Source organism: Bos mutus, chromosome 12 (assembly GCF_027580195.1).
Source record: "Bos mutus isolate GX-2022 chromosome 12, NWIPB_WYAK_1.1, whole genome shotgun sequence".
Taxonomy (NCBI): domain Eukaryota; kingdom Metazoa; phylum Chordata; class Mammalia; order Artiodactyla; family Bovidae; genus Bos; species Bos mutus.
In genome coordinates, this window is record NC_091628.1 from 83,147,240 (window position 1) to 83,291,418 (window position 144,179).

Genomic DNA, 144,179 nt, shown 5'->3' on the forward strand with positions numbered 1-144,179 from the left:
AGAGGCTCTGAGAAGAAGCTGTTACCTGGGCTTGCCAGTTCAGTAGTCAGGCTAAGTGGAAAGAAAAGGGGCCCCAGGCAACAGGCACCCTCCTTGCGCTCATGATGCTTCTAAATGGAGACATAGATGTCTGTGTTTGCTATTTTTGTTTTTGAGGGTTCTGTCTGCTGAAGAGCATTTAAAAATAAATAAACCTGCCAATCCAGGAGACATAGGAGTTGCAGGTTTGATCCCTGGGTTGGGAAGATCCCCTGGAGGAGGGCATGGCAACCCATTTACGTATTCTTACCTGGAGAGTCTCATGGACAGAGGAGCCTGACAGGCTACAGTCCAAAGGGTCGCAGAGAGTTGGACACGACTGACTAAGCACAAACATCTGTTGGGGAAGGAAAGTGAAATTATCAGTTGAGAGCAATGAAAGGCTTCTGATGATTTTTAGAATCAACAGGAATCTGGAGTCTCCCTCATTTCACATAAGGATGTGTTATCAGAAAGGGAGCTGTTGTTAAAACCACTGTTTCTGGGCCACGGGGCCAAGGAAAGGAACCAGAAAACTTGGGAAGAGCAGCAGATGAACTTGCCTTTGGGAGTTCAGACAGCAAGGAGAAGTGAAGCTGGGGTGAGAAGGGTAAGCCATTCTGGTTCCTTCGCTATGTTTTATCCTGTTACATGGCTCAGTCCCCACTCTCACACTCTGCCTCTGAGACCTTTTCGTGATGGGCTTCCTGACCGCGGAAACCTATATAAAGCCATTTTAGGAAGAAGCCAGGATTGCCTCCCTGAAAATGTCATTCAAGGTTTTTGCAAGAATCATTTTGGTCTCCTTGGTTACTTCAACCCATCCAGATGACATGTGCATCTTTCACAGGGACATGCAGAGAGGAGGCGGTTGAGAACTCCAAGCTTTGGGCAACAGGGTGTAAGCTACCCACATGCGATAGTCATCGCTGCAGAAAAGACATTTATGGAGAGCTGGAAAGGAACCCACTAAGGATGTGTGTTTGCACTGGGGAAGTTTTCACCATCCTAAGTCATTCATTCATTGATAAGATATTTCTTCAGCCCTAACCATTTTCCCTTTCATGTTCCCGCTTTTTGTGCAAACACCCTTAATTTCCCTTGCTCCTCCATACCAGCCTGGTCAATACCAATCCTGGAGAAACCCAATATCTACTTATTTCGTTTCTGCAGCTGAGTAGCCAAACATTGGGTTAGCAGAGCACACAATTGCATGTGTTTGTCTCACTTTAATACATGCTCATACATTTCCAGTGGGCATACAATGCTGCTTGCTAATCTCATTATAGATTCCCGGCATTCCCTTTCCCATTTCCTAAAGTGACTTTTCAACACATTGTCCTCTCTGCTCAAACATCTTGCTTCCTTTGTACCCTTTTCACTGTTGACAGAGCACCTTGCCCTAAAATTCGGAGAGAAATTACGTGCAATGAGATAAGAATTCCTTCCCCTTTTCCTCTACGAAATTCATCAACCTATAGGATATCAACCTATCCTCTTCCCCTTCCATTCAATTGGGTGAATAATCTATTCCTGCTTCTATCAATCACATATTAACCATCCTCTTTTTCTTCCTCAGTAAGACCTTCACTCATATATGTGTTTCTTTTCTCCGGTGTCTTTGGTTTCTGTTTTGTACCAGATCATTCCAATGTAAAACAAAAGTGCCTCCAGTCTTTAATAAAATCAAAACAGAACCACAAAGACCTCTCTTGACAAATTCCCCATAGCTACCGATTCCTTACTCTTCCTTACCCTCCCCAAGCAAACATCCTTGACGAGTTGTCCTAAGTTCATATTTTCACTGCACCTTGACATCCAGCTAACACTGCTCATCAGAGTTTCCAGTGACCCTCACTTGTCCAAATTCCTTTTCTGTTGTTGCCTTACCTGATCTCTAGGTTGTATTTTGTGCAGATGGACATTCTTTCCTTCTTCAAATGCATGTTCTCCTTGGCTTCTGTGATATCAGTTTCTCCTGATTTTCCATTTATTTCACTGGGACCACTCACTCATACCCATCCACTCCTAGTCTCTTCTTTTTTTTTTTTTTTTTTTGCTCCTAGCCTCTTCTGTTAACTCTTGCCCTTCTGCTTAGCTCTTACATGTTCGAATGTTCCCAGGGATATGTCCCAGGATTCCTTCTCCTCTCAATATACACTCTCCCTCGGTAGTTCCTCGTGTCTCACTTAATTGTCATCAATAGGCTGAAAAGTCTCACATTTGTGAATATGCCAGGCTCATATATAACTGATTATTAAATACCTTTACTTAGCAACATCCCTCCTAATTTTTCCCACATCAATAAGTGACACTAGAAATTGAAAGTCCAAAGGGGATGGAGTCCTTTTTGTTTTCTCTTTTCCCTCATCCCTCATACATAACCCATTAGAAGGTTCTGAGGACTCTTCCTCTAGAAGACATCCTGAATCAATCTGCTTCTCTGATTGCTATCTGTGTAGCAATTCATTATCATTAATGAATTCATTAATTCTCTGGATTGTTCCATTAGTCCCTCAAAGGTCTCCCTGCTTCCATGTAGGTATTATCTTTATTTTAAGCATGAGGAAACTAAACCTCAAAGGGGTGAAATAACTTTACATATTTCAAAGGGCTTTCCAGGTGGCATTAGTGGTAAAAAACCCACCTGCCAATATAGGAGATATAAGAGACGTGGGTTTGATCTCTGGGTCAGGAAGATCCCCTAGAGGAGGGCTTGGCAACCCACTCCAGTATTCTTGCCTGGAGAATCGCCATGGGCAGAGGAGCCTGGGGGGCTACCATACATAGGTTGCACAGAGTCAGACACGACTGAAGCGAGTTAGCACACATGTACACATTCATTCAAAAAACATTTCTGAGCACCTAACATGTGCTGCTGGATGCTTGCCTAGGTTGCATGATGGATAAATGGCAGTTCTAGTTCTATCTGACACTAAAGCCCTATTCTCAGTCTCAGACCCTGTACTGCTATCAGGAATGTTCCAGAACATTCCCTCCAAGGCAAGAGAGAGATACATAGAAAATAATACTGGTACATTGTACATACAGACTCCAGTATGTAAATAGATCATGTGTTTCCTAAAAGTGAGAACAGACCAACTGAGACTGAAGGCTTTGGGAAGGTTTCTTAAGGAAGCCCAACTGATCTATAGAAGTTTCTCCCAAGGAGTTTGACCTCTTTTCCTTTACCAATATGGCTTCCTCTACCCAGAATGCCTTGCAAGTCACATGCCTGGTTAATGACTACTCAACTTTGCAAAAGCATAACTTTATCTGGGAAATCTTTCTTAACCTCTTGGTGTCAACAAAGATTCCCTTTCGGTGTGCGCCTTAGTTGTCTGAGTTCATGTTTATCGTGACACATTATGTTGTATTGCATTTTGGGTTTGTATCTACAAATGACTTAGTCAAATGCTTTTTAAAGATACTAGGTACAAATGATAAATCCAGATCTGTATACTTGAAAAATCCATAGGAAAATCAGTCACCACACCAGGGTGAAAGACAAATTCAATTTCCTTAGGTTTTTCCAGTGAGTCATGTAAGACTCTTTTGCCTTTCTTAGCAAAATGGTGGTAGAGTGGTGATGGTGACATTCCCAAAGGCAAAAGATAAATCTGAAGCACCTTTTCCCTCCCCCTATAGAAAGTGGAGATCCTATAATCGAACTGCTATAGACTGAACCATCCAACTCTCAAAGGAAGTGGGAACTAGGTGTTCTGTTCTCATACACACACACATATATATTTTAGTCAGAATGACTTGAAATTTAGTTCTGGAGGATATTGAGACTCTTAATTCAACTCTTCATGTGGACTGCATCTGTATTCAAAGCTGTTTATGGGCGCTTGATGTAGCAAGTGGGACCCACACTGTGGAGAATCAAGGCCATCTCAGCAAGAGTGTTAGGATTTGGGCTCTTGTGAAGTGATTTAGGGAAATTTAAGGAAACAAAGGTACACTCTGGATAGGGCACTGCAAGAAAATAGGGGTAATTCAATAGTTGGGCTTCTTGATGAATTTTATTCAGAAGCAGAAACATGGAGTGAAATTAAAGCTTTATCTGATACAAAACAGGTAGTGACTCAAATTTGTCAGGAAGATTGCAATTTATAAGATATCCAAATATAGCTATAGATACATACATATGGTTGTTTAGATGGCCAAAGTATGTTTCTCGTATATATTTGGTCTTCATACACGGTTCCTTGGACCCCTGCAGGATGGCAAAGAAGGATCTGTTCCACACCTGAGCTTAGTGGTTAGACAAACTCCTGAGCTCCGTTGTGATGAGTGGACAGGCCTACTGGGTAGCAGCTGTGGAGCCTTCAGGGAGCAGTCTGAATTGGTCCTCCCAGTCCCCTGGGCCCTGCATGAGGCTGCCTCTAAGGCAGAAGTCTTGGGCCAACTGCCGATAAACACACTCTTGAACGTGATGTCCCAGAAGTACCATTTTTCCATGCTTCTTTCTTTCAAATGTGTACTTTCACACACAGTGGATCCCAATAAAGCCTGCAAAGCTACCACAATTTTTCTATTTTAAGAAGGACCAGCTTCCAATTATAGGGCGGGGCTATGCATGGCAAGTGCTAATGCTGTAAACCTCAAGGATGGGTTCTGCACACGGTGACTCCTTGCTTATGAGCTTTTAATGCCTTCTTCTGTCACTGAGGAATATGTTATTTACTCTCTGCCAGAGCTTTGGCTTCTGCCCTTGCCCTGGCCATAAATGTAATAGCCACTGTTTGTGCATGATGATAAATCAGACAAGGCGAATATTATACCTGTGGTGTACAAATCTACCTGAACTCTTTTTGATCTCTTATCACAAGGTTATTTGGATATGTCAGAGTAAGAGGATTTGGTTCTGTTTCCTTATCAGTGCAAATCTTGCAAGCAAGCAGAGCAAATAGGCAAATAGAGAGTTTGATTTGAGAGGCATAGAGCTTGTCTTCTTCTGTCCAGCTCCTTACCCTCCACAAAGTCTCTCTATCTTCTCCATCGGAAGCATTTGAAATTAGAGGGTCGATCAATGGAGGAGATAGGCTTTGTCGAGGATGGAGAGTTGCATTCAAATCGTTTGTGTTCAGTTGCTCAGTTGCATCCAACTCTTCGCTACTCCATGGATTGTATGCTGCCCGGCTCCTCTGTCCATGGAATCTTCCAGGCAAGAATACTGGAGTCGGGTTGCTGTTTCCTACTCCAGGGGATCTTCCCGACCCAGGGATTGAACCTGCATCTCTTGCGTCTCCTGCATTGGCAGGTGGATTATTTACTACTGCGTCACCTGGGAAACCTCCATTCAAGTCATGGTAAGAGTTTAAGTTGAAGAATCTATTATTGGTTGTGTGATTCAACAGCAGTTAGCCTGTGGTGGAGGCACTTGCTTCAGCATGGCTGATTGAGGTCAAACAGTATTGACCTACAATTTACCACACATAGCATAGAGCATCCCCATGGACAGAGGAGCCTGGTGGGCTACCATCCATGGGGTCACAAAGAGTGGAACACGACCAAGTGACTAAGCACAGCACAGCACAGCACAGCACAGTAGGTTAGTGTCCACTTGGATCTAATAATACAGACAATTCTTTTTAGACCACATGCCCCACTGTGGCCACTACATTCTGCTTTGGCTCAGTTTTCTGCTTATGATTCAATATTAGGAGCAAAGAGCTGCCAACCTGGATCATAATGAAAAGAACTTAGTTAGAAGCTTGATAAAAAGTTAAAAATTCTAACATCCCACCTCTGAAGAACCTATGCTAGTTCCTAGAAGCACATTCCCAAAGGAGTTGACTATCAAGGAGTCTTGAGTTGGCTTTTCTAGGGCTATGTTCTAAAGGGAAGTCCGTGTTCTGACTTTGGGAAAAGAACCTGGACCAAGGTCTGCTAGCAAGTATCATTTTAACTCCAGGTGCAACTGATTGCTTTATCAAAGAATACACAGTCTGCAGGCGGTCAGTTGGCTTTATTTGAAAGATGACACATTTCAGAAGGAACCACTACGTGGATTTCTAATAGCCAAACCTCAGTTGAGATACCTTGTGTTCGGTTGCATACTGAAAGTCAGAAATGGGTGTTTATTGGTGAGAAATACTGATTCGTTGACCAGTGTAAGGACTATTAGAAATGGGATCTCGTTGGTAAAATCAAAGTTTCGAAGCTATATTCGAAATATTTAGAGACATCCCTCCCACCTACTCTGCCTACCTCTCACACAGCCATAAAAGCTAGCAAGGGCTATAGCCTGTTTATGTAGGCAAAGCACCTGCGGTCCCTAAATGTCCCTTGGGCCAGTCATTGATTAGGAGGGTTTCTGAATGTCTGATTCCAGGGCCCAGAATACTGTCTCTGCAATGCTGTTGTGATTGGCTTATTGCAAAGTAAGGCCAGAAGGCTTGAAAACTGAAAGCTGGCACTTCACTGACCTTATGAATATATTGTACATGCTTGCCTCCTTGCTTAATGTTGATTTAATAAATGTCTTGCAGGTGGATTGGCATTTATGACATACCCTCTTTAGATTCTGGTATCGAGGTTGTGGGTGAGTGACTATTCCTTATCTACTTGAGTCATTTTTTGTAGCCACTCTTCTAACAAACAAAAACACAGTTGTATGTGATCTTTTTTTATTTTTTTAAACCTATTCAAAATGTAGTTTGAAATCATTTTCTAGAAGGATAATTACATACTATGTAAGTACCTTTCTAAATATAGGGATCTATGGGAAATTTCTCTAGGGATACAAGAAACAGACAAGGGATAACAAAATGGAATTAGAAGAAGTGTTGAGTCCTTGAAGATGGCATTCAAAGAAAAAGACCACAAGAAGAAGGCAGAGAAACAGATTTCTGCTTTGGTTCTGCCACTGGTTATCTGTGGTTAGATTTTCCTTTTGGACTTCATTATTGTCAGCTGCAAAATAAATAAAGAAAATGAATAGCAAACCCTCAAAGGTTCTCAAATTCTTTTTAAAAATTTATTTATTTGGCTGCACTGGGTCTTAGTTGCAGCATGCAGGATATAGGATATATATATATATATATATATATTTTTTTTTTTGTCACAGCATGTGAACTCTTAATTGTAGTATGTGGGATCTAGTTCCTTGACAAGGGATATAATCCAGTCCCTCGTGCTGAGAGTGTGGAGTCTTAGCCACTAGACCACCATGGAAGTCCCAGGAACCCCAGAGGGCAGAAGCAAACAAGACTCCGTACTTCTTTGGCAAGTCAGCAGAAAGGTGATTCTATCCCAAGGCAACTCACCCTTCTGCCTGGCACTCAGCTATCTGGACATACACTGAGATAAACAATGGCTCCTGTGGCCCGTGTTCAAGGTCTTATCCTACCTAAGATTCTGATTCAACCAGAAGTTTCAGGAAAGAACTGAATTGTCACTGAATCCTCAAATAAAAGACAGACACAATCCTTATAGCCAAATAGTGAAAAAAGCCCAACAGTACCACCTTCAAAACCTAGGTTCAGACTGTAGATAATCCACATTTCAGAGGGACAAAATGTACCATCATGATCCTTCTGTTCACTTCCAGAAATATGAGCAGGCTGCTTCACTTTTGCCAACTCCAGAGGATCAGAGAGACCGTTTAGAATTCTCCGTTGCTATCAAAAACTTTTTAGAATCTCAAGCTCCAAGTCTAATTGTACCCTATCTCTGTACCTATACTCTGTTGAGATTAATTTTCACAAGGAAAATTTTTTTTGTAGTTTTTGTTTTCTTTTTGGGTATTAAGATATGAAATTTCATAGTCACAGAGCAGAAAATTCTAAAGCTTTTTTGTTTTAATAGAATAGGCTCTTTTCTACTTAATAGATATATTCCTAATTGATATTTATTTCCAGTTCTAGAATTAGGGGAGTTGGTGGCAGCATGGATGTGCCCCTTTGCCAAAAACAAAGGGTTCCTTGGGTCAAAAAGGCCAGGGGAGATCAAGAACAGAGATTAGCAGTTTGGCTGAGATTTATGGAGTCCTAAATACTGCAGATGGTGACTGCAGCCATGAAATTAAAAGACACTTACTCCTTGGAAGGAAAGTTATGACCAACCTAGATAGCATATTGAAAAGCAGAGATATTACTTTGCCAACAAAAGTTCGTCTAGTCGAGGCTTTGGTTTTTCCAGTGGTCATGTATGGATGTGAGAGTTGGACTGTGAAGAAAGCTGAGTGCCGAAAAATTGATGCTTTTGAACTGTGGTGTTGGAGAATACTCTTGAGAGTCCCTTGGACTGCAAGGAGATCCAACCAGTCCATTCTAAAGGAGATCAGCCCTGGGTGTTCTTTGGAAGGACTGATGCTAAAGCTGAAACTCCAGTACTTTGGCCACCTCATGCGAAGAGTTGACTCATTGGCAAAGACTCTGATGCTGGGAGGGATTGGAGGAAGGAGGAAAAGGGGACGACAGAGGATGAGATGGCTGGATGGCATCACAGAATCAATGGACCTGAGTTTGAGTGAACTCCGGGAGTTGGTGATGGACAGGGAGGCCTGGCGTGCTGCAATTTATGGGGTGGCAAAGAGTCGGACATGACTGAGTGACTGAACTGAACTTAAATATACAACTTTCTGTCCTTGTAGATGCAATGGTACAAGAAGGAGTGCTGGAAGGGCCCTATTCTCTCTGAGTAGGAGGACTCTTTATATATCACAAGCCTGTCCACTGGGAAATCTGATTTTAGTAGGAGGTATCTTGACAACTCTTTCTCATCCATTCTCTAACTTTACCCCAGAGACACAAACTTACTAATTCCATCAAGACTAAATATTTCCATCAGGGTAATAATCTTTATATTCCATAACTGTGTTATCACACTTCTGGGAATTTAAAGGAATAATTCTAGGCAATAAAATATAATTTTACCTGCTCTTTGTAGCAAATTGTTTATCATTGCAGGACCAGGACCATTGGTTCAACATTAAAATTGTACAAGGGGAATGCCGTGGAAACTGTGCTGCTTCCCTGATAGATCATTGACTGCAATAATTATTAAAGCCATGTGACAGTCAGAGAAAGGATTTACAGTTAAGTTTCAGTGAGAAAATAAAAACACAAAATACTACCTTTATTATGGTTGCAAAATGTTAAAGGTATTAATATGGAGCAAGATGAGAAAAGCAAAAGCCCAAATGAAAATATTTATCAGCAGTTGTTGTTGGATGTCTGGTTGACCTTTCTTTGCTGTTTTATTTGTCCTGTGTGGTTACCGTGTAGGCTAATTCTGGAGCAGCTGATCTACAGGGAAGCAGCTGGGACTATCTGGTCTCTGACAGTGCCACCTGGGTGTGTTTCATGGTACACTAGTCAGGTCTGGGATGTTAAGGCATCCCATGAAAACCACACCAAGCAAAATAAGAAAAGGTTTTGACCAAATGCATGTTAAATCCATTTGCTATTGAACCTGTCACTATAGGGCTCCTTGGAGCCTTAAGTATGTATGCTAACACAGACTGTGAATGGCCCAGAAGGGAAATAAATATGCAGGTTTTTCACGATCTCTCAGGCTCTGATAACATCTCTCCCCTGGCACCCCTACCCGCCCCCACACGTACCCCCAGTATCCCGTATGGTCCGGGTTCTGTTGAGGAAGTCTGCTTCTGACTCACGTTGTCTCTCTGCTCTGCCAGAACTAAACAAACATGGTTGTAGTGTTCATAGCGCACTATGAGAAATTTCTTGTCATCTTTCAAGGTCTCTCTCAAGTGTCGCATCCTCTATGAAAACCTTCGCAACCCCTCCAGGCAGAACTAATCCTCCTTCCCCTTTGTTTGCTTTCCATGCCGCCTTTTGTTAGAACACAGCATCCTCTTGGGCACGTCTTTGTGCCTGCTCTTCAGCTACAAGAGTGGTTTTCCCTCTTCGTTATGCTTCAGCAGCAGCTGGGAAGCTTAGCACAATACAGATGCCCAGTCACTGACTCAGAGTTTCAGTCTCATTGGGTCTGGATCAGCAAGATCTGCCTGGGGATCAGAGAGACTGTGTCAGCTTCTCAAGGCCAGATGTCACGAGTTCTGCTTGTTTCTGTATTACTAATGCCTGTCACTAGTGGGCAGACACAGACTTGTGCCAAGTTAATGTGCCACTGAGAAAAAAAAAAGTGCTTAAGTACTGATTATTTAATTCCTCCTGGCGAGCTAGATTCCTTCCTCTGCCATTTTCGTAATGGAAAGATGGCGACCAAAGTCATCCACAAGATGAGGGGAGAAAGAACACAGAAGGTCAGCTTGTGGGACCTGAGGAAGAGTGAGAAGTCCTCTGGTGTGAATCAAGACTACTGAGTTTTCTGTTTCACTTCAATGCCATACCTCACTGCTACTCTCAAGCTTCAAGGAATGACTACTCCTGTGAAAGAGTCCACAGTTCAGTGGGCCAGAGCCTGGACTGGGCTGGCCTTCCAGTTACTACCCAAAGGGAAGATGGACCAGAGATATGTTGTTATTCAGTCTCTAAGTCACATCTGACCCCTTGTGACCCCATGGACTGCAGCACACCAGGCTTCCCTGTCCATCACTAGCTTCTGGAGCTTGCTCAAACTCATGTCCATTGAGTCGGTGATACCACCCAACCATCTCATCCTCTGTCGTCCCCTTCTCCTCCTGTCCTCAATCTTTCCCAGTATCAGGGTCTTTTCTAATAAGTCAGCTCTTTGCATCAGGTGGCCAAACTATTGGAGCTTCAGTGTCAGTCCTTCCAGTGAATATGCAGGGTTGATTTCCTTTAGGATTGACTGGTTTGATCTCCTTGCAGTCCAAAGGACCCTCCAGCACCCTTCTGCAGCACCACAATTTGAAAGCATCAATTCTTTGGCACACAGCCTTCTTTATGGTCCAACTCTCACGTTTGTACAGGACTACTGGGAAAATCCATAGTTTTGACTATAGGGACCAGAGCTTAGACTAGGGCAAAGTGAATGTGGTACTCACTTTAGGTGCCATAATACTCAGTAATCAAGATAAATACTATTGTAAAGCCATATTTAAAAAAAATCAAAATGAAAGTAAAAAAAAAAAAAAGACTATGATGAAAAATCAACACTTTAACCATACCAGCACTTGAGGCAAAAGTAAAAATCAAATCCAAAAACATTAAATCCTCCCTTTAGAGGAGGGTTCAGGATGGGGAGCATGGGTATACCTGTGGCGGATTCATTTCGATGTTTGGAAAAACTAATACCATATCGTAAAGTTTAAAAATAAAATAAAATTAAAAAAAAATCCTCCCTTTATTTAAAACAATATTGTAAAGTTTAAAAATAAAATCAAATTTAAAAAAAACTTGAAAAAGAATGTCTATATGTATAAAACTGAGTGACTTAGCTGTACAGCAAAGATTGGCACATTATAAATCAACTATACTTCAACGAAAAATTAAATTAAAATATATTATGTTCATTATGGATTCTGGCATTAATTTTGATCATTTAATAGGTTGTATACACACAAACTTTGACTATATGACCAAAAGTATAAAGAAAAAAATCCTTTGATGTATACATGTATCAGAGAGATCATTGCAAAGGGAAATACAACAGGGCTGTCATATATAGAAATGGAACTAAAGATGGCTGAGAACTAGGATATTTTTTGTGAAACCTTTTGAAATGAATGAACTAGGGTAACACAAGCGATTTACAGGGATTCCTGAAGTGTTCTTGCCAGTGAAGTTAAACTAGGATGAGGGAATTAGGGAGGCAGTATTCCACCTCTGGGTCCGGAAGATCCCCTGGAGGAAGGATGGCTACGCACTCCAGTATTTTTGCCTAGAGAATTCCATGGACAGAGGAGCATGGTGGGGCTTAATGGGGTCATAAAGAGTCACACACATGACTGAGTGACTAACACTTTCACTTTTTCACTTTGACTGCTGCTGCTGCTGCTAAGTCGCTTCAGTCGTGTCTGACTTTGTGCAACCCCAGAGACAGCAGCCCACCAGGCTTCCCTGTCCCTGAGATTCTCCATGCAAGAACACTGGAGTGGGTTGCCATTTCCTTCTCCAATGCATGCAAGTGAAAAGTGAAAAGTGAAAGTGAAGTCACTCAGTCATGTCCGACTCTTACCGACCCCATGGACTGCAGCCTACCAGGCTCCTCCGTCCATGTTTTTTCCAGGCAAGAGTACTGGAGTGGGATGCCATAGCCTTCTCTGTTTCACTTTCACTATCGGCTGCTTTTAGAAAAAAATCCAAAACAGCAGTCATCACTAAAAGCCCAAAGTAGCCAAAGGGTGGTCACTTCGGCTAAAATTCAGCAACAGGAGATTGTATTCCAGACACTGAGGGAAGGGGTACTATGGGAATCTCGACCTTCAGCCAGGGCACTGCCTACGGTCTGCCAGAGGTGTGTGCCCAATGAACAGGATAGCTGTAACTCATGGGAGCATCCTCCTCTCCTATTTAGGAACCCAAGTGAACAGAGTAGAAGACTGTGCACCTGTCCACCCCAGAATAGGTACACACTGCTGTATCTAAAATGAATCACCAACAAGGACCCACTGCAGAGCACAGCGAACGCTGCTAAATGTTATGTGGCAGCCTGGATGGGAGGGGAGTTGGCGGGAGAATGGTATCTGCATATTTATGGCTGAGTCCCTTTGTTGTCCATCTGAAACTATCACGACATTGTTAACTGACTATAACCCAGTGCTTCCCTGGTGGCTCAGAGAATAAAGAATCAGCCTGTAATGCAGGAGACCTGGATTTAATCTCTGGGTTGGGAAGATCCTCTGGAGGAAGAAATGGCAAAGAACTCCATTATTCTTGTCTGGAGAACCCCATGGACAGAGGAGCCTGGCAGGCTGCAGTCTATGCGGTCACAAAGAGTAAGACATGACTGAGCAACTATTACTTTCACTGCAAAATAAAAAGTTTAATTAAAGAAAAAGAAAAATGTGCAGAAGCACGGGGACAGGGCTACCGGAAGCTTGTGGACTCAGTGTGGCTCCAGCGTGGACTGGTTAGGGCTCCAGGTGTGGAGAGACCATTCGGAATTCTGAATGGGGCAGATTGGCTGGACAGAGCACACGGATTATCGAGAATTGTTCTGCTGTCAGTGGGAGGCAAGGAGAGCTTCCTGTAGAGAGGGCAGCTGCCCATGCTCTGTGTGAGGAGTGCCCTTGGCTCCCAGCTCCACCTCCAAGTGGAGGTTGAACACCCACCCTTCCCTCCTGAAAAATCTGCTGGGAATTCCCCTTCTGGATGAAACCAGAACTCCTAAGAAAGAAAGAATAAAAGCTACAATAGAGAAAATCTTGGTTGCGGGTGGTTGAGAGATTCACTTCCTAGTTATGCTTAAAGTTGTTGCTTACGGTCTACAATATATGAGTGTTGTACACACATGGCTTGATGTGTGTAATCATTTTCTTTTGGGGATCAGTGAAAACAGTTATTCAAGTTCCTGGAACAAATATGTTTCCTTTCTTTCCTCCATTCCCATACATCACATAAGGGCCAGAATATGAGAATTAGATGCTCTTTCAGGGGCTGCAAAGATTTTCCTGAGAGGAGTAGGTAGCAGAAAAGAAAAAAAAAAAAAAGGACCCCAAACAACTATTGGTATATCACCTACTGGCAGACTTCCTTCCTACTGGGATGAGGGCATTTGGTGTTGTTGTTTGTATCAAGATACCTTGACAAACTGTTCGTGGCTTTGATAAGTGAGGGCAAACCGGAGGGACCCACCTTGCTCTGCCTTCTCAAGTGGGAGATGCTGTGAGCGTCTGAAGTCGCCATGATGGATGAGATGCCCTCGCTGGAGAGTGGAGATGAAAGGAGACGCGATAGGGAAGGCTGACTCGGGGCGAGGGGCTGCGGGGCCTGGGGACAGAAACCTGCCAGGCAGAAACTCACTCTCAAATTGGGCTGTCTGATGCTCTGTTCACAATTAATCTGCTGCACTGGGCTTCGCTGTCACCTACAGACTTGGCCTCACTTGTTACAACACCAGCGTTATCAGCAAAAAAATCTCTAAACTGGCTTCCATCAATGGTGCCTTGAAGGAAAAGCACAGGAAAACCAGAAGGGCTCATATTCTGTGTGGGGTCTCAAATACAGTGGGGTGAAAGGGAAATGAAATGAACCGTCACAGAATGGGAGCTTCAGGGGAAATTAAGAATGAAACTGAAATAAAACCTGGAAGCAAAAAGAGACGGGAAGAAACAAATGCCCTTGAAATCACCCTTGGCCCTTGGCAGGTGGGGGATGGAGGGATCAAGAATGAAGTTCCTTCCTTCTGTGTGGGTGGAGCTCCAGTCACCTCATTTCACTACTGCAGTAAAAGGGGCCCCCATAGGCTGGGGGAACTGAGGACTTACAGGTGACTGACACGGAAATGAGAGCTTAAACACCATTGCGTGTCATGCACCTAAATGGCCTAATAGAGTTTCTTTCCCCAGAATAATAATAATGCATTTGAGGAAAGGCTTTTACATGAGTAAAGAGAACATAATTTCTGAATATTTAATGCAAAATTGCCATAGAATAAAATGATCATTAAATATGTAAATGCTATTTACACGTGCTTATTACTTCCATAACTCATCTCTTGCATAATCTGATCTCTGTGCCCTCATTTGTCACTTGGTCATGGGCTCCACAAATCAAAATGTGGTACAGTGTCTCAGAAAGAAGCAAGCTGATGAAATGCGGGAGGAAGATTGCTTGCGGAGCTAAGAGGAGGTTTCTACATTCGGCCTTGTTGGGCTTAATCAGAGGAGGAAAGATGGCGACCAGCCCCCTACAGAGAGCTGATGTGATGCCAGGTGGTAAAGAACTAAGTGGATCAAAGATAAGCCCAAGTACCCAATCTCAAGTACAGGCCAGTGGTCTCCATAGGCTCCTTTCATGTAGTTCTAAGAAAAGATTTTTTTTAAAATGTAAATTACCTTTTCTGTCAGCCCTGCTAAGAAACTAAGTTCATATCCCAACAGGAGGCGACCCTCTCCACAGTCCTCAGCAGGATCCCTTCTCCTTCCCCCTGGTTTCTGGGATTTTCCTGAAAGCTCCAACTTGTCCACAATTACCAAAGCTTCAGGAAGTTTCCTAGTGACTTCTTTGATTCTTCCCAGTGCACTTACTGGACTTACATCCCAGTTCCTCTCATGATTAGAACAGATTCATTTCCTAGACTAAACTGCTTGCTACATATTATTCATGGTGGTTCTGCTTCCTACATGGCACACTCATTAAGGATACAGTTTGGGAAACCCTAGTCTAGGTTGCACACATGATTAATAAGAAACACTACAAATTATCCATTTTCAGCAAGCCCACTGGCCCCACCCCTTAGAGGGTTATCTGAATGAAGTATGTACTTTTCAGTCAGTGCCCTAGGGAACGGTGGAGGTCTCTGGTAGCTGTTGGTGAACGCTCTTTATTTGCTTTATTAGAATTAGTTAAGTGGGAACAGTGGGGATTAGTTAAATGGGGAACTTAGTTAAGTGGGGGACCTACTGAAGTCCCTTCAGCTTGGTTGAAAGTTTTAGCTCAAAAGAGGTGGAAGGTAGGAGTAAGAAGTCCCTACTTTGGACACCTCCTTCTCTGATTCTTGTAAGTTTTCCTGCTGCATTTCTGGGTGATCAGCTATAAACTCTGAGTTCTGTGTTGACTCTCTTTTGTTTGCAAACAATAGAAGCTGACTCAAGAAACTTTTGACTCAAGATGGTTAAAAATGCTGTTTTTTCCCTCGCCTAGCTGTATTTTTTTAAGAAGAGAAATCAACCAGTTTTAGGTGTGATTTGATCCAGGGACCTAATGATATCATGAGGACTGAGTTTCTTTCCATCCCTCTGTTCTGTATCCTCCTGTGTTGGGCAGGATTTCTTTCAGTGGCTCCTGGAGAGAGTTCACAGCTCTAAGTCCAGTAGAAAAAAAAAGAGAATGTCTTCTTTCTGGTCACTCAAAAATTCTGGGATTGGCCTGATGGGACCTGAAGATTGGGCTGGTGTCCCCTGTTTAGCCATGACTTCTCTACTTGGCCAGGAGAAGGTATGCTCTGATAGTCCAGGCCTAGATCATAGGCCTCAGTCCATCCTACTGGCTGCAACTGGAATATCTTGCCATGAAGTACCCTATGGTCCTGGGATTGAACACCAGTATGCAGAAGATGGTTCTTTACAGGGAAAATAAGGAACAGCTACTGTTGTTATTGCTGAGTCTCTAAGTAGTGTCCTACTCTTTGCAAACTCATGGACTGTAGCACGCCAGGCTCCCCTGTCCTCCACTATCTCCCAGAGTTTGCTCAGGTTTATGTCTATTTAGTCAGTGATGCTGTCTAACCATCTCATTTGCCTTCAATCTTTCACAGCATCAGGGTCTTTTCCAATGAGTCGGCTCTTCACATCAGGTGGCCAAAGTATTAGAGCTTCAGCATCAGCATCAGTCCTTCCAGTGAATATTCAGGGTTGATTTCCTTTAGGATTAACTCATTTGGTCTCCTTGCAGTCCAAGGGACTCTCAAGAGTCTTCTCCAACACCACAATTCGAAAGCATCAATCCTTGGGCACTCAATCTTCTTTATGGACCAACTCTCACATCCATACATGACCACTGGAAAAAAACATAGTTTGACTATGTATAGATCTTTGTAGGCAAAGTGCTGTCTCTGCTTTTTTAACATGCAGTCTATGTTATAGCTGTAGGCAGGCACAGTCACCACTACTGGATCAAAACCAACAGATAGCTACCTCAGGCTTCACTGTAAAACACTTAGGGTTTTTCTGCATTAGGTTTCTAGAAAGCAAATATAATAGGACATCATGGTTTCAAAAATTTTAATTCACTAAATGTTCATTGTCGAAATTTTAGAAAGTGCAGGAAAGCATAAAATAGAGAAAAAATTACAGTAATCTCACCAAGAGAAAATCATTGTAATCATGTAGGTGTGTAAACTTTTTTCCAAGTAATTTACTAAAGAATATTTTCCATATCATTAAATGTACTTCTACACCATGCTTTTCAATAGTTGCATAGTTTTCCACTGTATGTTTGTATTTTTCAACCAGTCTCATACTGATAGGCCTTTTAATTGTTTCTAAATTACAAACACAGTGTTTAAAATACCTACATATAAATCTTTGTGACCATCTACAATGATAGCCACAGGATAAACGCCAAGCAGAAAACTTGCTGTGTTAAAAGACATGAACATTTTCCAAATTCCACTATTGGCCATCCACAAATGTTGTATCAACTTATGTTTTTTATCATATACACCATATTTTATCATATACACCACATATACACATACATTTTGCTGATTCTTCAATGACTATTAAAAGTATATTTTAAGCTTGCCAACTTGTTAAGCAAAAACAATGTCGTTGTTTCCTTGATACTGCTTCATGAAGTTAATACATTTTTTTCTGTGAACATTGGTGCTTTTATGAGGATGACAGAGGATAAGATGGTTGGATGGTATCACCAACTCGATAGACATGAGTCTGAGCAATCTCCTGGAGATGGTGATGGACAGGGAAGCCTGGCCTGCTGCAGTCCATGGGTTTGCAGAGTTGGACACGACTGAGCGACTGAGCTGAACTGAACTGGTGCTTTTATATCTTTTTCTGTAAACTACCTTTGTAGGTCACATGCCCATTTTCAAAACTAGAGTATTTATATTCCTGATTGTTCTGTTGGGTTCTTCATATCCTAGGGGTATTAATTCTCTAATATATGTTAAAAATATTTTTCCCAGTTTAGCGTACACTTTTTAATTGTTTTTAATTGAAATTTAGATTTTTCTCTTTTTCTATAGACCAAAGAATATTTCCATTTATAACTTGCCTTTAATATCATTCTTAAAAATATTTCCTTTACTCCAATATAGAAGAAAAACAGATGAAAAGAAGAAAGAATTCCTAAGTCTCTTCCAGGCACTCTGTACTTTTAAGTAGATATTTTGTTGCTCACTTCCAGTGTGAGTTACACACCAGCTGGGGGTTCGCAGCTCCTGCAGCTGGTAAAGAATCTGCCTGCCAATGCAGGAGATGCAAGAGATACAGGTTCAATCCTTGGGTAAGGAAGATCTCCTGGAGTAGGAAATGGTAACCCATTCCAATATTCTTGCCTGGAAAATTCCATGGACAGAGGAGCCTGCCTGACTCTACTCCATGGAGTCACAAAGAGTCAGACATGCTCCTGCTTGGGGCTGGTGCACTGGGATGACCCAGAGGGATGGGATGGGAGGGAGGTGGGAGGGGGGTTCAGGATGGGGAACACATGTACACCTGTGGTGGGTCCATGTCAATGTATGGCAAAACCACTACAATATTGTAAAGTAATTAGCCTCCAATTAAAATAAATAAATTTATATTAAAAAAAAAAGAGTCAGACATGACTGAGTGCATGCACACACACAGATAAATTACACTATTTCTGCTGCTGTCTCTCCCAATCTCTTTACCCACTAAGGGGTAAGTTGTTGACAACTGTTTCTGATGTAATATAATGTTATTTTGCACTGTGTTTCCCAAATGAATTTGGGTTTGCTTGCATTTGAATCATTCATTTCCAATGATATGTGTGTCTGTTCTGGTCCCAGAAACACAATGTTTAATAACCACTACTTGGTAGTGTATTCTATTTTCTGCAAGTGCAAGCCACTTCTTATTATTCTGATTATGTAAAATTTGACTATTACTGTATCATTCTTTTGGATACTCTGTAGGAGTATTTTGTCAAACTAAGTTCTTCTGGGATTTTTATTGAAATAGCTTTAAATTTACGAATTAACTTTTGGAAAAGATCCTGATGCTGGGAAAGATCGAGGGCAAGCGGAAAAAGAGGCAACAGAGGATAGGATGGTTGGATGACATCGCCAACTCGGTGAACATGAGTTTGAGTAAACTCAGGGAGGTAGTGAAGGATAGGGAAGCTTGGCGTGCTGCAGTTCAAGAAGTTGTAAAAAGTCAGACATGATTTAATGACTGAACATCAAAACTTGTGGAAAAATATTTCTTCCCATACAATAGACTTGCATATCCTCCCCGCCACCCTTTTATTTTTCCTCTCCTAGAGCATCGTCCCCTATTTTGAGCCTCACAAAACCAGGTCACACCCTTCCTCTGGCATTTGGAAATCTCAGGCCTGGGGCTAACAGCAGAGAAAAGGCTCATCTTTATCCTTCCTGGCCACTCTCACCATCTTTCTGGCATTGCCAAGGCTTTCCAGTGAGGACTTGGAGCTCTCTGTAAAAATCTTCATAGCCAAATGAGAGCTGAACTTGGAACTCCAGCCCCGCCATGAGAAAGAGAGAAAACCAAGTCAGTAGGTCCCTCCCATGGTCTTTGCTCTTACAGGAAAGAAGACAATTTGCAGACGCTCAGCCTGCAGCAGGCTTCTCAAGGAAAACTGGCCAGAACTCACAGCGGCAGAACCGGTCATTTTCTTCCACCTCAGAACAAATTCTTTTAGAGCAGCAGGAAATGAAATGGTATTCACACTATCAATTACCCCAGCTGTTTACCTAATGAACTCAGCTGCCGAGACAGCCGTTTTCAAGACCAAAAGAATATAATAAGCCGATAGCAACCCTGCAGTAACAAGCACCTTGGCAAACTCAAGGTCTGAATTCAGGCGATTACAGTCTAGCTGCCAGGAAGATGCCATCCCATTATTGACTTATAATGCTATATTATTTATGGGGATAATTATGATTTTCTACCCCTCAGGGGCCCAGAATCAGAGAAAGTAAGCAATTTATGCTTATTCATTCAGCATGTGAACTAATTTCAAATTAGAATAGATCTCTCCAAGATCTATTATACGAGGAGTGGGCATCCTGCTACCCCAAAGATCACAGGGTCTAAGAGGGCATTGTGTGACTCAGTAGGAAGTTGGTTCTCCTAAGTTCAGTGAAACAAATTTCTGTTTTTGTCAGAGCAATTTTGCCTGGAACTTTCACTCCCCACCCCCAAATGTCAGCATCTTGTGCCTGCTCTCTGTGCTCCTTTATAGTCTTGTGTGTGTATAAATGAAACTTTAAAGAGCATTACATATATTCCACAGAACACAGCAAGGGCATTATTATTCCAGATGAAGAAAGAGAGGCTCAAAGTAGTTAAATGACTTCTTTGGTGGACACAAGTTAATAATTTTCATTTCACTGAACATAATTCAATTGTTTATTAACCTAATTTCCTACCAGGCTTCCAAGTCCTTGAAATCAGACATTTTCTAGTGAGACCTCAAATGCACTAGGCTCTGTTATAGTTCCTGAGAGATAGTGGGAATTTAATAAGTGTTTGTTGAATAGGGAGAAAATATCGAGCCAGTCACTAAAGTAGCCAAGTCGCTAAAATGCAGGGATCCAATCTCACTTCTAATAATTATGTGCCTTTGAAAGTAGGTCTATCACTTTTCTCTGGATCTTCACTTTCCTCATCTCTAAAGTGGAGCTACTGATACCCCATACTACTGGATTGTTCTTTCTCTCTATCTCACAAGTTTGCTGTAAGAATTAAATGAAATTCAATGTGGGAAAAGGTTTGAAATAAATGGACTGCAGCCCACCAGGCTCCTCCATCCATGGGATTTTCCAGGCAAGAGTATTGGAGTTGGGTGCCATTGCTTTCTCCAATTATGAAGTATAGATAAAATTAAATCCATATTATTAAGTACTTGGTAAATACTGCATGCTGTGGTCCATGCGGTCGCAAAGAGTCAGGCACGACTGAGCAACTGAACTGACTGAAATACTTGTTAATAGGAACTGATTGGTGGCTCAGTGATAAAGAATCTCCCTGCCAATGCAGGAGATGTGGGTTTGATCCCTGGTCGAGAAGATCCCCTGGAGGAGAAAATGGCAACCCACTCCAGTATCCTTGCCTGGGAAATCCCATGAACAGAGGCACCTGGTGGGCTACAGTCCATGGGGTCACAAAAGAGTTGGACACAACCTAGCAGCTGAGCAAAGCACAGGAACTGATTAGATAAGAAGAGACCACGATGAATCTTTTTTTTTTTAAATCCCTCTTAGCATGCAGATCAGAGCTGTTTTCATGAAATCAGTGTTTACTGAGTCTGCTCCAGTGGATCTTTTATTTTGACCATCTGATCTCTATGCTCTGAATCCATTTGAGTGATGCAGTGGGAAGATCTGTGAATACAAAGGCAAAATATTCAGATTAATACTTGTTTTGCCAGTAATATAGCATGTAATCAAATTACTTAAACCGGACTTCGGTTTTTATTTTCTTTCCTATAAAACAGTGATGATGATCATGTTGGTGATGACATAAATGGAGAGAGAGAGAGATGGGAGGCTGTTGACTAGAGTACCTCTAAATTATGCTGAAACTTTATTATTCTGTGATTCTATGATTCTATGATATGTGTGCTCCGAGATTTCACTATTACAGTCAAACTAGAGTTCAGAGAAAGTGGTGTGAATATGATGGGATAGATAGAGTTTGCATCCTATGTATAAGCACACAGGGTCACTGGTGAAGAATGAATCAAGAATATAGCCATTATTTTGTAATAACTTCAAATGGTGTATAATCTATAAAGACATTGAATCACTATGTGATACACCTGAAACTAATATAATATTGTAAATCAACTATACTTCAATAAAAAACACATAAAAAAGAATATCATGTCACCTTCTGCCCCTAAAAGAAAACATTTTACACACAGCAGTAGGAGGTAAGACCTGACTGAGGCTTGGACCTACTTTTCCTGGGGCTAGAGTTAGACTTCAAATCTATCACCAAGTACCATCTAATTGGATGGCTTCCTCCTCAAAGAACTCTTGGAGCTTTGGCAGACAGACCAGACCATCAGAACCTGAGACATTGAATCCTTCAGTGAGGGGAGGGTACTCATGGGATGTTGTCTCAGGCATCGGATGGGACTTTCTGAGGCCAGCACAAACAGTCAGCCCGAATGCTACTTTTTCCCTGCTCTGCCCACTTCTCCAGATCTTTTTCCTTCTGGAGGTGTCCCCAGCTCCAGCCTTCTCTGTGTCCCTAATGAGTATTGCCGGCTATTGCAATTCTCCTGCAATATCTCTAAGAAATGCATCACCTTTTTCTGGCAGGCTTTGAACTTTGCTGCTTACTCAGAGGATGGGATCTAAAATAAAACTGGTTTACTTAGCAGTGGGAATAATACAAATTTCATAAAAATCAAAGTCCCATTTTCTCTGTTGTATTTCACATGAGTTTCATGCGATTCACATGAGTTGCCATATTTTACCCGAAGAAATTGATGCTGCGTGTGGGGAATAAAAAACCATGCATTTCAAGTTTTCCATGGAACCTTTTCCTATATCGACCATGTTACTGCACTTCCACGGGACTGGTTAGTTACAGACCCTGCTGAGCCCTGATTCATATTCATGGGAAGAGAAAACAAGCCTCTTAAGACATTCTTGAACTGAAGAGTGAAGAAAAATGCCTTGAGGAGATATTTCAGCTCCAGAGTACAGCTCAGAGACACCAGATCTATGAGAAAGCTGATGATGAAAGACAAAAACATTTTTTAGTCATGGATTTTATAAGCTAAACCCTGGGGATTAGTTCTTGGTGGTGGAAGACTGTGAGAAGCACATGGGCAAACAGAGTGATGAGCAATTTTAATGACCTTTCCTATGAATGAAATAGTTTTATTACTTTGTACCTTCGCTAAGGACAGGGGCTTAAGAAAAGGCAGGCAGAGCAGAGAAAGATAGTGGGCTGTGACTTCACTGGTGGAAAATGTATTCTCAAAATAATTGCACTGGGCAGTGGCGTGCCACTGGAAGGGACTAATTTTTTTTTTTTTAATTGTAAATTACTGAGATCCAAACTCAGTTGGGGTCTCAGTACCATCCAGCAGGCTTCTCAGTTTTTTTTCTTTTAAACTGCTATCTTTCTTTGTTCAGAATGGCTATTTCAAGGTTTCTCTACTTATCTCCAAGCACCCCATGCCTCTCCTGACAGATGCCCCAGAGATGACATTGGGTCCAAGTTCAGAGTAAAAAGTAACAACCATCATGTCAGAACTCCTTTGATATCTTGCCTGCCATGTGCAAATTTACTGCCACTTGTACCTGTTGGTCAGTTAGGGCTGTGATAACAAAGCACCTCAAACTGAGTGCTTTGACAACAGAAATGTATTATCTTGCAGTGCTGGAGGGCCAAAGTTCACGATCAAGGGTGGGTTCTTTCTGAAGTTGCTAGTGAAGGATCTGGTCCAGGCTTCACTCCTGACTCCTGGTGGTTTGCTGGCGATCTTTGATGGCCTCTGCGGCATCACGTTGATCCCTGGCTCCATCTTCATATGTTGCAGTCTTTGTACATGCATGTCTGTGTCCAAATCCACCTTTTTTATAAGGACGCCAGACGTACTGGATTAGGTGCCCACTGTACTTCAGTGAGACCTCATCTTAACTAATTACATTTGCAATGATCTCTATTTCCAAATTATTTCGCATTCCGAAGTACTGGGGAGGGTTAGGACTTCAACATAAGAATTTTAAGGAGATGCAAGTTAATCCATAATGGGCATCCTGCCCCCATTGTTTCAGAAGTTCTGTTCCTCTTCCACGTGGCTACTCCTTCCACAGCTATTTTTGACATACAACCATTCCTGTCTCTTGAGAAACACAGGCACCTTTTCTATTTTCAATAGCTACAATTGCTCCATCCATACCAACTCTTTCCAGTCATCATGTAAACAAGTTCACTGCTCTCCCAGCTCAAGAAACAAGTGCAACAACACAAGCGTCCCATGACCTCACACCCACATCAGCTTTGCCCTTGCACTTTTCTACCTCACAGCCTACGTCAGCTCTCTGCATTGCTGTCTCCTCTTGGCTCAACTCGTTGCAACCTGGTTGCCTTTCTCATAACATCACTGAAACTGTTCTCATTAAGAACAATGGTTGGCTTCCTCTGTGCTCATTGCAATGGCCTCAACAGGCTTCATCTCACCTGACTTTTCATCATGACTTAACATCGGTGACCTACTCTGCAAGTGGTCGTGTGTTTCAGCTCCCCATTCTCTGGGCACTGTGTTGTCTTGGTTTTCTTCCTACCTCATGAGCTGCTACATCACAGTCCCTCTTGCTGGCTCATCTTTCTTTGTCAATCCCTTAAAATGTCAGCATTCCTCAGAGTCTCATCCTCAATACCCTAGACACCAAAGTTCCCCCATACTCCAATGACCATCAGTGTGCTGTGACTCTCAAATATATAATAGTTCAAGCTTGGAGGGCTCTCCTGAGTTCCAGACAGAAGTATCTAATTATCTGTAGTCATCTTCAGGTGGATATCCACAGCCAGCTCAAACTCAGTTTAGTCCAAATTAAATCCATTATGAATTATTCAAATCTATTTTTCTATCTATGCTCAATACTCAATCCATGGTCCTGCAATTTCCCCCAGAAGTGTCTAACCCAGAAGCCTTGGATGCTTCTTTACTCTTTTCTTTCCCACACATCACATCCAACCACACCTATTCTTTATATCCTCTCTTGTTATCTTTTGAAATTCTCCAATTCTGCTTCTGGAAGTAGTTTATTTCAGGCTGAAAGCTGATGATTGAGATTCCAGGAATATCAGCCTGCTACCTCACCACCAACCAATCAGAGGAATGTTACACACTCTAAAGCCCTCCTCCCAAATTTTGCTTATAAAATCTTCCCTGAAACCTACCGGAAAGTTTGAGTCTTTTGAGCATGAGCCACCTGTTCTCCCTGCTTGGCCCTTGCAATAAACCATTCTCTGCTGCAAACTCTGACATTTTCATTCTGTTTGGCCTCCCTGTGCACCAGGCACACAAATTTGAGTTTAATGACAAAACTACATTTAAAAGCTGTGCATTTTATTGTGTACTTTTTTTATACCTCTATAATTAAAATTTTTTTAAAGAAACTCCCCCCTCCCCCCCACCAATGAGGACATACAATCATAGGATCGTGAATTTGAAACAATGGTACAAGAGGAACATGATGAGTGTGAATCAGGCTCATAGACACAAAATCAACGATTATCCTGTCTAGTTATTTAGGGCATGTGAATATCTCTTCTCTGCTACATATAAGAAAAGGCACAGAAGTCGTGAACATTACTAATTATTGCGCAGTGGGAAACACTGAAACTTTTTAAAGTTTCTAGAGGCTGTCATGTATAGGTTCTACACATTGAATCCAAGAAAGAAGGGCTTGGGGCTGGGCAGACATGTGCCCAGCTGAGGGTTTGATGAGAAACGAAATGCAGAGCACTTCTTAGTGAGATAAACATTCTGCAGCCATTTAGCCTACAAGTATTGGCTAAATGACCACCCTCTTCTCTCAGGAGAAAGGGTAAGATATCCCTGAAGCAAAATAGAGACAGGTTGGATTTTTGCAGCCTGATAGTTACATGGTTCCACGATCAGTCGTACAGGTGTCCAGCCTGAAGTGCAAACCAGCCACTGATTCTCAGTAGTTCTCTGGAAGCTAAGGCAGTGGCTTTCAGTCCAGAACAAGGTGTTGTGTTATTAAATACTTGAGAATCACAAATAGATGTTTATGGAAGAACAGATCGGATTTGGTCACTATGTAGAACAGAATGATCTGTAACTTGCAATAAAAACAGATATTAAGAAAATATTGCATTTCCCTACAGACTTTGTTCTAAAGGTCAAATGTATTGAATCCTCATTATCCCAGCTTTGCCTCCGTGACCCTGGGCCTTCTGTAGTCAATGAGTCTCCTACGTTCTGTAGTTAATGGGAGTCAAACCCAGGCAGAGGTAGGATGGAGAAATGAGCTGGGATGTAGAGTAGAGGGAATTCTCCAGGCCTCCCAGCTGAGAGGAGATAGAGAGGGGAGACAAGGCAACCAGGGTGCAGAGTCCTGGGGCTCCAGTGCTGCATTCTCTGAAGCGTATCCTTTGCTTACAGCTACTTTCCTTACTCTTGCAGTGTGCTGGCAGCATTCTTACAACCCAGTGTTCTTTGGCACTTGCAGGAGACAAGCCCCCAAACAGCTGTCATCTTTCTAACTAATAGAATGATCACCAATACTCCACAGATGAAGAAAACAATATAATATAAATACTATGCATATAAACCCTTGTAAATCAGTGATACAGTACAAATAGCTTAGAGAAGTTGAACAAGGAAATAGGCAGATACTTTGCAAAAAACGAAATGCAAGTCTTTAATTTACACTAAATAGATCTGAGTGTCACTCATGAGAAGTCTAAAGCAAAATGAGCTAGAGCGTTTCAGGTCTCAGTTTGGAGATGATTTGGAAAATAGTCATGAGTGTACAGTAAGACAAGGCTTGCAGGACATTTGGTCCACACCCAAAGGTCTTTGATATTTGGTCCTGTCCAAAATGTCCATGAACATATGTGGTCCACATCAAGTTGTAGAAATAGACAGTGGTGATGATTGTATATTTGAATATAATTAATGTCATTAAGTTGTACACTTAAAATAGTTAAAATGGTGACTTTTACATTATATATATTTTACCACAATAGAAATAAATTTTGAAGCATGTGGGTGAAATATGTAAAAAAAATGTGTTACAAAGTTTTGTCAGGAAGTTAATATCAATATTGCATTACTTTTTCCCCTGATTTTTGTGATGTTTGAGGTTATATTTTGTAATTTGTTGTGATTTCTCATTTTGAATAAATTTTAATATTGTTTTTTTAAAAAACCTAGATAGAGCCGACAAGTAACTGATATAGTTGTTACCCAAATGATGTATGTGTGTGCTTAGTTGCTCAGTTGTGGTAAACTGTGTGTGACCCCATGGAGTGTAGCCCAACAGACTCTTCTGTCCATGGGGATTCTCCAGGCAACAATACTGGAGTGGGTTGCCATGCCCTCCTCCAGGGGATCTTCCCAACCCAGGGATTGAACCCAGGTCTCCCACATTTCAGGTGGTTTCTGAGCCACCAGAGAAGTCCATCCCCAAATGATAGGCTTGAGGAATAGCTAACCGTTCTAACTCCCTCCATCTTGTTTAATTCTGAAGCATCCTTGGGCTGTGGGTACCAATATCCTTTTGTCATGGATGAGAGAAGTGAGCTCTGGAGATAAAGGCACTTGCATCCAGCTTCTAATCAGAAGATCTCTCTGACTTAAAAGCCTGTGCCTATAGTTGTCACTGGATGATGCTGCCTCTGATTTGAAACTAGTTTAGGCTATAATATGGTTGAAGAAAATAAACTCTGTGCACATTCTCTGGTTTTATTTTAAGCAAATATATGCAAAAAACTGAAAATCTTAGACTGAAAGCAGTGAGTTTTCCTTCTGAAAGAAAAACTGCCGTCCAATCCTGGCTTAACCACTGACAAGCTGGGGAGCACAGGCAAAGCCATCTAGCTGCTTTGGGCCTTGGCGACAGTGTCTGTAAAAAGCAAGTCCATAGTATTTACTGATTGCCCACAAGGCTCAAGAGTCCCAGCGAAGATCTGAAGGATGCCGAGGCAGCTCCTGGAGAACTTGGGATCTCATTGAGGAGATAGAATCTAGTTGAGCAGAACAGACGGACCTGTAAAAGCTGGTGGAAGCCAGAGGACAGGCCGTCAATTCTGTCTGGGGAGGCAATGCCCGATGGAGTGTGAGAAGGAGATTGATAGGCGTGTAGCTGAGTCACCAGCCTTTGTTCCTTTGGGGCTCGGGGTTCGGGCTCCCAGAGGCAGTCAGTGAAATCGGTTCTTCTGGTGAGCTGGTTGGGTGAAGCCCCTGCTTTGCTCTCTGGAGTTCTCTTTGTTTACGGTGAGTGATCTCAAGTGCCTGTAGGTGATTTACAAGGGATTGGAGAGCGGGGTGTCTGTTCTCCATCCTTTAGATAGTCCATGGTCCATGGTGCTTGTGCGCGCGCACACACACAGACACACAGACACACACACTCCAGAAAAGGTGAAGAGCTTTGCTCTCAGTTCTCAGTAGAGGAATGGCACTGTACAGAGCAGGAGACAAGTAGGAGGCTGGCGGGGAGATTCTCAGGCACAATTCAGGTCTCTGCAAGCCCTAATCCAGGGCCTCCCTGCCCCACCATCCCGCTGCCTCCACCAGCAGACCAGCTGTGGGCCTTCTCTCCCTTCCAGAATCCAGAGAGTAACCATTAGACTCTCTCTCCCCGGTCATGGATCTGGCCCTAAACCTACTTTCTTTCTTTAAGTCCCTCCATCCCCTGGAGTCTTGACCTCCAGCACTCTCAGGTTGGCCTTCCCTCACTGTTTCTCCTTGGTCTCAGAAAACTTGGAGTGAGCTGTGAGTCACTCTATCCCCCTTCCCCTTTGTTTCTGCTGTTGTTTTGGTGGAGGTAGTTGTGAGGGAACTTTGGGTCCTAAAAATGCAGGACGCTGAAGGGTCATTTTAAAGAAAGAGATTCTAAAAGGCAGCCTTTTTGTCTTTTCCTAATGGCACCCCACTCCAGTTCTCTTGCCTGGAAAATCCCATGCACGGAGGAGCCTGGTAGGCTGCAGTCCATGGGGTCGCGAAGAGTCAAGCATAACTGAGCGACTTCACTTTCACTTTTCACTTTCATGCATTGGAGGAGGAAATGGCAACCCACTCCAGTGTTCTTGCCTGGAGAATCTGAGGGACGGGAAGCCTGGTGGGCTGCCGTCTATGGGGTCGCACAGAGTTGGACACGACTGAAGCGACTTAGCAGCAGCAGCAGCAACCTTTAATTACGTCCCAAGTTATATTGCCTTTATTTGCCTATTTTTAATTCTTGACTTTTTTTCACCACAAATTTGACTACTTAAAGGACCACAGGACCATCCCAGCTCAGATACAAAGAAGAGAATGTATTTTTGGCAGAGAGAACAGACAGAACAAAGAAAAAGAGATGGAAATGTACATGGTACATTGAAGGCATGGAAACAGTCTAACCTCTGCAGTGAGTAGGGTCCTGGCAGATAGTGGTGGCAAATGAGTTCTTAGAAGTACATGAGGGTCATGCCATGAAAGGTCCTGAGTGTTTCAATTAGACACAATGACTTTCTTTCTGGAGCAAATGGAAGGTGACCATGAGAAGTTTCTGGACAATTAATGATATGATTGTGTCTTTGTTGATTACTTCTGATGGTTGTGTAGAATGAATTAAAGGGAGAAAATCTAGGAAAATAATGGTTTTGCTAATTAAGCAAATACTTATAAATGGCCTAGAATCTGCCAGGTACTACGCTAAGCACTGAAATAGTGAACAGAATGGACAAAAATTCCTGACCTCACAGAGTTTAAGGGCTATTGGTTGGAAAACTGTGGACTTGTGGTTTTAAATGGGGCAATGACAGTCAAAATAAATAAGGAAGATATTTTGGAAGTGCCATAAACAAAATGTAGAAACTTAGAGAAGGTGATAATATAATTGACTAATTTTAACCAAGGTAAAATTCAGAGAATTACAAAGCTTTCTATAAATGTCATGTTGTTCAGCTGGTAAAGAATCCACCTGCAATGGAGGAGACCTGGGTTCAATCCCTGGGTTGGGAAAATCCCCTGGAGAAGGGAAAAGCCACCCATTTGAGTATTCTGGCCTGGACTGTATAGTCCATGGGGTCACAAAGAGTCAGACACAACTGAGCGACTTTCACTTTCAGACATCCTAAGTATGCATATCTTATAAGATATTCCTTGGTGGTGTCCAGAAGGCTTTGGAAATGTGCCTGGAGTGTGGGAGACGGGTGGTAACTACAGAGTTGAGAGACATCAGAATATAGGTGATAATAGAAGCCACGGGTAGTGACAGAGTCATTCTGAGAGAATATGGATGGTGAGAAGAGGAGAACAGGAAGCTCGGAACTTTGGAGGAAACATACCTTCAGCATCAAAAGGCAAGAAATTAACAAAGGAGCGAGAAAGATTAATCACAGAAGTAACAGGAGAAGCATGAGAGATGGATGCCTTGGAACTCAAAGGAGGCAAGTGTTTCAGAAAGGGATGTTTCAGAAAGTGTTTCAGAAAGAGGTAAGTGCAAAAGGAAGTTTAAGATGACTCAAGAGAAGATGGAGCCAGGACGAAGCCCTAAGAATGCAGGTTTGTTTGAGGAGAAAGAGGCAACGGGGACACATGATTTTATAAAAGAGGCGATAGCAAAGGGAGGCAAAGAAATACTGTAAGGCAATTCGGTATTTCTTAACTTGAATCTAGATTATTATAAAGAGTAGTTTAAGTGTTCTGTGACTTCCTCTGTGACATTTAACAATGTTTCTTTCCTATAATTTTCCCTATGAATTTCAAGAGACAAAATGTAGGGGATTCAAAAGAGTCAACTTCTTCCCAAGGCCACCAGGGAACGTTTGAGAGTGGTCTTGCTCTCAGTCCTCACAGCGCTGAACCTGGGTCCCTCCCCTGCTGTCCATAGAAAGGATGTGAGAACAGTGGTGACTTCACTGCGGTCCCAGCATCTGACGACATGGCATGGATGTGTTTCTTCTCTCACAGCAGTACAGGGACTTGGCTTCAGATGAAAGACAATCTTCCAATCAAGGCTTCTTTGCGGTCAAGACGTCCAGAAGCTTTTTGACTGCAATGCTCTTGAACATCCTACAGAAAACAGGATCCGTTGCGCATTTCAGCATCAGTATCTCTAAGGCATCATACATCAGTAACTCATCTTCTTCGGATCAGCAATAAACTGAGAGCTCTTCTCTGGACCAGGCCTGTGGGAGATTTAAGGGATTAATAACTCAACCTTTCTCCTATCCCCATGATGTCAAACTTGATGCTGTCATAGGAACACCAAGGACCTCTCTTTGTTTTTTGGTGTCAGATGCCTCTTCTTTCCTCCCATGACAGTTTTCAGTGAGTTTTGTGGCAAGCTCATACGAATTTTGGAGAAGGCAATGGCAACCCACTCCAGTACTCTTGCTTGGAAAATCCCATAGACAGAGGAGCCTGGTAGGCTGCAGTCCATGGGGTTGCTAGGAGTCGGACACGACTGAGCGACTTCACTTTCACTTTTCACTTGCATGCATTGGAGAAGAAAATGGCAACCCACTCCAGTGTTCTTGCTTGGAGAATCCCAGGGACAGGGGAGCCTGGTGGGCTACCGTCTCTGGGGTTGCACAGAGTTGGACACGACTGAAGCAACTTAGCAGCAGCAGTAGCAGCATATGAATTTATTTGTTCAAGTCTGCCCCCTTCAGTTTTCCACAGAGGTTTCAAAATTAAACATAACCGCTTGTCCTTTTCAATTGGATGAGTTCAGAAATTGGCCTGTTGGGGGCTCAGAGGTAATTCTGCCAGGAGCAACTGTGGCCTCAAAGAGTCAACACTGAGTAATCAGTCAGAGATCTTGGGCCAAAAAATGACAAATGTGGAGCAAGACACAAGATGTCATGTATAGAGTCAATTTAAGAGGAAAGGGACAGAAGTGACATTTCTGAGAATAAACCTTCATCAGAAGAGAAGCTGACTGTTTTCAAGAGAACTCAGAGGGACGAATGGAAGAAAGTGTGAGGGCCTCCATTCATCCTGGGGTTTGCACCGCAAGTGCTACATCATCACAGGGGCCAAATTTATTATTTAAAAATTACTCAAAATTGTTTTCCAGTCTTATTGGATTGTTGGGTAGCACCAGCAGAAAAGAGGCCAAGAAATGCTTAAATGAATGAGAGAGAAAAAAATATAAAGTCATAATTATATGGCTTGAAAATCCCTCAGAAATGTAGTATCTAAGAGAAATAAACCAAATGGAACTGATTGTAGCTGAAATGTTCGTCATGAAAGTTCTATAAATATAGAAGTGTGTAAGAATAGAGAGTGAAAAATAGATCCTTACATCCACGGCCGATTGATTTTAACAAGGGTGCCAAGACCATTCAACAAGGAAAAAATAGTCTCTTTAAGAAATGGTGCTGGGACAGCCGAATACCTACACAGAAAAAAATTGATTTGAACACTTATCTCATGTTATATGCAAACGTTAACTTCAAATGGATCAATGTCCTAGATAGAAGAGCTAAAACTCTTAAAAAAAAAATAGGTGTAAATCTTTGTGACCTTGGATTTAGCTGGTGGCAGCTGGTAAAATATCCACCTGCAATGCGGGAGACCTGGGTTGGGAAGATCCCCTGGAGAAGGGAATGGCTACCCACTCCAATATTTCTGGCTTGGAGAATTCCATGGACTATGTCCATGGGGTTGTGAAGAATTGCACACTACTGAGAAACTTTCACTTTCAGTTTTTCACTTTCTAAGATATGATACCAAATGCACACACAAAAAGAGAAAAAATAAATTAGACTTCACCAAAATTGGAAAATTTTACATCAAAGGACATTATCAAGAAAGTGAAGACAAACTACATGTGGGAGAAAATATTTGCAAATAATGTATTTGATAAAGGTCTAGACATGCAGAATGTATAAAAAATACTTTACAACTCAATGGGAAGAAGATAAACAAGCTAATTTTTAAAATGGCCAAAGAACTTGAATAGACATTTCTCAAAAGAAGCTATCCAGATGGCCAGTAAGCATGTGAAAAGCTGCTCAACAACATTACTCATTCAGTTCAGTTCAGTTCAGTCGCTCAGTCTTGTCCAACTCTTTGTGACCCCATGAATCGCAGCACGCCAGGCCTCCTTGTCCATCACCAACTCCTGGAGTTCACTCAGACTCACGTCCATCAGGTCAGCGACGCCATCCAGCCATCTCATCCTCTGTCGTCCCCTTCTCCTCCCGCCCCCAGTCCCTCCCAGCATCAGAGTCTTTGCCAATGAGTCAACTCTTCGCATGAGGTGGCCAAAGTACTGGAGTTTCATCTTTAGCATCATTCCTTCCAAAGAAATCCCAGGGCTGATCTCCTTCAGAATGGACTGGTTGGATCTCCTTGGAGTCCAAGGGACTCTCAAGAGTCTTCTCCAACACCACAGTTCAAAAGCATCAATTCTTCGGTCCTCAGCTTTCTTCACAGTCCAATTCTCACATCCATACATGACCACTGGAAAAACCATAGCCTTGACTAGACGGACCTTTGTTGGCAGAGTAATGTCTCTGCTTTTGAATATGCTATCTAGTTTGGTCATAACTTTTCTTCCAAGTAGTAAGTGTCCTTTAATTTCATGGCTGCAGTCACCATCTGCAGTGATTTTGGAGCCCCCCAAAATAAAGTCTGACACTGTTTCCACTGTTTCCCCATCTATTTCCCATGAAGTGATGGGACCAGATGCCATGATCTTCGTTTTCTGAATGTTGAGTTTTAAGCCAACTTTTTCACTCTCCTCTTTCACTTTCATCAAGAGGCTTTTTAGTTCCTCTTCACTTTCTGCCGTAAGGGTGGTGTCATCTGCATATCTGAGCTTATTGATATTTCTCCTGGCAATCTTGATTCCAGCTTGTGCTTCTTCTAGCCCAGTGTTTCTCATGATGTACTCTGCATAGAAGTTAAATAAGCAGGGTAACAATATACAGCCTTGATGTACTCCTTTTCCTATTTGGAACCAGTCTGTTGTTCCATGTCCAGTTCTAACTGTTGCTTCCTGACCTGCATACAGGTTTCTCAAGAGGCAGGTCAGGTGGTCTGGTATTCCCATCTCTTTCAGAATTTTCCACAGTTGATTGTGATCCACACAGTCAAAGGCTTTGGCATAGTCAATAAAGCAGAAATAGATGTTTTTCTGGAATTCTCTTGCTTTTTCATTAGATATATTAAAATCAAAACCACAAAGAGATACACCACTTTTCCTTCACTAGGATAGCTAAAATCAAAAAACAAGACAATAACAACTGTCAATGAGAACGTGAAGACCCTGGAATCCTTGTTCATTGCTGCTAGGAATGTAAAATGGTACAGTTGCTGTGGAAAGCAATTTGGTGCCTCCTCAAAAAGTTAACCATAGACTTATCAGATGACCCAGCAATTTCACTCCTAGGTGTATACCTAAAAGAATTAAAAACAGATAAACAGATACAGGTGGAAGCACACTCATAGCAGCGCTCTTCACAGTAGCCAAAAGTAGCCCGAAATTTGGGAAACAACCCAAATTCAGTGGATGAATGGATTAAAAAAAAGGTGGTATATACATATAAGAGGATATTAGTCAATCCTAAAAAGGAATGGATACATGTACATGTATATGTCTGGCTGAGTCCCTTCACTATTCGCCTGAAACTAGCATAATAGGGTTAATCTGCTATACCCCAATACAAAATAAAAAGTTAAAAAATGAAAAGAAATGAAATACGAACATAGGCTGTAGTATGGATGAATCTTTTTTTTTTTTCTTCAAATCAAGAGTTTTTATTGTCTCTTTAAAACATCACAACTGAGTCCACAGAACCATCTGCTATCTTGTTTCTGCAGCAGGATCACTGAGATCTTATTCATCAGCCTGCTGAACTGTTCCTTTTTCAGAAACATAGATACCATCCAAAATTTTTCTGATATCCTTGTTTTTAACTGTGGTGGCTTGCTGAATCAAAGCAGCTGAATTTGAGACAAGTTCAATGTCATTTTCTTCAAGAATCAACTCATCTTTCTGGGCTTGAGATACTAAACAGGCAACCCCTGGCCTCATTCGAACCCTGTGTATGTATTTTTCACCCCCAAAATTTCGGATTTCCACAAGAGAACCATTCTCCTGAATAACAACGTTGATGGGGAAGTGGGCATACACCGACCTCATCTTGTAAGGAAAACCCAGTGTAACACCCTTGATCATGTTCTGTACGTGACTACAGATTGTGCGAACAGTGGCTAGTTCCTTTCTGTTTCCCCACCATTTGTCAACACGGAGCCTCTTCTTTTTCTTTCCAAGAAGACTGAGTTCTACATTGATGTGATTGAAGTCCCTCCGCAGGGTGCCTCTGGGGCCCTTCACAATAACTGTCCGTCCCTTCAAGTTAATGTCGACATTTTCTGGAATGTTGACAGTCTGGTTGCTGAGAATGGTCTTCATTCTCGCAGTAGATTCGGCAAAGAGCAGTATGGATGAATATTGAGCACATTATGCTAAGTGAAATAACTTGGGCACAAAAGGTTACATATTGTGTGATTCCCTTTATATCAAATTTTCAGAATAGGTGAATCCATAGAAGCAGAAAAGAGTTCGGTAGTTGCCTGGGGCTTGGGGGACAGGAGATTAGGACATAACTGTTTACTGGGCACGAGGTTTCCTTTTGGGGGATGACCGCATTTTGGAAATAGGTAGAGTCGGTGACTGCACCATATGGTGAATATGCTAATACCACCTAAATATTCACTTTAAATGGTTCATTATATTTTGTGTGGATTTCACTTCAAAAAAATTTAACTTTTTTTTATTGTGGTAAAAGTCACATAATATAAAACATGCTATTTTAACCCTATTTAACTGCACAGTTCAGTTGTACTAAGTGCATTTGTGTTGCTGTGCAATTTCACCTTCTTAAAGAGTGTTTCCAGAGAAGGCAACAGCACCCCACTCCAGTACTCTTGCCTGGAAAATCCCATGGATGGAGGAGCCTGGCAGGCTGCAGTCCATGGGGTCACGAAGAGTCAGACATGACTGAGCGACTTCACTTTCACTTTTCACTTTCATGCATTGGAGAAGGAAATGGCAACCCACTCCAGTGTTCTTGCCTGGAGAATCCCAGGGATGGGGGAGCCTGGTGGGCTGCCGTCTACGGGATCGCACAGAGTTGGACACAACTGAAGTGACTCAGCAGCAGCAAAGAATGTTTCACCTCCTTAAATTGAAACTCTGTCTCTGTTAAATACTCACTCCCCAGTTCTCCTCCCCAGTCCTCCACACCCTGACTCCTAGCATCTACCACTGTACCTTCTGACTCCAAATTTGAGTATTCCAAGTATCCTGTACAAGAGGAATCAAACAGTATTTGTCTGCACCTAATGTATATTGGCGGAGAAGGCGATGGCACCCCACTCCAGTACTCTTACGTGGAAAGTCCCACAGACGGAGGAGCCTGGTGGGCTGCAGTCCATGGGGTCGCTAAGAGTCAGACACGACTGAGCGACTTCACTTTCACTTTTCACTTTCATGCATTGGAGAAGGAAATGGCAACCCACTCCAGTGTTCTTGCCTGGAGAATCCCAAGGACAGGGGAGCCTGGTGGGCTGCCGTCTATGGGGTCGCACAGAGTTGGACAGGACTGAAGCGACTTAGCAGCAGCAGCAGCAATGTATTGGAATGCGTTTTTAAGATTAACTTAACATATGTCTGGGGCTTCCCTGGTAGCTCAGATGTGGGAAACCTGGGTTTGATCCCTGGGTCAGGAAGATCCCCTGGAGAAGGGAATGACTACCCACTCCAGTATTCTTGCCTGGAGAATCCCATGGACAGAGGAACCTGGCAGGCTATAATCCATGGGATCGCAAAGAGTCAGATGTGAGTGAGCAATGAACACTTTCACTTTTTCAATGTATGTCCTACAAACAGACTGTACCTTCTTCCCCCCGGTGCTATGCAGTAGGTTCTCATCAGTTATCTGTCTATGCATAGTGACTCTCTATATGTAAATCCCTGTCTCCTAGTTGATCCCACCCCTCCCTCCTCCCTTGGTGTCCATACCTCCGTTCTCTAAGTCTGTGTCTCTTTCACTGTAGCTGCGAATGTAAAGTGATACAGCCACTATGGAGAACAGTGTGGAGGTTCCTTAAAAACTGAAAATAGAACTACCATATGACCCAGCAACCCCACTCCTGGGCGTATACCCAGAGAAAAACATAATTCCAAAAGATACATGCACTCCAATGTTCATTACAACACTATTTACAGTAGCCAAGGCATGGAAACCACGTAAATGTCCATCAGCAGAGCAATGGATAAAGAAGATGTGGTACATACATACAATGGAATATTACTCAGCCAGAAAAGGAATGAAATCGTGTCATTTGCAGGGACATGGATGGACCTGGAGAGTGTCATAGAGAGTGAAGTTAGTCAGAAAGACAACATTTTTTTTTAATAGAGAGGTAGAGTTCATAAAATTGATATCATGAATTCCATACAGAACAACTTGGACTCTCTCTTTCAGGAAGCACTCAAGCCTTGTAATGTAAAGAAATGTATTTCCATAAAGCTTGGCCCAAGCCAATATGTCATATAATATGAAATTGCTTTTGAGACTTTTTCCTCTGCATTCCATCCCACGGAGGCTGTGGGTGGGTTCAAGGAAAATCCTTCTCTCAATTTCATCCTCTCAGGAAATCTCATGCATCTCATATGCCTTTAGCTTGGGACTCCACAGAGTGACAGCAGGTAGTAAAAGGCTCGTCAAGAATGGCAGTAAATGCATTCCCACTATAGCCACGCACTTCCTCAAGACTCTATTACCTTTCTGGGGAGCATAACAAGTGTTCCTGGGCAGAATCCCTCCTCCTCTGAGCTAGCTCAGCTTGCTCATGCTGTTAGTCTCACTGCTCTAGGCCACTTGTCAAAGGCTCAGGGCCTAGCAGAGTGGCTCAGGGCCTAGCAGAGTACCTCAGGTGCAAGGCATACCAATGCAATGCACTTAGGTGGAAGTGCCTCTGCCAAGGGATATGCCTCACCCTCAGTACAAATGCATTGCTGTTCTTTAGTCTCTAAACTGAGTCCGACTCTTTTTTCGACCCCATGGACAGTAGCCCACCAGGCTTCTCTGTCCATGAGATTCTCCACACAAGAATACTGGAGTGGGTTTCCATTTCCTTCTCCAAGGGGTCTTCCCAACCCAGGGATTGAACCCGCTTCTCCTACATTGTCAGGGGGATTCTTTATCACTGAGCTACTGGAGAAGCCTACAGATGTATTGAAATGAAGTGAAGTGAAGTCGCTCAGTCATGTCCGACTCTTTGCAACCCCATGGCCTGTAGCCTGCCAGGCTCCTACATCCATGGGATTTTTCAGGTAAGAGTACTGGAGTGGGTTGCCATTTCCTTCTCCAGGGGATCTTCCCAAACCAGGGATCAAACCCGGGTTTCCCACATTGTAGGCAGATGCTTTTACTGTCTGAGCCACCAGATGTATTAGTTTCATAATAATAGTGTGTGTGTGTGTGTGTGTGTGTGTGTGTGTGTGAGGCAGAACATATTTGCTTGCAGAAGCCTCTTCATGAACATGGATCCAATCATCTCACCAGAGAAACTCCTGTCAATCAATGCCTGTGGGCATATCAGTCTTGTGGCCACAGAACCTCTGTCCTTCAGAGAGTAGATGTATCATTCAGAAACCAATGCATTTAACTTAATTTCGCCTTTGAAATAAGTAGGTGGCCTCTCTGAGATGGAGGCAGGGAGGAGCTGGAGAAAAGTATTTGATGAACAGTGACTCACTGGTTTCTGGAGGACTGTGGCGACCAGGAGGCAAAGAAAACCGCCTACTGCTCAGCACACAACTGTGGCTCTGTCGCCCCAGACAGGCTGTGGAGGGCGTTGGGAGCTATTAGTCTCTGGCAGCATCCTTCTGAGACGGGGAACAGAGACAGGGAGTAGGGAAAGGCAATGGAGGAAATGCAACCACTGAATCAGAAATATACTTTCCTGTGCAAATCCAGAGTCAACTCAAAGACTTCAATTTTTCTCTTTGTATGAACTCTCTCTGAAAAATGTCTGATTGATCTCAAGGTAACTTCAGAACCCGTGTGGCATGTAGCTGGTGGTGGTGGGGCTGGAAGTGTCTGCGTGTGAGCTGGGTCATTAGAGTCTGCATTCCTAGCACCCACAACAGTTTTGTCTGACTCTTTTCGACCCCATGGACTGTAGTCCGCCAGGCTCCTCTGTCCATGGGATTCCCCAGGCAAGAATACTGGAGTGGGTTGCCATTTCCTCCTCCAGGAGACCTACCCAACCCAGGGATCAATCCCGTATCTCTGGCTTCTTCTGCATTGGCAGGCAGATTCTTTGCCACTGAGCCACTGGGGAAGCCCAAGACAGAGTGAGGGTTAATTTATTTAACCTAAAATTTGAGATCTAATGTACTCCCATTTCCCCGAGCATTACTGCTGCTGCCCACAGCACACTTTGGTTCTGTGAGCGTGCAGAAATCTTGTAGTTTATCTCTTCCAATAAACCCTCAGGGCAGGAGCCACTTTGCATGTGTGTGTTTTGTTAATATGTTTGTGATTGTTTTCAGTGAATACCCTTAGTGGGCCTTACCAGCTCACTAGAAATCATTTCATTGGCTTCCTCTTATCTCATCTAGTTGACTCTTCTTCGGAGGAAAGCTACCTTGAAAACAACTTGACTCAAGTTTGTGATTTTGATAAGAAAAGATGAGAAGCTGGAGTCGGGGGTGTGGGCAACACAGGGCAGTGGGAGCTACCAGAAAGTGGGTGCATTGTCACAACACAATTTTAAAACTATAGTAAAATCAATATAAACTCAGTAAATAGTTTATCACCATGTACCTGCAATTCTCAACCATGTCAATGTTAAAATACTCCTCCCCACCAGGGCAAATCAAACCATTGGCCTGAGTGTTAATATATGACTATGTTCAGCCTGTTCCTATAATGCTTACTGTAAACTATTTTTAAATGTAGAAACATAGAATGTGTGCGTTGTGTCCAACTCTTTGGGACCCCGTGGACTTGTAGCCCATGAAGGTCCTCTGTCCATGGGATTTTCCGGGCAAGAATACTGGAGTGCTTTGCCATTTCCTTCTCCAGGGGATCCTCCCGACCCAGGGATTGAACCCATGTCTTGTGCATCTCCTGCATTAGCAGATAGATTCTTTACCACTGTGCCATGTGGGAGGCCCGTAGAAACACAGAGAGTTAAGAACAAAAGGCAGCTTAGATACGCTTTCATTCTTCATTACTTTCTTTGATGGTGTGTCCACAACTAGAGATGATGTTTACCAAGGCATGCCCTTTGTCCTTGAGAAGCTGGTACCGTCAGAGAAAGAGCAATCATGACTTTCTCAGGGTCACATGGAACATTGAAAGGCTGACTCAAAGCAGGATGGTGATCTTTTCAAATGACCTTCCTTCCTTGAGGGGTTTAGAGAAGGTAGGCCCGCACAGATGACAGGGCCCTGAAACACCTTCCAACCTTTGACCCCACACAAAAAGTTTAACATTCTTAGTATTCTTAATGAAAAATGTGTTCCGGGTTTCGCATTTCCCCTTGGCATACAGATATTTTCTGGAACTTTGCAATGGCTCCTCCCATCCCCACCACTCAGTATAGGGATATTTTTCCAGCAGCACATTTTGAAGTTTCTGCTTCCAAGTCAGTCCTAACAGTTGTCTCCCCAGGTGCCTGAGCTGAGTCCTCCCTCTCCCCCCTACATACACCACCTCAAATGACTTTTAATTAAATCCAACTCAGTCAGTCGTGACTTACGCTTTGTGCTTCTGTTTTCTACATCTGAGGTTCTATTTATAAACCATTTAGTCATATGGGCCACTGGATTGGGAACCTAATTAGAGCTGTGTATTACGGTGTGGTGGCCCCAAACCTGGCAGCTCTTTCCTCCGAGGCAGGCTCGTCATTGCTTGTGGAGTGCTGGCTGCACTCACCTCCCCAGGCTGTGCATTGATTGCATCTCAGAATGCACAAGATGGAATGGCTTGCTCACACCAGCCTCAGTGACTGGAGACAGGCTTTGGGAAGGTCCCAGGTCACCATGCAGGGCTCTGATACCCTAACAGTCCTCTGGCGCTAACGATCTTCAAGGTTAAAGCCCATTTCTCCTCCCATTTTGGATGGAAGCCAGGATTTAAATAAAAGAAAGAATGAGAAAAAGAAATCAAATAGAAATTCAGCCACAAGAGTCAAGGGCAAGTGAAATTGATTTTAAAGGGCTGGCTTCCAGCCATAGAAACAAAGAGGGTTGAGGTGGAAACTGTTGCTGTTGGTTAAATCGCAGCCATTGGGGAGGGAGAGGTCTGTAATGAGAACGTGGACAAAAATGCTTCATTTTTAGCTTGGCCGGTGTCCTGAAGACTAAGGCAGTGACGCACTCTTTGAAATTAAAAAAAAGAAAAGTGCTCCCGGAGTAGTTCTGTCTGCCTAAAACTTAAGCAAGAGGCACTAAAATCAGGACAAAATGGGAGGGTGGTGGGAAGAAGAACACAGCTTGAAATCCTTCGACTCCACATTGCTCTTCTAGGGTTTGATTTCTCTAAAATCATACACTTTGCACGGTGTAAATAGCATGTCCAAATTTAGACATTATAACCCCACTTTTCAATTGCCTGCAAACAATGTAAGATCTATGGACAGGCAACAGCCTGAATTTAAGTGTTAGCTTTGCCACTTATTAGCTGTGCAGCCTCAGGCAAATTGCTTGACCTCTTTGAGCCTCAATTTGTTCATTTGTAAAATGGGAATATACGAATTATATCTAGATAATATGAACTGAGACACGTAAAGTGGTCCAAGGCAATATTTGCACATAATAAAATCAATATAAATGATTTCCTTTTGTTATTAAATATTAATATTTTAAGCTGCTTCTCTTAAACTTTTCTCAAAAATCATCTACACAAAATATTCATGTGCCAAAAAATGAATTTTGAAGCATATTAATATAATACACAAAAATTAATTCCAGGTAAATTATAGCTATAAATAATAAAGTCTCTTCATAAATCTAGAGGAGAATGAAGAAAAATGTCTTCAGTACTGTGTGGTAAGGCAAAAAAGATTTTAAGAAGGACATAAAAAGGATATACTATAAACATTATCAAAAAATTAGACTACTTTAGGATGAAGAATTTCTTTAGTCAAAAAACATATTGAAAGAGGAAAATGCAAGCTTTGGCAAGAAAAGATAGTTGCAACCATACAAAGGAGCCATATCCAGAATGTACAAAAATTCCTGCAACTCAACAAGAAAATATCAGACAATACAATAGAAAATTGGACAAAAGACTTGCAGATATCTTAGAAAACATAATTTCCAAATGCTCCAAATAAAAAGATGTTCAACATCACTAGTCACCAGACACATTTAATTGTTAACCACATTAAAATTCTTTATATACCTGACCAGAATGGCTAAAAAAAAAAAGATGCAGTGTGTACACACTGCTGTATTTAAAATGGATAACCAGCAAGGTCCTCCTGTATAGCACAGGGAACTCTGCTCAATGTCACGTGGCAGCCTGGATGAGAGGCAAGTTTGGGGAAGAATGGATACATGTATATGTATGGCTGAGTTCTTTTGTGGTCCGCTTGAAACGATCACAACATTCTTAGGTGGCTTTACTCCAATATAAAATAAAAAGTTTAAAAAAGATGCAAAATACTGAGTGCTGGTGAGTATGCATAGCAATTGGGACTCCTATAACTACGGATTGAAGGGTACATGGAAAGAACTATTTTGGGAAATTGTTCAATAGTATCTACTAAAACTGATCCTGTGTGTGCCCTATGACATGGAAATTTCACTTCTAGATTTTTATTCATAGGGATGTTCCCCAAACGGAGAAAGCAATGGCACCCCACTCCAGTACTCTTGCCTGGAAAATCCCATGGACGGAGGAGCCTGGAAGGCTGTAGTCCATGGGGTCGCTGACGGTCGGACATGACTGAGAGACTTCACCTTCAATTTTCACTTTCATGCATTGGAGAAGGAATTAGCAACCCACTCCAGTGTTCTTGCCTGGAGAATCCCAGGGACAGGGGAGCCTGGTGGGCTGCGGTCTATGGGGTCGCACAGACTCAGACACGACTGAAGTGACTTAGCAGCAGCAGCAGCAACAGCAGCATATGCCCCAAAAGGTATGTATGACTGTTTATATCAACATTATCATTAATAGAATAAACTAGAAAGAATTCAAATTCCAACAGTATAATGAATGAACAAATTATGACAAATTGTTTATCCTACAATGAAATACTATAAAATAGCAATAAAAATGAATGAACTTTTGTTATATACAGCAATGGGGAGAAATTTAAAAAAAATCTATAATGAAATAAGCCAGATTCATAAAATAGTAGCACTGACTGGCTCAATTTATATAAAGTCTAAAACAAACAAACAAATATATGATATTAGAAGTTAGACCTATGGCTGATTCATGCTGATGTTTGGTAGAAATCAACACAATACATAAAGCAAGAGGCTTCCCTGGTAGCTCAGCTGGTAAAGAATCTGCCTGCAATGCAGGAGACCCTGGTTCAATTCCTGTGTCGGGAAGATCCCCTGGAGAAGGGATAGACTACTTACTCACTCTAGTATTCTTGGGCTTCCCTGGTGGCTCGACTGTAAAGAATCTGCCTGCAATGCAGGAGACCTGGGTTCAATCCCTGAGTTGGAATCCCTGGGTTGGGAAGATCTCCTGGAGGAGGACAAGGCAACCCACTCCAGTATTCTTGCCTGGAGAATCCCCATGGACCTAGGAGCTGGTGGGCTGCAGTCCATGGGGTCACAAAGAGTCAGACACGACTAAGCATGCTGCTGCTGCTGCTGCTAAATCACTTCAGTCATGTCCGACTCTGTGCGACCCCATAGAGGGCACCCCAGCAGGCTCCCCTGTCCCTGGGATTCTCCAGGCACGAACACTGGAGTGGGTTGCCATTTCCTTTTCCAATGCATGAAAGTGAAAAGTGAAAGTGAAGTCGCTCAGTCATGTCCAACTCTTGGTGACCCTATGGACTGCATAGCAGAGCACTATAAAGCAATTATCCTTCAATTAAAAATAAATCAATTTAAAACTGAAAAAAAAAGAAGTTAGGATGGTGGCTATCTTTAGGGAGAGGGGTTAGTTATCAGACGAGACAAAGAGTAGGGTGCTACTGGGATGCTAGTAGTGTTTTATTTATTCAGTGATGGTTTCAATGATGTATTCTTGAGAAAATTCATTGAATGTACACTCATGATTTGTATACTTCTTTGTAAGTATGTTATACTTCACCAAAGAAATTTACTTGAAAGTATTAAGGCTATGGAATTCTAACAAATATTAATAAATCTGCTAAACAACAAATTTAACCCTTCAGGTCTTAACATGTGGTTATAACCAATTTACCTCTAAATTGAACTGAGCGTGTTTAAGCATGTGTGTGTGCATTGCTAGAATGTAAGTTCCATGAAGACAGGGCTTCTTAACTGATGATTTATTCTTCCTGTCTCTGGCTGCTTCAACAGTGTTTGATATGTAGTGGACAATAAATATTTGTTGAATGCATGAAAAAAAATACTTTCATTTGATAAATTAGAGAAAAGTTCATTTAATACTGTATTTGTGGACCTGGAAAATAGACAGAGTTTCTTCCTAGGAGGTATACATATTATGATTGATCTATTTTTATGTTTCCTCCAGCCAGTTTTTCTCAAGCAGGGTTCATAATTGGAGAGAATGATATATGAGGTACAGTCAACAGTGGGAACCAGTTTGCGAGGCCATGAAACATAAAGGAAATTAATTTCCAAGCCCACCAAGATATCTCCGTATCTATCACTTAACAGAATACATACATTCCAGTAAAGACAAGTCTAAAGCAATTGCTTTAGTAAAAGGAAATCTATTTTCCTATCAGAACTCTCAGAAGCTAAATGGATGTTTTCACAAGAAAAAGTCCTACAATAAACGAGAGTTAAGAAAGGTCTTTTAGTGGGAAAAGGTACAAGATGGGGGGTGATCAGCTTCGAGACTTACTAGGGGCTACAGGACCTGTGACAGCTAGAGTTTGCTTTCTGGCTGCTGTCATTCCCACCTTGATATTTGCACAAGTTTCCCAGTCTTAGCATTCTCTGTACTCAATCAGGGAATACATTCCAGTGAGACTCTGACTTCTCCCTCTCCTCTGTACGTTTGGGTACTTTTTGTATAAAATGAAGCTGGACTGTAATAGCATGCTTCACCTGTATCAATAATGATGTCACATTCTAGCTTGAAAACCCCTCAAGTCTGAAGTTAAAGGTTGTGTGAAAGAAATTTCTAATGTGATAGATTCAAAATCAGGTCAATCAACCTTCATTTTCCTACCGGCTGAACTTGTACCGTTTGCCTGCAGAGATTCTAAAGCAGTTGATCAGAGTGCCTGAGGGGACCAACTCGTCCGAAATGGTTTCAGAGATCTTATGAGAGCAGAGGAGAGTCAGGTCAGAGTCTGAACCCACGTCTGCTACTCTTGTTGAGGGAGTGACCATGAGCTTCAGTTTCCTCATTTGTGAAACAGGTTAAAGTTCCTAGCTTGATGAGTTAGTGATTTACTGTATGTGCCCCACAGATTAGCAGCTTGGTGAGTGGTACCATCTTATTCATTAATGTCATCACTGTTTTCATCATCACCATTTTCATCCCAACAGCCAGAAAGTAGCCAAGTGCTGTGAACTCAACGAATCAGCAGTTACTGCTGATTGCAATCTGGATAGCAGGGAACTTGAATTTAGTTTCCTTCTAGCTGGCTTAGTTCAGCAGCCTGACCAGAGGCGTTAATCAGTTGAAGAGACTGGCTATGATGAAGGCTGTTTCTGGTCCTGTGGTTGAAGAGAAACTCATGACTGTGCTTCATATTTTCATCTGCAAAATGGGGATGAGCACCCACTTCCCCTCTCCCCAGCCATCATTTCAGCATTGCTCATCTTGGAAACTGGCTGTGGAATAAGCAGAATTAACAAGGCGGGCAGCAGGGAGGTAGGAAGGCCCTTGGGTTGCTGGTTGGAAGTTGAAAGCTGGAAATAATTCTCTCTGATCTATTGCCTGGAGAGCACCATGAGCCAGCTGGCCTGAGAAGATAAGAGAACTGTTCTTCTCCGGCCTGGGTGGTACTGTTACCTAACAAGGAGTTGGGCAAGATGCTTAGGGAGCAGGACTTTTACTGTGTGCCAAAGTCTGCCTGCTTTTCATCTGGATTCCAATTTTTATCCTTTGCCACATTTAAAACATTATTTTAGATGTTCCCTGGAGGAAGGGACCACAATTTCTCCAGTTCTTTTCAGACAATTTGTTCTAAGTGTAAAGGACTGAAGGGGGGGGATGGAAACAGACATTGAATTAGCCAAATTTGAGAATGAAAAAAAAAATTGCTGATATTTTAAAAGCATAACTTGGAGTCAGTAGATTTGCCTAATTTCTCTACTGCCCTTCATCCCTTCCTTGGTCTGATTGTATGCTTGCTCTTGCAGTCATACTCCGCCTGAATAGAAGCAGAGTCTGGAAAACTAAGAGGAAGAAGAGGAAGCTGTTGGTTTTCACTCCTGTAGGCTGGTGGCATAAGAACAGAAATGAGCAATACTGTGTCAGCTTGACTAGCGTATGGTTCCATTTGTTGGCTCCAAGACCTATCTAGATGTTTGCAGTAAAGATACTTTTCTTCAACGTGATTCACATTTAAATCAATGTGAATTGATTTAACTGACACCAATTTCAGTGTGTGAGTTTTCCAGCACCACCAAGCAATTCCCTGGTACCAGCTGAATGTCCTACAATTTAACTCAATTCTGATATTATCTACCTGGAGACAGAGTCAGATCCCATCGGGTAAGGGCTTAGTCCCACAAGACTGCTCCTCTGCGCAGAGGTCAATGGCAAGTCCAGGTTGTTGTCTGTGCCTCTGATCACCTGGTATAGACTGGAAGTTCCCACAATCTTCTCCTAGAATACGTTTCTTAGAGCAGCTCATAGAACTCAGAGCAACATTTTACTTACTAGATTACGGGCTTATTATAGAAGGATATAATTCCGGAACAGCCAGATGGAGAAGAGATGAAGACCAGGGAGGTGGGAGGGGGTGGAGAGCTCCCATACCCTCCCCTGGTGCACCCTGGCCCCTGGCAAAGGGCTCCCCGAATCTCCATGAGTTCACCAACCCAGAGGCTCTCAGAACCATGCCCTTTTGGGTTTCTAAGGAGGCTTCATGACACAGGCAGGATTGATTAAACCATTGGCCACTGGTAGTTGAACTCAATCTCTCACCCTTCTCCCTCCACCAGAAGTCAGGGTGCACACGTGTTCAGTTGCTTCAGTCATGTCCTACTCTTAGCAAGCTTCTGGACTGTAACCTTCCAGGCTCCTCTGTCCATGGGATTTTCCAGGCAAGAATACTGGAGCAGGTTGTCATGCCCTCCTCCAGGGGATCTTCCCGATCCAGGGATAGAACCCACACCTCTTATGTCTCCTGCATTGCAGGTGGATTCTTTACCCACTCAACCACCTGGGAAGTCAGGGAGTGGGACTGAAAGTTTCAACCCTCTAATCACGTGGTTGTTTCCTCCAGTGACAAGCTCTCATTGTTAGGTAGCATTTAAATAGCCACTTCTTCAACATAGCGAAAGGTACCTTTATTGCTCTCATCTCTTACAGGAATCTCAAGGGTTATAGGAACCCCATGCCAGGAAGGGGTTAAAAACCAAATATATATTTCTTATTATAAATCACAATATCACAGTAGACTTTGTGTAAATCAGATCACTCTCTATAATGTGGGTGAGCCCCATCCAGTCAGTTGGAGGCCTTAAGAGTGAAGACCGGGGCTTTCCAAAGAAGAAGGAATTCTAATACTGCAGCCTAAAGCCCTGCCCTACCAGAGTGTGTAGCCCACTGCCCTGCACGTTTGGACCCTAGACTGTAACAGCTACACTTGCTGCAAATCATCTTGTATCCGTTCTGTTTCTCTGGAGAACTTTGACTAATACTAGCATCTCACTCTTAAAGCAAAAGGGGAACATGCTGGCTCCCAGGAGGTGTGATCATAGGGGTGCCAAAAGATGGCCAATCTGCAGACATGGCCCCTCCTCTGTTTGCCCCTAGGTCTATAAGTCAGTCTGCAAATTTGTGTTGGAGAGTCACCGAGAGAGATAACATTACCTACAGAAGGCCATAGAAGATCTTTCTCTATTAGGCCGCTGTGTCTGTGTTAGTTACTCAGTCATGTTCAACTCTTTCCAAGCCCACCAGGCTCTGTCCATGGAATTCTCCAGGCAAGAATACTAGAGTGGGTTGCCATTCCCATCTCCAGGGGATCTTCCTGACCTAGAGATCGAACCTGAGTCTCCTGTACTGCAGGCAGATTCATTACCGTCTGAACCACCAAGGAAGCCCTATTCGGCCTTTAACTTGGCAAATTGCTCAGATTAGCTACCTGGGCATTTAACCTTGTAAAGAGACACATAGTACTCACTCCTGAAAATGGAGTCCTATTCTGATAATCACAAGCCCTGAGGGTCTGGGGCAGAGAAGGGACGTCCAAAGAGTAGGAAACAGGCTTCCCTGGTAGCTCAGATGGTAAAGAATCTGTCCATAATTGAATATACCCGGGTTCCATCCCTGGGTCAGTAAGATCCCCTGGAGAAGGGAACAGCTACCCATCCCAGTATTCTTGCCTGTAGAATCCCAAGGACAGAGGAGCCTGGCAGGCTATAGTCCACGTGGTCACAAAGAGTCAGACATGACTGAGGGACTAATACTTTCACTTCACTTCAAAGAGTAGGAACAGGAATTGGAAGGGATCTCAGGAAGGAAGGTGAAGAGATTCCAAGAAGACAGTATGTTTTGTTTAGTAATATTATGAATCATCAGCACGATAATATTAATAAACCTCAGCCTGGCCATCCTGTCACTGGAGACAGATCTCAATGTGCACACATCCATACGCAGCAGTGGTGACCTGGGTACCAGAATGGCAGAGTGAAGCCCCACATCCTTGACCACTGCTAGCCCCAACTGGTCATCCAAGCAAGGAGCTGGATAACCCTGCCCTGTCAGCTATACTCAAGGATTTTGCTTTCTCGATACAAGGAAATTCGGCTCAGAATCTTTCAACTGACCTAACTTCTCCTCCCCCGGATCTCATCCCTGGGAACCTAGACATTATACAGCAGTGAGTTTTTGCTTGGCAGTAAATGTTTTCCTCACACTTCTCAATCTTTGCTTGCATGCTCAGTCGCTCAGGAATGTCTGACTCTTTTTGCAGTCCCATGGACTGTAGTCTGCAAAGCTCCTCTGTCCATGGGATTCTCTAGGCAAGAATACTGGAGTGGGTTGACATTTCCTTTTCCAGGGGATCTTCCCAACCCAGGGATGGAACCTGTATCTCTTGTATCTCCTGTATTGTAGGTGGATTCTTTAATGCTGAGCCACTGGGGAAGCCCTCTCAATTTTTGGTATCTTAATATTCTTATTCTCCTTAAAAATAGTTACCATTGATTCAGTTCCTATTCTCTTATTCTCATTTCTAGCCCTTTGGTATTCATATTGCTCCATTTTGCAAAAGAGGCAAATGAAGCTGAAAAAACTTCCCAGCGTCAGAGGGCAGATGGGAGCCCAGTTGGCTGAGGGCTGCTACTTTAGCTGAGTCACAAGAGATTCCAGAAATGATGGAGAAATTCTACGGCTGAGGCACCTTGGACCTGAAAGGGACTCCACAGTCGGGCTCTGTGCACAACAGGAAGCAAGAAGAGAAAGGAGTTATTTAAAATGAAAACCCAGAGCTCTTTATTCTCTGAGTTTAAATGCAGACTTGACATTAACGGCATGATAACCCAGGAACACTGACGATCGCTCGTAATTAGACCTTTCGAGTCTTCATACTTTGACAGATGCAGAGGATTTCAAAATATAATTAAACCTTCCAATACCCTTGTGAGGAGGCGGCATCATATTCATTTTACAGATGGGTGAACTGAGGCCAACAGAAGACAAGTCTCTGAAAGTTAACTCAGGAATTTGTAAGAAAGCATTAAGGAAACTCCGTGGTTCTTCTGCTCCTCTATACTTTAGCTCCAACCAGCCCAGAGCAAGGGCTCCAGAATTTTTAAGGAAGGAACCAAGATTCCATGTGGTTAGGAAAACTTTTGGACTTACCTGAAGGCTTAGATGGTAAAGAATCTGCCTGCAATGCGGGAGACCTGGGTTCCATCCCTGGGTTGGGAAGATCCCCAGGAGGAGGAAATGGCAACCTACCCCAGTATTCTTGCCTGGAGAATCCCCATGGACAGAGGAGCCTGGTGGGTTACAGTCCATGTCACAGAGTCGGACATGACTGAGTGACTAAGCACGAAGGGAAACTTTTAACCCATATTTATCCATCAAAACATCTAAAGAAACTAAGTGACATAACAGAATGAAAGTTCACATGTATTCTAAGCCATTACAGTGGTTGCAGTAGATTTATCCAGGGTTTCTGCAAACATGCTTGGTCATAGGATTCTATCACGGTATCTGTTAATGATCTAGGTATTCTGAATTATCTGCTAGAGATTCTGATCTGGTCAGTCTGGGTGGATCCTACGAATCTCTATTTTTGAGAAGTCGCTGGGTAACATATTATAAGCAGGCACGTGTGGGAAATGCTGGATTAAACATTCTGTGGCTGCTTTGGAAGCCTATAATTTGTGTGCCTAGGACTGTGTTAGGTTCTGTAGCTCACAGTATAAGAAACAACCTCAAAAGCTCCTTTCTTCCTCTTACTCACTGTAATGGAGATTGCAACAAATGTTGAATGCACGTCTATTCTACTGAGCATGGGGTTTGTTTGGTGCCTCTGAGAGGCGGTCAGCTAGAGGGAGGTGTATAGGAGAGAGTGGTGGGAGGGTGAGGTTAAGAAGGTGGTGGGAGGCAGAGAGGAGGGGGCCTTGGTCACAAAGGGTTCTCTAGGCCATCTTACGGAGTTTTCGCTTTTATTCTGAGTGAGAAGGAAAAACACTAGAGGGTTTTAAGTAGGAGTTGCATGGTCTTATTTTTGTTTTAAAGGTGTCACTCTGAGCGTTGTGATGAGAACAGCACATAGGGGCTAAGAGCAGATGATATGAGACCGGAGAAGAGACCGCTGCAAAGATCCAGGCAAGAGACCATGGCAGCTTGGGCCTGGGTGGAGGCAATGACGGTGGCATTAATTCAAAATGGTAGAATTGATTTTGTCTTCTGAATTTGTTAAAAGGGTGGATACAGGGCATGAAGGAAAGAAGGAAGCTGAAGATCCAGGGCCTCATTCTAGAAACTGCTACAATGGCATGATTCGATCTACACTTCGGTGAAATCTTTCTGGTTTTCAGCTGGAAGGCAGGCAAAGGTTATTATAACTAGCCAGGCAAGAGATAAGAAAGGTTGACTAAGACTGGGTCTGTGAATTCCAAAGAAAGAATCATGATGAGAGAAGCTCTGGAAGAATAAGATGCAGAATTTGGTGACAAACTGAATGTGTTGGGTGTGGTTGGTTCATGATGGACAGAGTGGAAATCATCGTGGTAGAAGAGACTGTGAGTTTGGCTTTGGCTTCTTGACCTTGAGGGGTCTGTGACCATTGGTTGAGCAGTTATTAAAAGACCATGAGCAGTTTTGCTCTACTTTCTGGCAAGGAGGACATGACTGGGAAGTGGTAAAGACAACCAGTGATTTGGGATCTCACATGCTAATTTTCAGTTCAGTCGCTCAGTCGTGTCTGATTCTTTGTGACCCCATGGACTGAAGCATGCCAGGCTTCCCTGTCCATCACCAACTTCTGGAGCTTACTCAAACTCATATCCATTGATGATGGCATCGGTGATGCCATCCAACCATCTCATCCTCTGTCATCCCCTTCTCCTCCCACCTTCAATCTTTCCTAGCCTCAGGGTCTTTTCCAATGAGTTAGTTCTTTGCATCAGGTGACCAACATATTGAAGTTTCAGGTTCAGCATCAGTCCTTCCAATGAATATTCAAGGATGATTTCCTTTAGGATTGACTGGTTGGATCTCCTTGCAGTCCAAGGGACTCTCAAGAGTCTTTTCCAACACCACAGTTCAAAAGCATCAATGCTAATTTTAGATCTTGCCGAAAATAGTGATTACTACAACACAGGTTGCTTGTATTTCTTAATTTAAGCATCAGGGGAGCTTAGGAAATGCCTGGAGATAGAACCATCCAGCAGCATGTCAGTGATGAGTGGAGGGGATAGTGTGGGATGAGAGAAATTCCCCAGCCTCCTTGAAATGGCCCAGCCCTACAAGCAGACTTCATAACCTGTGAGTTTTGTCTTAAGTGTAATAAACACACTCATAAATTGTCTTTGCATTTTTCAAATTTCATCCAGGATTTTTTTGTTTTACCTTTCCATTTTATATTGGAGTATAGTCAATTAACAATGTTGTGATAGTTTCAGGTATACAGTAAAGTGGCTCAATTGCACATATGCAGGTATCTATTCTTTTTCAAATTCTTTTCCCATTTAAGTTGTTACATAATATGGAACAGAGTTCCTTGTGCTGTGCAGTAGGCCCTTGCTGGTTATCTGCTTTAAATACAGGAGTGTGTACATGTCAGTCCTACACTACCTAATTATCCCTTCCCCCAACCCATCCCCCTCTGGCAACCGTAAATTTGTTCTCTAAGTCTGCGAGTCTGTTTTGTAAATATTCACTTGTATCATTTCTTTGTCTTTTTGTTTCTAAAGCATGAAATGGAGAGCCTTGGGGAAATCCCCAAATGGGCTTTGAAGTACGAGCCATATGGCATTATTTTTTCCCATTGTGCTTATAGGTTCAGAGGCTATTATTAATATTTAAAATGTTTTCTCGGTCAAGGCAGGCCAAAAGTCCGTGCCCCTTTTCCTAGCAAATGTCTTAAAGTTTACACTGGAGATAAATGAATAATATATATAAACTTCTTTCTCTGAAGTTTCTTTGTTTGAGAAGTTTGTCTCCTTAATTTGCATACAGACTTGTCCCTTGTTTCCCAAATGAGTGCAAAAAAAACATCTAATGGAAAGTTGCTGTGAGCCTTATAGGATTAAGCCACGGGGGAGATTATTAATAGATTTCCTTGTGGGCATCAATCTTTGCCCCAGGAAAGGTTATTTAAAAAGATCAGGACATCCACTCAGCTTGTGGGAAGAATTACCCATCATTACTCACAGTGGTGTGATGGTTGGTTGGAGCCAAAATCCCTTTATGCTCTCCCAGGCATTTAGCTACACCAGCTCTGGAGTCCCCATCAGTTTAAAATATCCAAGAAGTTTACTTTTGTTAGAGATCTGAAAACTGTACATCATATCTAAGTACTGAAATTTGCATCATAATATAATTAAAAGAACCAAAGCCACTCTAGCCCAGAAAGGGAGCTATCATTAACTTTGGTAGCCCTAAGATAAGCATCTCTACCCATTTGAAAGTTTTCACATGGCTGACCCATGTGATCCCCCAGGACTCTGAAGTTGGAACATGGGCAGAACTGCAGTGTGTACTGGTGACTTGAGGATCCGGAGGAAGGAAAGGGAATATGAACTTCAGTCCTGACTCTGTCCCCAGGGGCCTCAAGCACAATAATCTTGGCAGAGTCTGTGATCAATAGGGCTACTCTGTCTCACTCACAGGATGAGACTGAGGGCAATGTGAGAAAGCAGATCCAAAATCATCTGAAAAGGGACAGAGTCCTTTGATATCGTCTCAAAGTGGGAAAGAAGAAGACTTTGCTGAGAATACTTGGGAGGTAAAGGAGGTTGGAACTTGCTGAAGAATAGGGAAAGTTTTGTGCCCAGTGTGTGTGTGCGCTCAGTCAGTCATATTCGACTCTTCCACAGCCCCATGGACTATAGCCCAGTAGGCTTCTCTGTCCAGGGGATTATCCTGGCAAGAATAAATGGGTTGCCATTTCCTACTCCAGGGGATCTACCTGACCCAGGGATTGAACCTGAGTCTCCTGTGTCTCCTGCATTGGCAGGAGGACTCTTTACCAATTCGGCACCTGGAAAGCCCTTGATTCCCAGAGGGAAACACAAATAGATTCACAGAAAGAGCATGCCTGGCTAATTGTGACAGGTGGCCACCTACAATGCCTTCCCAGAGTCCCTGCCTTCTGATCTTCATGGTCTTGATTGTTGATTGGATGGTGACTTACTTCCAATGCCAAGAGCTGGCCAAAGTGACGGGACGTCACTCCTGAGATGAGGCTATAAAAAGCTGTGACTTCTATCTTCCTGGCACTTTCTCACCTCACTTGCTCACTTTGATGAAGTCTGCCTACAACTATTGAGTGAGCTTAGAAGCAGATCCTGACCCAGATGAGCCTGGAGGTAACTCCACTCCCAGGAGAGACGTTGTTGATAGCCTTGTGAGAGATCTAGGCAGAAGCACCCAGATCAGCCATGCCCAGACACACAAAAATGATTACGATAATAAGTGGGTATTCTACTAAGCTGATAAAATGTGGGATAATTTCTTACATAAAAGGTAAGCAGTTCACCAATTAACCTAGGATAACCTGGAATGGTTCTGGAGGAAAAGAAACAAAGCCTCTGATGTAAAGAAACTACAAAGCTGTAAAACGTGACCCTGATATGGGAAGAAAAAGGGGAAAAAAGGCTCCAAGAAGAACTACGGCAGAAAGTAGAGAGAGAGAGAGAAAGGTAGAAATAAACAAAGGTCAATCAAATGAGACAAGCAAGGGCTATACCTTCAGTGCTTGCTGTAGCAGGCAGGCAGCCACTGTGACTTGCATTTGATAGAAACTCAAGGGCGGGCAGGAGAAAGCGATGGCACCCCACTCCAGTACTCTTGCCTGGAAAATCCCATGGACGGAGGAGCCTGGTAGGCTGCAGTCCATGGGGTCGCAAAGAGTCGGACACGACTGAGCGACTTCACTTTCACTTTTCACTTTTCACTTTCATGCATTGGAGAAGGAAATGGCAACCCACTCCAGTGTTCTTGCCTGGAGAATCCCAGGAACGGAGGAGCCTGTGGGCTGCCGTCTATGGGGTCACACAGAGTCAGACACGACTGAAGCGACTTAACAGCAGCAGCAGCAGTTCTCAGGATTATTATTTGTCTTCTTGAATTGTTGCTGGAGATGTAGTCGTACTTTCTACAAGTCTGACTTTGAGTTGGCCAGCCTCTGGGACTGCTTAGCTTAGATCATGGGCTGGTCGCTGCACCTTGCGGGTCAGAGTTTTATATATATGGTCTAGCCATGGTCTATTTTGGGCTTCCCAGGTGGTCCTAGTATTAAAAAAAAAAACACAAAAAACCCGCCTGCCAAAGCAGGAGACATAAGAGACATAGGTTCGATCTCTGGGTCAGGAAGATCCCCTGGAGGAGGGCATGGCAACCCATCAGAGTATTCTTGCCTGGCACATGGTTAATTTGTATATTCAGTCTCATAAAGAAAAGTAGTTGTGAGGAAATGGGGTGCTTGAACTAAATTGAGGGGATTCCACAGGTGGACTTCAGACATCTGTAGACCCAGACGGGGAAAGGATAGAGGGATCCGACTGCTTTTTCAGACTTACAGATAAGTCTACGATGAATAACACAGAAAAAGCTTTGTCTATAACATTGCTTCAGAAATCTGGGCCCATGACAAGTCACTAGTCCAATTCAAGTACCTTGTGACCACGTTTTAGCCACACCTGTTTTTCCTTTCATTACCTGGGTCTGAAACCAGGTTTGCAAAGCCATTTCTACGATACACTTCATAGTCTTTTTATGCAGTTTTCTTTGCTCTCTGTCACGCTTCTCTCCATAGAGCTAGCATTAAAATGGACTCTTACACTCCAGGTTTTTTCTTTATATTTTAGTACCAGTCCCGGAGAGTCTTCACCTCCGTGATCCTGAGTTGCAGTGTAGCTGTCTTTGTTGAACTCCTTTTAATACTATCTTTTCTCACAGTCAGACTTTGGAGAGATTCATTTTATTTTTCCTTTTAGATTTGCCTTTTTGCCTGCTGTTTAACTTGAAAATTACCCTCCACCTAGGAAGGTAAATGTTCTCTTCTCCTGTTGTTAGAATAAAAAATTATCTTGTAACTTTGCTCTGTCAGGCCAAACTACAGCAGATCAACATTCCCTCTTAGCAAGTGGTGACTTGCAGAAGGGGAACCCAGACCTGGATAATGACAGCAGGGCTTGTAATCTTGCCTGTGTTAATGAGGGTCGCTTCCTACCTGACTTGCAGGCCTTCTCCGGAAGTTAAAGCTTCTCCTGCTCTAATTAGCAATGGCCAAAGGAGTGAGAAGGCTGCACCTTTAAAGGTACCCATCCTAGCCATTTGAACAATGCAGAGAACCATTATTTGCAGTCCCAACAGCAAAGATGGTTAATTAAAATAGTGATGATGCCGAAAAGAAGAATGACAAATGGGGGCCCCTCATTAATGAGCGTGGTCGCATTCTCTGCTCCCTTCTCCCCTTGCTCATCAGGAAATAGCAGAGTGGAGCCCCCAGGAGATTCCTGCTCAATTAGGCCCTGCAGGCAGAGGAAGCTGCCAAAGGTTCCGTGAACAGAAAATTAAACCGCCTAATTTGGGAGGGAAGGATCCAGGGCACGGGCTTTAATGCCACTGGCACTTCGAGGCCCATTGCTGATGCAACCACCACTCGAAGTGGTACCCGAAAAGGCAGACGTGCAGCATGAAGGAGAGACCGGGGTTTTGAAGTCACACAGGCCTGTGACGGGATCCTCATTCTAGTGATGTTATTCCAGCACTCAGAGCCTGGTTTCTCACTGAAAAACATGAAGATAATGACAATGACCCCATGGAATGTTGCGTGAGATGATGTGTGTGTATGTGGGCAAGTTGGCGGCAGAGGGCTCAGATCACATGGGAAAAAACTCCCTTTCCACCTTCTCATGGCCCAACACACCTGCCCTGATGGACCACCTGCCTCCCCAGCATCGCTTTGGCAACCCGCCCCTCACGGATGTGGGACCTGTTTACAATGGTCCACCCTTTGCCCCACTGTTCAGTGTTACCTGGAGGGTGGTCCTGAAGACCTTGTCCTGGGCAGTCTGTGCTATTTCTTCTAGAAGCCAGCCCTCTAAGGGCAGGTCCCGTTCCTTCTCTGTGTTTGTCATCTTCCAACCATCAGTCCTCAGTGGGAGCGATGATCCCATGGGAGTTGGACACCTCCTGTTCCCCCACTGCCCCTAACAAGGAAGGGTGAACACTTCCTCTAACAAGGAAGAGTCCTTGGACTGACTTGGGGAGCGAAAGAACCTGAATTCTCGCTCCTTCAGGAGCAGGGGGAACCCTCATTGGTGCTAGCATCTGTCTCCATAGAGCAGAATCATCTTGCTATCAGAACTTTGTTCTTTCCAAAGACCCAGTGAAATTGATAGGCTGGGCAGAGATCCTCAAACTTGGCAAAAATCTAACTTTTAGGGACAGGCAGAACTACAAGCCAGATATTCCCAGGAAAAGCTGGAATATACTTCCCATTCTTCAGGAAATAGCCAATATTAGACTCTGTATCACTCAGGAAGCATGCATGCTCAGTCACTCAGTCATGTCTGACTCTTTACGACCTCATGGGCTGTAGCCTGCCAGGCAGGTTAGGATAATCTCGATGGCCTTAAACACGCCAGGTTTATTTCTTCCCCAGGAGAAATAAACATATCCATCCCAGCTTAGTTGGGGTCCTCCTTGCTCAGTGATGCCTGTAATGGTTTGCACTCTGAGGGCCAGGTGAAACAGGCAGTCTTAGGAGTATCGCTAACAGCGGGCACAGAGGGAAAGTCAGGTGGTCTTAAGCACATGGGTGGTGGCTGTTTAGTCGCTAAGTCCTAGCTGACTCTTTGCAACCTTATAGACTCTAGCCCACCAGGTTCCTCTGTCCAAAAGATTCTCCAGGCAATAAACACTGGAGTGAGTTGGCATTTCCTTCTCCAGGGCTTAAGCACTTGCTTGTCCCTAAAGCATCGGCCTGAAAGTGACACCTTTCACCTCATTCACGTCTCAGTGGCCAGGCTTGAGTTCAGCAGGACAGGGGGGTATGACCTTGAAGGGTGAGGATTGGACACTGCTGAGCAGTGACACAGTCTATCACGCACCGCATTGTTCTTTGTCTCAACTCCTGGGTGCTGTTGGAATGAGGGGACGCTGGGGGTGGTCCACTCACCTTGGATAATGATTAGAGACTAGACAGAGGACTGTGGACCCCTCTTCCTGCCCTCTTTTGAAAGCAGAGACCCAGGAAATATATCCACAATAGCGTTCACTTTGAAGGAGATAAATCAGAAGGTGATGTCTGAGCTTGACTATCAATAACATGTTTAGATCTTGGACTGAAAGTTAACATCTTAGCAACTTTAAAAGGAGACACAGTAGGTTCTGTGTTCCCACCTCGGGCCTCTTCCCACAGGGAGTCAATCACTGTTCCAGATATAAGAGCGATTCAGAGCCTCAGGCAAAGGTTTAAGTCTTTCTCAACAATGTTCTACATTTTTGTTTGTTTGCTGGAAAGAAAAAAAAAGCACTAAGCAACTTGCTGGTGATAAAGGCCACATTGCCCTCCCCGCCAAGAAAACAGAAACAGCCTTTCTGGGGCGTTCAGTATTGCCACACAGAAGACGGCCAGGGACCCCAAGCAAAGGCGAGCGGCTGGGTTCTCCAGGGCCAGAGTTCTACCAGGACAGGCCACTTGGCCTCACCATTTGTATCTGCAGTGCATGGTTCCTCTTCATCCTATAAAACTGGCTTGTTTGCAACAACAAATAAAACCCCGCAGATTCTCCTTCTGGTTCATGCAGCCTCTTCTGTATGGATAAATATCAACCTACTGATTTAGACTTCATACTTCACCTACTTCTGGAAGGATTTGGGCCAGGGTCAGCTGTAAACTTCATGTGAAATAGGACAGCCGGAATGGAAACCAGAGCAGAGACTGTGGGGTGGGAGCAGAGAAGAGGTTCCCACATCTTGGGACTGCTGCCAGCCCATTGAGCACTGACTTGCCTCCGTAGGTTCTGGGCGCCGAGGCACCTAAGGACAACATTGGCCTCCTTGGGAGGTTGGTGCCACCGACAGTCCAGGTGATTATGCGGGTGAAGTGTCACTTGGAGGGCTGTCCTTTCCGGCTTTGTTGGCACTTCCTGGCCCCCGGACTGGAGGCTTAGGCGAGGCTGATGGGTGACTAGGATGATGGTTTATTTGCTAAGTCATGTTCAACTCTTGTGACCCCATGGACTGTGGCCTGCCAAGCTCCTGTGTCCATGGCATTTTCCAGGCAAGAATACTGGAGTGAATTGCCATTCCTTTCTCCAGGGGATCTTCCCAATTTAGGGACTGAACCCAGGTCTCCTGCACTGCAGGCAGATTCTTTACCGACTGAGCCACCAGGGAAGCTTGATGACTAGGATAGGGGTGCAATGACGTCTTAGTGCCAGCCCACCCATCAACAGTGTCCACAGACCTTTCTCCATTCTGGCCCTGCCAGGCCTCCCAGCTACCTTTCTTGGGGAAAGAAAGCCTGATCCACCTCTTTGCTCAGATGTTGACTGAGAAGACCTAAAGATAGGACTTGATCCAGGGGTTTTTGTCCAATTACATTTATCTAAAATTAAGGTATTGGCTAGCTTTCGGAGCCAGGAAGTACAGAGATGAATAGGACAGAAAGTCTGAGCATGAAAACCCTTGGCCTAGGGCTTCCCTGGTGGCTCAGTGGTAAAGAATGTGCCTGCCAGTGCAGGAGTCACAGGTTTGATCTCTGATCTGGGAGGATCCCACATGTCATGCAGCAGCTAAGTCTGTCACCACTGAGCCTGCGATTTAGAGCCTGGGAGTAGCAACTACTGAGTCCATGCTGCAACTGCTGAAGCCTGTGTGGACTAGAACCTGTGCTCTGCAGCAAGAGAAGCCGCCGCAATGAGAAGCCTGAGCACCGCAGCTAAAGTAGCCCTCGCTCGCCACAACTAGAGAAAAGCCCGTGCAGCAGTGAAAACCCAGCACAGCCAAAAATATAAAAATAAATAAAAAATGTTAACAATTAAAAAAAAAAAAAACAAAACAACCCTTGGCTCAGGCCACCAGGACTCCCAGGCTTAGAGGGACCACCCTGGTCCTCCTCCAGTCCTGCCCCTTCCTGGTGGGGGAAGGATTCCAGGTCCAGGAGGGATGTGTCAACTGACACCTGTGACCCTCCCTCATTTGACTCCATGTTCTGGGTACCCAGCGCCTCAGATTATCTGCCCAAACAAACAGCATGCTGGACAAACCACTCCTCAAGGTCCCACGTGCTCTGGTGGGAGTCCACCCAAGGGGTGAGTGTGGCAGGGAGAGGTGGCCACAAATTGGGCTTCTGGTCTGAGATGTCCAGGGACTTGAGACCATCCCCCTCCCAAACTGGGATGGAACAAGGAGTGGGAAGCAGAGGGAACCGGTCAGCTGAGCAGATCCTCTATTGGAATGCTCGTGCTGGTCCTCAAATGTGGGGATGACCTCATGATTGGGCAATCTGGAGGGTGATGGCTGGGCGAAGGTTGGAGGCAGGAAGATCCCAAATCTAGAACGGGTTTCTTTCTACCATCAAGGAGTTAATTCACCACTGTTACCTATTTCTGATTGTTTACGGGAAGATTTGATCATGAAGGGCCAATGAAAGTGTTCAAGAGTCTGATTCTTCTTGTCTATCTAAATTACTATCTCAGGAGGTAAAGCAAACCAATTTACCTGGAGGCTTTCATCAGAGAAATCCATAGACAGTCTGGGAACCACATGCTAACAAGATAGTGAGTCCTAAAGCAGGAAAACAAACTATAAAAGCCAAACTCAAACTAAAAGATATTGCTTCATGATAAACTCCCACTTGTTCAGGCTAAGGAATCTGTGGATAGCAGTATCATGGGAAACACAAATATTCTGATTAACTAAATGATAAGTTAGAATTACCTGCCCTCAAAGAATTAAATAGGACAATGTTAAAATTATACTCAGTGCATCTCTGTTTTGTCACTGACTCAGTAATTTTGACAGGTTGCTTTCCTTATCTCCTACCCTACCCCCAGCTTTCTTTCTTTTTCTTTTTTTGAAATGGCAATGGCACCCCACTCCAGTACTCTTGCCTGGAAAATCCCATGGACGGAGGAGCCTGGTAGGCTGCAGTCCATGGGGTCGCAAAGAGTCGGACACGACTGAGTGACTTCACTTTCACTTTTCACTTGCATGCATTGAGAAGGAAATGGCAACCCACTCCAGTGTTCTTGCCTGGAGAATCCCAGGGAACGGGGGAGCCTGGTGGGCTGCCGTCTATGGGGTCGCACAGAGTTGGACACGACTGAAGCGACTTAGCAGTAGCAGTAGCAGCATATGTTCTTAGGGTCTCCTCCAAAGACTGGCTAAGTGTGTTAGTTGCTCAGCCATGTCCAACTGTTTGCAGCACCATGGACTGTGGCCTACCAGGCTCTTCTGCCCATGGAACTCTTTAGGCAAGAATACTGGAACGGGTACCTATTCCATTCTCCAGGGAATCTTCTCGACCCACGGATTGAACCTGGGTCTTCTGCATTCCCAGCAGATTTTTTACTGTCTGAGCCACCAGAAGTAGAAATAGGTCAAGAGACCTTCAGTGGTCCCCTTGTTGTTATGACCAAAGACAGACCCCAAAGAACTTTTCCTTAGGGAGAGTCAGTCATGTCCCTACAGGTATGGCCTCCTGCACACAGTTCATGGTTTCATTGCCATGGTGGTGCCTCAATATCAGATTGGGCTCTTCTCAACAATTATCTAGTGTGGCACTCACTAAAAAATTCCCTTTAATTAGAGAATTTCATTCTTCTCCCCTCTCTCTTCTGCACTGAATATAGAATAATAGTTGGCTACTCAGTCAAAATGGCATCCTTGCTATGTGAGGTCCTCCACCTAAAGAAGGTCCAAGTCCCTGCTGTCATTTAACTCCCCCTTTTGTTTAACTCCATCCTTACCCATCTGATGACACGTGTATATGTTCAGTTGCTCAGTCTGGCCAACTCTGTGGCCCCATGGACTATAACCCACCAGGCTCCTCTGTCCATGGAATTTTCCAGGCAAAAATACTGGAGCAGGTTTCCATTTCCTACACGAGGGGATCTTCCAAACCTAGGGATCGAACCCATGTCTCCTGCATTGGCTGGTGGATTTTTTACCAAGAGAGCCACCTGGGAAGCCCCATCTGATGATCCCCTTAGGTATTCATTTTCCCCCCAGACAACTTGGGAGAATTCTCCAGGAATCTGTGTGACTAGCAGAACAGATTCAGTAGAGACAGATTTAGTAGAGAGCAAGATGACATCAGAGGATGTGTGGGGGGATGATGGGTCCTAAAGGCCCTGCTGCAGAGTGTTCACTTGATCCAAAGGTCAACTGGTCACCATCAACAAGATTCAGTAGGGAGGAGGACATGACCAGGTATTTGAAAAGCCAGAATATCAGGCCAAGAGGAAAGGTTTTGGAGGTGGGGAGAAAATTCTCACACGCAGAACTTGGGGCTTTGGGCTGAAGCAAGTGAAAGTGAAAGTCACTCAGTCGTGTCCAACTCTTTGAGACCCCTTGGACAGGGCGGGAGGAGAAGGGGACGACAGAGGATGAGATGGTTGGATGGCATCACTGACTCAGTGGACATGGGTTTGGGTGGACTCTGGGAGTTGGTGATGGACAGGGAGGCCTGGTGTGCTGCGGTTCATGGGGTTGCAAAGAATCGAACACGACTGACCGACTGAACTGAACTGAACTGAACTGGACTATACAGTCCATGGAATTCTCCAGGCCAGAATACCAGAGCAGGTAGCCCTCCCCTTCTCCAGGGGATCTTTCCAATCTAAGAATCGAACTGGGGTCTCCTGCATTGCAGGCGGATTCTTTACGAACTGAGCCATCAGGGAAGCCCATAGTTGAATTCACATCCTAGTGCTAATACTTATCAACTATATATCCATTAGGTGTTTTTTAAATTCAGTTTCTTTGATCTTCAATTTCTAATTAGAAAAAGTCATAAGCCTCACAGTATTACTATGAAGATTAAATAGGTATAAGGACTTCCCACTGGTATAAAGGATGAGATAGGAGGCTGATCTAAACCAAGGCAGTGATGGGAGAGGAGATAGGTTTTCTGACAGCATCACCAGAATGGGATTTCAGGGTGACTAGGAGTTTGACCTTCAGTGATCCCCAAGTGTCCTATAGTTCATGGCTGAGTGTGGGTTAACAAAGGACAGAAGAAGAACAGATTTTTTTTTCAAGTGAAAAAAAAGCAGATAATAAGTTTCTTTTGGATAGTTAAATTGAGGCATGAGTGGAAGCCATTTAGGCACCAGCGGTGATTAGTTCACAAAAATAGAGCTATCTAGAGAGCATTGTCTATTTAAGACCCATCAGAATGGAGGTCCTTGTGGTCAGGATGGAAGGTGCTTGGCTTGCCAAGAGGACAAGCGGGATTCATCCTTTTGTTGATTCTTTCAGCTACTTACCCATTCATCAAACATACCCTGAGTGTCCCCTATGAGCCATGCTCAGTGATGTTAAACAGTGGTGAACAGGCGGAAGTTGTCCCTGAGCCTCAGAAACCTATCCTGTCCCAGGGCAGAGGATCTGAGGTGGCCATGGATGCCCCTGCCCTTTAGTCCTGGGTGGCCAGGACACCAAGCCTGTGTGTGGGCTGGATGCCAGGATATTGAGCAGGGCACGGAGTGGGGTAGCACTGGGCTGTGGCTGTAGGTCGTGGCACAGGGGGAGGGAAGACCGTCTAGGCAAAGAGTGTCTGAGAACAGAGGAAAATGCTGATCTGGAGTAAAGTAGGTACAACAGCGAACCAGAGAGGTGGGATAAGCAGGTTCAGATGGCTGAGGATGAAGAAATTCTCTGAGGTATTTCTTGGGAGCAGGGGCAAGGCAAGAGTCTTTTCTGGGGAACCTGCCACTTGACTGTAGATGGTAAAGGGATCGCTGAAAACAATCAGAAATCAGTGTTTTGTAACAGAAGGACCCTATTCTTTTAACTTTGGTTCCTGGCATCGTGCTTGGTAGAACACACTCAGTAACTGTTTTTTAGAATGGAAAGAAAAAAGGAACAATAAAAAGAAAAGAAGGAAAGAAACATCAGAAAGAGTTAAATTTTCCTTTTAAAGATTTTTTAAAATGTGAACCATTTTTAAAGTCTTTACTGTATTTGTTACAGTATTGCTTCTGTTGTTTATGTTCTGGTTGTTTTGGCCCTGAAGCATGTGGGGGTCTCAGCTCCCTGACCAGCAATCAGACCCGCACCTTCTGCTTTGGAAGGTGAAGTGTTAACCACTGGATCACTAGGGAAGTCCTGGAAAGATTTAAATTATCATCATTCTGGGCTCTGATTTAGATGGTAATAAAGATACTTCCGGAGAAGGCGATGGCACCCCACTCCAGTACTCTTGCCTGGAAAATCCCATGGATGGAGGAGCCTGGCAGGCTGCAGTCCATGGGGTCGAGAAGAGTCGGACACGACTGGGCGACTTCACTTTCACTTTTCACTTGCATGCATTGGAGAAGGAAATGGCAACCCACTCCAGTGTTCTTGCCTGGAGAATCCCAGGGATGGAGGAGCCTGGTGGGCTGCCATCTATGGCGTCGCTCAGAGTTGGACACGACTGGAGCGACTTAGCAGCAGCAGCAAAGATACTGCAGAATCTCCACTGACCTTTTATGGAGTCACAGAAATTACTACTGGGGACAAAAACCTTGCTAATCTGAGTTTGGGGACTGTTGAAAATTAATGAAAGCGTGCTCCAACGACTTTGAGTAAAATTGGTCATTAGTAACTTCAGGATGGGGGACATCATATCCTATGAGTTAATTGTGTACCTTTTCTAAATTTCAGAATCTCACCTAGGGGTGGCTTTGTCTCCTAGAGAGAAAGAAAGTGGCATTAGCAGAAGACCACGACTCTTCAGTGGTGATTGGGATAATGTATCGTCCTTGGTGGCTTCCACCTTCACGTGGGGAGTAGTGACGGGGTAGCTGGGGGTGAGTGGCCGTGGCCTGCAGCTGCATGTGTGGACAGAAGCCTTCGGGAACGGCTTCTTAGAACAGTGATACATATGCTTCTGCTTAAGACTTAACTGGCAGGCATCCTGGCAGAGCTCCTGGGCATGATGCCCTGATTGGCACGGATCTCATGACTTCTTGTCATTTAACACCTGTGGGTACACAGACAAGAGGGTATTAGTACAACTCCGGGAGAAAGCGGAGGACATAGGAGCCTAGTGTGCTGCAGCCCATGGGGTCACAAAGAGTTGGACATGACAGTGACTGAACAAAATCGTGCCCCAGATCAAGTGAGCATCACGGATTTGTGAAGGCACTGTTTTTCCTTTGCAGAAAAGAATCCTTATGTTACATTTACTCTATAGCTGTTACTTTGATATTAACACTCACTGTTCTTCCTCAGAAATATTTTAAAATTCTATTCTTAAATTTCAAAACTTCTGTTATTAACTACAGAAGATTGTTTTGTCCCCTCTCACCTCTTTTGTGTATATTATGGATTTAGTTAGTCATAAATTAAACTTGAAAACAATTGTGCTTCTAGAGTTCTGAGAAAATTTTCACTCCTTTAATTTTTTTTTTTCTCATTGAGCAAACACATTATTCACAGGAACTGATGACATCCTGAAAGCCAGCTGTCCCCATGGCTTTCAAACACCAGTATGAGAGGTCCCGATTTCCTCTTTATCCTCATATCTTCTTATTCCACATGCAACAACTGTATGAATTATTTAAATGATCAGATATGCGAACATCACCCAGAACTGTGACAACTTTGAGTTTGAAATAGCTCAGAATTTCCAGACTAGGATAAGAACAACAGTGTGTTTAATTTACATTCTCTTATCTCTTTTTGATACAGTTATAATGGTAACTGTAGTAACACTATAACAGCAGCAATAACAGTGTACATCTCAAGTCCCAGATTACATCTAATCCTGGGTTCTTACATCAGGTAATTAAAACCAACAATTGGAAACAGGATGAGAGAAGCATGTAAATATAAACATCTTCAAGTCACACAAAGGAATGTCAGATAAATATGGTTGGATTCTTAATACTGGTTCCAAGAAAATCACTGCTTATCAGGACAACAGAACATAAAATAGAGGAGAAGCATAAGTAGTGAAATCATAAAACAAGAGAATATCAGAGGATAGCAACCTAAAAGTCATAACAACTCTCAAACTAAAAGACACAGGCTCAGACCATGTGAAGAAAAATTAAAGTGTGTGTACACTGCAAATTACAAAAAGTTGAAAATAATGTTAAAATGAAAGGAGAATTTAAAGCAGAAAATATTAAATGATACAAAGGAGATCATTTTATATTGGAAATGACATCCTCATCAAAGCAAAATGGAAGTCATAAACAATAAATAACACGTCCCCAAAATATACGAGCTATAAACTATTATGGAAGGATCCAAGTACAGTTATACTGGGAGATTTTAGCAGGCACTGTGTCTTTGATAAATTACGTATTTATATATATATACATATATATGTATGCACATATATGTACATGTACACATATAATGATTATATACATGCTATATATGCAATGATAGTTACAGTATACCTTACATATGTGTTTATATTATACATAGAGAAATTTCTGTAGATATATAATTTCATAATGCAATACATATTCCTTTCAGGTATCCATGAAATTTTTACAAAAACTGAGTACATACAAAGCCCCCAAAGAACCTCAGTATAGTTCAGAAAGTAGAAATTGTACAGGCAGAATTACCTGACCACATGTTGACTTAAAATAGCAGGAATAAAATGTTTGTTTCAAAATAAAGAAAAGGGACCATTATAACCAACAGGGAGAAATCGAAAGAAACTTTTATAGAAAATGCACTTCCCTGGTGGCTCAGATGGTAAAGAATCTGCCTGCAATGAGGGAGACCTGGGTTTGATCCCTGGGTTGGGAAGATCCCCTGGAGAAGGAAATGGCAACCCACTCCAGTATTCTTGCCTGGAAAATCCCATGGGTGGAGGAGCCTCGTGGCTACAGTCCATGCAGTCGCAAAGAGTTGAATACAACTGAGTGACTAACACTTTCACACTTGATAGAAAATTGAGTATAACAACAAACTATCTATAAAAATAAGAAGTTAAGCATTAAGAGATAGATAAAATTGGTGAGATTAATAAAAGATAAAAAGATTAATAAAAGATAAAAAGCTAGACCAATAAAACAAAGGCTTGAAAACAATTTTTTTAAATAAAAATTAAAATGAAAAACCCAAGCATAAATATAAGATTAAAAACTGAAAACAAAAATTAAGAGGTGGAAATGTAAAGTAAAATATATACAACACGTGTAGGTGGGAAAATAGAAATATCATTGAGGGAAAGAATACAAACAGGCAGGTTTTGGAAAAGATAAGCAAACAGAGGGAAAAGCCCTTCAAAGTAGAAAAGGAGGGAAAGTTAATTGTGAAAATCTGGAGTCTCAAAATAGAACATGTGATGAAGGGCCAAATAATGGAAAAGCTGTAGAAGCATAAACTCAAAGGAGATTTCAACATTTAAAAGCAGACTTGTTTCTAGGAACTTGACAAGCTGAGCCAACACAGATTCCTCTTACATCTACAAACAAGTAGAAATGTTGGACCAAATATGCCATAATAATGTTTCAAGACAGCTGAGCTCAAAAGATAGGAAGTCTGCAGGTGCCAGAACAAAGACGCCACGTGGCAGAAGGCTGCGGAGGCTAGTACTCGGAGGTCCACGGCGGGTCTTCCTTCCCGGAGAGCAGAGTCCATGTGAGGTGTGTGTCCAGAGCTGATTGGGGTCACACCTGTCGGCAGCAGGATGGGGTGGAAACAGACAGTGACCTGAGATGCTTGGCCACGCAGTCCTCAGCTGAGCCTACAGGGTGCATTGCAGCTGAGATGTCGCCAGTCAAAAGACCTGACCTTCAGCTCCACTGCAGAGTCGTTCTATATGACCTTTCCCCAAAAGGTGGCATGACCTTGGGGGAGGCCAGGTCCCTGAGAGACTCAGCTGGGAGCTATCAGCCTACAGCCAGCACCCCCAGCATCTTTGGGAATGAGAGCTTCAATCCAGGGCCAGGAGGGTGGTTCTGGAGACATACAGAGATTTTTCTTTGATTCTATGAGTAACTTTTTTTTTTTTTTTTAATTTTTATTTATTTTATTTTTAACTTTACAATATTGTATTGGTTTTGCCATATATCAACATGAATCCGCCACAGGTATACACGTGTTCCCCATCCTGCTCCATTTAAGTAATTTTGACTTATTTTGAATAATTTTTGAATATAATTTTGAATATTTTTTTCCTTTGGAGTCGTTGGGAAGATACAAATAATTCATCCATTGTCTTCTCTCCAAGGGGGATACAAAGATGCTGCTTGTGTACAAATATATTCATTTCAGTGTTATTTATATTAGTGGAAAAAACTGAAAATAACCAGAATGCTCCAAAATATGGGAATGGTAAAATTATATGCTGCTATTAAAATAACGTTTTCAAAGAATGGGTGCTAAGATATTAACATATGCATTTACATTGCATAGACTGTATGGTTTTAATTTCTTAAAACATTTATTATCTAAATGTTACTGTAATTGCTAATGCATTAAATAATAGGAAAGAAAATAGATCAAAATAATGTCTGAGTTTGGCTCTATAATTTATGAACCTTTTAATGCCTTGTATTTCCCAAATTATCGAAGTTCATATATTACTTTAATATCATAAAAAACAAATTATTTACAACATGAAGAAATAATGATATTGAATTAGTTTACTCCATTAATTTTCAAATATATATTTGATATGAAAAATGATCTGTGAAACAGTACCATATTGAAAGCATATTTTCAATAATATATTTGACATTTTTTTCAATCTTGTTTTTAACACTGTTTTCAAGGTGAATGAGACAAAGCAGTAAATCTCGAATGTTTCTTAGTCCTTCTCTTCACTTGTCTGAGGTTTTTCTTGAAAGACAAAAGTCCCCCAAATGTGTGTGTATGTGTAGATGTGCATTTAACTTCCATTTTTTGGAGCCTTTTTTATAAGCTACTGCAGTTGTTCTAGAGTCAATGTCCCTTTGCATATCATTCTCACTAGATGGAGGAACCTGGCTGAAGGACATTTTTCTAAGGCTCCAAATCGAACTAACAAGCAAGCAAGGAGGAGGTTCACAATTTCCACCTCTATAGAACAAAAAGTGAAAGTGAAAGTGAAGTTGCTCAGTCGTGTCGGACTCTTTGAGACCCCATGGACTGTAGCCACCAGGTTCCTCTGTCCATGGGATTTTCCAGGCAAGAATACTGGTGTGGGTTGCCATTTCCTTCTCCAGATAGAACAAAAAGAAAATGGTAAATTGTATCACTCAAGGGATTTTTGAATGAAGGAAATTTTTCTGTCCTAGAAGTTAATTTTGTTTCTTTGTATTAGAGGAACTAGTCATTAAAAAAAAAAAAAAATCTGGCAAACCATACGCATGGAAACTGGAGGGACCCATAATGGATTTCATTACTGTTTGGGTTTTCTTCCTCTCTCTTTCTCTCCTACTCTTTCCTCCCTTCCTCTTCTTTCTTTCTTTTCTTTTAGCTTGAATTCCAAACTCCTTTCCTTTAATCCCTGCTGTTCCTCCTCCATCATTCTTTCTCAGACCTTTGCCTCCTCCTTTAAGTCTGCGGGTTGCTTTCTGCATTTCACTGTGAATGTCAGTGTGCTGAGCGGGCACTGAACTGGGGAGCCTCACCAAGAGCCATGGTTTTAGAAGTTCACATGTTTGAAAGTCTGTGAAACCCTCCCTGGCCTCAGAGATTTGAAATTGCTTCAATCTATATTTTCTTTGTCTTTTATGCTTTTAAAGTTTCACATCCAATAACCACATTTGTATCCAAAGCATGGATTTTTAGAATTTGACAAAGCTGATCCCCTGTATTCAATTTCCACAAATCCCTTAAAGTATTTAACCAGGTCTTCTCCTTTTGCAACAATGTCTAACAAAATCACAGAGGGAGACAGTTGTTCTTGACATCACAACAGTTTAATATGTTAACTTATTCATTAAATTGTGCTTCACATCAATGGGAATTCTCAGTTCTACAAACTATCATTTTTAAATAGCAATAAAGGTTGATAATCTCACAATACAATCTCCTAGTACCCGAGTTCATACATAGTATTGCACAGAAACATAAAGAAATATCTTAGGAGAAATCACTTACTATCTATTGGATAACTATCTTTACATCTAAAATGGGGCACCAGACACAAGTCCAGATTCTTCTTTCCACCATTTTTCACTGTGGATTTGTGAAATGAAAAATAATACAAGCAAAACACAGAAGGTCTTTTTGGGGAGGGAGGTGTGGAGAAGGAAGGAAAAGAAAAGATGGTCACATGATTAAAAAAAATGACAAGCTGGTGGAAATAAATGGGACAATGACTAAATCATACTGTCATTGTCACGACGACCATGACAAACAGATGCTGCTCCCTCAGTTTTCCCCAGAAAGAACTGAAGCCTTTCAGCACTGACATCTGGCCCTTTGATAAATTCCCACAAACTACAACAGAACTTGTAACCCACGGAGGCTCCATTTAATGTGCCCAAGCATGACAGCTATACTTTTGTCCGTAAACGACCTAGAACACAGGCTCAAAAAACATCTGTGCTCCCGTGTCCTCAGATCCGCGGTTCTGTTAGGGTACCTCCAGTCCTGGCTTGGAAGTTCAGGGGCTTTTGTCTTGCAGATGTTGCTGGTGTTCATAGTGAGGCCAGTCCTCTGGAAATCTCAGCACCTCTGCAAGGTAGGTTGGTTCTGCAGGTGTGTTGCAAGGGTGGGTCCGTATGCAGTCTGTCCATTAGGCTACAAAACACACAGGTCTCAGAACCCTGCCCATTTGCCCAGAGGGGCTAATAAGGGAGTTAGTTCAGGTGTGTCTAGGTGGATGTGGCGAGAGAAAGCACGCTTATGTCCAGTAGAGATGGAGGGAGGGGGGTGGAAGAAAAGCTGAAAGTGCCTTGGAGAAAGAACCTTTGCATGCTGCCCAGAGATGACATAAATGGGTAAGGTCATTGGACTCAGCCAGCCCCAATACCCACCTGCAGACTTTTAGCTGGAGTTCTGCTGACCAGCGGAGGCACAGTAACGACAAAAAAGAAAGACCTTAGAGACACAGCTGTGATCAGATCACAGTACCCTTTGCCAAAGTCCACCCCAGCTTTCTCTCTGATCCAGCTCCAGTTCAGTCCCTAAAATTATCTCGAATGCTCTGATCCTGTCTCACAAGCCTCAAGCCTTTTCTTGCTCTTTGCAGTGGCCAAAAGAATCAAAATGGCCCCAGACTGCCCTTGACACTGAGGATGGAAACTGTCCCCGACTCACTTTCCTATGTTTCCCCATTCCCTGGCACATCTTTCCCCCTTTTAAAGACCTGCCTGCTTTTAAAAGCCCTACTTTTCTCTGTAGCTACCCTTTCTCTCCCAATCCCCACGTCTGATCCCTTGAGGATGATCCCTTCCTACAGGCTCTGCTCTCAGCTAGAAGTCCGAGTTGGAGAGGAGTCAGGTAAATCCTTGGTGGGAAGGTACTGGCTTATGAGAACTGAAAGCATTCCCTCTCCCTGGCAAATGTGCAAAGGGATTCATTTAATAGCAAATAAAAATTTTAAGAACCAAAGCAGTATGTCGCTGATAAAATTCCAGGGGCTGAGGGAAGAAGTAGAGAGGAAGGGAGATTTTTCAACCAGGGGTTCTCTTGTGCCTCTGTAAAGTATCTCTATTCAGGCTGCCACTGATTCAAAATATTTCTACCACCAAGCTTCCCTAAGGAGTACATTCCCTTGGGCTTCATCTTGAATAGTTTTTGGATTGGATGGGGTGGACGTCCAGTTAGAGGTGTTTGAGTGGTGATGCTTCAAGATTTCCCTGTAACACTACCCATCTCTTGGCCATTTCACTCTTAACAAGAGGCTTCCTCCCTGGAGGCAGGGAGTTGATAGCCAACTCTACCCCTCTCCTCGGCATTTTTTGAGTCTCTGCAGTTCTATGAGAAGGCAAGGGAAGCTATAAATCAATAGAGATTGAGATTTCACAGTCTTGCAATTCTCAATCCCAATACTGATGATGAGTAGCGTAAAGTAGCAGAAAAATATGAAGTCAAAAGACTGGGGCTGTGAGTACCTGTCTTGTTAATAAACTAGAATCTTTAGGAAATCTTGCAACATCACTGAATCTCCATGCCAAACTATCGAATGGGATTAATGAGCTATTTTACATACAAGACTGTGGTGAAGATCAAATGAGATACTAGATGTAAAAATGTTTTGAAAAGCATGAAATACTATACAAAATTAGAAAATTTTAATCTTAGCCTTAGCAAAAATGGGTGATGAAATAGATGACATTGAAAAGTACTTGAAATATTTTTTCAATTCCTTTTTGTGTCAGAGACTGATAGTTTTGATCAGTATTGATTTTCACATTGTTTCTTTAATAATAGAACCTATATATTTATCAAGGCACAAGGCAACCAATAATGATGACATTTCCTGGTCTTCTTAGCAGCTAGATGTAGCTAATAGCTAGGTGTTAGCCTGTGAGATGTGACTGGAATTGATATGTGCAACTTCTCCCCGCTTCTTCTAAGCTATCTGAAATAACAATGAGATGGCAGGAGCTGCAGGGGTCATCTTGGACCATGGGTTGAAAGCTGTGTGTTAGGATGAAAGAGCAAGAGAGGGCCTGGGATTCTCGTACTATCACATGGCAGGCTAGTTTGTCTTCTAACTGAGACAGCAATTGCTTCAATCTTTTGAGGTCACTATAGTTTTCAGTTTCTCTGTTAAAGCAGCCAAATAGGAATCCTACCTAATGGACTTGTATTTATATTTTAATGATCTTTGCTCACCTCCTTGATCCCCTCTCATTCATATTGTCAGATTTTTGAACAAGTCCTCATTTCGAACTTTTGGTCAAACTATTTCTGATAAAGTTACCTCCTTTTGATGATAAGAAGCATATTTTTATAATTTTTTAATAACGCATGTGATAACCTTAACTGTTGCCTAACACTGATTGTTAATGTTAGCAATCATTAGAGTATTCAAATAATTCTCAGGGCAGGTTTTCTTTATTGTTGAGAGTAGGTAGCCAAAAAGTTAAAAGGAAACAGAATATATAGTACGTATCTTATTCCTTAATTATAATTTAAACACACACATACATAGATAGTTTATCCCAGTCTGGTTACTGATGTTGCCATTGCCAGAGAATGAAAGGAAGGTCTACCTGGGAATTGTAGGAGTCAACAGGATGTGGAACTCCTTAGGGATTTTTCTTTTCTTTTTTTTTTTTTTTTGCTTCTGCTGGGCTTTTAATACAGATGTATCTGGAATGAGTTAGTTTTGGGTCTTAATATTCATTGGCTGGACCAATGCTGAAGCTGAAGTTCCAATACTTTGGCCACCTGATGCGGAGAGCCAACTCATTGGAAAAGACCCTGATCCTGGGAAAGATTGAGGGCAGGAGGAGAAGGGGGCGAGAGAAGATGGGATGGTTGGATGGCATCATCGACTCAATGTACATGAGTTTGAGCAAACTCTGGGAGAGAGTGAAGGACAAGGAGAGAGTGAAGGACAGGTAAGCCTGGCATCCTGCAGCCCACAGGGGTCGCAAAGAGTTGGACATGACTTAGCAACTGAACAACAGCAATTTAAGCAGCTGGCTACCCATGGATCCTTAGACCCAAATGCCTTCTGCTGACATCCTTTCCCTGAGCTGAGGATCACTGGGCATGTAGGTGCACTGTCAATTTTGAGAGAACAAACTGCATCCTCACCTCTTCATTTCTATCAACAGAGGACTGCAGGGAGAGGACGAGTGTGCTGCTTCAGAATGAAATGATATGAAGGAGGAAGTTCATGTCGGTCTTTTTAATTTGCTCAGCACTGGCCTCAGGCCAATACAGAGAGATGGTTTCTCCTCTGAACATCCTGATACTGGGTCTCCAGCGGAGCCTCATACATCACGCCTTCAGCAGCGAGGCCATGGAAAGCTTTTTGATAGAAACCCCGAGGCGCCTGAGGAACGGTGTGAAGTTAGCAGAGGCTGCCTTCAAGTCTCAGCTAGGCACGAATTCTCTGCCAAAAATGTAAAGTGAGTTTAAAAGAAACAATCTGAATGCTTTCTAACTTGTTTTGATTTTCCACATGACAAAACATTGGATTGTTAGCATGTGTGTGTGTGTGTGTATGTGTGTGAGTGATTCACAGCGACAGGCAGAACAATAATTTGCAGCTCTGCCATTCTACAGAGCATTAGATCTTAGCACTGAAACGGGAAGACAGAGAGAAAGCTGCTCATTAATCCCAGTAGCAAGCCTTCTTTCTCACTACCTTAGGAACAAATCATCAGGAAGGGAGATGCTAATATTTTGTGAGCCTAATCTCTATCAGCTAACAAGCTAAATTTTCAGCCCCTTTAACCCACCCCATCTATGGGTTAAGAAGTACAACTGCCTATAGAGCCATCAGTCTCTCAGCTCCTTGATGGATGAGTGATTTGGAGGAGCTTGGACTCACCCAAGGCAACATGGCACTGGGTCCCTGATGGCTTGGAGCTATCACACTCAGGTGGGTTAGACGCAAACCCTTCTGGACAATAATGGGTGGTTTCTAGCACGATTGGCAAGAAGCTTTTATCCCATATGGAAAACATTATGGAGACAAAAAAAGAGTTTGCCCTCTGCAGTCAGCCAAATCTAGCTCACAACCCATGAGGAAGCTACTTATTGTCTGTGAATCTCACTTTCCACATCGTGAAATTGGGACAAACAGTATCTACCTTCTTGTGAACAGATCTGAGTTATGAAAAGGGCCTCTCAAAGTTCCTGGCACAAGGGAGGTCCCAGTAATGCCTTTCCTCCCATGAGAGATGAAGCCGAGGGTAGTATCAGAAATATCTAAGCCTCTTCTCTAGAACTCTCTTTGATGGAGACACCAGGATCCCCTCTGTGCAGGCGAGTGCTCCATGAATGTGGGTTGATTAACTCTCAACCCCAGAGAGAGTATTCTGGAGGCTGAGACGCAGCTTATGTAAAGCTGGCTTAAACATCAAACATGTTGGATATCAATGAAATAGGCTTTTCAATCTGATTTAGGGGGTTCACTCATTTTGCCTTCAGCTCCTTGAAAGGATTGATGAGATCAGTCTGTTGTGAAACTTTCTACTCACTCTGATCCCCTACTAAATGCTAGGCAAAGGCTTTCTACTCCCTCTGCCATATTTCTCCCCTTATTATTCAAAGACATTGTGTTGTAGCTGTGGCTGGGAAGAGGTGAAAATAAGAAGCACTTGGCAACGCAGCATATTTTTTTGGACCACACTCTCACAACAGGTAGAGATCATGCACGGAGAAAAAAAGATTACCAGGCTATAGATATTCAAACGTTGGGAGGTAGAGTCCTTCTAAACTCCTGGAGTAAACACACACTGCGTTCCATGTCTCATGGCCTAAGTCAGAGTTATTTTTTAAGTTAGTGATCTTGACTTTATTTTGCATACATGCTGGCTGAGCTCCTATACTAAAGGCCAAATTCCCTTTTAAGTGTCTTTTCCTCTATGACAGTAGAGTTTCAAACCTGGCAGTGCTGTATCAGATAAGAGGCCTGCTCCAAATAGGAAAAACTCTGAAATAGTCCTCATTAAAAAAACTAAGGTTCTGCAGTCACATTGGAAATGATGGATAGGTAGTTATCTGCCTGCTTTTCTTCCTTCTTAATTTATCTTTTATTCCTTATGCTGAAAATAAAAACTGGTAAAGGGTGTTCTCCTTAGGTGTTTGTTAATAAGCATGTTCTCTCCCGAATGGCCTTACCCACGTTCCTTTCTCTGGGGCCACAGGCACACGTCTCCTGAATCTACTAGCCTTTCCTTAAAAGATGGGGGAGAAGCATGGCTCAGGGATAAGATGCAGAGGATGTGAGTCTGCAGTGATGGTCAGTAGCAGGGTAATCGTGTTGAAAAACAACCATAACAACAAAACACCTTACACTACTTATGATTTAAACCACATTCAAATAGAGTTCAAAGATGAGAGCCAACATCGGAGAGTGTTGGCGTTAAACCCCATGGGAAGGCTGAAAAAGCCTTCTCTTCCTCTCTCTTTCAACAGCAGTATTTCCATTAAAGAGAGGATATGAACCGATCAGTTTCAGCAGAACATCCAAGCCATAATTTGGCTTTTCATGTGTAACTTGGGTAGGTTCCAGTTGCCCAAACTACAACCTGGGCTCCTGCTGCTGCAAAAAAAAAAAAAAAAATCCCAAGGACTCTTTCCTTTGTTGGTGCTTTGCCCCTTGACCTTCTAAAGAGGTCTATCCCCGTTGGGTGCATTCCTTACCCTACTTAATATCACAGATTGACAAATGTCAGGAAAAAAAAATAAAAAGAACCAGATGGATCATCTCTGGCTGGAAAAAGGTGAAGACAGAGAGGAAGCCGGGGGGCGGGTCCCAAGCAAGCCACCTACGGGCCAGACGTCCTCGGCGGGGTCCCACATTCTCCAAGGTGAGGTCAGAGGGCTGGCTCAGCTCCCCCCTTCCGCGGGAGGAGAGGGCAGGTCACCATCTCACCACCTGGCTGTTGTAGTCCTCCGTGACGGCCCCCTCGGGGTTCCCCTCCTGTTTGGGCCAGCGGTGGCCCCTGTGATCTCGCTGTAGCCTGCGCTCCCCGCGTCTCCTCTGCCGGTCCCTCTGGCGCTCCAGCTGCTTGGTGCGGTGGTAGCGCTGCTGGAAGAGATCCTTGGCGTACTCATAGAGCTGCACGTCGAGAAAGTTGAGCTCCTCGATGCGCCGGCGGGCGCCCTCGTTGATCTCCACGTTGGAAGCCCGCGTGATGTTGAACTGCGTGAAGGGGGAGATGAACTTGAGGTTGAATGTCCTCTCAAAGAGAAACTGCGTCTTGCGCTGGAACTCCGTGAGGCCGAAGAACGCCATGTTCTTGAGGTTGCTCTTGGCGCTCTGCAGCAAGATCGCGTTCCTCTCGCTCTCGTTCATGAAAGTCAAGTTGTAGCAGCCCACCAGGCTGAGGTCGGCCAGCATGCGCACCTGGCGGTTGTTGGCCAGGTTGTAGGTGCAGTCCATGAACTCCCGCAGGCTGACCCCGGACCAGTCGTCCCCCGGGTAGCAGGTAGGCAGCTCATCCGGGGTGGGGCTCCTCCCGTCGCACATGTGGAGGGAGGTTTTCCACGTGGCCCCTCTCTGGACGTGTTTCCACTCGCTCAGGTATCGGGACACTGGATCCCGCAACATGGTGATGTAATAGAAATTCCTGGAAGAGATGAGGGGGAGAGCGTCAGTTCTCCAGAACTACAACCCTGGGAACTCGGGCCTCTGTAGCCTTTACATCAGCACTGAGTCAATGGACTTGGCGGCCAAATGGTCACCTGAGAATTTCCTGCCGGTGCTCCCGTGAGAGGCTGTTAGGCCAGTGTTCCTCTCTGTGCATGCTTCTATAGTACCATTTGCTGCGTTTTTTTCTTTCGGCTACAGTGTGGGCGGCCTACTCCGGTATTCTTTGCCAGAAGAATTCCATGGACAGAGAAGCCTGGTGGGCTACAGTCCACGGGGTTGGCAAAGAGTTCGACAGGATTGAGCGTCTTTCCCTCACTCACAGTGTGGGGAGGGCTGGGGTTGGGAGAAATAGTTCATGCCTTCATGCAGTAATTATTCACTGATAAATTACCACCAGCAACACCACCACCTTACTTTAAGAAAACTCACCATGATTATTGATAGTTAACACCCAAATGATATTTTATCTGACCCCTAAAAGGTACTTTTGTAGTAAATATTGGGGACTATTTGATAGGGAAACGTGCAAGGGGGCTAAAATGATTTATCCAAAGTCAGGAGACTAGAAAGAGCAAAGCGGAAAGCAAGTCTCCTTAATTTTTTCTGGGTTAAGAGGTTGGTGGGGTAGGGGAAAGATGTGTTGTGTGGAGACTAATATTTACTGAGCACTTATTATGTGCTGGAAACTGGACTAGGTGCTTTGTGAGTACTGGCATAGATAACCTTCAACATAACTTGTAAAATGGGTTCTATCATGACTTAAAAAAAAACCTGAGAACACAGAGGTGAAAAATACAGCCCAAGATCCTAAAGCAAATGAATACTTGAACTGTGATAAAATTTGGGCCTATTTGATTTCAAAGCTTCTGTGCTTTCTTGGGCAGCAAATTTTAAAAACAAAAAATGTAACTTATTTTTACTGAATACTTATTAATTGTCAGGTGCTATGGTTCCTACAATCACAGGTGTCATGTCATCTAATGGCACCTAATGGAACACAGAGAAGAGATACATTTTATAAATGGTTAGCTTCAGAATGATTAGGTAAAGATCAGGGTGCAACTGGCTCAAAAGGACAAGAGAGATGTGAAGAGGCCAGAAGGGATTTGGAAAATCGACAGATAAAGACACAGCAGTAGGCATTAGAGAAAAGCAAATATTGATTCCAAGTCAGGAAAATCCTTCTCATCATTTGAGCAGCTGCCAATGGAGTGGGCTGCCCACCCCACCTCTGTCACCAGGAGTGACACTCAGGGTTTGCCCTGGGCAGACAAAAACAGCTCTGAAAAGTTCTGAAAAGAACATTGCTTCCCCTGACAGTCTAAACTGTACTAAAAAAACATTATAGCTAGTAAAAGCAGTGACAAAAATAAGGAATTGAAGTGTTAGCCACTCAGTTACGTCTGACTTTGCGACCCCCGTGGACTGTAGCCCGGCAGGCTCCTCTGTCCATGGAATTCTCCAGGAAAGAGTACTGGAGTGGGTAGCCTATCCCTTCTCCATGGGTCCTTCCCAATCCAGGGATTGAACCCATGTCTCCCACATTGCAGGCTGATTCTTTACCATAAGCCACCAGGGAAGCTGGCACTCTGCGCTCTTTTTTATGCTGCTTTTAAAAAAGGAATTTATGAGGTATATTTAAAACAATACATTTATTGTATTCAGTTATTTTGAATGTCTAGCCAGTTTTGAAATGTGCTAAAGAAACTATGGTGCTGGAGAAGACTCTTGAGAATTCTTTGGACTGCAAGGAGATCAAACCAGTCCATCCTAAAGGAGATCAGTCCTGAATATTCATTGGAAGGACTGATGCTGAAGCTAAAGCTCCAATACTTTGGGCACCTAATGCGAAGAAATGACTCATTGGAAAAGACCCTGATGCTGGGAAAGATTGAAGGCAGGAGGAGAAGGGGACGACAGAGGATGAGATGGTTGGATAGCATCACCGACTTGATGGACATGAGTTTGAACAAGCTCCGGGAGTTGGTGATGGACAGGGAAGCCTGGTGTGCTGCAGTCCATGGGGGTCACAGAGTTGGGCATGACTGAGTGACTGAACTGAACTGAAAGAAAATCCAAAATCTTAAGTAATACTCTCATCCCTTTAAATCAGGAAGAAGAATGTACTGAAACCACCACAGAAAGGCCAGCCTGAACCCTGCTTTGCCAATCACCACATTTACATTACTCTGTTGTCTTTCCTGATGACAGATTGACAATTCCATCAGTAGGGGAAAATTTCCCAAAAGATCTGAAGGGAAAGTTGAAAATGACTGACATCGTTTCTGGGCTCCACAAGGAAATGCTGACAATAAAGATTTTCAGGATATTATATGGTTGAATGTTATATGACATGTCATTATTAATCCTGCTTTGGTCCTATGTTGAAACTTATTCACATTTCAGTTCTACAAGCAGAGACTTATTTTTATTTGACAATTATATAATAAATATATAAACACAATGATGATGATAGTGGTTATAATGTAACTTGGGTGAGTTAAGGAACACAGATTTATCAGGACAGAATACCTTAAATCAGAGAGATCTTTGCTTGGACAAATAAGATCACAAATGGGAAATTTATAATTTTTCTGGTTAGTTGGATAAAATGGAAAATGCACAAAAAAGGATTTAAATCAAAAAGATGACAATCAATTGACAAGACTTAGCCCCCTTTATGCGTCTCAAATTTATACACAATCCAAATTTTTAAAATAATCATAAAAGCTGTGAGATTTTAGGGCTGAGAATGACAGATGTTTGTGGCATAAAGGGTTAACTGGAACCAGCTGCTGGAATCTGAGAAGCTGTTGTCTCACTTCGGAAAACTTGCCAAAGAATTCCCAGTGTCTTTGCTCCATCGGAAATGCACACAGTCTCCAAGCTGACTGAAACTAGCTTACACTTAAAATGGTCTTGGCTTCAAATTTTATTCAATGTAACACTACGTTGAAACAACGATTAGCCAAATTGTAGGGCGATGTTTATACAAGTAAAATCGTTCTCAAATGTCTGCAGGTTCTACCAGCCAAATAGGTCAGGGGTCCATTTGTAAGTAAGACTAACTCTGACATCAAGACCAAAAAGTGTACTAGTGTGACATTCATACTGATAAAGTACAGAGTTGTCCCCTCCACGGTTCTGGAGCCAAGTGCCTGAAAGCGTTTGGGTATTAAAACCAGACATATTCTCCTGTATGCTTTGTTTCATTCAATCCTGCAAAGCTGTCACGATAGAAAGCTAAAAACAATAGGATCGAAGAACGTCCAACTATTGAAGGGAAAAAAAAATCACAATTTGATTCATCAAATCATTTTTTCTCATTTCTATTTTTTTCTGTACTTTCGTTTGCTTTTCTACTCTCAGCCAGAAAACTTCAAGGTCACTGATGAAATGACGTTCACCTCCAGGCCACAGGTCCAGCCTCATATGTACAAGCTTCACTCCAGTTTCATGAATCTCCTCCCCACTCCCAAATGAGGGAAACTCATTTTCTTCTGCTCCTGCCCAATTCAGTTCCTAAAGAAAATTCTTAAAAAAAAAACAAACTGAATATTTTATTTTTAAAATTTTTATTTTATATTAAAGTATAGTGGGCTACCAATGTTGTCCTAGTTTTAGGCATACAGCAAGATGATTCAGTTATGCATAAACGTGTATTTATTCTTTTTAAAATTCTTTTACCATTTAGGCTATTACAGAACATTGAGCAGAGTTCTCTGTGCTATACATTAGGTCCATGTTCATAATCTATTTTAAATATAGCAGTGTGCACATGTCAATCCCAAATTCCCAATCTATCCCAATCTAAGGAAAATTCTTAAAAATACCCTGAAATCTGCAACTTTACTTTTCAAGCCTTTCTTGTTCAACAGCACAATGGAGGGCAAAACAGAGACCAGAGAAGGACGAGCAAGCTCCCCAGGAAAGGCCGTGTGGCCACGTGCACAGGTCCTCGTGAGAACCCAGTCCCTTTTGACTCAGTCCTCTAAACAGAGGCAGAGCTCCATCTGTCAAACACTTAAACACTATTTGAACTGTTAAACACTTTTCAGTTAAACTCTCCCCAGATTTTGGCAACATTAACAAGTAAACCATTATTTTCTCCCTTCACCCATCCATTCACTCACCTAGGAATCCTCCAAACAATTAAGCCCCCAAGTATTTGCCAAGCACTGGCTTCCCAGGTGGCGCTAGTGGTAAAGAACCTGCCTGTTAATGCAGGATACGTAAGAGACATGGGTTCAATTCCTGGGTCAGGAAGATCCCCTGGAGAGGGCATGGCCATCCACTCCAGTATTCTTGTCTAGAGGATCCCATGGACAGAGGAATGTCTGGCGGGCTACGGTCCACAGACTTGCAAAGAGTCAGACACGATTGAATTGACTTAGCACACACCTGTGCACGGGGCTAGGGAGCAGGGACCCCAAGATCACCAAGACATGGTCCTCAAGGAGACCTCAGATACCCAGGGATTTTGGTAAAGTGGAACAGATGCTAACCACCAAGTTAAGGGACTGTTCTGCCAGTCTCCCTGGATCAGAAAGATCCCGAGGACAGAGACTTTGTCTTAATGACAGCTTGCTGCCTGCAGATTTCCTGTTTGCCACCTGCCTCTTTGAGAGTTTGGACAAATTCATGTAAGAATGTCTGAAAAGCAATTACAGCTCTTTAGAATAATTATTCTTGTGAGCCCAGGGTAAAGATGGCATAGCCTTGTGTACTCAGGAAACTTAGGGCTCTTTGGTTAGTTCAGTGATCATTTCAGCTGATGATTGTTATAGGGACCATTATGGCTTACTATTGGAGAAGGCAATGGCACCCCTCTCCAGTACTCTTGCCTGGAGAATCCCAGGGGCGGGGGACCCTGGTGGGCTGCCATCCATGGGGTCGCACAGAGTCGGACACGAATGAAGCGACTTAGCAGCAGCAGCAGCATGGCTTACTATAGTGCAAAGACTAGGAACATGTGCTTTTTTCAGTCTCTTGCTCAGCTATCAGGTAATCCTGTTAAAAAATTCAAAACCCAGCACAAGGACAGGACTGCCTTCCCTCAGTCTTTGACTTTACCTTTGCTCATTTGCATCCTGCTCATCTTTCCTGGCCCAGCTCAAGCCTCATCTCCATCTCCCCTGACTTTTCCAGCCTTGAGGGTTTACTGCATCACTTACTGCGCTTTTAACATGCGTATGAAAGTCCTGTTCACATCTCCCCTTTAAGTTCCTTTTTGATAACTGGACCTTAGGCCTGGTAACCCACAGCACCTCCACAAAGTCCTGCTCACTGCAGATATTCAGTAAATGATGCTGTGGAAAAGAAATGACCTTCAAAGGAGATAAGTATATTCTAATGACTAAGGTTAATATTGCCTTTGACAAATAGGCCCTTCTTTTTTCCCCGTAAAAACTAATTGATACTATTTTTGAATGCCCAAAACATGTGAACAGAGTTAAAAGACATAAAATCTTCTAATTCATCCATCATTCAGTCATGATGGTTAATATGCAGAGAGAGTCATGAGAGACTTTAGGTAAAAGGCAGACTATTTCATATACCAGATAATTATTAGAAATTAGATTTTTTAAATGCTAAACATAGTAGTTTTCTTCCCTTCTGCTTTAAGAACCTGTATTTCACCAAGCAGTTTATTGTATTTATAATTGCTCATTTCTTTAATTAGCAAGTCATTTAATTAACATATGGCTTATTGAGGGTTTGTGTGTATGTGTGTGTGTGTGTGTGTAAGGAGCTGCTCTAGGAAATGTAGATAATAAAAAAAGAATAAAATGGCCTCAAAGTGTTATAGGAGTGGTAAATTAGAAAAAAAAAAAAAAAAAAAGAGCCCTTGATTAGCAAGTCATGGAGGTAAGGAGTGGACAAAGAATACTTAAGGGAATATTTCAGTAGGTTCAGAGAGCAGAGTGGCCTAATGAGACCAGCAAGTTCATGGTGTGCATTTCACTGAACGTTTGCCAATAAATGAATGAATGAAAAGAGGGATATAAGCTCCAACTTATTGGAAAAGACCCTGATGCTGAGAAAGCTTGAAGGCAGAAGAAGAGGGCAGCAGAGGCTGAGATGGTGGGATGGCATCACTGAATGGACATGAGTTTGAACAAACTCCAGGAGATGGTAAGGAACAGAGAAGCCTGGTGTGCTGCAGTTCATGGGGTCTCAAAAAGTCAGACATGAATTGGCGACTGAGCAACAACAAACCAGAATAGGGGGCTTCCTAGGTGGCGCTAATGGTAAATAACCCACGATTTTGTTCCCTGAGTTAGGAAGAGCCTCTGGAGGAGGGTATGGCAACCCACTCCAGTCTTCTTGCCTGGAAATCCTCATGGACTGAGGAGCCTGGGGGGCTACAGTCCACGGGGTCGCACAGAGTCGGACACGACTGAAGCGACTTAGCATCCGTGCAGGCAAACTGGAACAGGATGCTGAGGCCAGTTTGTCATGAGTTCTGCATGCACCTGTGAATTGCTAAAATAGGAAAAGTGTTGATGTGAGAAGCTTCATTGAGCAACAGAATTCACGAGGGACAAAATTAGGCAGAGACCAGGAAAGACATTGGACAGCCCTAGTGAGAAATCAGCAAGGAAGAACCCAAAACTATGGGTACTGATGAGAAAGAATCAAGGATGAATTATAAAACTATCATATGCCCCACCTTCACCGTTCGCTCCCCTTCCTCACTATCAGCCTTCTCTAAACCACCTTTTCCTCCTTCGTATGCCCTTCTTCCCTTCTATCTAATCCTTCCAATCCTTCATTTCAGTTCTGTGTTGGAAAAGAGGCATCACAGGTATGCACCCAGAAATGGTGAAGCGAGGAGAAGGCGGCCCTGGAATCACTGTGCCTGTGCTGATTAAAAAATATTCCCTTTCATGAGCTTATGACATGCTTATCCAATAAGAACACATTTGAAGGAACCTACAAAATGCCAGGTTCAAGACTGAAGGTAGGAGGAGAAGGGGACGACAGAGGATGAGATGGTTGGATGGCATCATCAACTCAATGGACTTGAGTTTGAATAAATTCCAGGAGTTGGTGATGGACAGGGAGGCCAGGCATGCTGCAGTCCATGGGGTCGCAAAGAGTTGGACACGACTGAACTAACAGTGAGAGTTAATAAGCATATTCCTTCCACCACCAGCTTAATGCTTGTAAAATCAAGCCAATCAGTTAATATCGCCACAATCCACAGTTTAAAGCATTCATAGAATCCACCTCAACTAGATACTCCTCCCTTCAACCTCCTGTGATGTCCTCAGCAGAAGGTATCCCCTGCCCCAACCCCAGCCCCGGAAACCTGTGCTGCTCAAGCTTTTATCTTCATTCTGGTGGCCAGAGAATGTCTTATCCCTTGAGCTGGCGTTATACATCATTCATCCTTCAGCCTTCAGAGCATCTGATACATGACCTTGTATGTCATGGGTGTTCAGCTGTTCAATGTTGATGGAATTAATAAACAGATACATTTTATCAGCCACCATTTTAGGAATTCTGATGGTGATTGTCACCAGGAAACTGAACTTGTTGGTGCCTTAACCTGCAGAAGTAGCCCAGGCTAATGAATTCCCTTAGCCTAGACCTTATGAAATGTATGAGAAACAATTAATTTCTCTTCCTTCCTCTTGTCCTACAGACTTTCATTTTGAAACCTATTGTCCTATGTTTTCTGTTTTAATTTTTCCAATGTTGTGTTCATTTCTGCTGTACAACAATGTGAATCAGCCATAATTATACATATATATATCCCCTCCTGGTTGAGCCTGGTTCCCCTCCCTATAAGGTGGCCTTGAGGACATTGAAGGAGCTCTTTGGTCCTCAGCAGGGAGCAAGCACAGATGACAAGTCCATCCTAAACACAAGCTGACATTGTAACTGACTGGGACCCCATGGGACCTTCGGGCGTGGGAGACAGGGCTTCCCCCACATCCTCTGCTTTAGCTCCTCTCTGAAGTACCTGTGTTGTTTACTTGCTAAGTCGTGTCTGACTATTGAGACCCCATGGACTGTAGCCCGCCAGGCACTTCTGTCCAGAGAATTTGATAATAGTATTTGATGCACGTTCGCTGTGTGTTTCGCAGATGTAAACAACCTCCCCTTCTCCAACCAGTGGAAGATGCTAACTACTTGATGACCTTAACAGGCTTCCTTGGTGGCTCAGAGGTTAAAGCATCTGCCTGGAATGCGGGAGACCAGGGTTTGATCCCTGGGTTGGGAAGATCCCCTGGAGAAGGCAGTGGCAACCCACTCCAGTACTCTTGCCTGGAGAATCCCATGGAGGGAGGAGACTGGTAGACTACAGTCCATGGGGTCACAAAGAGTCAGACACGACTGAGCGACTTCACTTTGATGACCTTAAATACATAGCCCCAGGCCTTCTGGAACCTAAAGATGGATAAAGTTAACCCCTGTGACCCCACCTTGCTGCCTCACCATCAGCCAATCAGAGAGCTGTGCACCAGCTGATCACAGACCCTGTGACCCCTCTTACCTCCTCACCTGGCTTTTAAAAGTCCTTTGCATGCCAAGTCGCTTCAGTTGTGTTTGACTCTTTGCAACCCTATGGACTGTAGCCCTCCAGGCTCCTCTGTCTATGGGATTCTCCAGACAAGAATACTGGAGTGGGTTGCCATGACCTCCAGGGAATCTTCCCAACCCAGGGATTGAAGCTGCATCTTTTATGTCTCCCGCATTGGCAGGTGGGGGTTCTTCACTGCTGAGCCACCCTAAAAATCCTTTGCCGAAACGCTTTGGGGAATCTGGAGCTTTGTGGGTCAGGAGTCACCCGCCTCATCCCTTTGCAGGGCCCTGCGATAAACCTTTCTCTGCTCCAGACTCCTTCGTTTCAGTTTGTTTGGCCTCTCTGTACTTTGGGCACATGAACTTGTGTTAACAATGTGTGCATTTTTAAAAAGTGAAACTTAGGTTTCCCAGCCCGCTGTGCTGTGAGCAGGAGTCATTTTCCAAAGGCTCAGAATGGAATTAATTTCTTGACTCTTTAGAGCAGCACGCTCATTATGGACCGCCCATTCTTCATTATCTCAGTGGAGTATTATCTGCACTGTTCTGTATCTGATAGGGGGAATCACAGCACTTAGAGCTTGGCAATCAGAATGCCCTTTGACACAGTGATGAAAAGGCCTTTTATTCCAGTCTTGAAAACAAATTAAGGGATTTAAAAATGATGTTCTAAGCAAATGGGAAATTGGGAACGATGATTGTTAAATGTTGTACTAAAGAACTCTCGGGGGCTGACAATGGCGTCTGTCAGAGCCATTGGTTTTAAGGATGTCCGGCATTGTGATGAGAAAATGGGAACATTCACATATCCTTATCTTGCCCCACACAGAAACCATGCGTTCCCCCCACCCAGCTGCTGTCACCTCCTCCCTGACGGTGACTTACTTACAAAGCAGCCAGACCCTTTTGACTGAGGAATTTTTATCTGACTTATTACCCAAAGATCTTGACTCTTTTTAGTTGGGAGGATGTTGGGGAGAGGAAAGCCCATAGTTCTTCCCTCCAAGGCTCTGTGTCCTCTTTTTCCCAGGGTACTTGGTAACATTAAAGGGAGAATACTTTGGAGGTAGCTGGTCTTTCTTTTTTTTTTTTAATCATTGATCCCCATGCCTAACCCCAGTTAGAAATGCAGTAGATTGCCATTATGGAAAATATGAGCAATGAAAAACCATAAAAACAAGAGAAGAGAATGAAAATTATTTAGAATCACATCACTAGGATATAACCACAGTTAAATATATATTTCTTTTACAGATTTGAGATCATACTGTACATTGTATTTTTAATAAGTATTTAAAACTTAAAAGAGCATCCCAGGTGGTTCAGTGGTAACGAATCTTCCTGCTGATGCAAGAGACACAGTTTTGATCCCTGGGTTGGGAAGATTCCCTGGAGGAGGAAATGGCAACCGACTCCAGTATTCTTGCCTGGGAAATCCCATGGACAGAGGAGCCTGGAGGGCTACAGTCTATGGGGTTGCAAAGAGTTGGACACAACTGAACAACTGAGCAAAACCTTAAAAATATGAGGGGAATGTATTTTCCATTTTATTTAATGTTCTTCCATAGGAGCATAGTGTTCCAATTATGGATGTACCATAATTTATGTGACCAAGCTCCCAGTTTTGGACAAATTAGCTGATTCTATTTGGAGTAGGGGCTACTAGAGACAATAATCTGATGAACTTCTTAAACCATAAATATTTGGGCAGAGAATAAATGGCTAGAATTTCTGACTGGCTTCCTAGGTGGCTTCAGTGGTAAAGAACCTTCCTGCCAATGCAGGAGACAATGGAGACTCTGGTTCGATCACTGGGTCACAAAGATCCCCTGGAGAAGGAAATGCAAACCCACTCTAGTGTTCTTGCCTAGAGAATCCCATGGACAGAGAAGCCTGGTGGGATACGGTCCATAGGGTTGCAAAGAGTCAGACACGACTGAAGCGATTTAGCATGCAGAATTTCTGAGTTAAGAAAATTGCCCCCATTGGCTTCCCTGATAACTCAGTTGGTAAAGAATCTGCCTGCAATGTGGTACACCCCGTTTTAATTCCTGGGTCTAGAAGATCTGCTGGAGAAGGGATAGGCTACCCACTCCAGTATTCTTGGGCTTCCCTTGTGGCTCAGCTGGTAAAGAATCTGCCTGCAATGCAGGAGACCTGGGTTCTATCCCTGGGTAGGGAAGATCCCCTGGAGAACGGAAAGGCTACTCACTCCAGTATACTGGCCTGGAGAATTCCATGGGCTGTATAGTCCATGGGATTGCAAAGAGTAGGACACAACTGAGCGACTTTCACTTTCATTCACTTTTCATAATCAAAATGCTGAAGTATAGCCAACCACAGTCAGCAGAGGCAAGGACAGAGCCATTCTGTGTGACCTGACATCATGGGGTGTTTGGGGACAAGTTCATTTGAAAGTAGAGGAAAAGCCATGAAACAGGCTCCTGGCTCTGCCCTCTCCCAGCTGGGCCAGGAAAGATGCCTTGTTCAGATCCTAAGCCTAAAAGATGGACATCCTAGGACAGCCAAATGAGGTTTGTGATGTGGTGCTGAGGAAACATTCTTCCAAAAAGATTTGTTTATTTTACACTTAATGAGCAGCTGGAATATCAAATTAGAGGCTAAACATTTGTGGAATCAAATCCCACTCATCAACACTGCAGCTATATTAAAGCCGACATCTAGATCAGAAAGAGGGAAGTTCCTCACCTGATTATATTCAGTACCAAGACTTCTGGACACAGCCTCCCTCTTGTGATGGAGCTTTTCTGCAAGTCTAGGTATCAACAGGGCTTCCCAGGTGGCGCTAGTGGTAAAGAACCCACTTGCCAACACAGGAGACATAAGAGACATGGGTTCAGTCCCTGGGTTGGGAAGATCCTCTGGAGGAGGGCGTGGCAACCCATCCCAGGATTCTTGCCGGGAGAATCCCAGGGACAGAGGAGCCTGGTGGGTTACGGTCCACAGGGTTACAAACAGTTGGACCCAACTGGAGCGATTAAGCACACAGCACAGCTATCAGCTAACTTTAATAATAGGAAACTGCACATGTCACTAAACCAAGCAAACAAAAGCACGAAATAAGAGATTTTTGGAAGATACCGGTCATTGGTCATTTCTCTAAGAGGAATAGTCAACACCCCCACCCAGTTCACCAGAAGAAAGAAGGTAGAATTTCTCACTATGATTTCATTTTAAAGCTTGTCACATGGCTTCTTTGTATTGACACAAATCCTGGGAGCCTCAGACTCACGAAAATGCCATGATTTTCAGGTGCTTGTCATATTTGCTTTCAGTTTCCCCCAAGTGGCTGCTGCAAGAATAAATTTCAGGGAATGCATGTTCCAGGGACGTGTTTCTGCTATCTTGCTGAATACAGTTCCTCCCAGTACAGTTTCAGATGTGCCAGGGAGGGTCCTGCTCTCATACATTATTCAGGGACTTCTGTGATTATTTGGTTCAGAGGCGCCCTGCTTTGCTCTGCCGCACTGGGGCTTGGGCAGGAGGAGTTCTCTAGGCGCTGTGCTCTGCTCTGCAAAGCTGTGGTTTATGCATGCGGGCATCCACCTGAAGCCTGGAGCAGCCCCGGAGTGAGATAAGGCCCAATTCAATCTCAGGCGCAGCTCTAATCCCCAGCCGGGCAACGCAGAACACCAGATAGTACACTCAGATTGTGTTATTAGGCCATGCGTGTTCAGTCGTGCTCGCTCTTTAGTTAATTTCTCAGGCACTGCTTTTAGGGAATGTGGGAATTTCCCGGTAGCAGCAAGGCGGTGTCTTCATTGTCACTGTTTTTTAGCAGCTGATTTGGAAAAGAGAAAAGAAGTCAATCAGGGTATTCCTTCAAGGTCAAGGCGTGCATTTTGATATTTAGGTTTATAGCTCATAGCTTGGGTACAGGTTTTCCTAAACATTGCAAGAACCAAAAATTAAATCACCTGTGTCCAGATTTTGCTATGTTCTTCCATGAAAGAGTCTTTCGTGTTAGCATTTTCCTAGATTCTGGTATCAGGTCTGGGCAATCATTTTTAACATATTTAACAAAATACTTAAGAGAGCGCCACCTGATTCCTTCCCCTGCCAGTTCATTTTGATATTTGGCAAAACTAATACAATTATGTAAAGTTTAAAAATAAAATAAAATTAGAGGAAAAAAAAAAAAAAAAGAAAGAGTGCCTTGAAGGTCATCCCCCAGGCAACAATTTTTTTAAAAAGACTTTTTTGATGTGGACCATTTTTAAAGCCTACTGAATTTATTACAACATTATTTCCATTTTATGTTTTGTTTTCTGACCATGAGGGATATGGGATCTTAGCTCTCTGACCAGGGATTGAACTTGCACCCTCCCACCCCACCCTCCCAAATTGTAAAGCAAAGTCTTAACCACTGGACCACCAGGGAAGCGCCCCCTCCAGGCAATGATTAAAAGCAAGCTAAATGGAAAACATGGAAAGTTCCATGTGAAACAAAAATTGTTATTAATAGCAATAATAATAATGGATAACATTTATTGAAGTGAAGGTGAAGTGAAGTCGCTCAGTCATGTCCAACTCTTTGAGACCCCATGGACTGTAGCCTACCAGGCTCCTTAGTCCATGGATTTTTCTAGGCAAGAATACTGGAGTGGGTTGCCATTTCCTTCTCCAGGGGATCTTCCCAACCCAGAGATTGACCCAGGGTCTCCCGCACTGCAGGCAGATGCTTTACTGTCTGAGCCACCAGGGAAGACATTTACTGAGTACATACTATATCAAAGTGAAAGTCGCTCAGTCGTGTCCTACTCTTTGAGACCCCATGGACTATACAGTCCATTCTCCAGGCCAGAATACTGGAGTGGATAGCCTTTCTCTTTGTTCTCCAGATGATCTTCCCAACCTAGGGATAGAACCCAGGTCTCCCACATTGCAAGTGGATTCTTTACCAGCTGAGCCATAAGGGAAGCCCATTATATCAAAGTACAGTTCTATATGTTTTATTTATTAAAATGAAAATTAAAATTTTTATTGAATTTTAAAATCTAATGTATTTATTGAAACAAAATTGGTACCGATAGCCATCATAATAATGGACAACATTTATTGAGTGCACACTATGTCCAAGAACATTTCTAAGTACTTCTATTAATCCCAAGCGGCACTAAAGAACCTGCCTTCCAATGCAGAAGACGTAAGAGACGTGGGTTCATCCCTGGACTGGGAAGATTCCTTGGAGGAGGGCATGGCAACCCACTCCAGTATTCTTGCCTGGAGAATCCCATGAACAGAAAAACCTGGTGGCCTACAGTCCATGGGGTCACAAAGAGTCGGACACGACTGAAGTGACTTAGCCTGCGTGCATGCATTGATCATGCAACTCAACCTTTTGAGTTACATAGGCTTTTAGATGATGTCTGACATTTCATAAAATGATGGGAGTTCGACAGTCTCCTCCATCATCTTGTGTCAGGCTGTCATAGAGATGCTTTGTGACTTAATGCATCGATGGTCTGGGCTTTTGTTGAAGTCAAAGCTCCAGAAGCAAAATTAGCATCTCACGGTGAGGGATCTGTGTTTGCCTGTGGGTAGATGGGAGTGAGGCAGCACATTGCAGGGGCCAGGGAGACAGGGGACCAGGCTCCTCTCAGGGTCAGAGGTCAGCTACTCAGAGCTTAGGAGCAGTCCTAAACACCGTTTTCCTGAGTTCAGCACACCCTCTCAACTGCGTAAAGAATTCACACTTGAGTAAAGGATATTAGAGACAAGGGGGAATTTACTGCAGTTCCGTTCATTTTTTCCCTTCTTTTACCACTGTTTTTTTTCTATTAACATCTAGTTCATTTACAATGTTGTGTTAGTTTCTGCTGAACAGCAAAGTGATTCAGTTAAACAGATATATACATTCTTTTTTTATATTCTTTTCCATTATGGTTGATCGTAAGATATTGAATACAGTTCCCTGTATCACTCCCAAGTAACCTGGAAGACAAAAGCTGTAGTCATCTCAGGACAATACAGCGTGGTTAGAAATAGCCATGCAAGAGAATTCAGATGAAGCCAAAGCTCCCGCGATGCCATAGTTCTTTTTCTGGTTTTAAAATAGGTCTTTTGAAACACAATGCTGCAACGGTGTTCAAAAAACATTCTGGGATCCTGACGCTGGCTGTTCTGACACCTTTATTCAGGAAGAGAACATTCAAGGAAAATACAAGTCAAGCTCAACCATCCGGATGGAACATTAGCGAACAATTTCAAACATGTTCAGAACATCACCTAAGGTGCCATGGAAAGAAAATAGGTTTGAAGTTAGAAAGATATGGGTTTCAATGTCAGGTCCACTTCACATTTGATGTGAGCTGGTCAGCGTATACGACCTCTAGGAGACTTAGTGTTCTCATCTAAAGAGCCAGGGTATAAATGCTTACCTCATAGGGTTGAGGGAATTAATGATTAAAATAATGACTATAGAAGGTCCGGCAGTAGCTGCTGCACAGAAGACCCTCAACATAAGTCCACACTCTCCGCTTCAAAAGCTTCCCTTCTCCCATGGATATCAGAGCTTCAGAAACTACCCAATACAGTGAAATTTTAAATATTAAACAAGCTGCATTAATAATTAAAAAAATAGCTGATAGTGCTTTTCTATTTGTATAACATACTTATGGTTTTCCAAACACTTTCCTCATCCATTATTTCACTTGATTCTCAGTACAAAATTATGTCAGAGGCAGAATTTACAGATGAGGGAACTGATGCTCGCAGATATGAAAGGATGTTCCCGAGATCAAACAACCAGTGGAGCTGAGACTTTTCTTTTTCTTCTTCAGCTATGAGATGAGTTTATTTACTTACCTAAAAGTATTTGTTGATTATGTATTTGATGCTAAACACTGTGTTAGATTCTTGGGGTATAATGGTCCACAAGACGCAGCCTGACCTCAATAGCTGACTGTGAAGTCATCTTATTTTGCGCCAGTGTAGTTAAGGGTTAGAGAGAAATTATGATATTAGCTCATTATTCTATGTTTGAGGATTCCACTGGTTTGTACATTAGCTCATGTTCTCTTTGAAAAGCCACTGAAAATGGAGAACCAGAAGAAATACTAGGATATGGATGGCTTTGTGCGTGCATGCTCGGTCGTGTCTGACTTTTTATGACAGCATGGGCTGTAGCCTGCCAGGATCCTCTGTCCATGGGACTTCCCAGGCAAGAGTAATAGACTGGGTTGCCATTTCCTCCCTCTGGGGAATCTTCCTGATCCAGGGATCAAACAAACTTGCATCTCCTGCGTCTCCTGCATTACGAGTGGATTCTTTACCATTCAGCTACCAGGGAAACCCAGATACACCTTCAGGTAATATTTGAAGCTGTGGGGAAAAAGTCATTCTGGAATGATAAATTATTGTTTCTATGTAGGCAGTTTTGTGGACTTTTGTTTGGAGGCACTAATCTGTGGTGGTTTGTCCTTTGGGGAGCCATAGCCACTGATGATCATTGGTTAGAGCAGGGGTCCATGGACTGTTAGGAACCTGGCCACACAGCAGGACCTGAGTGGCGGGCAAGTGAGCAAAACTTTGTCTATATTTACTGATATTCCTCATTGCTCACAATACTGCCTGAGCTCTGCCTCCTTTCAGATCCACAAGGGCATTCTGGCCAGTTGTATAATTATTTCCTTATACATCGCAATGTAATAATGGAAATAAAGTGCAGGATAAATGCAGTGGACTTGAATCATCCCCAAACCATCTCCCTGCCCCCTGCCCCCCAGTCTGTGGAAACATTGTCTCTCTTGAGATCAGTCTGTGAGGACGGCCATGTTAGAGGACTGCAAAATAGTGATAATATAATCTGATACTTTTTTATTCAAATATTAGCTGCCATGCTTCTATAAAGGCAAATTCTCCCAATCTCTGTAAATTATGGGATCCTCCAAGGTAGATGAATGTTTGACTCATTCTGTGTACTGGTTTGCAAAATAGCTTGCTTGCCTAGAATCCTTCAAAAGGGCTTTTTGTTATGCTGTTTGTTTGTTTTCATATCATTATGAGCTCATGAATCTAAACATATTAAATGAGTTTCAATACACTGAAGTCATTATTCTTACTGATGATCAAATTATCTAATTTTTGATCAGTAGAAACTTATGAAAGATGCAACCTGAACCCCCTGGGTGCAACCCCTGCCTGTGGCCATGTATGTGTCTTCTTCAAGAACCTTGCACCAAAGATCAAGAAATATGGTGTTAGAGATGGAGGTTTTCTGCAGGCCCTTAGGAATGGAATGGTTTCTGCTCAGCATCTCATCCTGGCCAGTATTACCTGCACACCACAGTCTCCTTTTTTTCACTCCCCAGAAAGCCAGGTAACTGCAATTTGTGTTCATTACACCTATGCATTGAAGGGGACATGGACCAGATGCCACCTTTAACTTTCATATGTCCTATCGAGGCCTGAACAACAGGGGTTTTCTCTTTCATTTTTTCTTCTTAGGCTCACATGTATGGCATTTTCCTTGGCACTTGGAACAAAAGGCAGGGCAAGTGATTCATTTGTGACCAGATGCTAGTGTCACGATATATGCTAATCTAGGAGAAACCAAATGATGCTGCAGGAAATAAAGCAGAGCCCTAATGAGGTTCTCTCCCAAATCCACTTATTCATGATAAGAGCCTGAGTTCCTTCCGGAAGCCCAGCTGACCGCATGGACACTCAGTGGCATCTTTCAGCTACTCAGCCATGGTGCATTCCAAAGCATGGCTGTAATTCTGCCTAATTAATAACACAAAGACAGAAATGCAGAAAAAAATACATGCAGGCGCATTTAAACGTCCCTGAAAAAAATCAGTTGGCTCTGTCTAAACTTTGCCTGGGGTGACCCTTCATCAATTGAAGTGCAGAGAACAGTGGCCTGAAACTGCAAATATTTTTTCTTCAGGCATGATTGAAGCCTCAGACAGGAAATAACTTTCAGTGTTCATTTCTTAGAGATTTTAAAACACTCAAACAAGGATGCTTATTTTCTCACCTTCCTCTGCTATATGTAAGTCAGGGATAATAAGCTATAAGATGTTCAAAATAATGTAGCTTAGAGCTGTGCTAGAGATGGCTTCTACCTTTGTGCAATCAATCCCTGGATTAAAAATCAGAGGAAGCATCCTTTAAGAAATGGAATATCACAACTGCAACTCCCTTGCTTTGGGAACTTCCCCAAACATATCGCCTCTGCATTTATTATTTCTCTTGGTGATAAGAATCTGAGTTTAAGAATCATAAAGAAGTAGCCTGTACTTTTAACGTTGACACCAGCTACCATCTCTGCATCCTCTGTTGAAATGATGTGGAATATGCTAACATTAATCTCAAAAAAATTTCCAAACTCTAGAGCAAGCTAACAAATGTAACCAAGAAGAAAGAGTGGGGAAGAATGAACGAAAAACAGCAACAATAAACCAGCTCAAAGCTTTTCATCCAGTTTTCAGGTTAGGTTTATGACAGCCACAAGAGGGCTCTCAAATCTTTCCAAATGCAAGGTAAGTGCTGAGAGATGTTTTCCTAGTAATTAATTTCCACAAATCAATATTACCTATTAATGTCCATTATAGAGACAAGCTTCTGACTTCTGACACTTTACGCTCAAGTTAAAGAGAGACTTTTCTTATAAAAATTCTAGGGGCCCGCAGTGATTGTAAGTCAAAACCAGAAATGAGTTGCACCTGTGATTTCCTGTGTCTGCTCTAGCATGAAAATTCCCAACACTGCAAATTTCATCAAAGGTTAAAACTGAATTTGAAGCACTGTGTATATAATGGAATACATTGACCTCCAGTGGATTTTAAAGGCTATTCCGCCTCTTTTTGCCACATCCTGCATTCCCCAAACAGCCATGGAGGCTGACACACCAAAGTTAAAATGCAGTGACCCTCTCCTGGGGCAGTGAGAAGTTTCTGGAGCCATTAGTTTTGGAGGTTTTCAACTCCCGCTGTGAGCTTGATGCCACTGATGGTGTTTACAGCCTGCACCGCAAAAGACACGTGGAAGCCAGAAGGGACTTTAATTTTCTGTTCAAGCTGAAAGGTAGGGCAGAATAGAATATAGCATAATAGCTAATGCTGCACGTGGGAAGAATGGGAGGTTTCAGCAAATAAGGACAGACTGGAAACACAGCTTTCTCAAAGGTCCAGCAGAAGACAGAATAGCATCTGTCACCCCAACACAGGGAGACTGAACAGAACATCCCATCGGGTTAGTTAAAATATCAAAATCACCGGGTGCAAACTCAGAAAGCCCCTTGACACGAGAGGACTCTTCTGTGTTTAGTTGCTCAGTCGTGTCCGCCTCTTTGTGACTCCTCTGTCCATGACTCTTTGCTGATGGCCTTTTCTCTAATGGTAAAATGGTCTTAAAGACAGGTAAGGATGGGTAGCAGTTCTATTGTTAGAGGGCAGGAGTGCTTCCCTGGCACTGTGGAGATGTGGTTTTTCTGGCCAGCCTGCAGTCCTGGACCTCGGCACCAGGTGGAGGGCTGAGGAACACGGGGGGTACTGGCTCGGGCCACCGTGTCACTCCTGATCAGAGTGCCCACACCTCATGCCTTTTCATTCACTCATCTCTGAAATTAAGAATTATCATAGAGTACATTCCTAGTTCAAGAAGGTTAGCGTTCTGCCTCTGACTTGGGCACTCAAGAGAGGCGTTCCGGAGAAACAAAGTTCTGTCTTAGGAAAGCTTACACTGCTTGGCATGTGCCCCCAGTGCAAATGGAACCCAACCTCAGTGTAAACTATGTGGATGTTTTTAGCTAATACTTTTCGGAGTTGGTGGTTCCCCAAGTTTAATTTCCAGTTTGAAGAGCAGTAATCCCTCTTAATTTGCCTTAATCCTTCTCTTTTAGAATTCCAAAAAGTGCCTTCTAGGAAGTATGATGTATTTTTCAGATCTAATTCAGATTCCATTTAAATCCTTCCTCTTTGACACTGTGAGAGTTCCTTTCGTGTTTTCCCACATTTATCCCATCCACCATGTATACTTTTCCTCATTGACGCAGCCTTGGAATGTTGCCCTTTTGGTGGCACAAACCTTGTTAAAGCATTTTGGCCATGACCTCGGATTGACATCTAGTCTAGGGATTGTGTGCACAGACAAGAGCCTTCAGCTGGTCCTGACTCAGAGTCCTGCCCTTCCAGAGTGGCAGGTAGGACTGAGACAGACCCTATTATAGAGGGGAAATCCCATCAATCAGGTAGAAATATCCAGATCCTTCATAGATCGTAGGGCCCTTTGGTTTTGGACAAAGCACATCCAGTCAAGTTTAAGAATGTATCTTTGCAATACTTTTTGATCTCTGTGCTTCAGATAACTCAAGGTCATAAAGATAATTTCCCCTCCCCCCAAGAGGAGGCCAAATATTACAGGCTACATGTTTGTGTCCCCCTAAAATTCATATGTTGAAACTCTAACCCCTAATGGATGGTACTAGGACATGAGTTCCAAAGGAGGGGATTAAGTTTGGATGAGGTCATGAGGGCACAGCCTCACGCTGGGATTAGTGTTTTCACAAGAAGAAAAAGAGACCAGATCTTTCTCTCTCTGCCATGTGAGGAGACAAGAAGACAGTGGTCTGCAAACCAGGAAGAAGTTCCTCACCACACATGGAATCTGCTGGCATCATGACCTTGAGCTTCCCAGACCCCAGACCTATGAGAAATACATTCCTGTTGTTTAGCCACCCAGTATGTGGTATTCTGTAACATCGGAACTAATTATTAGAGCAAAGGTGAGTGTTCTAGAGAAAATAAGGGAATTCTTTCTCCATTAGGCTTCTTCTCTCACAGAGCATCTGGTTACAGTAGTATGTGACCACACTAACACCAGATCTCTAAAGAAATTAAATGACTAAACAATCCATTGCAATGAAATAGTTTGGGAGTGAGGCTTGGAGGACTTGTCTTTCTCAATTTAGATATCACTAGCCCAACTGCCAGTCTTCACTAATCAACACAAATCCCATCACTGATACCTCATCAAAAAAAAAAGAAAATGTTTTAGGTTGAATTGTTTCCTCGAAAGATGGTGAAATCTTAGCTCCCAGTACCTGTGACTGGGACTTCATTAGGAAATTGGATCTTTGTAGAGAATCAGATAAAGATGAATTCATTAGGGTCGGCTCTGATTCAATACAACTGGTGTCCTTATATGCCTGCTAAGTCGCTTCAGTGGGTCTGACTCAGCAATCTTATGGACTGTAGCCTGCCAGGCTCCTCTGTCTATGGGATTCTCCAGGCAAGAATACTGGAGTGGGTTGCCATACTCTCCTCCAGGGGCTCTTCCCGACCCAGGGATTGAACTCATGTCTCTAACATCTCCTGAATTGGCAGGCGAGTTCTTTACCACTAGCGCCACCTAGTAAGCCCCGATATCCTTATACGGAGAGGAAACTGGGACACAGACATAGACAACGTTAAGAAGGAAGACAATGTGAAGACCTAAGGAGAATCTGGCCATCTATAAGCCAAAGAATGTCTGAGGCTACCAAAAGCTAGGAGAGAGCATGAGACAGATAGTCACTCCAAGCCTCAGAAGAACCAACCTTGCCTGCACCTCATTGTGGACTTCTAACGTCCACAGCTGGGAGAGAATAAATTTCTGTTATTTAAGCTTGTAGTACTTTTAACTACAGTCGCAAAACTAATGCAAAGGGAGGTTTTTATTGGAGAAACAGATGAACAGACATAATGGCAGAGGAATTCTCACTACCTGCATTCATTAAAACTGGTTTTTATTTATACATATGAATGGATCATTAAGGATGATTAAACATTTGAGGAAAAAAATGAGCAAACAGAATAACTGCTTAGAAGAAATCGGTAATTTAAGAAACAAAAATATTATTATGACTATCGAGAGAAGTGACTGCACCATTGCATAAGAATAGGATAGGAGGAAACAAAGCACAAAAGATTTCTTAGAAATTAATTTACATGTTGGGCCTGAAAATAATCAATAGTCAGAATAAACCTGCCAGATATGACAGGGAGGAGGAGGATGTGGGAAATAAGAGAAATTTAGGACAAAAAGAGATAGATTCTACAAATTTAATGCTCATCTAGAAAAGATTCCCAATAGAAAGGAAAGAAAAACAAGAAAGCAAAAGGGAAAATAATAAAAGTAAAAATAGGGTATCTCCTAAGCCTGAAAATACATAAATTTTCAAACTGAAAAGGCCTGTGGAATTCAAGTGGTATAAATAAAATTTTAGAAGTCTAAATATAAAGATCCAGAAAGCTTCCAGAAAGGAAGGACCTAAAAAGAATTAAGATGGAATAAAAAGCAAATTGCCAACAATTTTTAAATCAGAACTCCAATGGCTAAAATCATTGGGTCAGTGCCATTGAACTTCTGAGGGAAAATGATTTTAAATATTGAATTTTCTATCTAGTCAAATTATCAATTAAATGTAGAATGAAAAAGATACCCATATGCCCAGAAAATTTCACTCCTCTACACTTTCTGGAAAAAGAGAACTGTATTTGAGAAACTATCCCAATGTAAGTAAAAAGGAACTCAGGAAATAATGATGGACTCTAACATACTTATTTTAATGTCTTTAAAGGAAAGATTTACAATGATGACAATTCAGGCATCTCCAAGGTATATAAGGGAAAAGGGGTTCTCTTTCAACAAACACTAGGATTCTAGGATTGAATATTTTAGATAATAAATATGAAAGAGGCATAGAATTTTTCTCTCCACAGGATGAAAGAAAGGCAATCTAAATTCTAAGCAAAACACAAAGCTGAAAGACAAAGTCACAACCAGATGCAAAGCAAGCCAAAACAAGACATTATTTTAAGGACTAAATGGAATGGAATGTATGAGAGGAGAATCCACCTGACTTCAGTGGAGGTTGGAGGAATCAGTGTGCATTTTTTTTTTTTTTTTTTTTTTGTAAATCTGTTCACAATAGTGGATATTTTACGCAGTCACATTAAGCATCTTGTTTACTGCTGTCTTAATTTTTTGTTTTTAGGATCATCCTATACAACAAGTCCAGAAGTCTATGTTACATTGGAGGATAGAGTGCAAATTTGAATTGTGGTGTTGTAGAAGATGCTTGAGAGTCCCATGGGCTGCAAGGAGACTCAACTAGTCTATCCAAAAGGAAATCAGTCCTGAATATTCTTTGGAAGGACTTATGCTGAAGCTGCAACTCCAATACTTTGGCCACCTGATGCTAAGAACTGACTCATTGGAAGAGCCCCTGATGCTGGGAAAGATTGAAGGCGGGAGGAGAAGGGGACGACAGAGGATGAGATGGTTGGATGGCATCATCGACTCAATGGACATGAGTTTGAGTAGACTCCTGGAGTTGGTGATGGACAGGGAGGCCTGGAGTGCTGCAGTCCATGGGGTTGCAAAAAGTCGGACACCACTGAGTGACTGAACTGAACTGAACTGAGAGTGCAAATGTTCACAAAAGCCTTACAGGATGAAGGTGAGGCCAACATATGCTAAGGGTGAAGTGGATTGATGGGGGTGAGAGGGAAAATAATGTGCCTGAATTTCCTCATTTTCCGTAATGAGGAGTCAAGACATCTCTGGGTGATGGAGAAATAAACAAGGCATTTATTCCTTGAATGCAAGTATGTGCTGACCCCTACGGAGGCAAGAGTAGAAGCAGCATGCTAAGGTGTGATCCAGGTCCTCCTGATTGGACAGTGACAATACCCGTGACAGAGAAGATGGAATAGATCCTTCTCGAGATGCAAAGTTGCAAGTTGATGCTTTTTGCTACCTTTGCCTTCAGTCCAAATTACATTATATGGGACAGACTTTCCTAAAGCTGAATGTAGAGTTCATACCATACCCCTTTTATCTATTTTTAACACTTTCTTTCCTAGTTTTGCTTTTATTCCTTTTTGTCAGATCCTAGAATAGCTATGAGGCAGGTAAACCTGCATTGACACTACTATCTTCCTGGAAGAAAATTGCAAAAATTTATCTTGAGACCCAACTAGCCTCAGAAGCAAAGGGTTTATATATAGCTCCTCTGCCAGACCAGAAATAAGATAAGAGAACTGGCAGAGCTGATCTCACAGGTACTGAGATCAGAGAAGAGGAACAGAAGGAATCAGGCCTCACCATCACCTGAATCCTAAGAAGCTGATAACCCTATATCAGATTCCTTCAGGCTCAAATCTGCAGGAGTCACTGACAACACAGAACCTTCCAGCAAACTCTAAGTTAGGTATCAAAGACACGTCTCCAGTGTCTAACACCAATGCCTACAGGGAGTGTGTGTGTGTGTTCAATTTTAAATACAAAGATCATTCATCATATTCAGAAGAAAAGACACCATGATTGGTTAACAACTTTATAATGATCAGTGAAAGTTGCTCAGTTGTATCTGACTCTTTGTGACCTCATGGATTGAAGCCTGCCAGATTCCTCTGTGAATGGGATTCTCCAGGCAAGAATACTCAAGTGGGGTGCCATTCCCTTCTCCAGGAGGTCTTCCCTATGATGATCAGAGCTTCAACCAATTGTTGGAGTAATCAATATCTCAAAGCTTGAAGAATAAAATGGAATGGTTAGCAAACTAACCATTGTTATAGCAAAATCTGCCCCTCTGTGTAGCTTTTCCTTGTCCCCATGTGCTAATGAGGAAGGGAAACAGAAGGTTATCTTAAGAGTGGTGGATTCATTTTGATATTTGGCAAAACCAATAAAATATTGTAAAGTTTAAAAATAAAATAAAAAAAAAAAAAAAGAGTCAACCTCAGAATTCTTTGCAGGAGAAGAACTGAGTTTGCTGAGTAACTTACCTACATTGGTGTGTGTATGTGTTTATAGAGCAAAAGCTCCAGTGCTCAGCATGGAGGGGCTGGGGAGAGATAGAGTGAGGACACGGACACTTTCGAGAAGAAGCTAATATGAATTTGGAGTGAAGGGAAGTAAGAAGGAAAAAGAAGTTTCAAGGAAGAGAAAAACAATGTTAAGCCAAGCATTACGATGGAGGCAGGAGGGGAAATATTAACTAGCAGGCAGCTTCTGGAGACAGAGTGGTAGAAAGACTTGCAAAACAGAGATGACTGATTTTTTTTTTTTAATTGGAGTATAACTGCTTTACAATGCTGTGTTAGTTTCTGCTGTACAATAAAGTGAATCAGTTATACGTATACATACATCCCCTCCCTCTTGGACATCACTCCCACCCTCCCCATCCCACCCCTCTAGGTCAACACAGAGCACCAAGCTGAGCTCCCTTTGCTAGACAGCAGCTTTCTACTAGCTTCCTATTTTACACTCAGTAGAAGGCAATGGCACCCCACTCCAGTACTCTTGCCTGGAAAATCCCATGGACGGAGGAGCCTGGTAGGCTGCAGTCCATGGGGTCGCTGAGTCGGACATGACTGAGCAACTTCACTTTCACTTTTCACTTTCATGCATTGGAGAAGGAAATGGCAACCCACTCCAGTGTTCTTGCCTGGAGAATCCCAGGGATGGGGGAGCCTGGTGGGCTGCTGTCTATGGGGTCCCACAGAGTCGGACATGACTGAAGCGACTTAGCAGCAGCAGCAACAGTGTACATATGACAATCCTAACCTCCCAATTTGTCCCACCCTCCTCTTCCCACCCTGGGCCACATGTCCATTCTCTCTGTGTTTAAATTTATTTCTGTGATTCTGTCTTGGAAGTCCTCTTTGGCACCCAAACCATCAGTAGTGTGTTAATCTAACATCTTGCATGGGGGGAGACTGAGGCAATCTAGGAAAAGAGGTTGAATTTTTGATCTGTGCCAGAGTTGAAATCTCATTGAAGATTTGCTGACATTCAGGCTGTCAGCAAACGGTGACCTTGAAAAGAAATGAATTCCTCACTGGTCACAGTAAATTGGGGAAGGATATCTGTGCTCCTGGCTGTCCCACAAACCCCATTTCCAATTCTAAGACCCCAGCCCATCTAGTCAACCCCAGCCTCACCTCCCAAGTACATGCACTCTCTGGTCAAGACTCCTCCATTACCTAAGTCTGTTTTGAACATATTCTTTCTGATCTAATAAAAACTGAATTTGTTACTGACTTGGACTTTAGACCCAGGTATTTCTGGTTCTTTCATACATCCGTCTTGAATTTCAAGTCTCAATATTCTTTGTATTTTCAACAAGGCTTTCTTTTGGTGGTAAAAGACTAAATTACAAAAGTAGGCACAAATAGTTATTTATTACAGGTTTTCAAATTTCTAATTTGCTTTTAATGAGGTCTCTTGTGCTTATGTTTTTATTCATTAATTCCTTCAACAGATACTTATAAGCCTACTATGCTGCTGTCCCTGTATGTTCTATTCTGTGAAGTAATCCTACCATTTTGTACACTTAATGTATTTGCTTCCCAGTATAGAAAAAGTTGAATAATATTGGCCTTTTCTTTGATATCCTTTTTACATATAGCTGCATTTTTTCCTATTTACATAAAGCTCAAGACACTTATTGAACATTTTCCAAAGATTCTTTCACACTCCAGCCAAGTGGGAGAAAAAGAATTGCTATTCTGATTCAAAGATGATTTAGGCAAAGGGCCCACATCCTATCAGAAGTAGAAAAGCCGTTTAAAAATAGGCCCATTTCTCCTTGGTCTCTCTGCCAAAGTAGCACAGGGCAAGTCTCCTGACAGGGACTTATCACTTCCTAGCTTACACACTGAATGGATATTTCTTCCACAGCCCCGAGGTCAGTAACAAAAATGGCTTTTCACTTCTGCTGTTGGTTTTACATGAGTAAAACTGCTCATTTTACCTCATTAACAACAAAAAAAGATTCACACCATCTAGGAGCCTGCTGCTCCTTCATATAGAACGTTGTTTCCTTATCACTTGTCCTAAACAGACCCGAGGGAGTTGGGAGATCAGTGGAGAATTTGGTTTCGGATGGCCCCTATTACTAACACTTAGCATACTGTGCACAGTACAGAGAGGGCTATAATTAAGCTGCAGAAAAACTTGAATCATAATTTCTTCTTTTTGAGTAACACAGGTCATAGAAAAATTACCTAAGCTCTTCAGTTACATTTTTTTTTTTTTTTGCTGTTTTATTTTGCGTCTCATGGTCAGTTGTTCACTGGATGAAGGCAAAGCAGATTTTTTCACCCCAAGACGTACACCCAAGCTTTAAGTTGGGAGCAAATTTCCCAAACTCAGGGTAACTCAGGTTTTCCCCTCATTTCAATTTAACCACTAATCCATATTTAACACTGCTCATTAGACAGGATTCAAACTTTGACACCACTTACTTGAAAAAATTATTTAACCTCTCTAAGCTCTATTTTTTTGTGTGTCTAAATGGTGATAAAAATAGTACCAACCTCACAGGGTTTCCGGTAAGGATTTGGTGAGATACAGTAGGAAGAAATCTTAGCAGAGTCGACCACATGTTGTTGTTAAGTTGCTAAATAGTGTTTGACTCTTTTGCAACCCATGGAATGTAGCTTGCCAGCCTCCTCTGTCCATGGGATTTGTCAGGCCAGAATACTGGAGTGGGTTGCCATTTCCTTCTATGGGGGATATTCCTGACCCAGGAATCAAACCTGTGTCTCCTGTGTTGGCAGGCAGATTCTTTACTACTGAGCCACCAGGGAGGCTCCCATTGACCAGCTTACAAGTACTAAATAAAGATCAGTTGGGCTTCCCTGTTGGCTCAGAGGTAAAGAATCTGCCTGCAATGCAGGAGACGTGGATTCGATTCTTGGGTCAGGAAGATGTCTTGGAGGAGGGCATGGCAACCCACTCCAGTATTCTTGCTGGGAAAATCCCATAGACAGAGGAGCCTGGAGGGCTACAGTCCGTGGGGTTGCAAAGAGTCAGACACGACTGAAGGGATTAAGCACCCACCACAAGATCAGCTACTCTCATCCTTCACAAAGTTTTGTGATAAAAATAATAATAAATGATAATAACCCAACAAATACCTTTTAGGGGGCTCTTCCATTGCGCTTGGTAAAGAGAGGAGACTGGTTTGCTTCCTCTTTTCCTCTTTGTCTGCCTTCCTCACTGAAGGAGGAAGAAGGAATTTCTAATAATTTTGGATAGAGTCTAGAATGTGATGGAGTTTTGTTACTTTTGATAGGAAGAGCTAACAAATCTTCAAAGTGAGCCTCCATGGTGAGACCATCTTAAACTTGCTTCTCTCATGTTAGGGAGCCAGATTCCTCCAGGTCTATACCACATTTTCCAAATTAGCCTTGACTTGAATTCAGCCTTGCAGTGTATTGGATGTAGTCTCAGCCCTTCATCAAGGGGAACTCTGATTCTATTTGACAGTGCTTCCTTAGTCAGGAACCCGAATGGTAGCATTTTTGTGTGCTGGTCATAATACCATCATTTCAGTACTAAGATCCTACTCAAAATCCTTGCCCCCAGGCCTTACGCCAAGCTCCATGGAAGCACCACCTCACTTAAGCTCCATAATCCTTAGGGAGGAAGGTGTCATTATATTCCACTTTCAGAGGACCCAGCCAGGTCTAGAGAGGTTACAAACCCTGTCCCAGAGCTAATAAGTCTTGGAGCCAGCATGTAAATCCAGGTCTTGCCAGTTGCAAAGCTGGCGTCTGTAAGTCTTATATAGCTCTGCCCCGAATGTGCAGGGATTTATAATAAGTTCAGAGATACCAAGATAATGAAAATGGTGCCTCTGTTCACAGAGTTTGTGGTAGAATCTGGAGGCACAGGGTCAGTACTGTGTCCCTCCAAGTGGCACCTGCAGATGCCCTGCACACAAGAAAGACCCGGGCTACTACTTAGCCCCCTTGTCTTAGATATTAGGGGTGCTACAACAGCAACAACAAAACCTAAACAAATGAACAACAACAACAAACCAACGACAGGAAAAAGTGCACGATGCTGGATGCTTGGGGCTGGTGCGCTGGGAAGGCCCAGGGGGATGGTATGGGGAGGTTGGGAGGGAGGAGGGTTCAGGATGGGGAGCATGTGATTTTTTTTTTAAAAAAAATAAAAATTTAAAAAAAAAAAAAAAAAAACATAGACTTGGTGGCTTAAACAATCATTTATTTCTCACTGTTTTGGAGGCTGGGACACCCAAGATAAAGGCACTGGCAGATTTGGGGTCTAGTGAGGACCCACTTCCTGGGTCCTAGAGGGCCACCTGCTTGCTGAGTCCAAACAAGGTAGAAGGAATGAGAGAGCTCTCTGTGGTCTCTCCTATGAGGGCACTAATCCCATTCGTGAACGCTCAACCCTTATGACCTGATCACCTCCCAAAGGCTTCACCTTTTAATACCATCCCATTCAAGATTAGGAATTCAACAAAAGAATTTGGGAAGACTCAGATATTTAGTCTTCCCCTAGTCATGCTGAATCAGAATCCTTCTGAGGTGGGCATGAAAAAAGAAAGTGAAAGTGTTAGTTGCTCAGTCATGTCTGACTCTTTGTGACCCCATGGACTGTAGCCTGCCAGGCTCCTCTGTCCATGGGATTCTCCAGGCAAGAATACTGGAGTGGGTAGCCATTCCCTTCTCCAGGGGATTTTCCCAATTCAGGGATCAAACTCGGGTGTCCTGCATTGGGCAGGCAGATTCTTTACCATCTGATCCACCAGGAAACCCTTTTACTTTTTCTTTTTGAGATGATTCTTAATTAAAAGTTGAAAACTAGTTTCAAGTTTAAAAGCTAAGAGACAAGACAGAATAAGATGCAACATATTCTCAGGAAATCCTCCTAAAACATTCATCCATAACAGTTTTCTTTTTGTCAAATATATCTAAAATCTTAGCTGGAATATTTTCCTAGGGTTGCTTGAATCCAGCAAACATAATTCTTAGGAAGAATCATGTTAGCATTGGATTACAATAAAACTTTTATTACTGGGCTTCACTTTAGAAAAAAGAGGACATTATTAAAGGGCTAACAAGAACCATTACTCAAATGTGATGAATGCAAAATCGGAAGTCCAAGAGCTCTTGCCTTGATTCTAAAATATTAAGCTAGTAGCTCAAAAAGTTACAGGTGAATCTATAAATTCTCCCCAGATTAGCACATATTTTGTTTTGTTCTTTTTTGAAGGAGAGTAATGCCACCAATTTGTAAAACTTTTATCTTCTCACATCTCATCTGCACTCTGCAGTAATCTGACTGAGCTCCCTTCTTTAATTCCCATGGACTATTGCCTTCCTATGAATCTTCAAATTAACTTCTCACATCTAGCTTCTATTCAAAACCAGTAATAGACTCCTGAAAGAAGTCCCCGCTTCTTACTCTGACATGCAAAGTTCTCCGCAATCTGGGCTCCCTCTTTTTTCTTTTTAGAATCCACTTCTTTTCAAAATTAAGTTTTTTCAATGGGCTGACCTACTTAAGATTCTACATTCCCATATCTGTGCTTCCTCTTTTGCCTTTTCTCCTACAAGTGCTGACTCAGTAAGAATAGGCCTGGTTATCTGTAGTAACAAAACAGCCCCTGACTCTCAGTGGCTCAGAACAACAAAGGATTATTTTTTTGCTTAGGTCACATGTCTGTTATAAGCTGGCACAGGGGCTGGCCTCATCTTTCACACAACAGACTCAAGGGATGAAGTAGCCATTTTGGACATCGCTGATTGCCATATCAGAGAATGAAAACAGCTTGCTGAGACTCAGGCAATTAAATGCTTTGACCTGGAAGTGACACATGTCACTTTCACTGTCCACTCAGTCATCAGAACTAGCCACATGACCTGACCCATTAGACTCAGAATGTGCAATTCCACCAGTGACTCAAATGGGAGAAAATAGTGGTAAATAGCATTCATGAAAGTACTGGTTCATATTCTATCAGTAATAAGGGCTAAGTTCAAACCTCTCTGTTGCTTTTCACACAGAGCCCAGCTGGATGGCAGTGGTGTCTTTTTCCCTTCACTCCTGGAACTTTTACTTTCTGTTCCATTCATTTAGTGCTGTCATATTTAAATGTATTTTAAGTTATTATTTCAAGCATTTATGTCTTTTCTCCTCTGAGACCAGAAACCTTGTCATTTTGGAAATCATTCACCTGAACTACCACAGTTAAGAGCACTTAATAGATGCTTAGTAGCTTGTCGAGGTATTGATTACCTTTCCAAATTACATTTAAAATACAGCATGTATCACATTATACTCAGATTTTTGTGTGTTTTGTTGCCCAGTAGTGTCCGACTTTTTGTGACCCCATGGACTGTAGCCCACCAGGCTCCTCTGTCCGTGGGATTTTTTTCAGTCAAGCATAATGGAATAGGTTGCCATTTTCTTCTTCAGGGGATCTTTCCAACCTAGGAATCAAACCCACATCTCCATGTCTCCTGCACTGCAGGCAGATTCTTTACCCACTGAGCCATTGAAAAAGTCCATTAGAACTTTGAACTCTTTGTTTAATCAGTTTAATTTTTAGGATAATCATTTCAAATACTATTTCCTTAGTTGTTTTATCAAGCACTGATATTTTATCGAATAGTTATTAAATATTTTTTAATGTTTTGTGTTCTAGCCCAAGCACATAGGATAGTGCCTGAAAAATAATAATCGCCCAACAAATATCTCATTGAATAATTCATTCTGTGTTCAAAATGATCTGATAAGAAACTATCTTCATTTTACAGATAAAGAAATTGATGCAAGTTTAGGGAAGTCTGGCAGATAATGCAGGATAGTATTCTTATGTTGCAGGCAGATTCTTTACCATCTGAGCCACCAGGGAATCCCCCAGGATAGTATTCTTAAACAAAATTAAGTTTCTTTTTTGAGCTGGGTTCTTGATGGCAATTGAGAGAAGCCAGCTTAGTTAACATTGGCAGAAAAGGAATTTTTACGGGCGGAGGGTTGAAGGGAGGAGGTAAAGGAGAGCCTGAACAGTTGATGAGCCAGTTAAATAATCAGTTCAGAAAGGAAAAGCAGGGTTTAAAGCAGCAAGACCCAGCTGCAGTCCCACAGCAGGAAGTCTGCTGAGGAAGCCAGCCCTGGTGCCCTTCCCACTGTCCCCTGGCTCCACTGCTGCTTGACTGGACACTCTGCTGTGACCCTCTGTCCATCTTCCACTCACCTTGGACCTGTGAGCCACATCCTCGAGAACGGAGGGCCTGGTACAAGCCTGGTGCAACCTCTGTACATGTTTGTGCTACAGATGTTCAATTAGGCAAGACAGGGTCCTGCCTCTCTCTCATCTTGGGAGAGATGATAAAAAGAGCAGAAAATGAACCAAAATGGCAAATTTCCAATACAGTTATGTGGGGTTAATTAGACCCCATGAGCTGGATTGGCATTCCTGACCACAAATCACAAAACCACGATCATCAGACTGCCATATATAAAATAGAGAATGAGCAAGTACTTACTGTAGAGCACAGGGAACGATAGTCTGTATTTTGTAATAATATAATGGGAAAGAATCTGAAAAAGAATGTATATATATATGCATATATATATATATGTATATTTACAATGTTGTGTTTGTTTCAGGTTTATAGCAAAATGAATCACTTTGCTGTAAACCTGAAACAAACACAACATTTCAAATCAACAATAAGAAGAAACAGAAAACTATAATCAACCCTTGTATCAGACACGAGAGTGCAGAAAGTGTTTGTATATAAACAATCCCTTAGGGGTGGGGAGAACTGCTGCTCTTGTTTCACGGTAGGAACACTGAGTCTTAGGGAGGTTGCCTGACCAGAACAACAGCAAAATAAACTAGTGAAGGCAGAGCCTAAACTTCAGTCTTCCTCTAACTAGACACTGTGTCCATTTTACTGCTTAAGACTGCTGCTGCTGCTAAGTCGATTTAGTCTTGGCCGACTCTGTGACCCCATAGACGGCAGTCCCCCAGGCTCCTCTGTGCCTGGGATTCTCCAGGCAAGAACACTGGAGTGGGTTGCCATTTCCTTTTCCACTTAAGACTATACTTCAGTCTATATTAGAATCCAGGCAAGATAAAAAGCTTATTTATAAAAGATCAAACCAAGCTTTCTTCAGGGAGAACACTAGTCCCAACTTCTTTCATGCTAAGGAACATGTAGAAAATGATCATTATTATACAACCTTCTGGGGCTTCCCTGGTGGCTCCCTGCTAAAGAATCCACCTGCCAATGCAGGAGATGTGGGTTCCATCCTGGAGTCAGGAAGAACCCCTGGATGAAGAAATGGCAACCCACTCCAGTATTCTTGCCTGGAGAATCCCATGGACAGAGGAGCCTGGTGGGCTAAGTCCACGGGGTTGCAAAGAGTCAGACAGACATGAAGGGACTGAGCATGCACGCATGCACACGTGGGCCAAACTGAGTGATCAGGGCAGAGAAGACAGGTCCACACACACGCGAGGAGCTCAGATTTTCAGAGGAGTGGCAAAAAGTAAACAGAAAATTATGATGCAGTGTGGTGTGGCCACAAGTCAAGGAATGCTGGCAGCCACCAGAAGCTGGAAGACGAAAGGAACAGATGGTGCCCTAAAGTTTCTAATGGGAGCATGGCCCTGCCAACATCTTGATTTTGGCCTGTGCTTGTGTGCTAAGTTGCTTCAGTTGTATCCAACTCTTTGAGACCCTGTGGACTATAGCCTACCAGGCTCCTCTGTCCATGGGAGTCTCCAGGCAAGAATACTGGAGTGGGTTGCCATTTCCATCTCCAGGGGATCCTGCCAACTCAGGGATCATGCCCATGTCTCCTGCATTTGCAGGTGGGTTCTTTACCACTAGCGCCACATGGGAAACCCAATTTTGGCCCAGGGACACTGATTTCAGACTTCTGGCCTCCATATCTGCCAGAGAATACATTTCCTTTGTTTTAAGTCACCAAGTATGTGGTAATTTGTTACACCTAATAGTGTTGTATTGTCAATTTTGGATCCACATTGCTCAGAATCCCTTCCTCTGTATGGCTCTAGGTTAGAATTCCCAAGCATGAAGATAGGTGAGATTTGGGGTGTGGAAACCTGGCAGCACCCCTTAAACTCTGGTCATCACTGGGAAGAAGCTAAGATGTGTGCAGAGATGTGGTTCCCACAGGGTTCCCTCGTACCTTCTCTGTACCAACTATATCTCAGTCTCAACATCTGGCCCCACTGACCTCCAGTGCCTACAAACCCACACTACATCCTGTGCCAGCAAAAGCCAACAAGCCATGAGCAGTCCAGAACCCTCCATAGGCTTCTACAACACACACCTCCTGGCCCCATTATGCCAGTGACTTATCTGTGCCTTCAAGACCTCCTTGCAAGCTTCGACTCTTGCTCTATACCAGTGCTGAGCGATGAAGTTTCTTAGATTTAAAAATTCTCCTTTCAAAATGGTACAGAGGAACTTATTTACAAAACAGAAATAGAGTAACAGACATAGGAAACAGACTTATGGTTACCAAAGGGGAAGAAGGGAAGGATAAACTGGGAGATTGGGATTGATGTAGACACACTACTATATACAAAATAGACTACTAATAAGAACCTAATGTACAGCACAGGGAATTCTACTCAGTGCTCTGTGGTGACCTAAATGGGAAGGAAATCCAAAATTGAGGGGAGATATATATGTATATATATATGGATTCCTTGATGGCTCAGCAGGTAAAGAATCTGCCTGCAATGCAGGGAACACTGGTTGGATCCCTGAGTCGGGAAGATCCCCTGGAGAAGGAAGTGGCAACCCATTCCAGTATTCTTGCCTGGAGAATCCCATGGACAGAGGAGCCTGGTGGGTTACAGCCGAAAGGGTCACAAAGAGTCGGACATGATTGAGCAATTCAGTACATGTATACGTATAGCGGATTCACTTTGCAGTATAGCAGAAACTAACACAATATGGTAAAGAAACTGTACTCCAATAAACTTTTTTAAAAAAGAAGACAAGTTCCAAATACAAGAAGTGATGGAAAGCAATAGAACAGATCATGTCCTCATCAAAAAGATGATGAAAGGAAATTAGGCACAATTTTAAATCAATATAGTTGGCATTTTGGTATAATAAATATATTCTCAACAATGCAACCTGTCAAGGCTGAGAGAAGTAAAAAAAAAAAAAAAAGAAAACAGCTCTAAATAATCCACTACATAGTTTCAACATTGAGTCCATAATTAAATCCTTTCATAAAGAAAATCCCAGACATAGATTTCTTCACTGGTGAATTCTTTCATCTCTTAGGAAACAGAATACAACAATCTTACACAAAGTCTTCTAAAGGACACAAAAAGAGAGAAGAAATTTTCAATTCTTTATGAAATCAGAATAATTTATACTGAAAACAGCAACACCCTACTGAGAAAAATTAAAGATAACTTAAGCATATGGAGTAATACACCATATTGTGGCCGAGTGAGTGATAATCACTCAGTCGTGTCCAACTCTTTGCAATCCCAGGGACTAGCCCGCCAGGCTCCTTTGTCCATGGAATTTTCCAGGTAAGAATACTGCAGTGGGTTGCCGCCTCCTTCTCCAGTATTGTAGCTGATAGACTCAATATTATAAAGATTTCCAATCTCTCCAAATTAATTTACATATATATTATTCAATTCCAATCAAATGCCACCAAATAAAATGCATAGTATTCCACTGTTTCTCATTATGGTGTGTTTTAAAATAATCTATCAGTACTTTCTTTAACGTTCAATACTTTTCATAGTGCATTCTGATTTTTATTCATTATTCCTTTCACTTTTAGAGTCATTTTATATTTGGAATTCTGGAATCAGTCTCTCTCTATTTATGTAGGTATATGTTTCTATAAATCAATAGAAAATAAAAATAACTTAAAAATAAAAGAATGGACATATGTATATGTATAACTGATTCACTTTGCTGTACAGCAGAAACAACACAAAATTTAAAATCAACTATACTTTATTAAAATTTTTTTAAAAATTCTCCTTTTCAGATCCTTACTTTTCAGCTCCTCCCACAACTGCAGAAATTCTTATTCCTCAATAAATTCCTTCAGGCACAGTGGCTGTGCTTCTCTGAATCTTGATTGATCTGTATGCTTCAGCTGAGCTCGCCTTAGCCAAATGCATTTGGAAGGAGGGGAGATGTCAGCAAAGGTGCAGAACAATAGAGACTGGGATGGTGGGGCAGGGCGATCCCATGTGCTTGCTGAGGAAAGAGGGAGAGGGCAAAGGGGGCTGACTCCCAGATTTCTGTCTTGGTTTGGGAGCTGGCGTGTATTAGTTTCCTAGGGATGCTATAACAAGCTATCCCAAACTGAGAGACTTAAACAAAAGAAATTTATTGCCTCATAGTTTGGAAGCCAAAAGTTTGAGATGGAGGTATCAGCTGGTCACGCTCCCTCTTGAAGGTGCTGGGGAAGCATCTGTTCCTACCTTCAGGATGCATCACCTCTATTGATATCTGCCTTCAGTGCCTAAGGCATTTTCCTTTTTGTGTGTGTGTGTGTGTGTGTGTGTGTGTGCTATGCACTGAGTCGCTCAGTTGTGTCCAACTCTGCAACTCCATGTGATACAGACTACCAGGCTCCTCTGTCCATGGGAGTTCTCCAGGCAAGAACACTGGAATGGGTTGCCATTTCCTCCTCTGGGGATCTCCCCAACTCAGGGATAGAACACAGGTTTCCCACATTGCAGACAGATTCTTTACAGTCTGAGCCACCAGGGAAGCCCTCCCTCTGTGTGTGTGTGTGTGTGTGTGTGTGCACCCAGATTTCTCCTTTTTATAAGGACAGCAGTTACACTGATTTAGGAGCCTCCTCTGCTCCAGATGACTTCATTAAACTAATTACATCTGCAAAGAATCTAGTTTCAAGTAAGTCACATTCTGGGGCACTGGGAGTTAGGATTGCAATATATGGATTTTTAGGGGACAATTAAGGAATTTAGGAAGATACATGGGGGAAAACAGAGAGCTCACTTTGTGATGTAATTGTAATAATGGCTATAATCTTTTTAAGGGCTTGCTGTGTGTCAAGAATATTATTCATCTCTTCATGTGCTTCAGCTCACTGATTCTTTGTAAGTGATTCTTGGTGGTGATGGTGGTTTAGTCACTAAGCTGTGTCTGACTCTTGCAACCCCATGAACTGTAGCCTGCCAGGCTTCTCTGTCCATGGGATTTCCCAGGCAAGAATACCAGAGTGGCTTGCCATTTTCTTCTCCAGAGATCTTCCTGGCCCAGGGATTGAACCTGAGTCTCCTGCATTGTAGGCGAATTCCTTACCAACTGCATTGTAGGCAGATTCCTTACCAACTAGGCCACCATGGAAGCCCAAGTAATTCTTAACAGATGATTAAAATTAATATTTCTACTTTCCAGAGGGTTAGAAAAGAAGTCACAGAGAGGTTAAGTCACTTGGACAAGGTCACACAGCTAATTAGGAGCAGAGGTTGACTTTGGACCCAGATATTTCTGATGCAGAACCCTTGCACTTAACCTTTATGACATTCCTTCTGCAGGGAAGTCCATATAAGAGGGGGATCTAATGGGCAGTTGTGTCTGGTGAAGAAACAGATTTGGAAAATATCTGGCTTAGAAAAAGCTTGGGCATTCTGGAATCAGTCCAAATCTATATATGAATCTCATCTGCGATTGAAGTGTCAACATTTAACCTGATTCATAGTTATTTTATCGTGGGTGTACATCGATCCACTCTGTTAAGACTACACTTTACACTCTGATAACCAGGAAGACTGAAGGCATCGCGGGTGCTTCCCTGGCACTGGTTATTGTTTTAGGGAAGATTTCATAATATTTACTTTAATATGTTTTTTTCTAAACTGAAATTATGTGCCCATAACCTGATTGAATGGTAATACTCTTTTTAAATTTCAACTGAAATGCCATTTTTTTCAGGAAAATCTTCTCTCCCATAATAAAGCAGACACCTCTTAATGATGCTCCCTGTTTGTGTACCATAAATCCATCAGATCATGGTTCTAGTGGGCTTTACTTTAATCACTTATTTAGCCATCAGTATGGTGATGGAGAGGGAGGCCTGGCGTGCTGCGATTCATGGGGTCGCAAAGAGTCGGATACGACTGAGCGACTGATCTGATCTGATCTGATCTCTTACTTGATTGTACACTCAGTGATGAGAGAGACTGGATCTATTTTGTTTCCATGACACCTCTAATATCTGGCACTTTGTTCTGGGACTTAGAAACGTTTCAAAGTTGTTTTATGTGGTGTGTATTGTTTCCATCCAAGGATGTTATCTGGGTGAATTTACAGTAACCTGTTTGCTTATGTGCCCTTGTTTATCTTCACCACATTTATAAGATGGAATTAAGCCCACCTCTAGCTATGGGCTGGGTTGGAGGAGACCCAGGTTCAATCCCTGGGCCGATAAGCTCTCTGGAGAAGAGAAAGGCAAGTATTGCAGATGTCTACAAGTCTAGGTATTTGTCAGGGAGCATAGTTTTAAAATTAAATTAAAAGCCATGAAATTAAAAGATGCTTGCTCCTTAGAAGAAAAGCAATGACCAACCTAGAGAGCATATTAAAAAGCAAAGACATTACTTTGCCAACAAATGTCCATCTAGTCAAAGCTATGGTTTTTCCAGTAGTCATGTATGGATGTGAGAGTTGGACTATAAAGAAAGCTGAGCACCGAAGAATCGATGCTTTTGAACTGTGGTGTTGGAGAAGACTCTTGAGAGTCTCTTGGACTGCAAGATCAAACCAGTCCATCCTAAAAAAAATCAGTCCTGAATATTCATTGGAAGGACTGATGCTGAAGCTGCAACTCCAATACTTTGGCCACCTGATGCTAAGAACTGACTCATTTGAAAAGACCCTGGTGCTGGGAAAGATTGAAGGCAGGAGGAGAAGGGAATGACAGAGGATGAGATGGCTGGATGGCATCACCAACTCAATGGACTTGAGTTTGAGCAAACTCTGGGAGTTGGTGATGGACAGAGAAGCCTGACGTGCTGCCATCCATGGGGTCACAAAGAGTGGGACATGACTGAGCGACTGAATTGAACTGAACTGATAGTTTTAAAAGCTCTGAAAGAGAATATGTGGAAAATTGCTTTGGTGCTAGAACTATTCTTGTTTCTACGTGCCCTAAAATATATCCTTGGATTAAGCAAAAGCACTGAAGCCCTGAATACCTAGAACAGAAGTGTATAGATTCTTACAGAATTTCAACAAACTTCACTTGGATAAATGTAACACTGTAACAACTTGATAGTTTTTCTAATGCTATTGAATTCTTAGATTCACCAGGAGAAGATTGGGGCCTCCTTCATAGCTCAGTTGGTAAAGAATCTGCCTGCAATGCAGGAGACCTGGGTTCGATCCCTGGGTTTGGCAGATCAGCTGGAGAAGGGAAAGGCTACCTACTCCAGTATTCTGGCCTGGAGAATTCCATGGACTGTCCATGGAGTTGCAAAGAGTTGGACACGACTGAGCAACTTTCACTTTCAGGAGAAGGTAGTTGAGGAAACTGGTCGCTTTAGTTCACTGCAACTTCCTGCTGGTGATCCATGGAGCAGTATCAAGTTCCATATTCTACTTCCTTTGGAAAATCCGTTTATTTATTTATTTTCTCTTTTTTTTTCCTAAATTTTATTTTATTTTTAAACTTTACATAATTGTATTAGTTTATTTTTATCATATCATCAAGAATTGGGTTCCTTACCTGAAAAATGAGGAGAATAATAGTATCTACCTCAGAGTGTTTGAAGTGAAGTGAAAGTTGCTCAGTCATGTCTGTTTGTGACCCCATGGACTATACAGGCCATGGAATTCTCCAGACCAGAATACTGGAGTGGGTAGCCTTTCCCTTCTCCAGGAGATCTTCCCAACCCAGAGATTGAACTCAGGTCTCCCTCATTGCAGGAAGATTCTTTACCAGCTGAGCCACTAGGGAAGCCCAAGAATACTGGAGTAGGTAGCCTATCCCTTCTCCAGTGGCTCTTCCTGACCCAGGAATCAAACTGGGAGCGCCTGCATTGCAGGCAGATTCTTCACCAGCTGAGCTACTGTTTGGGACAAGATAAAATGGGGTAACACCAACAAAACGCTTACTTAGCCCAGTGCTGGGTGCATGTTAAGCAATTAGTAAGTATCATCACCATCATCAAGGTCATCATCACCATCATCATGACACCTTCACTACTTTCTTGGCATTTATGATTGGAAAGCACAAAGGGATGTTCCTGACTGTCTCAACCAAGTGAAATTTACTTGATGGACAAAATAACCTTAAGCTCACCTTCAGGCTTCCTAGTCTTAACTTTTCCCTTGAGCCAATTTTTTTCATTTACAAATTTCTAAGTGCATGTTTGTTCAAACTCTTAGCTGCTGGCTTACAATCTTTATGGAACAAACTGAGGCTTTAGTATTACAGACGCACACAGTTGTTTTCAAAGGGCAAAGACGGGCCACAGAGAGGTGAGATGGCTTGATGCAAAGTAGCAAAGGGGGAAGAATTTGAAATCTTAGCTTCAGGCACTTTTTGTCTAGAAAGCCACTGAAGGCTTTCTTTGACTTAATGTCTATGCAATCCCTTCAAAGAGTTTGATGTGTTGTTTTGCCACATTCCATGCTACTTATTGTTGAAATGAAAGCTTTCCTTCTTATTTGGCACCTTGAGGGAGGGAAGGACCCTAAGGGAACAGATCACAGTAGTTGGAAAGGAAGGAAAAAGGAAGCGTTCCTGGAGTGTTGTGTACTGCCTAGGTAACCTCAATATCAACTAGCGAACTGATATAAGCAGGGATTTTTATATTATTAATATTAATCCAGCCAGACACAGAGCCCTTGAGGATTTACAGCAACGTGCTTTTGATGCATGTAAGTTTATAAACAACATTTGTAAGCCCCAAGCTCTACCCTTCAATACATAAGGCGTCGCCTGCTTCACGCTTGATACCACACAGCCTTGGAAGCCACCTAAAGGACACTGGAGGCTGCCACCTGTCCTACATTTGCTCTACCAGGATTGAGTCTTTTCTCTGTTCTGAGCACTTTAGCTGCATATCTTTCCTGCGTCCACCACTATCACTCCCATCTCTGGCTTTTTTGCTCATATTTTCTCCATTTGGTTTTGGTAACTTGATTCCAAAGTATTGGGTTGGCCAATAAGTGTCATTCGGATTTTTCCATAAGATGCAATGGAAAAACCCAGACGAACATTTTGGTCAAATATTTGCCTTGGCACAGAGAACCAGAAACCCTTTGTGGAATGCTGACACAAGCAATTCTGCCCCTGCTCAGTCTTCATGTTTATAAGAGCACATCTTGGTCTTCAAGCTTAGCATCCCAGGTCCCCAGGATTTGTCAATAAGCATGTCCAGCGTCCTGCAGAGACAGAGGGAGAGATGGGTCCTAGATGGGCTTCCTTCAGATAAGCTGCAGCCTTTTGAAGGCAGGACCCACTTTGTTCCCACAATCTATAGGTTCTGCAGAGCTGGAATCTTGTTAAAATGTCTTTTTTGGGGGGTATGCTCTCCCTCATGCAAAGCCATCTAGAGTTATAGTCCACATGGCTTAATAAGTGCTTATTTAAGCAGATTATAGAACAGAAGCAAAATCACAGTTTTCCACTCCTGTTGTCAATGACTCCAGATAGTAGAATAAACACCCCTGTGACCCCTTCCCTCACCCCTCCCCTCACAAAACTTCTTGTCTACTCACTCTCAGTACAGGATCTTAATATGTACACAAATAAATAAATTCTGTCAAGAGCTCAGATTTGAATATAGGCTGTATGTCAGAAAATACTGAGTTCCAATCTTGGTTTTAACTCAGAGTCTCTTTTTGGTCTTTAGAAAGAAAAACAAAACAAAACACATTTCCTCATCAATTTGTGCCAAGTCATTCTCACCTGCCCCTCTGGGTACAGTGAGGATTAACGACTTCTATTTCCTAACAATCCCCCAGTCCCTCCCTGGTAGTAAGTTAGGGATATGGGCCCATTAGCTGCAAATGTTGCTCCAGTGGCCTTAAAGGATTAATGTACCTCCCAAAGCCCTTAACTTACTGGGACAAATCTGGCTCAATGAGTTAATGGGCTAATTAGTTAATTGTCAACTCTGCAAAGATGCGAAGTATTGTTATTTTGCACTTTATTAAATTCTTGAGGATTAACAAGTAGAGGGAGCAGATGTTGAGAGGATGTGAAAGAGGCTGGATGATCGTGGCGCACCACAAACTCTTGTCCAGCCTCTACTCGGGGAGAGAGCCGGTGACGCCATTAATTACGTCCTATGGGTATGTGATCCAGAGAGGTTGGAAAGAGACTGGCATCCATCATACACAAATCCTGTGGATATGAGAGTACCTCTCCTAAAGGGTAGCAGAATAATTGTCAGCTTCGATGCTATTGAGTGAGACAGAGGTTATGCAGTGATGTGTCAACTGAAGCAAGGTCTGATCTGCAACATAACTGGATGCGTAGAATGGCGAGGTACTTTATACAGAGGCTTTATGGTGCCACTTGAAAATACGCTTTACTTCAGAGCCAAAGTAAAGAGCAAGGGGAAAGTGTTTGAAAATGTGAATATTGTATATATAAGAACTAGGTGAAATCGGCACAGGGCATCTGAGTCACAGATACTATTAACAAAGGAAAGTCACTGGAAGATGTTCCAATGGTTAGTTGTGATCAGAGATGATATAGCTCAGGCGACTTGTTTCTGAGGAGAAAACCTTAAAATCGCATGAGCCTCTGGATGATTTGGGAATGTGTTCAATCCCTCTGCATACCAGTTCATTTTGAAAAATTGGAAATCCTACACAGAACAGTCACAGACCAAATGACAGATAATTAAGCATTCCTGGTACCACGGGAAGCATGTTTTATTTAAGGCTCTTGCCAACAACGTAGCTCATTAGACTTTTGAAACAAAAGTAATGTACAAGGAACAATTGAAAAGTTGTTCTTAACAAAGTGAAGCTGTGTAGAAGGGGAAAAAGGCTTCAAAATGGAATCTACGCAAACACCAATGAGCAGTCACAGATACTGTGCCTGAAACATTCCTTGAGAGGCAGAGTCGCTCGTCTGTGCAAGAGCCCTCCTTCATGATGCCCAAACCCCGATCTTCTCGTTTGCAATCCAATCTCCTTACTCATGAATCAGGCCTGGATGAGTCTAAGCCATTAGGGATGGTTCTATTGCTGCCAAGATGAGTAGTCTATGGGCACACATGTAGCCAGTTCTGTCAACAAGATTTGAGAAGATGTATACTGGTGCTTTTGAAAGTTTTCCTTCATATTAAGTTTCATAGGTAAAAACTATCTCCTTTTCTGTAGCTGGATGGTGTTCTATGTTGGTGTACTTCTGTAAGTACTTCAACCATCTTGCAATTATAAGGAAAAACAGCCTTTAGATGAAACCAACAGAGACGAACAGCAAAACAAAGAGCTGGAAGGAGCTTAGAAGCTTGAGGACATTTCTGAGCTTCTGATCTGACTGTGACTTAAGTAATGATAAGTTCACTGAGGTGATGAATTCCATTATTTCTTCCAGTTGACCTTTCTCTGTTACCTACAGCCAAAGACATTATACAAAGCTCAAAGAAATGGCCATCTCCTGACCCCAAGTTCCTGTTTGCTCTAGAAATGCAATATGGCACATGTATAAAGAACACCAGCAACAGAGTCAGACATAGGAATCTGGATAATTCAGACTCTGTCAGGGACTGTATGAACTTGGATAAGCCACTTGAACTCTAAGCCTCAAGTTTCTGTCAATAAAGGGACAATAGCCACTATTTTACAGGGCATGTGGAAAGATTCTGTAAGAGAAGGCATGCAAAGTGTACTCAGTAAATAGTAACCAAAATACAAACACACATACACTCTAAAGGCAACTCTGGCAGCTGTTTTCAAATAGGAAACAAATCAAGTGAGAAAATAAACACCATTCAAGCAGCAGGATAAATAAAACTAGAAAGGCATACGGCATCCTGGACAACATCTAAGTATAGGACTTAAAGCCTATTTTTTTTTTTTTTTTTTTACACTTCATGCAAGACAAAGTACAAAAATATTTCTATTTTCTTCTGATCTCTTAAGAACTTAGCATCTGAGGGGAGGATCCCTGAGGAACCCAGGATCTGAGAAGTAAGTACTCGATGTTTTAGGGCTTTGAGATTATCAGAGAAGGATCATATAATGAGGATGAGATGGAGAAGCCGGTGATGTAGGTAGGGCAAAAATAAAATAAAATAAAATTGAATATACTGATGCAGAAGCCAAGAGAATAAAGTGTTGTTGAAAGATAGAGTGGACAACACTGTCGAATGCTGTTAAGAGGACCAAGCATAGCAAGAACAGAGATGGGAACACGGGGATTTCCATGGAGGAAGGCGATCGAAAGATGACTGGGGTGGGTTGAGCAGTAAATGAGGGTTAATAGATTGGAGACAATGACCATACCTACCTTTCACATTCTACTAGGGCAGGATAAAAAGAAACAGGGCAGTAACTGCAGGTTGCTGAAGGTGTTTTTTCCTTCCTTCCTTCCTTTTAAAATGAGAGATGCTAGGATATGTCTGAATGTTGATGCAAATGATACACTGAGGGAGAAAGTGACAGAGCATAGAGAGAGATGATCACAAGAGTAAAGTTCTCTAGGAGAGATAATGATGATAAATCTGGCCTTAGGTAGGAGCTGGGAAACTTTCTTCGTTTAATAAGATGGGAGGTACGGTGTGTGCAGACGGATGCAGGTACTTTGGTAGGTTTGGAAAGGCAAGCAGGTTTCCATCTGTTGACTTCTATCTTGGACAACAGACAACACGATATAAAAGTCAAAAGTTAAAGAATTTCCCAGAAACGGGAAAGTCTTACACATTCATCTTGTTGTGGATTTCAAAGTTTCGACCTTCCGTTAAAAGTTCAGAACTCTGAGAAAGAAGAACAGAATTCGCCTCTAACTAGAGACTACTCTAATGGTTCAGACACTGAGCTGCCTGGATGAAGGGCTCCTTTGGAGTAAGTAGAGCATAAATGCTTTGGGACAGGTAGCCATGAATTTAATAGGAAAACGATTTCTCTGACTACTATCCAATTGGTGGCAGACCAATGTAATAGAAAGAAAACGATTTGGGGTCAGAAGAAACAAGGTGCACTCTCAGGGTTAAATCTGACACACATCAAATGTTATTGGGCCAGTATTTTACCTTCTCTTTACTTCAGTTTCTCTAACTACATGGACGATTATTTTTATGATAATTTGCATTTAAATTATTATGCTAATGTATTTGATATGAGGCTTCACAGGTGGCTCAGTGGTAAAGAATTCACCTGCCAATGCAGGAGACATGGGTTCCATCCCTGAGTTGGGAAGATCCCCTGGAATAGGAAATGGCAACCCACTCTAGTGTTCTTGCCTGGAGAATTCCATGGACAGGGGAGCCTGGAGGGTTACAGTCCTTAGGGTCACAAAAAAGTTGGACACGACTTAGTGACTAAATAACATTTGACATGAACATCAAAGTATATGGGAATACTATGAAGAATGTCCCTAACAGCAATAGGGACTATTACTAATTGGGCACCTGAGTGAGTGAGTGAAGTCGCTCAGCCGTGTCTGACTCTTTGTGACCCCATGAACTGTAGCCTACCAGGCCCCTCCATCCATGGGATTTTCCAGGCAAGAATACTGGAGTGGGTTGCCATTTCCTTCTCTAGGAGATCTTCCCGACCCAGGGATTGAACCCAGGTCTCCCACATTGTAGGCAGACGCTTTACCGTCTGAGCTGCCAGGGAAGTCTAGTATGATGCAATAATTCTAAACTCTACTTTCTGTATATTGTTATGGGCTAAATCATATACCCTCAGATTCATTTGTTAACAACCTATTGCCCAGTGTCTCAGAAGACGACTGCATTTGGACATAAAGTTTTTACAGAGGTGATTAAGTTAAAATGAGGCTGTTAGGGCGAGCCCGAATTCCATCTGTCCAATCTGAATGGTGTTCTTATAAGAATAGAAAATTTGGACACACGGAGATATGCCAGTGGTGCACACACATAGAGAAAAAGTCACGAGGACACAGTGAAAAGGTGGCCGTCTGCAAGCCAAGGAGAAGAGCCTCGGGAGAAGCCAGCCTCCTGACACCTTGATCTTGAGCTTCCAGCCTCCACAACCGTGAGAAAATAAATTTCTGCTGTTTAAGCCACCTCATCTGTGGTATTTCGTTATAGTAGCCCTAGGAATACACAGTATAGATAGATGGAGGTATATGTATGTATAATACATACACATATATGTATAATAATACATAGTGTAGATAGATAGATAGAGATATATGTGTGTATAATCTCTCCTTACCTCTACAAAGTAAATATTATTATCCTCATTTTATTATAAGTGAAGACATTGAATATTCCATGTTAAACCATAATAGAAGAGAATATGGAAGAGACTGTTTATATATGTATAACTGAATCCCTTTGCTGTACAGCAGGAATTAACACACCATAAATCAACTGTACATCAATAAAATAAAGAAAATAAATGATGAGACTTAGATTAGGGGACTTCCTCAAGGTCACATATGTCAGGTAATTTCTTACCAAGTGCATATTGACGATAGGATCCCTCTAAAAGGTAATTGTAAAAATTGAAGTCATAGAAACAGAAATTAAAAAAAATTAATTTATCTATTTCTTATAGCCATACTGAGATCTCTAGCTTATATGCTATGATTTCATAGTTTTTTTCCCCCGTCATTATTTTCAGAGGTTCAACACCACTGTCTCTCCAAGGTTTATTAGAATTTTTAAACATCCTTCTTACTGTGCCTTTTATTGGCCCCTGGTTGCAATTCTATCACTCAAACTCAATTAAGCAGATTGTTTATTCCCTCGGCCTTTGTTCGCATCTCAGCTGGATCACGCCAGGGGGTTGCAGCATGCCAGTTCTGCCATGAGGTGCTTAGATCAGAACTCTGGGTGGGACCCAGATTTCTGGGACAGCGCTGCCATCAGATGGCGCCTGTGTCAGAGCAACCTGGGGCCTGTGGCTTTGTAAACATCTGTGCTGTCTGTTCTACTGCTGCGTTTTACTTCCGTTCCAAGTGGAGATTCGCATCTCCCTGTGCCTTCACACCTGGGCACTGGGTGACATCCAGTGGAAGGGTCAGTGCATATAATTAAAAGGCTTAGCCAACTGGATCTCATGCTCAGATGATCCTTCCTTGGAGGGCCAACTCTCTCCCACTCATAAATGGATTTTTTAAAGCAGGAGGGCTGTGGGAGGTTGCAGATGCCTTCAGCCTATGGATTTGCATAGCTTCATGTCTCGTAAGTTGTATTCAGGGTCCTTAGGTTCATAAGGACACACCTTTATAGGCACAGTGTTAAACAGATAGTGTATTCTGCATTGTTCCCTGTTTCATGGTCCCCTGCTGAAGAAATAGTCATCCACTCAGATCTAGAGAGACAAAAACAGTCATAGCTAGTTTCTGAGCAACTAATATATGAGAGAGCATTTTTCCCCTATTCTAACATACTTCAGTCTAATTTCTTATCACAACTTGGCAAGGTGCCAATTATTATTAATGCTTCTCTCTCATTATTTAGAAGACCAAAACTTGGCAAATTTAAGTAACATATCCAAGGCCTCATAATTATAAAGTGTCTGAAACTCTCTCCATCTCCAAAGCTCATGTCTTTTCACTCTATTAAGCTTCCCTCAGTCAATCATCACTGATACTTCCCAAATATGACTTTTCTTTAAAAAGTTACTTTTTGAAAATTTATTAAGTTGAATGGTGCTTTCTTGCACCAAGAGTCTGAGTCATTCTCCTGTTTGAGAAGCCTAGATGTTCAGCGATCCTTTGAATTATTGGTTTATTGCCATATCATTCAAAAGAAATGACAGTGTGTTTCATTTAAAAAATTTCTTTTGCATCTGAGATTTTGCCCAGATCTGTTTATTGCTGTCATCTGCAAAAGGAAAATACGACAAGGCTTGAGATGTTCAAATCTGAAGTTTCCCTTTCCCCATTTAAATAAGGGCCAGCAACAAATCAAAAGGCAAGATTTCATGTTCAGTGATTGACTTAGATAAACGAAAGACTGAATAAATGCCAGATGATTTAGATGTGGTGATTGTTGCTTAAAATATGTGAATCTTGTTACTTCCGAAAGGTAACAGACTAGAAACAGATCTTCTATCAATACTAATGGTGACATCAAGGATCGTGATAATGGTAATTTGGGTTTGTGGTGCTTTTTCCTTTCCACCATCTCAAAGCTGTCAACAGATGTATCAAGGAATCAAAGGCCACAAATGGACATGGACAGTGAGCACCACTGGGCTGGACCACTATGCCTCATCTCCAAGAAGCAACGGCCCCTTGAGGATATCCAGTTTCCTGCCATTTGATGGAGACTGCATAGGAGAATTCAGTTAGATGTTTGCTGGCCTGGGGATAAGGGTTAGGAAAAGAGCTTTTCAATGAAAACGGGTCTCCCAACATAAAACCCTTCCCTTTAGATAGGATCTTCTTTGGGTTCTCTGGGGGCCAAGCTGAACATAATTTTCAAAAAAGTCAGAAAGTTGAATGAGTAAAAGTATAATCTTTAAAAAAATTTTTAGATATTTTAAATGTAACAACTTAAAAATAGTTACATTTCTACTGCATTTTTTTGTTTGAAAAATATAAGGCTGATAGAAGTGAATGAAGAAGAGAAGCATCGAGTTTATACAATTCCAATAGCTGAGCAGTCAAGAGAATGAGACTGGGATTCAAAAAGACCAGCTTCAAATATTGCTTCTGCCACATGTTAGTTATATGGCTTTGGAGGTTGTCCTCAACTCTTTTCATCTTTAGTCTCTTCTACTATGTGATGGAAATAATGTTTCACTTATAGAGCTGTTGGAAGACTTAAGAGCCATAATGAATATCAAGCACATTGCAAGTACCTGCCACAAAGACAACATTAAAATAGTAGGTTTTAATATTAAAATTGATTATTAATATCATTACAGTATTGTGAAGACTAGGAAATAATGTCATCACTTAAAAATGGAGCTTTAGAATGTGCACTTCCAAAGCTAATAAAGTGGATGAAAGAGAGTGAAGGATTTGAGAGATAATAGAAGAACTTGGGCTGTGATGACTTTGCTATAAATAGATTTGTTTTTTGGAGGGTGGGCTATTTTAAAACAAACTAAACTGCACATTTTTCAAAACTAGGTTACTAAGGTGGAAATCACAGATGAAAATCAATATGCTTTGCCAAAAATATAAACAAGAAAATTCATCAACTGGAAGAAGCATTGTTACAATGTGCATGTTGCTTCCATCTGGAAGGAAAATGCCAGAAAGAAACTTAATATTCATGACTGACACATTTTCTTTGTACTGTCAGTCAGCTGGAACCAAGATACACAGCTGGCTGGAAAGCCCATCTCTACTTCATGTTTCCTCTGATGACCTTATACATCAAATCAAGAATTGTGGGCTGAAACGACACTCTTCATCCTCGTTTATTTTTTTTCAGAGGATGGTACAGTGACCAAAATCTGCCACAATGTACCCTGTTGCCTTTCTTCACCTTTCAAGTTCTCGTCAGAAATCAACATCAAGAATCCAAAAATAGCTGTCCACTTAATAAGCCCCAAAAATAAAAGGAAAAAAACAAACAAACAAAACTTGGTCAAATATCTTCTTTGCAGACAAAGTAATTTGTCAAATAGAAAGATTCATTTTTGTTTTCAGAGCACTGAAGTTATGTAAACATAGCTTAAATACATTTTTGAGGGGGAACTTTAACCATAAGTATTCAGAAAATCTAAACGTTAGAAAGATCTTCATTTTAAAAATATGTCTATATTTTATAGATTGTAAATTTCTGGCATCAAATTGAACCCTTCATTACACAGTTTCCTGGAACTATAATCTGCATGGAGTATTTATCAGAAAATTTTGCATAAAGTAAAAATAACTCATTTACCAAATTACAAGTTCGGGGCTATATGTTTTCACATTGAAGGAAGTGTCAAAAGTTTTACTGTTTAATCTGTCATCAGGGATTGAAACAAGCAAATTGGCAAATAAAGAATGACACTGAAGTGTCTGGTCTCCTCAGAAAAAGAATCACTGGCATCTTTCTGAGTGGAAGATGTCATAATTGCAAAATCAGTAGAAACACAAGTAGCCAGGTAAAGGCATACCTAAATCTTCCTTAAGAATCCTGCTTTTTCTTGGCATGTCATTGTATCCAGTCAATAAGAAAATATTTGGGTGATGATGAAAACCTAAAACAGAATGCATTATTACCTTTAAACAGTATTTTAGGTGGGAGGTAATTCTTACAACCATAATAATATCCTTATTCCCTCTCCAGGGGTTCCTTAAAACTAGCATACAAATCGCAGAGCACCGTAGTGGAAATAAATTCCTAGCACCCTGGCCTTCTGAGAATTGATTGCCGCTTTATATACCGTTGCTTGCTCTATGGTATAGAGCAGACTGTAAAGATACCCATATGGTGGAACGTGCTTGTGCTTCTGTGGTCGGAGAGATTTAATTAGACATCAAATGTGCATTGTCTAATGACGGCTGTTTAAATGATCAAGAAACACACTGCAATTCTCATGCCCACAGGCCGGAAGGATGCATGAGGTAAAAATCCAGTAAATTCTCTGTTGACATAATGGGGTTCAGGGAAATACCATGTTACCGCTGGCAGGCTCACAACTCACCAGCTCCCTTCGCTAACGTCTGGGCTCTTTTGCATCTCACGGATGATGGCGGCTTCTCCTCGGTCTCCCAGCTCCCACGTTTGCTTGCCATCACATGGAGCAATTTCGTACATTGGCTAACTTCACCCAGAATCATGGTTCTGGTTTATGGAAGCTTAGCTTCTGTGGCAAGCAACAAATACCCAGGAGTTTCCAGGGCAGCAGTGATAACTGAGCTGGAATGAGGCGGAGCACCTCCCCAATCAAAAACCAGCCTCCACTTCTACGCCCTGTCAGTCCTCACCATCCACGGAGAAGTGGTGATTAGAACCCTGCTGTGCGCAGCTGTACTTTTCAGTACAGCCTGTTGGAGGGGGTGGGTACCCAGAGGGCACCTCATTACCACGACTTTCAGGCTTCAAGGTAAAGAGTAATGTGAAATGAATCCTTTCAGCTAAAGGTCAGGTGAGACACAAACTCACTTCCTTTGCAGACTAAGCAATGCGTTTCATTTCCCTCTATCCCTCTCACGCACAAGGCATGGACCACGCATGATGGGAGAGAGGCAACTCTTGGCCATGGCCGCACCCTGGTGTTGTGCCAGGAGGGAAGGAAAACTTGCTGATTAGAGAAGGATTGATGATGGCAAGTGTTTTCCTGCCATAAACCATCCAGGCAGGTGTCTTTTAACTAAGATTAATAAACATATGTCATTGGCAAGTCTCTCATTACAAGATGCGTGATAATGGAGAAGCAAAATTTTCAAGTCAAATTGCCAGGCTGCCACAGAGCAAAATCTCTCCAGATAAACAAAGCCATGCCAGCTTGGATAGGAAAAACTGCCCTTCCTGCACCTGGAATATTTTATGCCCAAGGTAAATAGTCCCCTTTCTTTCTGGAAACAGTGAACTTGGACCAGAGGTCTCTCTTCCCAGGCCAAAACATAGGTTATAAAATTTCCCCTCAACTGGCAGTCTGTGCTCATATGGACCAAAACAGCCTCCTGTCCTCTAAGTTAATGCCTGAAACCAAGTAAGGGACTATTTCAGAGACTGTCATCAAAATTGGAAATCAGGGGGCTGCAGAGATCAACAGTTTCACAGGGCAGCTACACAAAATGTGAAGATGATGGTGACAGATGTAGGAAGTGTTCCGTGGAACAACGACAGGAACACACATGGTCAATTCAGAATTTAGTTCCTCCCAGAATGTCAAAATGGGCCAGCGCTGTGAGCTCTCAGGGAGCCATCTGAGCCATAGCTTGTGTTTCAAATTCAGGGATCAAAGTGTATTTTCATTCTACAGCTCATATGTGTCAATCTATCAGTGAACACTAGTTTGCTGTGAAAATTTGGGCCAGCTCTCCTCGCAGAGATAGTTAAGTGCTTAGAAAACAGAGTATCTAATCCCCTTGTCCACAAAAGATAATTTTTAATGTTCCCATTTCCTTGAACTTGTAGTGGAATGGCAATCTATTTTTCACTTTAGACTTAGGGCTTCCCAGGTGGTTCAGTGGTAAAGAATACACCTGCCAATGCAAGAGACGCAGGAGATATGGGTTTCATCCCTGGGTTGGAAAGATCCCTTGGAGGAGGAAAGGGCAACCTTCCAGTATTCTTGCCTGGGAAATCTCAGGGACAGAGGAGCCTAGCAGGCTTCATTCCATGGAGTCACAGAGTCGGACACGACTGAACTCACGTGCAGGCAATGTACATGATACATAATAGAGCATGTTGGAATGATACATTCCAGGGAAAGTTAGATAACCATTTATCAGAATTTTGTGACGGAATTTATTCATGAGATACCCAAAGTCACTCTGAATCCAGGTGGGGCACCAGAACCACCATGGAGACAGCTAATGGGCTTATTATACAAATCTCAATGCATGGGATGGAGGATTGTGTGCTTTATTATATCCTCAAGAAATCCTGACACGTCCCAGATTTGGTAGAAGTTAAACTTACAGATTTAAGAAGTTCATAAATCCCAAACAAGACAAATTCAAAGAAGTCCATACCCAGATACATCATAATCAAACTGCTAAAAACTAAAGGCAAAACAGGTGAGAGTGTTGTACTATATACAAAGGAAGGATGAATCAAATGACCGAGCTTCTCACCAGAAACCAAGGAAGCCAAAAGGCAGTGCATTTTTTTTTTTAATTTAGCATTTAAAGAAAAGAACTACCAATGCAGTTTTCTGTATCAAGCAAAATTATGCTTCCGGAATAAAGGTGAGATGAAGACATTCTCAAAAGGAAAAATAAGATAATCCAGCAGTAACAGATCTACTCTAAAGAACAAAAGTTCTTCAAGAAAAAGATGATATCGGTGGGAAATTTGCAACTTTAGGAGCAAAACAGAAATGGTGGATATCTGATTAATATAGTAGACTTTTTATCATATTAGTCTTCAAATGTGAATGATGGTTGAAGGCAAAAATTATACTATTGTCTGACTGGGACTTAAATATATAGAGATTACAACTAAAATGCAATGAATGATGAAGATGATAACATCGAAGGAGAAGGGCTAAAGGACTGCTATAGTTGTAAAAATTTCCACATTCCACTAGAAGTGATAAAATATTCATTATAACTAGACTACAAAAAGTGAAGCATGCATATTGTAATCTCCAGCCAAGTGCTAAGTGCTAATGCAAATAGAAATATTTTCAAATTCCATAGACAAACTAAATTGGAATTATAAAAAAATTCAAACAATCTAGAAGAAGGTAAGAGAATGGGAAATAGAAGAATGTAAAACCAAGGGAAAAAACAAACAATAAAAACAGTAGGCCTAAATCCAAGCATATCAATAATTACATCAAATATAAACAGTCCACACAGCAATTAAAAGTAGAAGATTATCAGAACAGCCAAAAATAAAAGACTCAATTATATTCTGTCTAAAATGATCTACTTTAAATATTACCAGGGATAAAAAAGGAATTACAAAATGACCCTAGGGTCAATTTATTAAGAATATATAACAATCTTAAATGTATATGCACCGAACAATAGAACTTCAAAAATCATGAAGTAAAAACTGATAGAATAAAAGGAAAAATGGAAAAGCCACAATTAACCTCTTTTGAGTAAAACTGTACAACGTCATCAACCCATGGATCTAAGTGACATTTAAACAACACTCCAAAAAGAGCAGCAAAACTATATGTGAAAACTACAAAAGGCTGATGAGAGAAAACCAAGAACTAATAATTGACCTGATATACCATGTTCATAGATTAGATGACTCAATGTAGCTAAGATACGAGTCCTCCTCAAATTGATCTATGCATTTACTATAATTTCAATCAAGATTCCGAGAGGTTGTCTTATGGATATAGGCAAGCAGATTCTAATGGAAAGGCAAAATAGTGTAACCAAAAACATTTGGAAAAAATTAATGCTGGAGGAATCACTCTACTTGATTTTAAGACTTACTACAAAGCTATATTTGGAGAAGGAAATGGCAACCCACTCCAGTATTCTTGCCTGGAGAATCCCAGGGTCAGAGGAGCCTGGTGGGCTACTGTCCATGGGGTCACAAAGTGTCAGACACAACTGAGCGACTAACACTTTCACTTTCAAGTACACTAAACTGATTTTTGACAAAACTGCAAAAGTATTTCAAAGGAGGAAGAATGTTTTCAATAAATGATGGCAGAGAGATTGGATATCCATAGGCATAAAAAGAATCTTGACCTCAACCTGACAAAAATTAAAAATGGATCATCAACCTAAATATAAATGTAAAGCTAGAAATCTTATAGGAGAAAACATAGAAATTTTCATGATGTTGGGTTAGGCAAAGAGTTCTCAGATAAAACACCAAAAGCACAATCCATAAGAGAAAATTAGATAAATTGGACATCATCAAAATTGAAAAATGTTGACAGTGCTAACAATACTGCCAAGAGAAAGAACAGACAAGCCGCAAGCTGGGAGAAAATATTTGCAAATTACGTGTCATAAAAAACTTGATTACAAAATATACAAAGAACTCTTACAATATAATAATAAGACAAATAACTCATTTTTTAAATAGGCAAAAATATTTGAACAGACATTTCAGTGAAGAAGAAATACAGAGGAAAATAAACATATGAAAAGATTCTCAACATTATTACCCATTGAGGAAATGCAAATTAAAACCAAATGTGATACCACTACATATAGTAGAATGGCTGAAACAAATTAGTATAAATGAATATGGATTGCCATGAATAAACAACAAAGCCAAGAGCTGGTAAAAATGGGGAACAACCAGTGATTCTCATACACTGTTGTGGAGAACGCAAACTGGTACAGTCACTCTGGGATACACCTTGGCAGTTCCTAAACATGCATTTTTCACTCTTGTGATAAGAATGATCTGACCCAGCCATCCTAAGTGTAAGTGTTAGTTGCTCAGTCGTGCCCGACTCTTTGTGACCCCATGGATGCCGCCCACCAGGCTCCTGTGTCCAGGAGATTTTCTAAGCAAGAATACTGGAGTGGGTTGCCATTTCTTTCTCCAGGGGATCTTCCCTGACCCAGGAATCGAACCCAGGTCTCCTGCACTGCAGGCAGATTCTTAACCAACTGAGCTACAAGGGAAGCCCTACTGCTGGGTATTTATGCCAGAGAAATGAAAATTTATCTTCATGAAGAAAACCGTGCTCAATGTCTATAGTTGCTCAATCTATAATTGTCAAAAAAAATTGGAAACAACCCAATGCCATCAACAGGTGAAGAGATAAACTGTGTTATAGTCAAACAGTGGCGTAGTCCTCATTAACAACACAGAAGAATCAGCACATACAACAAGTTGGCTGGCTCGCCATGAAATTATGCTAATGAATAAAAAGTCCATCTCAAAAGGTTATGTATTGTGTGATTCCATTTATGACACTCTGAAAAGACAAAATCCCAGTGATGGAGCATAGATGAGTGGTTGAAGTAGGGGAGGATTTAAACAAAAGTGAGCGCCATGAGGACATTTTGGTTCTGTGCCCTAGATGTAGAGATTGCTAACAAAAATCTGCTCATAAGCTAAAACTCATTGCACATCTGAAAAAAAAGTTAATTTTACAGTGTATAAATTAAAAAAAATAAAATTCTCTTTTGATCATATGTTAAATGTTCCTGTTCATAATGTTCTCATGCAAAAGTGTGCATTCTATTGTGTTTTGCCTCTGTGTGTAACTCTCTATTTACGTACCCATCAATAGGAGATCCTTTTAGTCTGTTGGAAGGAGCACATGCTTTGGGGGCAAATCTGAATTTAAATTCTTGCCCCCCAACTTTATCCATATATATTGAGCACCTACTATATGCTGGAGAAGGCAATGGCACCCTTCTCCAGTACTCTTGCCTGGAAAATCCCATGGATGGAGGAGCCTGGTGGGCTGCAGTCCATGGGGTCGCTAAGAGTCGGACACAACTGAGCGACTTCACTTTCACTTTTCACTTTCATGCATTGGAGAAGGAAATGGCAACCCACTCCAGTGTTCTTGCCTGGAGAATCCCAGGGACAGGGGAGCCTGATGGGCTGCTGTCTATGGGGTCATACAGAGTCTTGAAGCGACTTAGCAGCAGCAGCACTATATGCCATGTATGTATCAGTTTCTTGGAATTGAAGGATAAAGAAAACAGAGGTTTAGACAGCAAGGAATTTACAGTCTTGTGAGAGAAATGAACAGTAAACAGACAAATACTAGAATGGGTAACTACAGATGATTATAGGCTGTGGTGAGTGCTATCCAGAAAATAAACAGGGTGAGGAGCTACAGCAGGATGAAGGAGGGCGGAGGGGACACTTGAGATTTGCAGGATGACGATAAACCGCTCATGCCAAGGACCAGCAGAAGAGGCATGGCTGTTACAGGGAAGAGCAAGAGTAAAGGAGCAGCGGAAAGACAGGGCTGGTGCATTCTGGGAACAAAGATGCTGATGAGCCTGGAGTGTTGTGATGGGCAAAAAGGAAGAGATGACGCAGTCACATCACAGAGGGCGGTAAGCCATGGCATACGGTCTGGTCGCTTTTAAGGGCAATGGGAAGCCACTGGTTTTTCTTGTGTTCTGTTTTTTATTTCTGCTTTAAAGCAAGGGAGTGACCATGATCTTGTCTATATTACAATGTGACTTTTGGAAAATTCTTTTAACTTTGCATCTCAGTCTCCACAGATGCCAAGCGGGAATAATCACACACTGAGCAAAATGTTTGTGAGAATTATATATATTGGTGTCTAGAATTGTGCACGTTATATCAGGTACTTAATAAAATTTGAGTTTCTCTTCTTCCATTGTGTTTGTGTCCTTTTATTGCTTTTATGTTTGTGTGTGAACCTCTCAGTTCTGTCTCTTTTTTCCTGCCGTTCCATCTTTTACTTATTCTTTCTGACCTCCAGCACAAGCACAGGCAAAGCTTCTGGTTTGTGCTGTCACTGCACACTTGCGAGAGCGGACTGGGAGACAGGCAGCTCTGATTCCATTTGGTTGCGCTGTATGAAACAGCTATTCGGAAGATCACAGCTGATTAAATTAGGGTGAGCCAGTTTTATATGATTCAGCTTCATAGCACACGTAAACGGGACCATCACTGTTACGAATTTTTTCTTCATCTACTAGAAATTAGACGATTTTTGAGACCCATTGCTGTCCTAAATTCTGCAATTCTATTCAGACCCATTTTCATCAAAGAAACACCTTTTCTCACTAGTATAAGTGAGTATCCTTCTCTCTGTCTCACTGCCTGGTGACCAATAGCTTGCTGGATTCTCTTTACCGAGTCACGACATTAATATACAAAGAGCTTTCGCAAGCACTGCCTTCTATGTTCGAAGCATTCAATCCTTGCTATCTTTTTACCAGGCAGACTTCACGGCTTCATTGCCCAAAACGTCCTTTCCATCACTTCCTTGAGGATGACCCTAATAAAAGGTACAGTGAAATTAGAAAATCAAGTCTAACAAATATAATCAGTTGATAAAATTCTAGTTTGCATGTTCAATTTAAGGCACCCAATTTATAATTCCTTGAGGAAGAAGTGTAACATCTGTAAAATACATTTTGCACAATGCTTTTTAAGCTAATTTTTGTTTGAAATAGAAATCCATTCTCCACTGCTTTTTAAGCAAAGCCAAGTCATTTTATCTGTCTTCAGGCAAGAATGACATTATGACTCCTTACCTGAATAGGGTCCTACAACATTATGTGTGTGCATCATATTAGATTTCAGCATATGTCACTTTATCCAGCTGTCTGCCTTTCCCTTGACAAAAATAAATAGATAAAAACTTTAAAGTTACAAACTCTATGAGCTCATATCCTAAAGAGCAGATTGCCACTCCTTCCCTCTTCTCCTCTTCTTTGTTGCATCTGCTAACTCCACTGTTTGAAGCACTGGCTTTCACCAGACTGGTCAGTTACACAGGTCATCTTAATTTCCGGAAGGGTTTTCATTCCCACTGTTAATCTTTCCCCAGATCCTCATGAGGAGATAATGCAGCTATTGATACAAATAAACATGCAACTTATTTATTTGTATCAAATCCCCTTTCTTCTCAGCAGGAAGTGAATTTCAGCCTGAGTCTCTAGTCTCCCAATAGTGATGAATCAAAAGGCTACAGCAGGAAGAACTTGAAAATATCAAGATGAAGAGAAGCCCTCAGGGTCTGGCTATCCTCCACTCGCTCCTTCTACTGAGTCTTTCTTCGGGGTGTAGCCATTAAGCTCATTGGTAAATGCGAGGAAACAGCATGGTGGGAGCTTCTGAAGATCAATGATGCAGTAAATATGATGGTTTTAAGGCATCCTCTTCTCAACCCAATCAATAACAACTTTGATGCGATCTCCTGATGCAGAGTTCTTACATTGCTGCCAGGCTTCTTCTGATTACATGTCATGTTCCTCTTCAAGAGTTCCTAGTGCAGAAAACTGTATTGCTCATCTCCCAGTAAAAGGAATTGGTTTATATTGTCTCAAATTGTCTGGCAAAACTTCATTGGTTTCATCCTGACCGTAAGTTGAGATACTGATGCCTAAGACCCTGGAAGATTATCTTCCTTTCATAAGAAAGAAGAAATATCTTTACTTTTCTCATACCCCATAGTTATGTGGTGGTAGCAGAATTCACATTTTATTAGTAGAAAATAAAAACTATTTTGAATTTCAAACTCAGAGACAGAAAAGGAGATAGGCGGGGGGAAAATACCAGATTTTGCTACAGCCTGTGGGATGCTAAAACATTGAATAAAAAATAAATTCAGCCAGCCTTCTTGATGTTTAGTTGGTAGGGTGTTAATGCCCTAATGGGAAAAGAAGTAAAGAAGGCAGAGTCACGACCCACTATGGCTACGAATCAGCCAAGCTCAGGCGTACAAAGACCAGCTAAAGCTGCTGATGCCTAAGTAATGGCCCACACACAGCCTTTGTGCACTGAGTGTGAGGGCTCATTCAGTGCTGTGCCATATATGTTTTTATATTTTGGGGGTCATGTCTGTTGAGTTCTGCCCCCAAGGTCACAGATGTGAGCCCTGTACCAAGGCTACAGAAGTAGAGCCCAGAACCAAGATTACCTCCAAAGTGGACTGAACTCCTTTGTAACTGTTGCCAAAAGCCCCTTAAGCATCACTAACAAACTTCTGACTCCAAATTAGGCAAAGATGTCCATTCCAGTAGTCACCCTATAGTGCCCTAACCAGTCACCTAACACCAATGTTCTGGCAGGAATTTTCTTTGTCATGAGGCTATAAAAATCGGCTAAAAACTCATGAAAACTGTTGACTCTTCCTGGCCTGCCAGGCATCGTCAGCCTGCTACGCATTACACCCACTTTATCTCTGCTCTTCGTTCTTAATAAACTCACTTCTTTCTACAATACTCTATATCTGGAAATTCTTTTCCAACCTGCTCTCAGATTGCCTCAACAACATCCATGTTCCCCAGCTAAGACTCTTCATTCCTAAGACTCTGTTCCTCCAATAAATAATATGCTCTATTTTGCCTTCCTTTGATCACATCGTTTGAAATAATTTACTCAAGTTATGAATTATTTCAGGTCCGATGAATTATTTTGGCTTTGGTGCCTTTGTCTGCTCTTATAGACCAGAATTCCTGGCCTCCTAGAGTTCATCTTTCCTGCCTTTTGTTCTTGCCCATGTCTTCTGTCCCTTCCTAACAGGGACCTGGATATTCCAGCTTTAGTTATTTGGAAGGCTTTTCCTCTCTCTCTACTTAGAATGGCTGATTTTAAGCTAATATCAGACAAGTCTGTTTAAATAAGCCTCCCAAATTTCAAAACTCCCTTGTATGTTCACCATTTTAGAGCTGGTGGATGACCACTTAGCACTTCACTGCCACAAGTCCACGTGCAAGAAATGACACAAAAGCTGAACAGGAACAAAGAAAATGTATTTTATTTGGCAATGATCTGATGTGTTCATGACAACCACTCTGGAGACTATGGAGAAAACTGGCAATCTTTAATTCTGGGATAATTTTACTGCCTTCAGGATCCTAAATAATTCAATCGCCTTCTTGGCTTGACCATTAACATATATAACCTGTGGAAATTGGGGCAGCAGTAGAGTTGTATGGGTAAGTTGATTATATTCTCTGAAGAAAAGCCTCAGACTCTGGGAGAAAAGAGAGAGTAGCTGAGACAAGTGTGAAATTTCATAATCAATATGGATGATAATACATCACAAAATATGCCTTATCATGTCTATGTACGTTCCTAACAGATTTCCAGGTTATCTACAACCACTGCTGTTTCACATGAAAAGTTTATATTAAGGCTAAGGGGCTACTAGACATGAGATAATTATTTGGGAACATTTATGAGAATAAGATTACTTTTTCAGGGGTTTAGCCTGTGATTTTTCCTTCAAGGTTTGACAACTAACTAATAATAATACCAATAAACACCAACAATAACACGTTTGTCATTTCACCATAATAGCTAAGTAGAAGCAATTTTAGCTAAACATGATCATCCCTTGCAAACAAGATTTGGATTCAGAAGAAATGAAAAAAGGGCTCACGTTTTCCCTAATAATGGAAAAGAGATTATTCTTGAGGCCCAAAGACAGCATAAGTTGTTTTGAATTGGGCTTCTTCTCATTATTGATATATTTTCATTTGCTGAACTGCAACAGAGTTATGATCTGCTCTGGTTTCCTGTTGAGAGTTTTATCTTTCCATTTTTATAGTACATGCTTTTTCAAAAGAGTAAACTTCCAGAGCAATTTATTTAAGAAGATACAGCTACTGAATATCAAGATCACTAAGAAACTGCCATGAATACACTATGGCTTTTCCTGAGAACCAGGCTTTGTCCTTGGCTCTCTCCACCTCTGATAGCATTTTGAAAAAAAAAAAAAGGCTTCAGGAGGCTATGTAGAGTTGGTCAGGTTGTTCACTGAACAAGGGCATCTAGCCAAGGGGTAATTGGACTGAAATTTGGCCCACACTCTCCTTGTTCAGCCATGTGCTCTGGCACTGGGCTGCCTCCACCTGGAGGAAGGAGGGCCTTTTACTAATTTTCACAGAGGCATTTACGTGCTAGTAGAGGTCCTTATTTAGCTTGGCAGCTGGCACTGAATATGAAAACTCAAAATGTTAAGATTAATTTTTGCTTCATAAAGGCCAGAAGGAAGAGACTGTCTCCACAAGCAAGATTCGGGAATTGGAGATAGGGAAGGAAGAATTCCTCAAAGTCAAAAAGACATAGTTTTCTGCCTCTGGATAAGTCAAAGTTAACTCCTTCTAGCTCAGTTTCATTATCAGTCAATTAGGTGTAATAATGTGTATGTAGCAAGGTAAGGGCTTCCCAGGTGGCTCAGCGGTAAAGAATCTGCCCACCAATGCAGGACGCTCAAGTTCACTCCCTGGGTTGTGAAGATCCCCTGAAGAAGGAAATGGCAACTCACTCCAGTATTCTTGCCTGGAAATCCCCATGGACAGAGGAGCCTGGAGGGCTACAGTCCATGGGGTTGCAAAGAGCTGGACACAACTGAGTCACTAATCAACAACAATAATGAGGTAAAGTGTACCATATAATTTGAACTGGTCCTGCACATGGTGTCTCTGGATATACAAACCATTTTCATGCCAAGTTCAGTCCTGTCTGACTCTTTGCAACCCTATAGACTGAAGCCCACTAGGTATGTGTCAGGGAAGATGCTTAATAAATAGTTTTATTTCCTCATATCTGTGCCCTGAGGACAAGAAATATTTAACTTTAGTCTATCTCCCTATATAATGCTTATTATAAACATATTTATAATACAAATTCTGAGTATTCGATGACCACAGCCCAATGACAACACGGCTTTTTTGTTCTCGTGTCCATTTGCTTTCTCTGTCCAACATAAAATTGCTATTTTTGTTTCTCTTTAACTGGATGTGCTTAAGAGCATAGAGGAGTGCTGGAGTTGACCATCCATGTTCCTATTAAAATTAGGTATATCACAAATTTTTTGGCTTCCTTGGTGGCTCAGATGGTAAAGAATCTGCCTGTCATGTAGGAGACATGGGTTTGGTCCCTGGGTCGGGAAGATCCCCTGGAGGAGGACATGGCAACCCACTCCAGTGTTCTTGCCTGGAGAACTCCATGAACAGAGGAGCCCAGTGGGCTACAGTCCATGGGGTCGCAAAGAGTCAGACATGACTGAGCAACTAACACTTTACCTGTGGAAGGTGAATCTCCAAATTAGGGCTTGGCAGGAGGCCAGCAGCACCTGGTAGTCTCAGTAGCCCCAATTCTGCCAGTCTTGCTGAGCTTCACTTCCCCCTTGTGTCTCCCCCACCTTGGTTAGTATGAGCTGCACCAACATCTTGGCTGCCAGGTGTGTGCTACTGCCCATATGAAATGCTGGCCTATGCACGAAGCCAAATATCTTTCCTTGTTATTCCTTGGCAAAGCTGGAACACAGTGGAATTAAAAAAAAAAAAAAAAAAAGGCTTCATGAAATATGAAAGGAAAACAGAAATACAACAAAGAAAGAATAAGAAGGGCAAACTCGGTCATGAGGTCATGATTATATCACACACATAGAATTGTAATATTTCAAAGCTCGTATTTCACGTCACTATCCACTGCTCATCCCTGTTAGAAGTGATGGGAAGATGGTCTCCTTGAAAAACACTGTATATATTTAGTACTTCCTGGTAGCCTTGCCTCAAGTTGACGCCTAATCAGTTGAGGGTTTTTTTTCCATCAGGATGTGATTATGAATATCAAAATCAGCCATGCCAAGATCTTCTCTAACTGTCTGGGAGAGAATGGAACGCCTGCTGTGTAACAGGAAAAAAGCTGCCAAAATCTTGGAAGGCTTGGCAGCTTGGTAGAGGAAACAATGAACATTTGTTTACTGCAACTTTCCTGAAATGTACATATGTTCTCTCAACTCGGGACTGGAATGATTAGGCTTCTCCTCCCTTAACCCCTCAGCCATTTGTGACCTGCTTATACTGTAGTTCCATGAATAGTCGAGCAATTACATCATCAGAATGCTTCCTGAATTCTTTCAAAAGATGACTCTTGCTTTTGGTATATCATCAATTTTGCTGATCCAACAAGAGTCATTCTGCCAATGGATTAACCATCTACTATAGCACCACCCTCCTTTCAGAGACAATAACAGATGAGACATGTGTAACCTCATCAAGACTAGTTTCGATAGGGCATCCTAAACACCCCAAAAGCCCAACACCCCAAAAGGATGACCACAGATCTTAGAACCCAGTTCAAACTTGATAAACGTGAGTAATGTTTTTAACTCTTGACTTCCAATAATTACTACCCAATAATTAATCAATCCATAATTTAATACCAATCTATTGAATACTCATTGTGCCATAAAATCTACTATTTTTCCCTAACATCTCCTCCTATTTCATCATCCTCCCTCAAGAAAATCAAGTATTTTTTGTCTTGCACCATAGTTTTCAATATATTGCAGTAAGCAAATTTTTGCCTTACAAAACTACTATTCGTGTGATATGTATAATATTCAATTAAGAATAACTTGGTTCTATAAGGCAGGCATGTAAGTTAAACATGAAGGTGTTAGGCCTCACTTATATTTGCCTAAGTTTCCAGTCATTTAAAGGGTGAGAACATGTCAGCATTAAAATTACACTCAAGAGAAACTATTGAAGAATTGCTAAATGGCAAAAACCACAAACAGGATCCATTTTCAATTCAGTTCATCCATGGGAACTCCAGTCTGGCATCTACAAATAACTTAACTGCATCGGGCAAGGAAGCCAATATTTAGAGCCAATAGCTGTGTGCACACAAAGTTCTGGACAATTTATTATTCTGTACAGTAAACGGCTGGCCCATAATTCACAGGCTGAGAGTTAATGAGAATATCTGTCCCTAATACCCATAAGAAAGATAAGGGCTGGTATAATGCGGTTTATCCAGGACTTCTGAGCCTTTCAAGGGCAAGAATGAAAGCCTCTGACAGCAAAATGCAACAAGAAATATTGTACTGACCTACAGGCTTCCTGTTCTCCCATCAAAACAATCCTTGTGTACATGCATTAAGGAGCCATTCATTCTGAATAACTGTTCCCAAATAACTAGATCCTTTTTAATCGCTGGTGTAATTAACTTAATGATATAATTGTGTGGTTCCCAAAAGAAAGGGGTAGAGAAGTGATAGTAATTTATTTCTTCCTCATAACTCAGCTGACAAAACTAGAATATATATATATTATATATTTTAAAAACTATATGTAAGTACATATATTCCATATATATTGTAGTCTAATATATATTTTATTCAAGACTATATCTATCTATCATTTATCTATCTATATTGGGATAGCAGTGAGAAACAAATTAAACAGGGAGAAAGTCCCGCAGATGACTAATTGTTTATCAGTCTAAGGGCTTTTATTACAAACCTTTAGAAAGTAAATATATGCCTGGGGTTTCATCAGAGTGGTAATAAATATTAATAATGACCAACTGATGAGAGGTTTCAAATGGCCCTTTTAAAGCAATGTGTCAGCAATGCTGTGTTCGACGAAACACAGAATGAATGTCTGCATTAATGGCTTCTCCTCTGTTCGGGGTTTTAAAGTCAGGGATGTGTTCAACGCTCTTTCCTAATGTCCCTCTAACTCTCTCTGCTATTTTCTCGAAGGTAGTTGAAATGTCTTGTAAAGAAGATGTGTTACCAGTCTATCCTGAAATGAACCTACCAAATCCTCTGCCTTAAATAAAAGCAGATTGTGTGTGTGTGTGTGTGTGTGTGTGTGTGTGTGTGTGTTGCCTTAGGTACCTAACAGTAAAAGGTTCTCATTGTGGGCCCTTTGCCCTGGAGCAGTGCTCCCCCAAACGGTTCATGGGCCAGCGAGAACGTCAGGCTTTGTTCAAGCTGAAAATTCCCAGGCCCCTCCCATGGCCGACCTACTGCATTTCTGGAGCAGAGCCCAGGAATCTGTATTTACAAGTTCTGTGGGTGATGCATTTGCTCACTAGAGTTTCTGAAGTATTGATCTAGAATTTTCCTGCACTGTGAGTAAAGGGGGTATAAACAAGCAGAGATCAGCAACTAAATAATGTGCTTGCTGGCATTTTAGGTTTTGTATAAATGGCCCATTGGATCAATCGCCTTGCTTGTACACTGACTGAAGAGTTTGGATATTGCTTTTTATGAAAGGCATATTTATGGGATCCCAAAAAGTGGTATTGAGAATCTTTTTTCCCCACCTGCAGGGTGGCTTACATGGCAGGAAGGAATCTTTTCTCAGTTGAATCCTACTTCAGAGTACAAGAAATGAAGTTTGAGTATTCATGTTAAAATTCTAGCCCCTCAAACAAATGTGTCTGAGGAGAAATGAAGGAAAAGCTAGAGAAGGATGCAAAATGGACATGGCGGAGTTCGTGATCATTTGCTCAGAAATGCTTATGTGTATGCACATAAGTGCTGTGCCTGCAGCTGGTCCGCCCCAAATCACTGCTGTCAGTTACTTGGCTACATGGTCAACTAGCTGAGGGAGTAATGCTAAGCAGCTCCCTCTGGCATAGACAGGGTTCAGATCCTTTTCCTTTAATCTGCTGTTAAAAGCAGTTAAGAGTGGTACCTGTAAACGGAGCCAGTGTGACCTACCTTCCAAGCATAAGCAAGGTAAACAAGGAGAGGAGGAAGCTGCCACTAGTGACTGGAAAAATAATGAAAGCATTCTTCCTAGGCCCCTGGAAAGGAAGTGAGTCCCTGAGACTCTACTGGGTCTGCCTGAATGAGAAGTGAAAAAAGAAAACAAGGTGTAAGAAGACCTCAAGGATGTTTTCCTTTCCACTCCCTAGCTGCATTCCTTTTCTTGTTTTAATTAATTGTTACTGGCGTATAGTTGCTCTACAATGCTGTGTTACTTTCTGCTGTACAGCAAAGTGGATCAGCTATACACACGCGTATATCCACTCATTTGGATTTCCTTCCCACTTAGGTCTTCACAGAGCACTGAGGAGAGTTCCCAGAGCTATACAGTAGGTTCTCATTAGTTATCTACTTTGTACATAGTATCTACAGTGTACATATGTCATTCCCAACCCCCCAGTTCATCCCAGCGCCCTCCCATCCCCTCCTTGGTGTCTATACATTGTTTGTTCTCTATGTCTCTGTCTCTATTTTCCTTTTGCAAATAAGATTCTTCTTAGCTAGAATGAGAAAGCAAAGCTACTGTGGCCTCCAGTGAGAGCGGAAGATTTGGAAGTTAACCTGATTTTAATATTAGCTCCTTCCAGGGAAACAAAGCATACCAGGTCTTCAGCCAGGCCAGGGTGATGAGTATCTCATTCAATAAATTTGTGTTGATGCTTCATTTTTTTTTTCACTTTTAATCCAGGGCATACCCAATTTTTTGAACACTTAATAATTAATTTCTAGGCTGATTGAGATTTGGGCACTATATGAATCTCACTGGCTTCATGCCTTGGCCTGCATTCCTCAATTCCCAGACTAATTTCTTCATCCTGATCTATTTCACATGGCTGCAGGCACAATTTATCACCAAATATCATCCAGACCTCCCAAGAGCAGAAATTTCCTCAAAATCCTATCTGCCACCACATGCATACACCCAGCGTTATTTCAGGGCTTCAATTCAGGAGTTTCTTAAACAAACGAAATCAGTGTACAAGATACATAATAAGTTACACAAACAGGCAACATGTTTCCTGTTTTTGCACCCACACCTCCATTTCCTCCCAAAGTTATAATTTCTCAGTATCACAACAGATTGAGACCTATCTGACCTTCATCTTCCTGAACCTTAGGGTGGGGTGCAAGTGTGCTAGTGTGCACTTATATGCGCATGTGTTAGTGTGTACATATATGCACGTGTGTTAGTGTATACAAATGCACATGTATGTGTGTGTTGGTCATAGTGCATCACATATAGGAGGTATTTCGTAAATGTTGTTGAACAACTCGGAGAAGGCAATGGCACCCCACTCCAGTACTCTCGCCTGAAAAATCCCATGGACGGAGGAGCCTGGTAGGCTGCAGTCCATGGGGTCGCTAAGAGTAGGACACGACTGAGTGACTTCACTTTCATGCATTGGAGAAGGAAATGGCAACCCACTCCAGTGTTCTTGCCTGGAGAATCCCAGGGATGGGGGAGCCTGGTGGGCTGCCATTTCTGGGGTCACACAGGGTGGGACACAACTGAATCGACATAGCAGTTGAACAAATAATTGAAAATAATTATTAAATACTTGCCATATAACTAGCACTGTACTGTAGCTACAAAACAAAAAAGCCACAGAGAGGATTTTTATGTGCATTTGAGGATTCCAGGCATGATGGATACACTGTAGGCTCATAATTAATGGTTATTTATTAACTATAATGCGGGAAAGAATGCATTCAAAGAGTTCAGTGAATATGCTGCTAAAAATTAGCAGGTAATAGTTGCAACTCTGCACAGAAATACACTAAAATAAAAAATACACTAAATAAATAAAATAAAAAATTACACTAAAGTCCCCTTCTCCAGGGTGTCTTCCCAATCCAGGGATAGAACCCAGGTTTCCTGCATTGTAGGCTGATTCTTTACCGTCTGAGACACCAGGGAAGTTCCCAGTAAAAATACACTAATGTTACAAACGCTTGAGACACTCAGAGACTGGCTCAATTCAAAAGTAAGAGATCTCTTATAAAACATTGT

At 42.3% G+C, this 144,179-nt stretch overlaps 1 pseudogene; it reads right to left on the reverse strand.

Moving 5' to 3' along the window:
* Positions 1–34,212: 34,212 nt before the first annotated feature.
* Positions 34,213–34,885, reverse strand: LOC102266780 (large ribosomal subunit protein uL6 pseudogene; annotated as a pseudogene).
* Between the last annotated feature and the right edge of the window lie 109,294 nt (positions 34,886–144,179).